The sequence below is a fragment of the Ascaphus truei genome, chromosome 20 (genome assembly GCF_040206685.1).
Source record: "Ascaphus truei isolate aAscTru1 chromosome 20, aAscTru1.hap1, whole genome shotgun sequence".
Classification (NCBI taxonomy): domain Eukaryota; kingdom Metazoa; phylum Chordata; class Amphibia; order Anura; family Ascaphidae; genus Ascaphus; species Ascaphus truei.
In genome coordinates this window covers 9,560,345-9,704,523 of record NC_134502.1, presented here as the reverse complement: position 1 = coordinate 9,704,523, position 144,179 = coordinate 9,560,345, and the positions used below count along the sequence as shown (strand labels likewise).

Here is a 144,179-nt window from a genome sequence, read left to right as displayed (position 1 = left end):
CGCACAAGCTCGGATGTTTTGGAGAGTAGAAACAACCATTAATAAATGTTCTGTGTGGACATAGATTTTAAATGTATTTAGCTTTGCTTGAATGATGATCTATTCAATCTTTAACAGATGTACTTGGTGCTTTCTCTGCTTGCATAGCTGTTTCTGTTATTGACCTGCTGAAAGGGTGACTACACAGCAACTGGTTTTAAATAGGCTGGACCTTTGTGGCTGTCACCGTAGACCAGGTCTCATCAACACATTAATACTGTGATTCTGGATTGAGCACAACAAAACGGGCAAAATAAATTGTAATTTATTTCCTTTTCAGACAAACACACAATTATACTTAATAAACACTTACTGGGATGGGGAAACGAAATCAAATGTCCACGGAACGAATGACTTGAAAACAAAATCTCTGCCCTGCACGCATGCAAGTGGGTGCATGATTTGAGCAGTGCGACAATCCTCGGCTAGGGGCAAAAGTTGCCACCCCTGTATCTCCGCCGGGGGAAAGATGTTCATTTAGTCCTTACAGGATTCATTCGTGAATCCTTAGCTCAAATGAATTCTGGAAGACGGGTGCGAATCTTCGTTACGATGTAGTTAACCCCTCACACTCCGGAACCGCTGATGCTGTAACTTGGACGGATCTTAGCTGTATCCGAAGAATCTCCCTAGGACTGGGCTGCAAGCATTTTTATAGGGTTAAGGGTCCTATCTCTAATATACAATTAGTACAGTCAATCCTCCCTTGGGAACAACTTTTCCCAACTATCCCAGACTTGCCAGTAGCTCACAAAAAGGGCAGAAGTTGCTTCCCGGTCCGCTAAGAGCATGCGCCAAGGTGACACCTAAGCTGCTTAGCATACCAGGCCCAACCTCTTACCTGGCGACAGTAAGTCTGGGGTTTGGCTACAATAGCCCATACTTTGCACCAGCATCTGGTACTTGACAATATCCTGGCCACCATAACACCTAGGGTCTCTGAGGCTTTTCAACTTCCGACTTCTCTAGACACTGGGGCACCAACTTAGCAGGGTGCCCTTTGAAGTACGGAGATGAAAAATCCCTCAGCTCATCCACCCTTAACACATTGACATGTTAATGTATTCATTGCCGGGCTGGCAGGAAAAGGTTCCTGCTTTTACATTTTTAAAACATACCGAAACACATTTTATTTTTATATGCACTTTCTGTGTGTATGGGTGATATAAAACCAATATGTAAGTGAATGTTATATTCTCCACTAGCTGTATACCAAAAATTAGAGTTCTAGCTCCTTCCTAACCAAAGCTAGTTACTTAATTGAATAAGCTCTGTGATGTGATTGCGGTTTGACTCTTGGCATACAATGTATCACTACTTGCCGGGCTCGGTAACTGCAAAAGCATTCCAGGCACTTCAGCTAGACCGCAGACCACTTATCCACTTAACTTTGTGGTTAAGACTTTCTCTGAAGAGTCTGCGGTTTAGGAAGTACTTCAGAACTTCAATGGGGCCGCTGACCACAGGCACTTGACGCTTGGTTCAGCGCTAGAATTATTACACATAATTACATTAACCCCTCGCCTCCTGGACGGTGGTAAGGGTTGCCAGCTGGGAAGTAACCCCTTTATTACTGGGCTAGCAACCCCCCCGTCACAACTCCATAAATGGCATTTTGCGGCATACAAGGGCTCGTCCCTGGAAGGACAGAGAAGTGGGGATCGAATTCACTGCGTGATTGTTCATCTGTTCAAAAGTTATAAATGTTTTTACTTACAGTACTCTATAAATGTTTTGACTTACTGTACCCCAATGAAAAATATGTTGATTCTTTTAAATTGTATTTATAAATAAATGTTTTAACTTACACCATACTGTACACCTGTAAATGTTTTGACTTACTGTACTCCAATAAAAAAAAGTTCATTCTTTGAAATTGTTTAATTGTGTCTCCTTTTATAACAAAATACAGTGTTTCTAGAACATACAGTACTGTACAGTAAGTAATGGTTGGTTAATTACTGTAGTAAACACAAGAATTTTGCGTTTCAACAATGTTCCATGAAGCATACTGTACAGTACTGTACTGTATACTGTGGGCATGCACATTAAATCAAAACAGTATTAAAACAATACATTCTGGGGGCGTGGCCAGGAGGCTGAACGAGCTGGTCACAGGTTTGCCTAGCTCCACGAATACATCGAGCTAAACTAGCAAAAAACCCTCTAAGATCAGGGGGAAAAAACCCTAAAGGACTGCCCAAAGCTCCCAGCACAGGAAACCAGGTCCTTGGACCTGACTAATAAGTTAAAAAAGTGCTGTCTGAGCGCTCTTGGTGCACAGCTTCCCCTCACCAGGAAATCCAAGATGGCTGCCGGGATCGTGCGGCGCATCTAAAGTGGAGCTCCTGACCGTGCTCAACAGTTAAAAGGTTGGGGCAGTTACTGCCACGGGCGCAAGTTGATTCCGGTGCAGGAAAGAGGGAAACACCAGCAGCCCCTCTCTCAAAAACGCCGCGCATTCCCGCTCTCCCGCCGAGACGAAGTCACAAGATGGCGCCGTCCGACATGTGAGACGCCGAGCCTAACTCAGCCTACCCGACGGGAGAAAGATTGCGACAGGGCCAAGAAGTGTGTCCTAGCCTGAGACTCGGAGTCTCGTGAGTCCCAGAGGTGATGAGAGGGACTGTCGGTCGGGGAGAGGGGAGGCGCTCTGACAGGTGTGACAGGCGGCCCTACTGAGGGTGGCTGGCGGCCATCTTGGTCCACCCGATCGTGCTGCCACTGATCGTGCTGCCCTTCAACAGACTGCCGGGCTGCAAATAAAGAGGCTTTTTCATCACACTTTCCCCCCACTCCAACTATATTCCTGAGTCCAAATACCTAGCACAAAGAGCTCAATGGGCCCAGTGCAGCTCTTAAGGTGGCCCTGAATAGAGGGAGAGGACCAAAAATATCAAGGAATAGGGGTTCGGGCCCCAGAGGAGGGGAACAAAAAGCAAAAAACTAAAATGAATAAATAAATAAAAGAAGCAAGGAAATACAAAAAAATATATATGTAAATGACAATGACACCTCAGAGATGAGGGGGCTTATTACAATGTAAAAAGAAAAAACGAAACTTACATCACCCAAATAAAATCAGCTTCAATAATAAATATAAAAATAACCAATAACAACAAATATGCTACCCACCAAACACCCCACCAAAAGACCAAAAAAAAACCCGCGGGAGGTCGCACTCTTCTTTAAAAAACCGAAGACAGGAACTAAAGATCAAGAAGCGTCTATCGCTGGTGAAGACGCAGAACCAGAACCTGACTCCGAAGAAGAGACAGACACTCCACTTACTCGCAAGGAAATGTTGCTGTTTGTCCAAGACATTAAAAGCTCCTTCCGCTCCGAGATGCAGAGTTTCCGTCATAGTGTCAGAGAGGAAATAGCGTCTATAGGAGACCGTATCGTGGACTTGGAGGAGAAAGTGGACACTACCGCCTCTGCCCAAGAGGCCCACGCCCAAGAAATCCACGAATTAAAAACACAAGTTAAAAAAATTTCGAAAAATTGGAAGATACGGAAAACCGATCAAGACACAATAATCTGCGGATCAGAGGGGTCCCGGAGGAAGTGGACAATGCTCAATTGGACGCATATCTCATCCAGCTCTTTGGGTCTCTGTTACCAGAAATGACGGAAGACAATCTCCAGATGGACAGAGCACATAGACTGCCTAGACCTAAAGGCCTGGACCCCAAAAAAACGCGAGATGTGATTACATGTTTACACTACTTTCGTAGTAAAGAGGAGATACTGAGAGCCGCTAGATCTGCTCCAAGGATAGAACAAGACAACGTTCAGCTTCTCATTTTCCCAGATCTGCCTCAAATCACATTGAACAAGCGTGAAATGTTCGCACAGGTCACAAACACACTGCGAAATAACAAAATACGCTACCGTTGGGGTTTTCCGTGCAAGATAATATTTATCTACCAAGAAAAAACATATATATTTCTCTCCCCAGAGGAAGGCGAAGAGAGACTGAGAGCAATGGGTCTCTTTGAACCAGAGGAAACGGAGGCCTCCCAGCGGAATCAGCCCCCACCTAAATAACAGCGCCCAACATGGGTAAAGACCCCAACTGCACGAAGAGAACAGAACCAGAACGCTTGAAATTTGGAGCTGATCACTCATTGAGTTTCCAGTTAATCCTACAGATTGACGGAATGTTGCTCGGAACATACGGCATAGTTGAACTTGTCGCTTATTCCAGATATGCTCTTTTTCCTGAACAGGAGTGGAGATACCTGATGTCAATTTACTAACGTGAACTACTCTCAAGGACCAAGGGGATCTGGTTACCAAGAATCTCCCGAAGTTAACTTCCCATAATGTGAAAGGTTATAATTTTAAAACACAGGCTACTAAGATGGTTGTTTTGGAAAGGTTTTTTTTTCTTCTCAATATTGACTGTGTTTCTAAATGGACTGAAAGTCTCAAAGCACCTAGACACTGATAGACAGTGCAGTTGTCACATGTTGGCCCAATTTGAGTTTTTTTCGGCCTCGGTCCTCGGGGGCCGTCGGCGGTCTGGCTTCTGGGGGTGTCCCTGTTTCGGTGTGGGCGGCTCGGTCGCTGGCTCTGTCTTTGACTGGGTCGCTGGGTGGGCTGCCTGTGCTGGGGGGCGGCCCGCTGTTGGCTCTTGGGGCCCGGGTTTGGACACCCAGGGCCTACTTCGAAACCGTTTCCTGGGTAAAAGTATGTCCTGGTCGCAGGTTATATATGTTATTTACCCCAGATCTGTTCCCCCAATACCCTAAGTATAATTTTTGCACTGTTCCTTTTGTGTTTTTCTTCCCCTATAGACTAAATATAGATTTTGAGATGGCCGAGCACTGGATGCCAGTCTGATCTACTCAATGTGAGAAAATTAAGGAAAGATAAGGTGATGTAAATAGTTACAATGTTTCATTTCCCCCTCGTTTTTCTGTATCCGGATGTGTAAGACTACACATACAATCCATCCCGCACTTTCCGGGGTGTTGCTTTTGCTTTTGATTTCTGAGGGTCTGGCTCCCAAATTAGGGAGCACTGCAGCATTAAGCCGTTGGGCCGAGGTCCGCCCCCACCCCCCCAGGTTTGCGCATCCCATGACTGCGATACACTCGCATCACAGGACCAGAAATGGTTGGTCCCCCCAAACATAGTTTGGAAACCGGGGTCCTCTTTTTACCCCACCCTACCTTGTCCACCCTCTCCCCACACCCAGTTCTACAAGCATTTGTTACCACAGAAAGTGAATATGTGTATCTCTCAAGAAGTATGTTCACAATACAGACTGTTTACAATAGTTAAGATACTGTTTCTTCTGTTATATATAAGTCATCACTCTGTTCACCTGTATCATAGACTTTTAAAGCATCACTATGCCGATTAATATAATTTCCCAAAATACCAAGGGCCTCAACACCCCTCGTATGAGACGAATAGCCCTTTCAGAGGCTAAAAGACTAGCAGGAGATATCATTCTGTTATAAGAAATGCATCTGAAAAAGGAGGATCAATCACTGCTGTACAGTAGCGACTACCCTCTAATCTATCACTCATCATCCCATACAAAAAAAAATGGGGTGGCTACACTTTTCCACAAAAATCTAAACTTCAAAGTAGACAAAATTAAAAATGATCCTGCCGGGAGAATTTTAATTGTTACAGGATTACTAAACTCTACCCATCTAACAATAGCTAACATATATGCCCCTAATGAAAATCAAGAATCCTTTTTCCGGGAGCTCACGAATTTAATAACCTCTGTCCAGAAAGGTTTTCTAATTCTTGCAGGGGATTTCAATGCAATCATGGACCCAAACTTAGATAGATTTCCCAGTCTTCCATCACCACAAAAGATAGTTCCCTCAAGCCGTGGTCTCGTATCCATGACCAAGGATCTGATGGTAGTAGACTCCTGGAGATTAATGAACAATAAGGAAAAAGATTTTTCCTTCTTCTCTCATCCCCATAACAGTTATTCACGCATAGACTATATTTTAATTGACCAACAAGTTAGCGATAACATTTCCGTAGCAACAATTGCCCCCTCTGCTTGGTCAGACCACTCTACAATTATAACTAAACTGGGTGGCCTCACAACCAAAAACAAAATAAGGCAGTGGTCTTTAAATGAATCATTATTGTCGAACCCACAAAATCTCCAACAATTGGAAGAGGAACCGGCCCAATATTTTGATATAAATAACACCCCGGACGTTTCCCCTTTTACCCTGTGGGAGGCCCATAAATCTGTGCTTAGAGGCAAACAGATTGCTCTGGCTTCTCGGAAAAAGAAGGAAAAAGCGGAACACATTGTGACATTAACACAAAAGTTATCAGAACTAGAAAGTATCCATTAAGCAAATCCCTCCCAAAAAAACTATAGACAAATAATCTCAGTTAGAGGACAGTTAAATCTTTTGTTAGTGACAAACGCAGAGAGAGCTATACGATGGACCCAACAGAAATACTACGAAAAAAGTAATAAGGGAGATAAAATGCTGGCACGTAAGCTAAAACAAAAGCAGGTTAAAGCAAAGATCCATAATTTTTATACTAAAAATGGAAAGATATCTCATAGCCCCAAAGTTATAAGTGACGCTTTTAAGGAATATTATGCATCTCTTTACAATCTGCCTGGCCCAGTGGGAGAATCGGCTAAAAAGAAAAAAGCGAAAAAAATTCAAAACTTTCTAACTCAATGCCGGCTCCCGACGCTGGAACCAGAAGATGTAATAAATCTTGAAAAAAATATAGAACCCCCTGAAATCCTGGAGACTATCAAACCTTTGAAAAATGGGAAGGCCCCTGGTCCGGATGGATTTTCAAACCTTTACTACAAAAAATTCTCCATAATACTCCTCCCACACTTAACCAAAGTATTTAATGAGATGCTTTTAGGCCTCCCCCCACCCAGAGATATGCTACGAGCAACCATAGTCGTAATCCCAAAAAGATGGAAAAGATCCCATGATGTGCTCTAGCTACAGACCTATCTCTTTGTTAAATACAGATCTAAAATTATACGCAAAAATCTTGGCCACTAGATTAAACAATATTCTTCCAAGATTGATCCATCCGGACCAGGTTGGCTTTGTTCTGGGCAGGCAAGCCCTTGACAACACAAGGAGGACGGTGAACCTAATACATGTAGCAAAACAAACCACACGCTCATCATTATTACTTTCACTAGACGCTGAAAAAGCTTTTGATCGGCTGGATTGGCAGTTTATGAACACCACACTCTCACAAATGGGATTTACTCCCAAAATCTTAAACATCATAAACACGCTATACTCGGCTCTGACAGCCATAGTGAAAACGAATAACTCCTTGTCTGACCCTTTCCCAATATCGAACGGAACCAGACAGGGGTGCCCACTGTCCCCCTTGTTGTCTGCTTTGGCAATAGAACCATTAGCCTGCCAGATAAGAATGAACCCCGATATCAAGGGTATCAATGTTGGACAGAAGGAATTTAAGATAGCTCTCTATGCGGATGACATACTACTGACGCTCTCAAATCCCCTTATCTCACTCCCCAACCTTTTCCAAGCTCTATCTGAGTTCGGCTCCCTTTCAGGTTACAAAATTAACCACTCCGAATCTATGGCTCTTGGCTTAAACCTTCCCAAGGATATGGTAAAATTACTTCAACTTAATTTTGACTTCAAGTGGAATCAGACCCACATTAAACATTTAGGGGTTCAAATAACAAAAGACCACTCATCCATATACAAAACAAACTTTAAACCTTTATTTGACCAAATTGCAAAGGACTTGTCCACCTGGAATCCATACATCATCTCTTGGTTCGGAAGGATCGCCGCTATTAAATTGAACATCTTACCTAGAATCCTGTACCTCTTCCAAACTCTCCCAGTTAAGATTTGTCAGAAGGACCTAAATAATATTCAAAATAAAATTCTTAAATTTGTATGGCAAAATAGACGTCCGAGAGTCCGCAAAGGTATCCTTTATAAATCTAAGTTAGAAGGGGGCTTAGCCCTTCCAAACCTACAAAAGTACTATAGAGCGGCACAGCTAGGGCAACTAGTTAGTTGGCATTCAAACCCAGCCGAAAAAAGATGGGTCGAACTAGAAGAGTCGATCTGCTCCCCCTGCGAAATTAAGACTCTCCTCTGGCTTAATAGAAAATCCAGACCAGCTGCGGTTTACACAAACCCGGTGCTATCTTTCGCATGTAATCTTTGGGACTCCCTTAAAGCTAGGTTCCACCTGACTGGTACCCCATCCCTCATGCAACCCCTGTTTTCAGATCCCTCCCTCCCTTTTTACACTAATAACCGACAATCCAACCTTTGGGTCCAAAAAGGACTCCTAAGAGTGAATGATATTCTCATCAAAGGTAAAGTCCCTCCGTTCACCTCGTTACAAATGAGCCACGATATTCCCTCCTCTGAATTTTTCAGATTCCTCCAAGTTAGGCACTATATCCAATCCATTTACAAGCCAAACCAACCACATGTGTTAACGCTATATGAAGACTGATGTGTACGTCAGCTTCTTATGAAGGGCATTACTTCCAGACTATACCATAGTTTGACTCCTGTCAAAAATAGCCAAACCCCTGATAAATATATAGTGTCCTGGGAGGAGGAGTTAAATACCAATTTGGACCTTGATGTTTGGAAGGATATCTGGGAAGCCGCCTCCAAAAATTCGTCTTGTGTGGTGATTAAGGAGAATATTTACAAGCTAATATATAGATGGTACATGACTCCCACCAGGTTGAACTCTTTTCTCCCAGGTGTCTCTCCTTTATGTTGGCGTGGTTGTGGCGAAATGGATTAAACAATATTCTTCCAAGATTGATCCATCCGGACCAGGTTGGCTTTGTTCTGGGCAGGCAAGCCCTTGACAACACAAGGAGGACGGTGAACCTAATACATGTAGCAAAACAAACCACACGCTCATCATTATTACTTTCACTAGACGCTGAAAAAGCTTTTGATCGGCTGGATTGGCAGTTTATGAACACCACACTCTCACAAATGGGATTTACTCCCAAAATCTTAAACATCATAAACACGCTATACTCGGCTCTGACAGCCATAGTGAAAACGAATAACTCCTTGTCTGACCCTTTCCCAATATCGAACGGAACCAGACAGGGGTGCCCACTGTCCCCCTTGTTGTCTGCTTTGGCAATAGAACCATTAGCCTGCCAGATAAGAATGAACCCCGATATCAAGGGTATCAATGTTGGACAGAAGGAATTTAAGATAGCTCTCTATGCGGATGACATACTACTGACGCTCTCAAATCCCTTTATCTCACTCCCCAACCTTTTCCAAGCTCTATCTGAGTTCGGCTCCCTTTCAGGATACAAAATTAACCACTCCGAATCTATGGCTCTTGGCTTAAACCTTCCCAAGGATATGGTAAAATTACTTCAACTTAATTTTGACTTCAAGTGGAATCAGACCCACATTAAACATTTAGGGGTTCAAATAACAAAAGACCACTCATCCATATACAAAACAAACTTTAAACCTTTATTTGACCAAATTGCAAAGGACTTGTCCACCTGGAATCCATACATCATCTCTTGGTTCGGAAGGATCGCCGCTATTAAATTGAACATCTTACCTAGAATCCTGTACCTCTTCCAAACTCTCCCAGTTAAGATTTGTCAGAAGGACCTAAATAATATTCAAAATAAAATTCTTAAATTTGTATGGCAAAATAGACGTCCGAGAGTCCGCAAAGGTATCCTTTATAAATCTAAGTTAGAAGGGGGCTTAGCCCTTCCAAACCTACAAAAGTACTATAGAGCGGCACAGCTAGGGCAACTAGTTAGTTGGCATTCAAACCCAGCCGAAAAAAGATGGGTCGAACTAGAAGAGTCGATCTGCTCCCCCTGCGAAATTAAGACTCTCCTCTGGCTTAATAGAAAATCCAGACCAGCTGCGGTTTACACAAACCCGGTGCTATCTTTCGCATGTAATCTTTGGGACTCCCTTAAAGCTAGGTTCCACCTGACTGGTACCCCATCCCTCATGCAACCCCTGTTTTCAGATCCCTCCCTCCCTTTTTACACTAATAACCGACAATCCAACCTTTGGGTCCAAAAAGGACTCCTAAGAGTGAATGATATTCTCATCAAAGGTAAAGTCCCTCCGTTCACCTCGTTACAAATGAGCCACGATATTCCCTCCTCTGAATTTTTCAGATTCCTCCAAGTTAGGCACTATATCCAATCCATTTACAAGCCAAACCAACCACATGTGTTAACGCTATATGAAGACTGATGTGTACGTCAGCTTCTTATGAAGGGCATTACTTCCAGACTATACCATAGTTTGACTCCTGTCAAAAATAGCCAAACCCCTGATAAATATATAGTGTCCTGGGAGGAGGAGTTAAATACCAATTTGGACCTTGATGTTTGGAAGGATATCTGGGAAGCCGCCTCCAAAAATTCGTCTTGTGTGGTGATTAAGGAGAATATTTACAAGCTAATATATAGATGGTACATGACTCCCACCAGGTTGAACTCTTTTCTCCCAGGTGTCTCTCCTTTATGTTGGCGTGGTTGTGGCGAAATGGATTAAACAATATTCTTCCAAGATTGATCCATCCGGACCAGGTTGGCTTTGTTCTGGGCAGGCAAGCCCTTGACAACACAAGGAGGACGGTGAACCTAATACATGTAGCAAAACAAACCACACGCTCATCATTATTACTTTCACTAGACGCTGAAAAAGCTTTTGATCGGCTGGATTGGCAGTTTATGAACACCACACTCTCACAAATGGGATTTACTCCCAAAATCTTAAACATCATAAACACGCTATACTCGGCTCTGACAGCCATAGTGAAAACGAATAACTCCTTGTCTGACCCTTTCCCAATATCGAACGGAACCAGACAGGGGTGCCCACTGTCCCCCTTGTTGTCTGCTTTGGCAATAGAACCATTAGCCTGCCAGATAAGAATGAACCCCGATATCAAGGGTATCAATGTTGGACAGAAGGAATTTAAGATAGCTCTCTATGCGGATGACATACTACTGACGCTCTCAAATCCCTTTATCTCACTCCCCAACCTTTTCCAAGCTCTATCTGAGTTCGGCTCCCTTTCAGGATACAAAATTAACCACTCCGAATCTATGGCTCTTGGCTTAAACCTTCCCAAGGATATGGTAAAATTACTTCAACTTAATTTTGACTTCAAGTGGAATCAGACCCACATTAAACATTTAGGGGTTCAAATAACAAAAGACCACTCATCCATATACAAAACAAACTTTAAACCTTTATTTGACCAAATTGCAAAGGACTTGTCCACCTGGAATCCATACATCATCTCTTGGTTCGGAAGGATCGCCGCTATTAAATTGAACATCTTACCTAGAATCCTGTACCTCTTCCAAACTCTCCCAGTTAAGATTTGTCAGAAGGACCTAAATAATATTCAAAATAAAATTCTTAAATTTGTATGGCAAAATAGACGTCCGAGAGTCCGCAAAGGTATCCTTTATAAATCTAAGTTAGAAGGGGGCTTAGCCCTTCCAAACCTACAAAAGTACTATAGAGCGGCACAGCTAGGGCAACTAGTTAGTTGGCATTCAAACCCAGCCGAAAAAAGATGGGTCGAACTAGAAGAGTCGATCTGCTCCCCCTGCGAAATTAAGACTCTCCTCTGGCTTAATAGAAAATCCAGACCAGCTGCGGTTTACACAAACCCGGTGCTATCTTTCGCATGTAATCTTTGGGACTCCCTTAAAGCTAGGTTCCACCTGACTGGTACCCCATCCCTCATGCAACCCCTGTTTTCAGATCCCTCCCTTTTTACACTAATAACCGACAATCCAACCTTTGGGTCCAAAAAGGACTCCTAAGAGTGAATGATATTCTCATCAAAGGTAAAGTCCCTCCGTTCACCTCGTTACAAATGAGCCACGATATTCCCTCCTCTGAATTTTTCAGATTCCTCCAAGTTAGGCACTATATCCAATCCATTTACAAGCCAAACCAACCACATGTGTTAACGCTATATGAAGACTGATGTGTACGTCAGCTTCTTATGAAGGGCATTACTTCCAGACTATACCATAGTTTGACTCCTGTCAAAAATAGCCAAACCCCTGATAAATATATAGTGTCCTGGGAGGAGGAGTTAAATACCAATTTGGACCTTGATGTTTGGAAGGATATCTGGGAAGCCGCCTCCAAAAATTCGTCTTGTGTGGTGATTAAGGAGAATATTTACAAGCTAATATATAGATGGTACATGACTCCCACCAGGTTGAACTCTTTTCTCCCAGGTGTCTCTCCTTTATGTTGGCGTGGTTGTGGCGAAATGGATTAAACAATATTCTTCCAAGATTGATCCATCCGGACCAGGTTGGCTTTGTTCTGGGCAGGCAAGCCCTTGACAACACAAGGAGGACGGTGAACCTAATACATGTAGCAAAACAAACCACACGCTCATCATTATTACTTTCACTAGACGCTGAAAAAGCTTTTGATCGGCTGGATTGGCAGTTTATGAACACCACACTCTCACAAATGGGATTTACTCCCAAAATCTTAAACATCATAAACACGCTATACTCGGCTCTGACAGCCATAGTGAAAACGAATAACTCCTTGTCTGACCCTTTCCCAATATCGAACGGAACCAGACAGGGGTGCCCACTGTCCCCCTTGTTGTCTGCTTTGGCAATAGAACCATTAGCCTGCCAGATAAGAATGAACCCCGATATCAAGGGTATCAATGTTGGACAGAAGGAATTTAAGATAGCTCTCTATGCGGATGACATACTACTAACGCTCTCAAATCCCCTTATCTCACTCCCCAACCTTTTCCAAGCTCTATCTGAGTTCGGCTCCCTTTCAGGATACAAAATTAACCACTCCGAATCTATGGCTCTTGGCTTAAACCTTCCCAAGGATATGGTAAAATTACTTCAACTTAATTTTGACTTCAAGTGGAATCAGACCCACATTAAACATTTAGGGGTTCAAATAACAAAAGACCACTCATCCATATACAAAACAAACTTTAAACCTTTATTTGACCAAATTGCAAAGGACTTGTCCACCTGGAATCCATACATCATCTCTTGGTTCGGAAGGATCGCCGCTATTAAATTGAACATCTTACCTAGAATCCTGTACCTCTTCCAAACTCTCCCAGTTAAGATTTGTCAGAAGGACCTAAATAATATTCAAAATAAAATTCTTAAATTTGTATGGCAAAATAGACGTCCGAGAGTCCGCAAAGGTATCCTTTATAAATCTAAGTTAGAAGGGGGCTTAGCCCTTCCAAACCTACAAAAGTACTATAGAGCGGCACAGCTAGGGCAACTAGTTAGTTGGCATTCAAACCCAGCCGAAAAAAGATGGGTCGAACTAGAAGAGTCGATCTGCTCCCCCTGCGAAATTAAGACTCTCCTCTGGCTTAATAGAAAATCCAGACCAGCTGCGGTTTACACAAACCCGGTGCTATCTTTCGCATGTAATCTTTGGGACTCCCTTAAAGCTAGGTTCCACCTGACTGGTACCCCATCCCTCATGCAACCCCTGTTTTCAGATCCCTCCCTCCCTTTTTACACTAATAACCGACAATCCAACCTTTGGGTCCAAAAAGGACTCCTAAGAGTGAATGATATTCTCATCAAAGGTAAAGTCCCTCCGTTCACCTCGTTACAAATGAGCCACGATATTCCCTCCTCTGAATTTTTCAGATTCCTCCAAGTTAGGCACTATATCCAATCCATTTACAAGCCAAACCAACCACATGTGTTAACGCTATATGAAGACTGATGTGTACGTCAGCTTCTTATGAAGGGCATTACTTCCAGACTATACCATAGTTTGACTCCTGTCAAAAATAGCCAAACCCCTGATAAATATATAGTGTCCTGGGAGGAGGAGTTAAATACCAATTTGGACCTTGATGTTTGGAAGGATATCTGGGAAGCCGCCTCCAAAAATTCGTCTTGTGTGGTGATTAAGGAGAATATTTACAAGCTAATATATAGATGGTACATGACTCCCACCAGGTTGAACTCTTTTCTCCCAGGTGTCTCTCCTTTATGTTGGCGTGGTTGTGGCGAAATGGATTAAACAATATTCTTCCAAGATTGATCCATCCGGACCAGGTTGGCTTTGTTCTGGGCAGGCAAGCCCTTGACAACACAAGGAGGACGGTGAACCTAATACATGTAGCAAAACAAACCACACGCTCATCATTATTACTTTCACTAGACGCTGAAAAAGCTTTTGATCGGCTGGATTGGCAGTTTATGAACACCACACTCTCACAAATGGGATTTACTCCCAAAATCTTAAACATCATAAACACGCTATACTCGGCTCTGACAGCCATAGTGAAAACGAATAACTCCTTGTCTGACCCTTTCCCAATATCGAACGGAACCAGACAGGGGTGCCCACTGTCCCCCTTGTTGTCTGCTTTGGCAATAGAACCATTAGCCTGCCAGATAAGAATGAACCCCGATATCAAGGGTATCAATGTTGGACAGAAGGAATTTAAGATAGCTCTCTATGCGGATGACATACTACTGACGCTCTCAAATCCCTTTATCTCACTCCCCAAACTTTTCCAAGCTCTATCTGAGTTCGGCTCCCTTTCAGGATACAAAATTAACCACTCCGAATCTATGGCTCTTGGCTTAAACCTTCCCAAGGATATGGTAAAATTACTTCAACTTAATTTTGACTTCAAGTGGAATCAGACCCACATTAAACATTTAGGGGTTCAAATAACAAAAGACCACTCATCCATATACAAAACAAACTTTAAACCTTTATTTGACCAAATTGCAAAGGACTTGTCCACCTGGAATCCATACATCATCTCTTGGTTCGGAAGGATCGCCGCTATTAAATTGAACATCTTACCTAGAATCCTGTACCTCTTCCAAACTCTCCCAGTTAAGATTTGTCAGAAGGACCTAAATAATATTCAAAATAAAATTCTTAAATTTGTATGGCAAAATAGACGTCCGAGAGTCCGCAAAGGTATCCTTTATAAATCTAAGTTAGAAGGGGGCTTAGCCCTTCCAAACCTACAAAAGTACTATAGAGCGGCACAGCTAGGGCAACTAGTTAGTTGGCATTCAAACCCAGCCGAAAAAAGATGGGTCGAACTAGAAGAGTCGATCTGCTCCCCCTGCGAAATTAAGACTCTCCTCTGGCTTAATAGAAAATCCAGACCAGCTGCGGTTTACACAAACCCGGTGCTATCTTTCGCATGTAATCTTTGGGACTCCCTTAAAGCTAGGTTCCACCTGACTGGTACCCCATCCCTCATGCAACCCCTGTTTTCAGATCCCTCCCTTTTTACACTAATAACCGACAATCCAACCTTTGGGTCCAAAAAGGACTCCTAAGAGTGAATGATATTCTCATCAAAGGTAAAGTCCCTCCGTTCACCTCGTTACAAATGAGCCACGATATTCCCTCCTCTGAATTTTTCAGATTCCTCCAAGTTAGGCACTATATCCAATCCATTTACAAGCCAAACCAACCACATGTGTTAACGCTATATGAAGACTGATGTGTACGTCAGCTTCTTATGAAGGGCATTACTTCCAGACTATACCATAGTTTGACTCCTGTCAAAAATAGCCAAACCCCTGATAAATATATAGTGTCCTGGGAGGAGGAGTTAAATACCAATTTGGACCTTGATGTTTGGAAGGATATCTGGGAAGCCGCCTCCAAAAATTCGTCTTGTGTGGTGATTAAGGAGAATATTTACAAGCTAATATATAGATGGTACATGACTCCCACCAGGTTGAACTCTTTTCTCCCAGGTGTCTCTCCTTTATGTTGGCGTGGTTGTGGCGAAATGGGGAATATACTGCACATACTGCACCGACACACTTTATTCGAGCAAATACCCAGTATGTACCTGGCAGATACCTGGAATGCGCCGCTCCTCACCTCTGACAAGCCCCGTTGCGTTTGCCTTCCCAGCCTGGGTTCATGCCTGGCTGACTGATCTGTTAAATGATAATGATTAGGATATAATAGGCTGCAATGCTTCGCGTGTCTACCAGATGGCATAAATTCATGAATTGTAATGCAGTATATATATATATACTGTGCAGTATTGCAGCCAGCGGGAATAAAATGCTTCAATCCCTGCCTGGAAAATACCTCAATGCACTCGGGCAGAAAACAGTCACAAACCTCAATACACCCGGGTATACCCGAATTCGTGGGACTAGCCGAGCTCGAATAAAGTGTGTCGCCAGTGTATTCTGGTCGTGTCCAAAAATTCAGCAAACATGGAGGGAAGTGTTTGCTTTAATACACAGGGTTTGGGGCATCACTGTCCCACAGGACCCAATATATATAGTATTGGGAAAGCCAATGGCCAATTGTAACAAAAAAGAAATTAAAGTTATCTCCCAAATCCTAAATGCTACTAGATGCACCATCGCCAAAAACTGGAAACAATCGACTCCCCCATCCTTAAACCAAATCTATAACAAAATCTGGCATATAGTCTACATGGAAAAACTCACTGCCGACCTAACTGGTTCCACTTCCCAATTATCAGAGACACGGGCTCCTTGGTTTAGACATGCAGGTATATCCCCATATTTAGACTAGATTATTCTGAACAGAGTGATTTATGATTGATAATTTATGTTGTACTTAACCTGTTATTTAATATGTTACATGATTTCAAATGCTGTCCCCCTTCCCCCTTCCCATACCCCCCCTAATGTGTAATCAGACTCTGTGAAATATTATACCGTTGTACTGTTCCCCTCCCTCTTTTTTTTTAGTACCCCTCCCACTTTTGAAAAATGATTAATAAAAAAAAAAAAAAACCAATACATTCTGTACAGGGATAGAATACACATAATCTATACTGTAGAATAAATACATACTTTTTATTTTTGGGGTTTATTATACAGTATGTAAAAAAGTATTGTATACTGTATGAAAACAAAAGCATACTGTTTCAGGTTTCCTATAAAGCTCACAGTTATTCTATCCTAATCAATAAAAATGGCACTGCCACTAAATTGTTGCCTCCAGTACTTGGATTTTTAAATCAGATTCCTCAATGTGCAGGCATTGTTACAAAAAGCGATATTATCCATCGAAATCCCTCCATTTGCCATTCTCCGCCTGATGACAAAGTTTATTTTCTGAGGGAAAATAAAAGTATTACTGTAATGGTTGGTTCAAATTAGTCAGTCCCCTAAAGAAGTCACCACAGTCAGTCCCCACAGTCCCCTCGGTCAGTCCCCACAATAATTTTCTCGGGGTGCGTCTCTTCTCTTGTTCACATACACACATGCGCCTAAATGTGATGACACACAAATGCGTTTCAACAAGGTTCCAATGAGACATATAGTAGGCACATGCGCCTAGCTGTCAACCAATTGTTCAGTATCTACTGTAGAAGCTGCTCAGCCAATGATATTGTTGGACTACATTTTCTCGAATTGTGACTAAAATAATAGAACTAAATAACCATAAGCAAAGCGATTGATTACAGGAGAATCGCTTGACTGTGCATTGATATTTAAAAAAAAGAATAAAATACAACAGCTGTACTTACTATAGACTTTGCCAATCGGTTGGCGCCGAGTCACTGCCACCAGTCCCGTATTCTTGATTATACACGTAGTTGACAGGTGACAGCGAACCTGCTACACCTGTATTTGAGAGCTGATGAAGCTGGAAATCTTTTTGGTACATACAAGCTTGCTGGTATCTGTACGTGAAATCCTGCTCAGGCTGCAGGTATCCAGGCGGGGACAGACAGCAAGGGTTGCCGGTCACCAAGTTTTCACTGACGGTCGGACCGTTATTGGAAGCCGGTGCTGGCGCTGGCGCTGTTCTATTGATGGCCTGAGACAGACGATTCTTAGTTGGTTTTACCATGACCTACGAGAAAACACGGATCGATACATAACTTTTTCCTTATTGCACGCTTCCACACACGAGCATCTGGTGAAAATTTGTAAAAGTCCTAATTTTCGATAAAATATTGATACTGTGCATTGAGTTTTTAATATGAAACACCTAAATTGATACAGTATTGTAACTTCTTCAGTACCAAGGTCAATTCACAATGGACCACTGTGGTATTTTTTAAACACCTGCAAGTCGACACATTACTGAAGCACATGTACAGTACTGTAGTGTACACATTTTAATTCATTACAATTCATGAATATCTGCCACCTGGCGGATATGCGAAGAATTGTACCCAATTAAATCCGAACCATTATCATTAAACAGATCAACCGTGGGTGACGGCCGGCATGAATGCGGCATGTATACGGAATGAATGTGGCATGAACGCGGTAAAGCACGTGAAATTCTGAAAATGCAACCGCAAAATAACTGAGAAGTGTTAAAATAAAAGCTGCCGCGGCTGTAAGTAGAAAAAAAGGAAAAGCATATTGAGAGATTGACCGAGAGAATGCCGGAAACTACCTGGTTGTGAAAGAGTTCCTTCTGGCATGGTACGAGATCACCCCCGAAACCTACAGGACCCACTTCAAATCCCTGAACAAGCATTCCCAGGATTTGCATGTTGAGTTTGTTTCCAGTTAGCCCACAACACCAAGATATGTAGCCGAGTGCAAAGTATTCAACTTTAAAGCCTTACTTGACCTAATCATGAAAGATCAGTTTTCACTCAAATGTATCACTGAGGTCTGAGAGTGGGTCACGGATAGCAAACCAGAAACCTAAAATCAGGCCACCAATATGAGGGACAAATTCTTCCAGGAACAGAGCCCCCCAGACAACAGAAGACCGAAGGTCTGACACTTCTTCCTGGAGGCGTGCTCAAGCCCCCCCGTTCCCGTCCCCAGCCGGTCGAGTTTGCCCATGAGCTCAAATGCTATGGATACAATTGGCCAGGCCACATTATTGCCGATTATATTTCTGCTCCCCGGTACCTCCCACCACTTCTGGGCTGCATACCCCAGCATCACATTGGATTGCCTGTGTGGGTCTGGCCCCAATGATGGAGCAGCACCAGGTGACCCATATTCCAGTGCCTAAGACTTAGAGGGGTGCCACGGCGACTGAGGCACATCAGGTGGCCACATTTTGACTGCAGCCCCACGACATGCAGCAGCAGTATGTCCATCCGGTGACCATCAGTACTAGGATGACCACCAGCTTGATGGATACTGGAGCTGCCATAATATTGGTTCTACCTGGTATGTTCAGGCCAGAGTATCTTTTACCCGGTGAGGGTATGCATGTGAAAATTTTCTCATGGATCCCCCAAGTCCCTGTAGAATGCCCGTGTGTTCCTGGATTGAGGAGCCAGAGCATCCATGATGTGGCGGTGTTCCCAGTTCTCAAAACTGACATTTTGTTGGGCAGTGACAAGGGCAGATTTGTCTGCTGTTATGTGGAGGACCAGGCGACCCCAATTCTGGTCATGATATATTTGTGTTTACTGTATTTGGATTGTGTGACAGGGTGAATGAACGTCACCAGCCATATACCTGGCTAACCTATGTTTAGGCTTGCAGTGCAGTAGTGACGAGGTTAAGTTTCAGTTGAGAAGGGCTGCTTAATTAGTCTGACCCCAGCTGCATAATCAAGGTGTTTTAAAAACCCCAGGCTGTACACACATGCAGGCTAACTGGTCAGGAGACAGGACTGAACTACTGAAGAGATTACTGCTATAAGGTCTGTTTTCAAAGTACATGTATGATGAACTGTCTGTGTCCTGCATGCTAAAGAGAAGCTGCCTTGTTTTCTATGCTGAAGAGAAGCTATTTTGTTTTTGTCTGCTGAAGAGAAGCTATTTTGTTTTTGTGTGCTGTATGTTTTAAAGGCTCAATAAATAAGCCTTATCAAGAGAACACACGTGTGTGGTTGCATGTACTCTGCAACAGGTTGCAATGTCTATATAAGTATTAGAGTGTGGCACTCTTACTTTTTCTGACACCTGTACGACTTTTAGCACCCTTAATACAATTATACATTTACAACAGTATATAATGAAAGACAACAGCATCATTTTATATATATAAAACGCAATCCACCCCAGCAGGAGCGGACACAGGACAACACTCAAAGGTAAGTAAGAAAACTTGGTCATGTTTGTGCTGTGTTTTACTTGCAATACAAGTTTTCTTACTTATCCTTGAGTGCTTTCCTGTGTCCGCTCCTGCTGGGGTGGATTGCGTTTTTTCTGTTTATTCGTATAGGATATGCACCGCACATTTTCTTGGTATTTGGAGTGCCAGCTGCCCAGTCTATTATATATATATATATATATATATATATAGTATTATTCTCATTATTACAATTATATTTCTGCCTTTACTGCTCAATTCCCAAATCACATCCGTAACTGACGTTTAATAATTAGCTTGTCTGGGGAATGTGTGCTTTAGTCTCTGGGGTCCTACAATCTTCCTATAAACACTGCCTGACACATGAGACATGGCTGAGAATCAATCCTACAGACAGAGAATGAAGACCCTGTGTGCGTGCTGGGCACTTATGGGATAAGACATCTTTGTGTGTCTTGCTCCCATACAAGGTATGTTCTCATCTCTAACCCCTAATAGTCCTATAATGTCCAGATATGCTTATCTACTTGACATTACATCTCCTTCTCAGATGTAAAAGGTCAAAGCTTCAAGTCTCTCTAAATTTAGGATGGATTCAGAATTGAACTTTTAATGAATAATTCTGTTGTATTTTGTACAGGAGAGGGCGAGAGAGAGGGAGAGAGAGAGGGAGAGAGAGAGGGAGAGAGGGAGGGAGAGAGAGAGGGAGAGAGAGAGGGAGAGGGGGAGGGAGGGAGAGAGGGAGAGAGAGAGGGAGAGGGGGAGGGAGAGAGGGAGAAAGTGTGTGTGTATATATTTGTATCCAAAGAAGAACAAATGATCACAACTACATAAAACAAAGTTGATATGATAATTAATACAGGCATACCCCGCATTAATGTACGCAATGGGACCGGAGCATGTATGTAAAGCGAAAATGTACTTAAAGTGAAGCACTACCTTTTTTCCACTTATCGATGCATGTACTGTACAGCAATCGTCCCATACGTGCATAACTGATGTAAATAACGCATTTGTAACAGGCTCTATAGTCTCCCCGCTTGCGCACAGCTTCGGTACAGGTAGGGAGCCGGTATTGCTGTTTAGGACGTGCCGACAGGCGCATGCACGAGCTGCCGTTTGCCTATTGGGCGATATGTACTTACTCGCGAGTGTACTTAAAGTGAGTGTCCTTAAACCAGGGTATGCCTGTAATATACATTTTACTGAGTGTTTCACAGAATACTTAAACATGAAAAGGATGCTGCTCTAACTCTTGGTGATTAAAGTTACATTTAAGTCAATTCTCTCATTAAAAAAACTGTTACTCAAGGCTTTTTGTATGTGTTAAGACGTGATCAAATACAGTAGGTGAGAGCTTAGTGATATTTCTGTGTCAATAGTAATATGTACAGTATAGGATGTCTGAAAATGCTTTTAGGAGGTAGTCTATGAATACGGCCACTTCATCTGTATGCATAGAGGTTGGCTGTCATTTGCCTTCATTATGCTTGTTGTCATCTATTTCAGTTCTCCCCATGATGCTAAGTATTATGACCACCAAATACATTCTTCCACCAGGCTCTTCTGTCGGCATCTCCATTCTTCGGGGATCATGACTCTTGTATCGTGATACTCTGGGGAATCAGGCCACTTCTCTCTATTGGAAACCTGGTGATACATACCGTATCAGTATAACGCTACTGTGCATATCGATTTAAATTAAAATCCCCAATAAAATCTGTATAAATTTACCACCTTAGTATCAAAAGATTCTGTAGTGGAAGACAGCACTCCTATTCACATTAATAGCTTTCTCCACTCACTGCAATGTGTATATATAATTTGCCACGAGTAATAAAAATGAGAATTTAATTTAAAAAAATCATAAATAACAAACAATGTAAATGGCCCTACACATTTCAAAATGAATTCCTGTTCGTTAGGGCAAAAAAAATAATTAGCCTTTTTATAGAGCAAGTCAAAGAATTACACATACTGTACTGAACCAAATAAAAAGTTTAATGAATTTTTAACCCCTCCTAATCCAAACACTGTTACCTCCTTTTCTTTACAATTAAGTGTGAAGGATAATTTGAATAATTAAAAAGTTCAACACATTCAAATAAAGAATATAATTTTGATTAATTAGTAAAGAAATAGTGTTAAACAAATTCATATAAGCAAATATTCTAGTCTTGACAACCAAGTAATATTGAATGAATCAAGTGCTAAATTCATTAGCTCATAATAAGTAAAATTAGCTAAAAATGAAATGTAATAATAAATATTTAATCGTGAATTCAATAGTATGTGTGCGTATATATATATATACATATATATATACATATATATATATATATATACATATATATATATACATATATATATATACATATATATATGTATATATATATATATATATATAAAAAGACAAAATACAAAAGGCGCAAATCAGAGACAACAGGTGGTTAAATGTCTGAGCCTTTATATATACAAAAAGGAGAAAGACCTGCGCTTAATTTTGAATAGTGAAATAAAATAAATCAGTGGGGGAAAAAATTCAGAACAGTGATAAGAGACAGTGATTACTGTAATGCAAAAGACTAAAGGATATATGCAGCTCTTAAAAGGATATTCCTAATCCATAATAGCATATTCACATGAAAAATAAGAGCGCAAATAACCAATAGTGTATGGAAAAATATAAACACTTTATTATAACAGATAATAAATGCCCCTAACATCATTGATGACCCCAGAAGAAGTCGTAGGACGAAACGCATTGGGCCTTTTGTGCATCTGAGGCCACCGTACCAACTCTGAAAATCTTGTGAGGATCCCTATTGGCTGAGGCTTTTGTGATGCGTGAGGATGACGAAGGAGTCCCAGGACGCGAGTGATAGCCGCGAACCGGGTAGAGCGTGCACGTGGACACACAGAAGCCAAACAGCTGATTTGGGAGAGGGGTTGGGGTGCGCCCAGAGTCACTTCATGCTTTTTACCAGCGGGGAGAGTGTGAGTTGTCCCTTTACCCTCTGTGTTGTTCGTGATTTGAGTAAAGTGTTTGTGCACTATCCTCTATGCATTTGTGTCTTCTTCTCCGTATGAGGCCTACACGGAGTCCCTACACCAAAGGATATCGGTCTATGGAGTAACAGTATTGTGTGGTATCAGTGTTTAGTTAATCACTGGGTAATCTGCACTTTATATTGCACATTCCAATCTGCGCCAGGCACACCTGTTGGTTTAGATTGGTGTTTATTGCGGTTTGGGAAACCACTGGTGTTTAGGCAGCATTTTTAAATAATTATTATATCACGTATTGCTTGCGTGTACTGATTGATCTGTGGTTGATTGAAGTGCTGGTTGGTTAAAGTGTGTGCAGTTAGAACCAGAAGGAAAGGGAAGTACTGGGTATACTAGCAGGGGTGGCTGTTTTTGGGGAGTGTGCAGTGGGTTAATCTATTTTTAAAGTGTGCTGTAATTTGAAGCCTGTAACTTTTTTTCCCCTTTCTCCTGCCTGAGGCAGAGTGGTTGTGGTTGGTTAATTGGCTGGCCTAACACACTTGCAGTGGGTGGGGTTAGTTAATTGATAACCTAACACACCTGGTGGGTGTCCCTATTTAAACAGAGGCTTCTAACGAATCCTGAGCTTGCGTGTACTGATTGATCTGTGTGGTTGATTGAAGTGCTGGTTGGTTAAAGTGTGTGCAGTTAGAACCAGAAGGAAAGGGAAGTACTGGGTATACTAGCAGGGGTGGCTGTTTTTGGGGAGTGTGCAGTGGGTTAATCTGTTTTTAAAGTGTGCTGTAATTTGAAGCCTGTAACTTTTTTTCCCCTTTCTCCTGCCTGAGGCAGAGTGGGTGTGGTTGGTTAATTGGCTGGCCTAACACACCTGCAGTGGGTGGGGTTAGTTAATTGATAACCTAACACACCTGGTGGGTGTCCCTATTTAAACAGAGGCTTCTAACGAATCCTAAGCTTGCGTGTACTGCTTGATCTGTGTGGTTGATTGAAGTGCTGGTTGGTTAAAGTGTGTGCAGTTAGAACCAGAAGCAGTTTGAACAAGGAAGCAGTTAAACAAGGTATAGTTTATTGAAGTACAGTTTACTGTTATTACGTCTAAACTTCATAGTTGCTAGAATGAGCAGGATTGAAAATGCCACTCAATGCACATCTTGCCACATGTATGTGCACTTGGAGCAGCTGTTCCAAGGAGCATGCCGCTGTGAGAAGTGTGAGCAGGCGGTCTCTTTAGAATCAGAGATTGCTGATCTGAAGAGGCAACTTGCAATATTGAGGGAACATAGGAGGATCATTGTCACTGCTCAACCTTAATATTCATATTGTATAGCATTACACACGGCGGTGCAATATTGAGGGACATTGGTAAACTTGAAAGGGAATAAGAGCTCACTGAGCAGGCCCTTGCTTCGTCTAGTGGTGCAGATGGTGGCGCTTTTAGTGAGGAGCAGGTAGGTAGCTTAGTTGCTGTTAGTGAGGAACAGTTAGGTAGCTAGGTGACAGTTAGAAGGGGAAGCAGGGGCAATAGGGAGAGGCAGGTCATTTCAGAGCTGACACATCCCAATAGATTTGCCATGTTGAGTGAAGATATTGGGAATGTTGGGGCAGAAATGGCAAGGCTGGGGGAGACTAATTCCTCTAGCAGCCAGGGGAATAGTTCCTCCAGCACAGTGGGGACTCAGGATGCTCAGATGCAAAGAAAGATTGTGGTGGTAGGGGACTCCATTATTAGGAAGGTAGATAGGGCAATCTGCTGCCGGGACCGCATGAACCGAAAAGTTTGTTGTCTCCAGGGTGCTCGGGTTCTGCACATTGCGGATCGGGTAGACAGATTGTTGGGGGGGGGGGGGCTGGGATTGACCCAGCGGTCTTGGTACATGTTGGCACCAATGACAAAGTTAGAGAATTATGGAGGGTCCTAAAAAATGATTACAGGGATTTAGGCCAAAAGCTTAAGGCAAGGACCTCCAAGGTAGTATGCAGGGAGACAGTCAGAGATCAGGGAGGTTAATGCATGGCTAATAAAGTGGTGCAGGAAGGAGGGGTTTGGGTTTTTAGAGCACTGGCACTCCTTTTCTGAGAGGTGCCATCTATATTCTAGGGACGGATTGCACGTCAATGAAGAGGGATCTTCTGTGCTAGGGGTGAGAATGCTAAAAAGGTTGGAGGAGATTTTAAACTAGGATGGAGGGGGGAGGGGAATGAAACAGATAATGAACTAAATGGAATAGATGAGGATACAAGGTGGTATGGAGGTAGAATGGGGGCAAGTGCAAGTTTGACAAGCAGTGAGATACCCATAGTAAATAGAGATAATACTAGAAACCTTCTAAAGACTAAACCAAGTGGGAGCAGAAAGGAAGGAGCAGATAAGATATTAGTACAGGCTGAAAAAAAACTTAAATGCATGCTTACTAATGCAAGAAGCCTGACAGATAAAATGGGGGAGCTTGAATTAATAGCTACAAGGGAGCAGTATGATATCATAGGCATTACTGAAACATGGTGGGATGAAACTCATGACTGGACAGTTAATTTAAAGGGGTATTCTCTTTTTCGGAAGGATCGAACAAATAGAAGGGGAGGTGGAGTATGTCTATATGTTAAACCAGATCTAAAACCTATTATAAGGGATGATGTCTATGAAGGGAATGATGAAAATGTAGAGACCTTGTGGATAGAAATTAGCAGTGGAGGTAAAAGTATAAAGAAAATGTTTGTGGGAATATACTATAAACCACCAAATATCTGTGAGATTGAAGAAGCTAAAATACATTTGCAAATGGAGAAGGCATCAAAACTGGGTCATGTTTGCATAATGGGGGATTTTAATTATCCAGATATAGACTGGGGCAATGAGATTAGCGTTACAACAAAAGGAAACAGGTTTTTGGGGGTGCTTAAAGATAATTATATGGCCCAAATTATTAAGGAACCAACCAGGAGAGGGGCAGTTCTGGATTTGGTCATATCAAACAATGTAGAAGTAATAACAAATATTCAAGTCCTGGAACATTTGGGTAACAGTGATCATAACATGGTCTCATTTGAAATAAATTATAAAAAACAGATTACTTGGGTTCAACAAAGACTTTAAACTTTAGAAAGGCAGATTTTAATAAACTGAGGTCTAATCTAGTAGTAATACAATGGGATGATGTTTTTGGAGGGAAAAATGTAGAAGATAAATGGGCAGTCTTTAAAACATTGTTAAAAAAGCACACTTAAAACCCATTAAGGGGAAAAATTAATTCCTTCCTGACTCCAAGAATTGGCAATCGGATTAATCTCTGGATCAACATCCTTCTCATGTATACTTATTTGGTATATCCCTGTATAACTTTCCCATCTAAAAAGATGTCCAACCTTTTTTTGAACAAATCTATTGTATCTGCCATCACAGTCTCCATGGGTAATGAATTCCACATTTTTACCGCCCTTACTGTAAAGAACCCTTTCCTTTGTTGCTGGTGAAATTTCCTTTCCTCCAACCTTAAGGGATGGCCCCAAGTCCTTTGTACTGCCCGTGTATTGTCCCTGAATATATTTGTATATAGTTATCATATCCCCTCTTAGACGCCTCTTTTCTAATGTAAATAAATCTAATTTAGCTAGCCTCTCCTCATAAGTTAGAATGTCCATCCCCTTTATTAATTTGGTGGCTCTTCTCTGCACTCCCTCTAGTTCCATAATGTCTTTTCTTAGGATTGGTGCCCAACATTGTACTCCATATTGAAGGTGTGGTCTTACTAATGCTTTTTTAAAGGGGCATAATTATGTTGACTTCCCTTCCATCCATTGCCCGTTTGATGCAAGATAAGATCTTGTTTGCGTTTGCAGCTACTGCATGACATTGGGCAATATTGCTAAGCCTGCTGTCTACAAGCACTCCTAAATCCTTCTCCATCAAGGATTCCCCCAATATATCTCCATTTAATTTGTAAGTCACCTTTTTATTCTTGTATCCCAAATGCAAAACCTTACATTTATCTGTATTAAACCTCATCTGCCATTTACCTGCCCACGTTTCCAGTCTCTCCAAGTCCTTCTGAAGAGAAATTACATCCTGCTCTGATTCAAATACCTTACACAATTTAGTATCATCAGCAAAGATGGAGACTTTGCTCTCGATCCTAACCTCAAGGTCATTAATAAACAATTTTAAAAGCAGGGGTCCCAGTACCGATCCCTGAGGTACTTCACTCACGACTTTAGCCCAACCTGAAAAAGTTCCATTTATGACAACCCTCTGTTGTCTGTCCTTGAACCAGTTTTCAATCCAGGTGCATATATTATTACTGAGTCCAATTTTCTTTATTTTGTACACCAACCTCTTGTGTGAAACCGTATCAAAAGCCTTTGCAAAATCTAAGTAGACCATATCAACTGCATTACCCTGGTCTAAATTCATACTTACCTCCTCAGAGAAACAAATAAGGTTAGTTTGGCATGATCTATCCTTCATATGTCTTTATTTATAAAGCGTCATTAATGTACATAGCGCTTCACAGTAGTAATACATGTGGTAATCAAATAAATAACAGATAATTTAAATAAGAGATCATGGGAATAAGTGCTTCAGACATTAATGTAACATTAAGGAAGAGGAGTCCCTGCTCCGAGGAGCTTAAAGTCTAGAGTATTGAAAGTCAATACTTTACCCAACAAGTCCAGTTGATTTCGGAACTTGTATTTATTCCTCTGCAAAAAAAAAATGTTTTTCCTTATACTGTATTTTTCTTTAAAAGGAGAAGAGGCGGATGGAGGAGAACAGATAAAGAGGTAGGGGCTGAACACAAGGAGTTAGAAGATGAAGTAGAATCATTAAAAGTAGCATCATTAATATGGGAACAATCCTTCTCTTTGTTGCGTGTTCCTATTTTTTTGAACACTCATTGTTATTAGTCCAATTAAAAACTTTCCCTATGATATAATCTTTTAGTGATTCTTTGTCCATATATTTTTTGTTTCATCTTTTTGATAGTGTTCTAATTATTATTAATCTTCTTATTTATAACTTGTATGAGTCTGTTAAACACTATGATGTCAGCAAACATAGCTTTATCTTGTGCAATTATATTTTCTTCTTCTCCTATTTCTATTTTAACCTGGTCCCTTGTTGTGTTTGCTCTGTTGTCAGAAGAATTAAATCAAAGCAATACTTATTGAGGTTAAAAATAAATAAAAAAATATTTTACACTAGTAGAAGGTGTATCTATTAAAATATTTTTAGCTGTTTCATCTGTATAATATTAAGTCCACATGTCCCGACGACTGAGATGCCTATAGAGTAGCATGGCGGAGAGTGTCGGTGGTGGGAACGATACTGATAATTGCGGGGAGCACTGTAATAAACAGAGAAGGGATCAATAAAGGTATGTAACGACCAACCTCTATGCATATATATGAGGTGGCACTATTCATAGAATACCTCCTAAAAAATTTCAGACATCCTATACATGTTAATAGAGATGTTACATACAACTTTCGCTTATTTGCTCTCAAGTTAACAGACAAAAAAGGCTTGAGAAAATTTTTTCTTTATGAATTTATTTACTAAAATGAATTTAGTCCCCATTTTCATTTATACGTTTTGTTTTTGTGTTTGTTTGTTTTCTAAAGCATTCTGTCAGGGACTAGCTTAATCCTTTATCCCATTTAAGAAAACATTTTATTATTAACATCATTAATAATTTTATAAGCTTTTATTAGTGGGATGGTTGTTTACACTAAATCAATCAATTAAAAAAATGCAGTTTAAGCCAAAGTGAAATGAAATGTAAGTCCCAACTGCATAACAGATTCCACAAGATATTTACTATATGCTGCTTTTGTAAAGTTATCATACCTGCAGTGGTATCACAGATTGGAAGCTTGACAGATTTTTTTTTTAAACTATCTCTGTAACTAGATCTTTTGACCTATCTGTCTCTCATCTGTCTGTCTGTCTGTCTGTCTGTCTGTCTGTCTGTCTATCCCTACAGTATCACACAGAGAGCCACATTGAGTTCAATGGGCTGTATAGTGCCAGATAAAGTCATGTGTCTCTTTCTTGTTCGTCAGATTTCACTTTATCTTTTTACCTTCATCCCCTGGACATGAGGCTCTGACCTACTTTTTTGCCCGTGATACCCCTACACTGAGTGGTGATGTATACTTCACATTGCTACTTGCATTATCTTTGTTTCCACTCCATGCAACCTTTCATGACGATTGTATGGTGATTATTCCAATTGTGGATACATTCATTTTCAGTGTGGGTCTTCACTTTACAGGTGTGCTTCTACAGAGCTCCCTTTGTAATGTGCATGTCAGATTTGGTTTTATGCTTAGACCCTTGCCTTCAGGTTCATTTTGTGTGGTAGAGTTGAGCCCCCCTCATCTTTTAAACTTCATCCCCTGTTTTAACTCTGTTTAATAAAAATCTTTTGATACACTTTACAGGTATGTCCGCGTGCTTCTTATAAGGTTGCTTTCTCTGTGGTTTAATATATATATATATATATATATATATATATATATATATATTTTCCAATCCCTGTCTAAGTCGTAGAAACCTTTGTATATCAGTATTGCTGACCTGAACAAGAGAGGAAAACTCTCGAAAGCTTGTCCTATGACCTAAATTGTTCATCCAAATAAAAAAGGTATCACCTAATACTGAAGAACTCATATATATATATATATATATATATATATATATATATTTATATATATATATATATATATATATATATATATATATATAATTATTATTATATATAGTATTAGGTGATACCTTTTTTATTTGGATGAACAATTTAGGTCATAGGACAAGCTTTCGAGAGTTTTCCTCTCTTGTTCAGGTCAGCAATACTGATATACAAAGGTTTCTACGACTTAGACAGGGATTGGAAAAGAAAAAAAAAGATAGATAGATAGATAGACACACACATACACACACACACACACACAAATTCTCAGCTGAGTTTTGTTATCACCAACATTAAGGCCCCTAACAAAGAGTCGACTTTTGGGTATGTTACAGGATTGAATGGTTTTACTATACAGTGGCTTCTGTCAGAGAAAGAGATGCTCTTAAAGAGTGTGTATTACACAGAGAATTTGCAGATGTTAAGCATCCTTTCCCCAGTAAATGAGCATGAAATAATATAGAGTAGCACTGAGAATGAACAAAATCAGGGACCTGATAAAGGGAATTATTGTTAGGATTTTTAGATGGCATCTATTAATGGAGCCTGTTGAGGGGTCTTGTTCATGGTTCCTATTAGTAGGTCCTGATTATTGAGCTCAGCCTCACTTTTGTGGACCTCTGATCCACGCAGCTCACAATTTAATTTATGGAGAGAGCCGTTAGGCAAAGGTATTAAGGGTGGGATTCAAACCAGGCTTTTCTCACGTCAAAGACCAGCAGAGTTACATCTCCTCTCCTCCATCCATCATGTATCTCATGATCTCTTTAATTTGTACTCTCTTTTTACATGAATAATTTTTTCATCTTTCCTGTCTCGTTATATGTAGCAATGGATATTTTAATGATGGAGTCCATGAATCAGGTGCTGGTTAACTACATCCTCCATGGTCTTTCAGAGAGCATCATCATATTATCTGACTCTCCTCTGGCTTGTTGTATATATCACTGACCTCTGCAAAAATGGAGCCCAGGAATAAGACACAAATTGGTTTCATGCTCTTTGGACTCTAGGAGAAATCAAATCTGGGCCTGATGTATAATCTGACTCTCCTTTTTCTTTTTGTATTTATCCCTGGCCTCAGTAAATATGGAGTCCAGGAATCAGACCCTGGGTGTTTTCACCCTCCTGGGTCTCTCGGAGAAAGCTCACCTTCGCCTGCCTCTCTTCGCATTCTTCCTGGCTGCATACGCTCTCTGTGTGGGGGGAAACTCTCTTATCTCTGCACTCATCTTTACTCAGCCTCAGCTCCATACACCCATGTATGTCCTGCTCGGAAACCTCTCCCTGGTTGATATCTGCCTGACGTCCATCACTGTCCCAAGGGCCTTGCGTGTCCTCCTCTCCAAGGACAACTCCATCTCCTTCTGTGGCTGCTTCCTGCAACTCTTTCTCTTCCACTTGGTAGGTAATATGGATAGTTTCCTCCTGGCTATCATGGCCCTGGACAGATACGCTGCTATCTGCCAGCCCCTGCGGTACTCTGCAATCATGAGCAGGGGGACGTGTGTTCAGCTGGTGATCATCTCTTTGGTCATTGTCTGCCTCCATGCCACCTTGTTCACTGTCATGACCTCCTCTCTTCCATTCTGCTGTTGGGTCATTCCTCACTTCTTCTGCGATGTGCCAGCCCTGCTGACACTTTCCTGTGATGACACCTCAACGCAGCAGATGGTCGTCTTCATCGAGGGCTCGTTCATTGTTATGGTTCCCATGCTCTTCATCCTGGGCACCTATGTCCTGATCATCAGGGCTGTGCTTGGGGTGCATACCTCCCGTGGGAGGAAGAGAACATTTTCCACCTGCTCCTCTCACCTCACTGTGGTTATAATATTCTACAGCTCTGTTATCTTCATGTATTTCCGACCCAGATCACTCTACTCACAGGAGTATGACCGACTGGTGAGTGTGGTGTACAGTGTACTCACTCCCATGCTAAATCCATTCATATACAGCTTGAGGAATAAGGATGTCAAAGCCGCGGTGAAGAGGATTGTATGGTGCAGAGGAAGAGGGGAGGAAAGACAGAGTCAGAAAGGAAGAGAAGAAGAATAGTGACCCCTTCCCCCACACATTACATGGAATGATAGGAGAGCTATATGAAAGTAGGATTTATAGAAAGAGGTTATGTGTAGCAATAGAAGGAGTTATAGGGATTGGCTATATGGGACACTAGGATGTGTTCATGAGAGCAGACATATTTAGAAAAATTAGGTGTTATACGGAGCAAGAATATGGAGCAAAAGGAGGTGTTATAAGGATCAATTAGAGTACTGTATATGAAGCCGAAAGAAGAGTTATAGTGTGCAGATATATAGAGAAATGGGAGGAGTTACAAGGACTGGTTATATGGGGCAATAGATGAAAGTATAAGGAGGATTGATATGCTATAATAGGAGTTATAGGGATCAGATATATGGGATAATAGGAGGAATTGGAGCGGGAGTTTACATGGAAAAGTTATAGAGGAGAGATCAAGCACACTGATATAGTTTCAGAGATTCCTAATTGCTGAGGTAAGTCCTAATTTCATCTCAGATGGGAAAATTAATAGAATAAAATGCCCAAAAACCTCAGGGAAGTGACAACAGAAAGAATAATGGAATGATGGGAACTTGTCAGCCTCAAACTACAGATCTGTTACATTGGAACTTTTATCTCTCACTCAAGACTTACTGAAATTGACCTCAGAGTGTTTGTACCAAAGAAACATTAATGTTTAAATCTGTAATTCCTCTTTTTAGTTGGTAATTAGTAATTGTCACAGTATTTGATTATCAGTCATCGGAAAATCTACAAGTAAAAATGATTCTTTCCATGGAAAGGTTAACAATGAAACATAGTAATGTCTTTACAGCCTCCCTGCTTCTGTTTAATTTGTTGACTGTGTTAATTAGGAGGTTTGTTATATTGTCTTAAGTGCACTCATATGAATTTGCTAAATAGTTATCAAGCATACAAAAATTATTATTATATACAGTAGACATATCAGATGCCCAGATTTTGGGGAGCGCAGGTTTATATATACAGTAGAAAGAAAACACAAGCATATGGTGCAAATATGTCTTTCAAACAATTGATTGTCAATGAGTTCTCAGTAGAATCCACGTGTACAGTACATAAAGGTATCTTTATCCCGTAATCACAGCTTTCACCAAGATATGCACATCAATATATGCACCGGAACCTTATCGTGATAGAACAGAAAAACAGGACATTGCGCAGACTGTTCAAACTTTATCTTCATAAAAAGCAATCTTAAAATACACTCACATTTTGTAAAATATAATCAACCAATTAGGATAATATTATCCACGCCGACAGAAGTAAGCTCCCGCAATCTGTATGGCGTGTAATGCCCGTTCTCACGTGTCTGCAAGGGAATCCCTCAGAGCAGCTGGAGGCCAAGCGGTGAGTAGACAGCTGACTCCGCATACGTCCTTCCTCTACGTCACTCGGAATACTCGCATCTCTAGGAGGAGCCACCAGACCGTAAGGGTAGTGGGAAGGTACGCAGCCTGGTATCATCCAATGTGTCCCTCTGCTGTAATGGGTCGCACTCTACGCGTTTCACCTATGCAGGTTTCATCAGGGACACATCACGATAAGGTTCCGGAGCATATATTGAGGTGCATATCTTGGTGAAAGCTGTGATTACGGGATAAAGATACCTTTATGTACACGTGTGTACTGAGAAATTTGTAAGAACAAATTTATTTGGATTCTACTGAGAACTCATTGATAATCAATTGTTTTAAAGACATATTTGCACTATATGCTTGTGTTTTCTTTTTATATAAAAGCCTGCGCTCCCCAAAATCTGGACATCGGACATTTTTTGGATTGAAGAAAAAGCAATCTACATGAAGGGTTGAAGCTGCAACTTATTTCTCTTGCATTTATTTATATTTTCACTTATACCAATATATTATATATATATATATATATTCACAAAAAGAAACAAAAAAAGCGCCCCTGTCAGTGACACCCAAATTGCTGTGTATTGATCTCGTGCAGCAAGATGATGCACCCAGCACAGATGTCTAATAAATAACAATATAAATTAGGATTGTGGTGAGGTAACAGTGGATAATTAAGAAAAAAAATATATATATAAAAAATAAAAAAGGAAAAAAGAAGTAAAAAACCATATAATGCAAAAAATGTATAAAAATAATATAACTTAATTACCAAAAATGTGATGTGTAAAAAAGAAAAAATGATGTAAAAAAGTGTGGCAATAATAAAAATGCTAACACATAATAATGAATAAAAAACCATAAAATAGAAAAATGGATGGTACTTAAATGTCCTTATGAGTCCTTTGAACTGAAAAAATAAGGTCCAGGCTGCTTCTTTCTTGGGCTCACCAACCTCCCACGATATCTATTAGAAAAAAAGAAAAAAAAGCGCCCGGTCCTTGTGTAAAATCAGTGATAAAAGGTTTAATACACCAAGTAACGACAATTGCCAACTCACACTTTCTCAATAAGTTAAAAGCATATTATGGGACCAGCCCATGCACCAAGCCGACGTCACACTGTTGTAGTCCTCCTCGATCTGCAAGCGGCTGTGTAATCAGCATATGGATGTGAATGTTGACGCTGCTGCCGCTCCAAACTCTCTCTGTGGACCCGGAAGGAATTCCTCGATCGTAGCCTGTACACGCCTACTGTAGAGCTAGTGACACAGCAAGAAGAACGAGAGAGAGGGAAATCTTACCCTCTATGGGATCGGAAACCAACGTATCAATCAAATACCCCTCAACGAAGAAAGAGAAGCAGCGAGGAACCCGGGGAGGGAGGCGCGAGCAAAGAAAGAAGGAGACACAGATGATCTACATGAATCTAATTGACTGGTGGAAATTGGACGAGTCTCCTATAAATATCAAGCCTGTTCAATTAGCATTCATCCCCTGATGAAATCCGCTTAGACGGAAGAAACGCGTAGGGTCACGTGGTGGAGGCATCTACGGTGGTCGAGAAGCTCAGGCACAAGAATTAGGACGTCAGTTCCGGATTTCTCGGCTCTCTGACTGTGGAGAACTCGTGTACAGGCTACGATCGAGGAATTCCTTCCGGGTCCACAGAGAGAGTTTGGAGCGGCAGCAGCGTCAACATTCACATCCATTTGCTGATTACACAGCCGCTTGCAGATCGAGGAGGACTACAACAGTGTGACGTCGGCTTGGTGCATGGGCTGGTCCCATAATATGCTTTTAACTTATTGAGAAAGTGTGAGTTGGGAATTTCAGTTTAAACATCCACCTATCACTGATTTTACACAAGAATCGGGCGCTTTTTTTTCTTCTTTTTTTCTAATATATATATTCACGTGCACTAATGTATGGTCACTGAAACTCTATATAATAGATTGAAGCGCCACTTTATAACACATTTTTTGTTACACAGTACACATGGAAAGATTTTATCATGATCTCCTGAAGGAGATAAAAGTTTATACATTTGTGGAAAATACCAGGAAAATTAAAGTTTCATAGTTACATAATTACATAGTAGATGAGGTTGAAAAAAGACATGCGTCCATCAAGTTCAGCCTATGATAAATTTAGACAACAACTTTATCCTATATCTATACTTACTGATTGACCCAGAGGAAGGCAAACAAAAAACCCCAGTGACATATCATTCAATGATATCTCAAAGGGGGGACATTAAATTCCTTCCTGACTCCAAGAATTGGCAATCGGATTACTCCCGGAATCAACATCCTTCCCATGTTTACTTATTTGGTATATTCCTGTATACCTTTCCTTCTAAAAATACGTCCAACCTTATTTTGAGCAAATCTATTATATCTGCCATCACAGTCTCCATGGGTAATGAATTCCACATTTTTAACTGCCCTTACTGTAAAGAACTCTTTCCTTTGTTGCTGGCGAAATTTCCTTTCCTCCAACCTTAAGGGATGACCCCGAGTCCTTTGAACTGTCCTTAGGATAAATAGTTATTTTGAAAGCTCCTTGTCCTGTCCCTGAATATATTTGTATATAGTTATCATATCCCTTCTTAGATGCCTTATTTTCTAATGTAAATAAATCTAATTAAGCAAGCCGCTCGTCATATGTTAGATTGTCCATTCCCTTTATTAATCTGGTGGCTCTTCTCTGCACTCTCTCTAGTTTCATAATGTATTTTCTAAAGTGTGTTGCTTGTTTGTGTGAAACATCTTAACTCCTGATAAACACTGAATTTGTTCTGCAATGTGAATCAATATGGTGTATGACCACATGATTCAAAGCAGATTAAGCCTTCTTTATTTGACAAAAAAATAACTATAATAAAAATGTAAAAAGTCTACAGTTACCCATTATTATTATACAGCAAAGCATGTTCATTTTCAGTGAATAGCTATTCAGCATCATTGTACAGAGCAGCGTGCTCATTATTAGTATACTGTATATACAGATATAGCAAAACTTACTGTTTACTGGGGAGATGATGAGGAGTGGGTGAGGGTATGAGGGAGTGAGAGAGAGTGGGGGATGTAAGAGAAAATTGACGGGTAAAAGAGGATGGGGTTGATAGAGGAGGGCGGGTTGAAAGTGGAGTGGGGGTGAAAGAGGATGGGGAGGGGTGAGAATATGACTGTAGGTATGTTATTTATAAATGATCTGACAGTTATGCCGTTTCTTCTAAATTTATCTCCAGGTATGCACCAATTTGCTTCATTTCATATTTGGTTCATTAATCCCCCCCACCCTCCCCATCCCCCCCCCTCCCCCCCCCCCCTTCTTTTCGGAATATTGATTTCAGACGAGTTATGAACCCCTTATCCTATTATGGGGCACTAATTATGTTTTTGATTCATATTGCAGATCTGGCTAAACTAACAAACTATTACAGGCTATGGACTTATTTCACATGTTCCTAGAACCATTTTTATAATATATATGAGGCATTTTTTATATATATATGTATATACACAATTATGCAGGACGTACATTTGGACTTGGATATTTATTTTTACATTTTTAAATTTTTAATTTTTACTTTTTAACTTTTTTTTTTATAATAGTAAACATACAGTATTACTTTTTTACACTTTTGTATTACACCACTTCTCTATTCCTGAAAAAATAATGATGTATGTTATTCGTTTGAAAAATGTTCAAAATGTCAATGTACTGTAAAAATGAAGGCAGGCAATTAGAGATCACTTGTCTCTAATGAGAGGGCTGCTTAGAAGCATGCTAAATACAAAGCTTATTTGACACAAGAACTGAACTAATGAAAGTTCCAATTGGGGCCAATCAATCCACCACACATAATGTTCATCTATGTAATAAAGCCCAGCTGTTTTAGATCGAGGGGGGCGTAGTAGTTAGGATGTCCACAACACATAAAAGTGGAGCGGTGCATCATACCCTTCCTAACTACGGAGCCTGAGGAAGCCCATAGGGCGAAACGCGTTGCTCAAAATCCCCTCACTATTTTGATACTTTGCGGCCACCGTCGGGAGCAGGAACAAGGAAGTACAGAGCTCCATCCGGACGCGGAGCGAGCGGCTGTAGCACCACGAGACTGCTGAACATCCCAGAGACGGGCCTCCCACCCCTTCCCCTACCGCAGCTCACGAGTTGAGCAAGCAGAGGGTTTGTTATATACCCCTGTTTTTATCTATTTACTTGTTTAATTGTTTAACACTTCAATAAAGTATCTGCCCGGTATCCTTGGACTTATATCCTCATTTACCCACCTGGGAGCTAGGAATCCAGAACAGGAGCGGTTAGAAATTCTTCAATACAGGACACCAGGACCAATCCAAGATACCTTTCCAAGTGTGCACTCACACTTGGCCGTGTGAGTAACAATACTTTATATTTATTATCATTATAATCAATCACTTGCTATTTGGAACAGTGAGACCAATCCAGGGAGCCAAAAGACACTCTAGCCCTTGAGTACACCCACACATGTCCGTGTGAGTGTTTGATTATATACCGTCTACCTCATAGATCACCCCCAACCTAGATTGTCCTCTTTTGCTTGTCATCCCATTGTCGCTGAACCTGTGTTCTTTAATTCTTTAATTCCGAGGGTAACAACGAATACCAGAAACAGAAGAACCAGCCCGGACGAGAGGGGGTGTACTCCAGAACAAAACAGGCGAATCCACGCCAACGAAGAAGGAAAAGCACAGACGAGATCCTTAAAGAAAAGAATATAGGACGTAAAGATACCTTGATGCACACGCATTTGCACAAGGCCGTGTGAGTGTTTGAGATTATATATAGATTCACATCACCCACACTAGCAGCTCAGAGTTTCACATATCTGAGTTCAGACTACTATTCCACCTGTGCTCCCCCATCCCCCCTTTTTCTGTCTCCATTATACTGATTAACCCTAAATTTTGGGAGTGAAGGGGTTAGTTATCTGTGCATTACCGTGATGTGTTTTCCCCTGCATCACGTTTCTTGTCCCCATTTTGCAGATTATTCCCTGCCTATGGTAATAAGAATGCATGTAAACTGTAGTATTGGTTTTCAGGCACAATATTGCGTTGTGAGCGCTTAACCAAGTGCTGATTGAAGACGCATGGCTGTGTATAGGAGGGCCACTTTGAAGTATAGATATCCATTTCCAAGCACTCGATTTTGCAACCGCACGGTCAATTGAATAAGTGTTTCGCAATTAAACTGAAGTGGATACTGTCAAAATGTATCTCTCATCTTGTTAGCGTCCTGAGTTGAAAGGAAGAAAGTCTATTGATGTGGGAACTAGGTTAACCACGAAAACCACAATAGACACCTTTCAATTAAGAACGCTAACTCGAGAACCAAGTGGGCAAGCACTCTGATTTTTGGAGTGCAGCCCAGAATAAAGAACCCATATATTCCCGTAGCATAAGCAGAACACATGGTTTTAATAAACTGTCATATACTGTTCGTTTGCGAACCAAGTGGGCTAGCAATTTAATTTTTGGAGTGAATCCCAGAATAAAGAAATCATGCACCCACATATGAAGTTTATTCCTATAGCATAAGCAGAACACATTGTTTCAATAAACTGTCTTATACTGTTAGTTTTAAATGTACAGTCGGGGAAAAACTTTTTCTGTAAGCCTGGGAAAAATCCTTTAGCATGCAAATATGCTACGGGTGAATGAGCTGAGGGTATTTTCCTCTCTGCACTTCAAAGAGCCCCTGCTAAGTGGGAGACTCTGAGTCTAGTGAAGTACAGGGTTGATAAGTCTCAGAGAATCCAAGTGTTAAAATGGTCGGGAAGGTCCCGGTACTCAGCATGAGCCATTGACACCTTGGGACCAAACACTAGACTGAGGGTCACCAAGTTAAGGGTGGACCACCGATATGGTAAACCGCATAGGTGTCAGGCTGACACATGCGCTTTGCAAACCAGAAATCACTTTTTGCCCGTTCTGCAAATCCCGGGCAAATCGGGGATTGGTGGTTTAAATGTTCCCACGGAGGGGATTGGGCATGCATGTTAGAGATAGTAAACACAAAAAACAAAACTGTGCGCTACTACCTAACTACCTATAAAGTTTAAATGTATATATATATACAGTGCAGTAACTATATCATCAATTTAGTGATAAAAAATGTTATAAAAAATTAAACCACAACTCCCACAGTGAGATAATTATACATTAAATAATAAGTGCCACATAACCGTGTTGGGGATAATGGCATCTGCAGCTGTAAACGCAGGGGTGGCTCAGCACCCCACACACACTAAGAGAATGGAAACAAAAGAAAACAGTGCACAACGCCAAATAGTGAAGCAAATTCAACAATATATTATAGAATTAAAAAGGGGGTAATATATCTGTGTACATGAAAAAAGTTGGTAAAAGGCATGTAGTGTGTATCACACTGTTTACCACTCGGCAGCTGTTAGCTGTACTGCACCGACACACTTTATTCGAGCAAATACCCAGTATGTACCTGGCAGATACCTGGAATGCGCCGCTCCTCACCTCTGACAAGCCCCGTTGCGTTTGCCTTCCCAGCCTGGGTTCATGCCTGGCTGACGGGCGGCTGATCTGTTAAATGATAATGATTAGGATTTAATAGGCTGCAATGCTTCGCGTGTCTACCAGATGGCATAAATTCATGAATTGTAATGCAGTATATATATATATATATACTGTGCAGTATTGCAGCCAGCGGGAATAAAATGCTTCAATCCCTGCCTGGAAAATAACCCAATGCACTCGGGCAGAAAACAGTCACAAACCTCAATACACCCGGGTATACCCGAATTCGTGGGACTAGCCGAGCTCGAATAAAGTGTGTCGCCAGTGTAGATTCAGGTGCTTGCTTCCCTCTGCTGCTGCAGCTCAGTTGATTCTGGGGCAGGGCGTCAGTCTTTTCACTCCCAAGGGGATTTCCCTTCATGCAGCCAGGTTCAGCAGCTGGTACTGGGGCTCGGTGAAATCGCTCCTGCTTCCTAGCCGATATGAAGCTGCTCCTGTACCTCGGCAGGTGTATCCTCTGCACAGAGGTTAAAACGCAGCTTGCTGGGGTGCCCTCAGCGTGCCACGATGCAGCAGTGGTGGATTCAATAGGGAAGTTTGAACAGTCTTACAAAGTCTCTCACAAGTGTCCAAAACAGCACACAGGATGAAATAAAAACAGGACAGGCCAATACATAGACAAAGGCCAATGTAAGCAGATATAAGGCAATAGAATGTTACATCCAACTAGTTTCGTAGAATTAACTACCCCCTTTTTAATTCTATAATATATTGTTGAATTTGCTTCACTATTTGGCGTTGTGCGCTGTTTTCTTTTGTTTCCATTATGTTAGAGATAGGTCTGTGAACCCTATAAACCTGCCTGCCGAGCTATACCCTGTGTGATTCATGACTTATCCAAGCTTTGCTCAAGATTCCGTTCAATTACAGTGGTAGCGGTTCCAGGACGCAAGGGTTTAACAACATCGTAACTAAGGATTTACCCTTTCTTCAGGAATTCGTTAGCCTTGGAGACTCCCGAACGAATTCTAACGAACTAGAACGAAATTCTTTAATTTGACGAAGATATTATGTCCTCAACTTGCGACCTAGCCAAAAGGACTTTAAACCAGAGACTTTATTTCTTCCGCTTTCATTCAAAGGACAATTTATTTTGTTTCCCCATCCCAGTAAGTGTTGTATTAAGTGTATTCTGAACTTGTCGTGTGTTTGTCTATTAAGGAAATAAATTACAATTTATTTTGCCTGCCTTGTTGGGATAGCATTGGCATCTTAAGAGTGATGCATTTAAAGTGATAATTTTAAGTGACAATATATAGTTAGACTATAGTTTTTATATTCAATTTTCTTCATGCAAGACCTATAACCTCAGCTGATATGACATGGATCTAATTGCATTCTCTCCACAGGTATGTCCCTGATCTGCAAGTCCTGTTTTAAAAGAATTACCCACCCGGCTTGTACTCATGATCTATTGGTATGTCCCTGATCTGCAAGTCCTGTTTTAAAAGAATTACCCAAGGGGCGTGGCCAGGACTCAGAGCGGAGTGGACATGGGTCTGCTCAGATCCCTAGTGAAAGAAAAGGGCAACTCTCCCAGATTATACAGAAGAATCTCTCACCCTGGATAAATGCCATAGAGCCCTGAGAATGAAACCCCAGCCAGGCGACAAGCCGAGGGACATGGTGATGAGGTTCCACTACTTTAAAACGAAAGAGCCCTTCAACACGGTTACAAGAGGTTCCAGGGAGCTCAAGTTTCAAAATATACCATTGCAGGTATTCGCGTATCTGGCACTGTCCACTCTTGCCAAAAAGAGAAATCTACGAGAGGTAACAGCAAGATTGAGGGACTGCAACGTCAAATACAGGAGGACATTCCCATTTGGCCTTATGGTAATTAGAAACGGGAATCGCCAGACCCTTAAGAATCAAGAAGATGGCAAAGCTTTTCTTAACTATTTAGGTTTGGGCTCAGCCTCTCAAGGTACCACCGCGGGAGCAGGAAGCCCTTCCACTCTGGTCCCCTCCTGGACAACAGTCCCGTGAGAGGATCCCCCCTGTCGGGTCTCACCAGCGAAACAATTACCTGCCGAGAAGGACAAGGCCCAAGATACCTAGCGGATCCAATGTCAGTTAAAAGACTCTCTCCAGTATCTCCCCATCACGGCAGGCTGCGACCCAGACCTACTCCAAATAATGCTCCCCAAAAAACTATATAAGATGTGAATCAGGAGGGGCCTGCCAGTCAGATCCCTCTACACAGGGAGAGTATTGGGTTTGGAGTTTCGATGCCTAGGAAAGGAGACTTTTTTTTTTTTTTTCCCTTTTTTCTCGCTCTGGGCTCGTACGAAGGCCCAACATAAATGAACATACTGACTGTTTTTCTATGGTTCTCAAGGTTATTTTATTGACTGTTAGTAGTAACAATGAGGTGCCAGCCGGACCGGAGCACTGAGAATAAGCGTTATAACAGTATATTTTGCTCTGATCTACTATGTTCTAAAGGTTACATTTATACAAATGCATTACACTCTGTTTTATGTGAAATGTTTGGGTTGTGTATGCTAGATCTCTATCTATACAATAGACCCAAGAAGCCTAAGGAGGTTTGGGTGCGGGAGCAGAGGCCGAAGGACCTATGAGTCCTGACCACCACCCCCAAAAATATGCCTGTGTCCACAAAGACACAGTTGTTTCTTGTTTTTTTCTGTGGTTTTCCCCTACCACGGATCTTGTTCCCCCCCGACACTTGGGTACTCGGGGTGCCTCTCTTGAGACGCACCCCGGCCCATCCCGTTCCATTTTTCATTATGATTTGTTAGGTTTTTTTTTTTTTTTTTAGGTTTCCCCCTTTTCCCCTTTCTCTCCCTGTCCTTTGTCCCTGGGCAGCTAACTGGTGAGGAGGATACCAGAAGTTTGACTGGACAACATATCTGGCTATGCACTTCAGCGCCGCTAACCTGGGTTTTTGATGTCGGTTAAGGTAATCTCGCTCAATGTAAAAGGTTTTAACTGTCCAAAAAAAAAGGAAAATGGCAATGATAGACTTTAGGAAAAAAGGTGCCGATATCATCCTCCTTCAAGAGACCCATTTTAGATCCCCAGACAAGCCTAGTTTTTTAGAAATTCAATATAGGGAGGTTTATTTCTCCTCCGCGATGGTCAAAAGAAGAGGAGTGGCTATATTATTCCACAACCAAGTCGCTTTCACATTAAAGTCTAAGAAAGTGGACAGAGACAGCAGATATATAATTCTGGTAGGATAGCTGTTCGGAAAAGAATTCACCATAGCCACAGTTTATGCCCCAAATGATAATAGCGTGGAGTTTTTTTAATTCATTCTTTACTACCTTAGGTACATGGGCGAAAGGTTGGATTATTCTGGGGGGGGGATTTCATTCTGGCTTCAGACCCGATCCTTGATAGATCCTCTGTTCCGAACCCCGGCTCTCAGAATTATAGGCCCCAGGAGATTAAGGCCCTTAAGCGAGGTTTGCATTCACTAAACTTGATTGATGCCTGGAGGGAGGGGAATCCCCAGACCAAAGATTTTACGTTCTATTCTTCCCCCCACCACACATACTCACGTATCGATTATATTTTTATAGACGCAGGCTTGATCCCTCTGGTCTCCGACTTAAAAATTCCACAATATAACCTGGCCAGACCATGATCCGGTGGAGGCCACAATCACAAATTTGAATATCAGAGTACCAAGGGCCGCTTGGAGACTAAATGAATCCCTTCTCAAGGTCCCAGAGGTTTTGCAAGATGTCACCAGCGAACTGGAGGCTTTCTTTCAGGTTAACGAGGGAAGTGTGTCATCACTGGCAACAATATGGGTAGCTCATAAGGCTACAATTAGAGGTTTTTTGATCTCCGTTGCAGCAGGCAAGAAAAGGGCCCGACTGTTAAAAATTGACTCGCTCCAAACTAAGATTGAAGCTCTTTCAAATCTCCACAAAAGCAACCAATCCCTAGAGACGCTAGCATCCCTTATGGAAGCCAGAGCGGAGCTCAACTTGTTTCTGATTGCAAAAGCAGAACAATCTCTTAACTGGACAAAAAGGAGGTTCTATGAAAAAGCGAATAAAGCAGATTCCCTCCTAGCAGCTAAACTACGAAACAGACGTCCCTCGTATAACATCCACTCAATTAGATTGCAATCAGGGTCTCTAACCTCAAACCCAGAAACAATTATGAGAGAGTTCCAAGACTACTATTCTAAATTATATAATGGCAAGAAAGTATTACACGATGCCCAAACAAAGGCTAAGACAGCTAATTATCTTCAGTCAGCCGACCTACCCTCTCTGTCTGAGGCTCAACAAGGAGCCCTAAACCAAGTCATAACCTTGGAAGAAATTAAACTAGTATTAAACTAAGTATCTAAAAATTTCTAAAGCTCCGGGCCCAGATGGGTTTTCTAATATTTATTATAAAAAATGTTGCGATATTCTCTCCCCTCCTTTGCTTAGGCTATTCAACTTTATTATGGCTGACGATGTTTTTCCAACACACATGCTACAGGCCTCGATTTCTCTTATTCATAAGGAAGGAAAGGATCCTTCAGCATGTGGAAGCTATCGCCCAATATCATTAATCTACTCTGATGTTAAAATCTTTTCCAAAATTTTGGCCAATAGATTAGCAAAATTTCTTCCCTCATTGGTTCATGCTGATCAGGTAGGGTTTATCCCAGGCAGACAAGCCGCGGACAATACCAGGCGGATTATTGATCTCACAGCATGGGCAAATCAAAAGGGGAAGGCACTATGCTGCTTGGTCTCGATGCCAAGAAGGCTTTTGACCGTATAGATTGGATATATATTGAAGAAACATTGAAGACATTTGGGTTCTCAGGAATATTCCTTAAAGCCGTATTGGCCCTTTACACAAATCCAGGAGCTATAGTAAAAAGCCAGGGTTTCCCTTCCTCTCAGTTCCAGATAAAAAGTGGTACTAGACAGGGCGGTCCGCTCTCCTCTCTGATTTTTTCTCTCTGTATGGAGCCGTTAGCGGCTCACATATGCCGAAATTCTGATATCTCAGGTCTAGACGTGGGAGAGCAATCATTCAAACTGGCCATCTTCACAACGATATTATTTTAACGATATCAAGGCCTCTGACTTCCTTGCCAAATTTATTCAGCGAACTTTCTATGTTCAATAAGCTTTCGGGCTTCAAGATAAACAACAGTAAGTCAGAGGCCCTAAATATTAATCTAAGGCAGGAAACAGTTAAGCTAATCAAATTAAATTTTGATTTCAAATGGCAACATTCCTCACTGAAATATCTGGTGTAAAAAGAACCAGGCGCTTACCTTGAGTTTCAAACAAAAGTGGGCTTACAATGAAGCGGTCAAACCAACTGTGGCTCTCTATTAAATGCTCTGAGCCAGCAATAGAATCCCTTCTGCTTCAACCCCAGAAAAAGGGTTAATCCAGAGCCCTTAAAGAGACATAAAAACAAACAGGCAATGGGGGAGCAAGGGATTGAAGAGGCATATAAAATGACAATAAAATGTTGATAGTAGTCTTAAATGGTTAAGTACGGTGGGGGATGAGTTTAATATGCTAAAATACTTACACGGCCATGTGTAAGTAAACACAATGATTGGTAACTTTCTCAGGACGAACTCCTTCTCTCCCAGCAGTGGTAGATGAAAATTGATATGGTGGAAGGGGATATTAAAATATATGTATATCTCTGTACTCACACGGCCCAGTGTGAGCAGTTGCAGGGGTTTGGTTTCTTTATGGTTAATATTAACCCATCCACATCTGATGGTCAGCACAATGGGGGCTATCCTCAGGCTTCAGGTTAGCATAGGTCTCTCCCGTCGTCAGGCAGGCTCTCCCCCCCGGTGTTATGGTGTATGGGGTTTGGAGGAGGGGAAAATGAGTGAGGCACGATTCAGTTGTATAGATTCAAATAAAATACATTTATTAATATAACAACAACGAGACTCACATACATATAGAGTGGACCCCTGGCCTCCTCACGCAGTCCAGGATCAGATGTTAGGCAGCTATTTCAAGCCAGTCCCGCGTCCGGGATGCAGGAAGAAAAACTATCCTGCTGGGCTGAAAAGGCTGCTCGGTGATCCGGCTACGGAAGCCTCGGTGGGTCAATTTCAGCAGATGAATAGAGCAACTCGTTTCGCCGACGGATCGGCTTCCTCAGGCTCAAATAATGACGTGGAGGGGGTCTCTGAGCTTTATATAGACCCTCTGTGTAATTAAAGTGCTGATTAGAGTAAGTTGTGTATTCTCAAATCTCATTAGTGTTGGATTCAGCTTGGCTGTGTGATTCTCAATGATTGAATTCACACTAGTGCATGAGGTCAAATGTAAACATATTGCACAACATGTATATACTTCCATTTAACATATTTAACTGATTAAAACCTCCAGAACTTGGAGGGCTCATTAGACAGGGGTTACAATAGGTTGAATCATTAATCATATGTCAATTCATGCCAAAACATCTATGCACGGATGTTTCTAAATATTGCCTCCTTGGGTCCATCTCTTATATCTTTATACATACTCATCTAAAATTACAGTTTTTAAACAATCACCTATAAAATCATTAAATAGCCTAGGGCTAAAAACTCAGTAAGGTCTGTAGTTATTAGTTACTATGTGTGTTTATCAATTTCACATAGAATTCAATTTTATTTATTTATTTAACACATTGTTAGCAAAAATATATTAATTTAAAAATCATAAAAAATAAATCAAAATTACTGCTTAATACAAATAAGACTAAAAATTCTTTAAAATTCGGTTGTACACATTTTTAATAAATACTTTTTAAATAAATAAATTATGTTAGTGTGATTCTAACCTATGTTTCCATATAACAACATAAAATTTTTGTATATATAAATATATTAAAATATCCTCGTAAGTTATTAATAAAGACGCGGGAGGTCTGAAAAGAGGGAGAGGGATAAAAACAAACAATGCAAAATATTTAGTGAATGGCTTGTAAGGTTTAATAATCCCTCCCTTAGTAGTTAGGCATAAATATCACATTTATGCAAATCATATAACTCTAAGGATTCACAGATGACTCATTAGGTTTCAGTTAAATGCTGCAATATCTAGGTCTACATTGAGACCAGCAGGGGACATGGATTTTAAGCGATATATCCAAAACGTCTCCCTCTGTCGGAGGCGTCTTAATCTATCTCCCCCTCTCCAGTTCTCAGGAACCACCTCTAACCCTCTATAAAGTAGTCCTGAGGGGTCTCCCCCGTGATGTTGTGAGAAATGCAGTGGCACATTATGTGTGGTTAAACCCCTCCTTATATTACCCAGGTGCTCCAGTATGCGGACTCTAAGACTTCTTGAGGTCCTGCCCACATACTGTAGTCCACATGGGCATTCGAGCAGGTAAACCACAAACTTAGTTCTACAATTGATTAGTTGTTTAATCTTAAATGCCTCTTTAGTGACATTTGAACTGAAATGCAACTTGTCTGCCTGTGCATGTTTACAGGCCTTACACTCGAAACACCTGAAAAAACCTACTGGTTTTGGCAGCCAGTTAGTACAAGTTGGTTCTATTTCCTTCCTGTACCCCTATGGAGCAAACCTGGCCCTCTATAGGAGATACATCGATGATGTGCTCATCATCTGGCAGGGAAGTGAGGAGAGTCTTAACCTCTTCTTGACCCATATCAATAACAACAGTGTCAACCTGGGTTTCACTTCAGAGATAGGCAGAGAGAGCGTCAACTTCATTGATCTAACTATTTACATTGAGAATAATACTGTTAAAACCAAGACCTACTTGAAGGAAGTTGACGCTAATAATTTCTTGCTCAACACCAGCTGCCACCATCCCAGATGGTTGAACAATATACCGTTCGGACAATTCAGACGGATCAGGCGGAACTGTTCAGAGGTTGAAGTTTTTGAAGAACAAGCAGGGACCTTAAGAGCTAGATTTGGGGAAAGGCATTACAAGCAGGACTTGATTGAGGCTGCACATACAAGGGCTTTAGGATTAGATAAACAACAAATAATGGTGCCTAAACAAAAAAGGGAAGACTCAGATTACATTGTACCATTTGTGACTAGATATAACAACGAGTCTCACCGGATCAGAAAAATCCTAATGAAACATTGGCATGTACTGTGCAAAGATACAGTACTGAAAGATTATTTACCTGACGTTCCCCGTGTAATTTTTAAAAGGGCGGAAAATATAAAAAGTAAATTAGTACCGAGTGTATACAGGAAGGAAATAGAACCAACTTGTACTAACTGGCTGCCAAAACCAGTAGGTTTTTTCAGGTGTTTCGAGTGTAAGGCCTGTAAACATGCACAGGCAGACAAGTTGCATTTCAGTTCAAATGTCACTAAAGAGGCATTTAAGACTAAACAACTAATCAATTGTAGAACTAAGTTTGTGGTTTACCTGCTCGAATGCCCATGTGGACTACAGTATGTGGGCCGGACCTCAAGAAGTCTTAGAGTCCGCATACTGGAGCACCTGGGTAATATAAGGAGGGGTTTAACCACACATAATGTGCCACTGCATTTCTCACAACATCACGGGGGAGACCCCTCAGGACTACTTTATAGAGGGTTAGAGGTGGTTCCTGAGAACTGGAGAGGGGGAGATAGATTAAGACGCCTCCGACAGAGGGAGACGTTTTGGATATATCGCTTAAAATCCATGTCCCCTGCTGGTCTCAATGTAGACCTAGATATTGCAGCATTTAACTGAAACCTAATGAGTCATCTGTGAATCCTTAGAGTTATATGATTTGCATAAATGTGATATTTATGCCTAACTACTAAGGGAGGGATTATTAAACCTTACAAGCCATTCACTAAATATTTTGCATTGTTTGTTTTTATCCCTCTCCCTCTTTTCAGACCTCCCGCGTCTTTATTAATAACTTACGAGGATATTTTAATATATTTATATATACAAAATTTTTATGTTGTTATATGGAAACATAGGTTAGAATCACACTAACATAATTTATTTATTTAAAAAGTATTTATTAAAAATGTGTACAACCGAATTTTAAAGAATTTTTAGTCTTATTTGTATTAAGCAGTAATTTTGATTTATTTTTTATGATTTTTTAAATTAATATATTTTTGCTAACAATGTGTTAAATAAATTAATAAAATTGAATTCTATGTGAAATTGATAAACACATATAGTAATTAATAACTACAGACCTTACTGAGTTTTTAGCCCTAGGCTATTTAATGATTTTATAGGTGATTGTTTAAAAACTGTAATTTTAGATGAGTATGTATAAAGATATAAGAGATGGACCCAAGGAGGCACTATTTAGAAACATCCGTGCATAGATGTTTTGGCATGAATTGACATATGATTAATGATTCAACCTATTGTAACCCCTGTCTAATGAGCACTCCAAGTTCTGGAGGTTTTAATCAGTTAAATATGTTAAATGGAAGTATATACATGTTGTGCAATATGTTTACATTTGACCTCATGCACTAGTGTGAATTCAGTCATTGGGAATCACACAGCCAAGCTGAATCCAACACTAATGAGATTTGAGAATACACAACTTACTCTAATCAGCACTTTAATTACACAGAGGGTCTATATAAAGCTCAGAGACCCCCTCCACGTCATTATTTGAGCCTGAGGAAGCCGATCCGTCGCGAAACGCGTTGCTCTATTCATCTGCTGAAATTGATCCACCGAGGCTTCCGTAGCCGGATCACCGAGCAGCCTTTTCAGCCCAGCAGGATAGTTTTTCTTCCTGCATCCCGGACGCGGGACTGGCTTGAAATAGCTGCCTAACATCTGATCCTGGACTGTTTGAGGAGGCCAGGGGTCCACTCTATATGTATGTGAGTCTCGTTGTTGTTATATTAATAAATGTATTTTATTTGAATCTATACAACTGAATCGTGCCTCACTCATTTTCCCCTCCTCCAAACCCCATAAACCATAACACCGGGGGGGAGAGCCTGCCTGACGACGGGAGAGACCTATGCTAACCTGAAGCCTGAGGATAGCCCCCATTGTGCTGACCATCAGATGTGGATGGGTTAATATTAACCATAAAGAAACCAAACCCCTGCAACTGCTCACACTGGGCCGTGTGAGTACAGAGATATACATATATTTTAATATCCCCTTCCACCATATCAATTTTCATCTACCACTGCTGGGAGAGAAGGAGTTCGTCCTGAGAAAGTTACCAATCATTGTGTTTACTTACACATGGCCGTGTAAGTATTTTAGCATATTAAACTCATCCCCCACCGTACTTAACCATTTAATACTACTATCAACATTTTATTGTCATTTTATATGCCTCTTCAATCCCATGCTCCCCCATTGCCTGTTTGTTTTTATCACTGAAACATCTGGAAGTTTACCTGACAAAGGATTATGATTCACTCTATCAGGCTAACTATCCCAAAATATTAAAACAATTAAAGCCGACCTAGTGACATAGATTAAGTTTAATATATCTTGGCTGGGGAGGGTCCAATCAGTGAAGATGAATCTACTGCTTAGACTACTTTATATTTTTCAGACCCTCCCTATACCTATTGTAATGCCAGACATATTGAAACCAGTCCCGGGTCTCCAAATTCATTTGGAACAATAAGAGACCCAGACTTAGCCGCTGTAACGCCTGTATGCCCGCAGACCTGACCAGTCCCCAATACTGAGGTGGGAAGGGTATTATCACGCACCCACAGCATTGAGGGCGTGCCCGGAGTGTGGCATGGTGTTGCCGGGCCTGTAGAAAGATAGTTAGTGATACTTGCAACGCATTTGGGGTTAAGAGTAGGAGTAGTGGTTTCCGTGTGCCAGAGTCCAGGGATATAGAGTTCAGGATCGTAATGTCCGTAAGCCAGAGTCCAGGGATCACAGAAGTCAGCAGAGTCGTATACGTAAGCAGGGTCCAGGGGCAATAGCAGGCAGGGTAATCCAGTACAAGCAGAGGTCAGGCCAGGGAAATCCAGGGATAAGCAGGAGCAGGAACAGGAGCTGGAAAAACACAGGCGAGCCAAGCATAGGACTGCACACACAGAGGTTACAAAGAACTATGCAGAGCAAAGATAGAGAGGACAGACAGGGGTTATAAAGGAGGGAACACCGATGGGAGAGAGAGGAGGAGCAGAGGGAGAAGTGGGAGACAGCAGGGAGAGGTGAGGAGGAGAAGAGGAGGAGACAGGTGAGCCAGTGAGGGAGATAGCCTGAAGAGTGTGAGAGGAGGAGCCAGGGGTCTGAGAAAGCCTACAAGAGGAGCGTGTGCGCGCACCCTCTGTAAGGTGAGAGTGCGCGCGCACAGGCTGCGTCACAAGGCGCGCGGAGTGCCGCGCTGCAGACGGATCTGCCAAGGGTGGCGGAAGGACAGGAGGAGAGACCGCAGGAGCAAAGGAGACAGGCACGGGAGCAGAGAGGTGCCGTGAGCGAGAGGCACCACAAAGGGGAACGGGAGAGGGAGAAGGTGCGCGTGTCTTGCGGGGAGTGCGCGCACATGCCGAGGGAACGTCAGAGGCTGCCGCAGCGGGGCAAATGGGCAAGGAAGGGACTGGAGAGGCAGGTGTAAGCGGGACATCAGGGACACATAAAGGGAAAGGAATCCCCTGAACAGTCACAGCCGCAAACTGCTAACAAGGCCCATGTGAGCAGGAGGAATGACTCTTCCTTGCCTCCTCTCGTATTACAGGGCTGCCCAAGCAAGTCAGTGGATAGCATGGCATCCTGACCAGGCACTTAGGAGATGGGTCGCCTTGAAGGCACATCTAACACCCCACTCTAATAGAGAATATTCTATGGTTGTCAAACCGGATAGGGCTCCTGGAACGTCCGATCTTGCCAGCGATTGCACACTCACTCAGGCTGTGGGACAGACTCAAGTTCAAATATAAGTTTAGTAATCCAAACTCTTTGATGACCCCTTTTTTCAGAAACAGAGATTTTGCCCTGTGATTGCCCAAGCATTCTTTTGCGACCTGGAAGCATGCAAACATATGCAGACTCTCCAATTTTAGCTGTGATTTCAAGGTGATAAACTTTGATAGGTTGATAAGTGATAGGGGGATCCCACCAGGAGAGATTTTTCGTTACCTCCAATTAAAAGTTTTTTTTGCCAAAATCAAACCCACTAACCCGATCACCCGGTTCGAGAGACTTTGCTTGGAAGCTGATTCCCAAAAGAGGCTGATATCAAAACTTTACAGCCAACTTGTATTACAGGGGGAGGAGAGGGCTAGCACTCTACCAGTTCAGGGATACCTTGTGGGAAAGCTACAAAGTAACTGGCACAACCAAGGATCTCAATCAATACAGATGCCTGCTTAACATGTGCACATGGCAAACAAGGCACGCAAAAGCACAATATTACTCTGACACTCTCCACCAGAATACATCAAACCCAGCTAACTTCTGGAAGGTTATCAACAACATATTCCAGCCTTCTAACCATCAACATCCAAGTAATATCACTAAGGGGGATTGTAGACGGACGTTCACAGAGGTACACACTTGGAGTCGTTTATAATGTGAAATTATAATAAGGCTTTATTGTGCCTTTTACTTTTCATCAGGAAATTCATCCAAACACAGGGGGGGGGGAACAAAGCTTCTATTCACTTGGGAGTATTTCTAGTGAAACACTATGCAATAATTCCATCTCCCTTAGTCAAGCAGTTCTCGCAGCTCCAAAACATATAACATGAAATAAGCAGATATAAGCAGTCTCTTAAGAATAAAAGTCTTATCTGTTTCTTGGAGGGAAAATATCACTTCCTGGTTCAGCTTCAGGTGCAGTAGTTTTCCCTGTGTCTTGAAATCAGCTCTGCTGTGCAGAGCTCAAGACTGGTCAGCTCCAAGGGTCAGCTCTCAGTCAGAGCAAGGGAGTCACTTCCTGTCTGAACAGACAGGTTTTTGTAGACAATCTAATCAGGCAGGTGGTGTTTAGTAATTAAACTACCACACTGCTAGATTAAAGGAACATTACTGAACAGGGATAAGTCCCCTGTTACATACCTCCCCTGTTTGTGGGAAGCTCGGGCTTACCACGGCCAAAGCCCATCCTTCCATTCTCATTCTAGATATCTCTGTGACTTGAATGACAGTGGATGGAGGAAGAGAACCCTCTGTCCCGCTGGGATTGGAGCCCTTTCTCCAGTTTATTTTTGTCTCCTCCTGAAGATGCTTGAGATCAGCACTCCTCAGTCGCTCGAGGAGGACTTTTTCTGTTGCGTCGGGCACTCCTCTTTTTGTAGACAAAGTGTATGGCAACAGTTGTAGAGCAGTTAGGACTAGCCCTTAGAGTTTTCTGCTCTTGAAGTGGTCTTTCTGCAGCTTCTCCACACCACGGAGTCGACAGTTCAGCTTCTTCAGCTAAGGATTCTTCTGGCTTTGATTCTGCACTCCTACCTCTGTTTGTTGCCTGTTGGGCAGCTGTAGGTTTGGCTAGTGCTTTCTTTGGTGGCTCAAACTTCGTAATTTTGTTTTGAAGTTGCGTGGAGTCCCCAACTCTCACTGTACCCTTGTCCTTACGGGCATTAGTTACTGTGGGATACTGGTGCTTGGGCAGAGCCAATACCTTTTTCCTTATTGGAGGAATCTGTATCAGAGTCTCCTTCATATTCTGGAGCTCTGTAATTTTTGTCGTCAAGGTTGCCGCTACGTCTGTTTTCTCCTTGGTGTACTGACTCAAGGGAATGGAACAGTCTCTCTGTCTCTCCAGCTCTTGCTCCAGTTTCAGAGCCTTCTCATGCTCCCTCTCATACAGAGTCACCTGGTATCGAAGCTCAGCTTCCAACGATGCTCTGAAGACATGCAGCGTGGCCTTTAGCTCCTAATACTGCTCTGTGGGGATGTACTGGGTATTCAGACGTTCCTGCAGTGCTTGTACCTCTTTAGCAGCCTGCAGTTTTACTTCCTGTAGCGTTTGCTGCTTCTCCTTGCATACTGGAGGTGTGTACGCAGACCTTGCAGTTGGTTCTGCAGTCGGTGCTCTGCGTCAAACTTTTCCTTGACTTCTTCTGTTAACTGAAAATTTTCTTCTTTCAGTTTAAAGTTTTCTCTTTTTAATCTTGAACTTTCTCCTTTTTCAGTCTCTGTATTCTTCAGGGCTTCTTTGCAGTCCTCCTTCCATTTACGCACATCTGCTTTGAGAATGACAATCTCCTGGCGTGAGACTTCCTTCTCTAGGTTGTGGGTCTGAAGCTCCTTCTGAGAGACTTTGAGAACTGTACCAAGATTACCAATAGTTTCTTTAGCAATGTCCAGCTCCTCAGTGAGACTGTGTAGTTCCTTTCTGGAAACTTCCAGGTCTGTGCGGCAGCTGTTGGTCTCATGATGTGAGGCATCAAGCTCTATGCGAAGAGTGTGAACCTCTTGCTGGAAGACTGTCATCTGCTTCAGTGCCTCCTCATACTTCCGCTTTAGCGTAGCCACCATTTTAACAGATTGGCTCTGCTTTTCATCCATGGCGGAGATAGTAGCCTTTGCAGTATCTAGCTCAGTCTTGAGATCCTCCAATTCGGTCTTGGCCGCAGAATAAATTGCGAGCACAGTCTTCTGTAGCTCAGCATTATTTTTTCTCTCTCTTCCTAATTCTTCACAGAGCAGATCACAGTCATGCCTGGCAATTTTCAGGGCGTCTTCAGGGCTGGTCAAGGGATTGTCACTCACTGGTTCCGGCTCCGCTTCCCTGGGATGACTAGTTGAGGGTTCCTCACTTTTGGCACCGGAGAGACACTCTTTGGGGTACACGACTTCTGCCTTTGGCCCTCTGGATATTCGGTTAACCGTGGGACGAATTCTCCATTTTCTCTAGGCTGCAGGGCAACTCGGTCCCCCTTTTCCTCCACAGGATCTGCGGACGTGTCTGTTCCTTCCACGGTAAGTGAAGAACTGCTTTTCTTTTTCTTCCTTTTTGATTTGGATGACACCGTCCCTTCAGGGATACTGGGGTCTCCATCTTCATTTGAAGTTTTAGCAGCTTCATTATATACGCCAGGCTTTTCTTGCAGCTGCTTCAGCTGACAGAAATATTCGGTGATCCACTGCTCCCGCTCTGTCTCCTGCTGATCATATTCGTCATCAAAGGGAGCGGTCTTTTCTATTCGTGCCGAGTTCAGGCACGAACACCATTCTTGGGGTGTTTTGTGGGTGTGACTCGGTTCGGGTTCCCCGTAAGAGATGTCTTCCTCTTTATTGGACTGGAAGGGCCACTCTTCCGTGGGGTAGGGTTCATTACAGGAACGCTGCATCTTGTCCTCCATTTTTAGGCTATCAGGTGTCATTTTCTTCCTGACCTCAGGAGGCGCTATTGCAGCTGTTGCCACTGTATTTGCTAGAACCCCCAATTGTGGTAGTCCTACAGATGGGCATATTTTGCTTGTAGAGGTCGTAGCTCTCACAGGCATCTCTGTAGACTTTTCTTTCTTGGATAATTTTTTTTTTTTTTTCAATATCAGCAGTGCTGTGCATGCATTTTCTTTTATCAGGTATACAAGTTGTGCAGCGGCTAGGTAACACAAAAGTCTATTTGCTATACACCATTTACTTGCTGGGTGCAATCCCTCCGCTTCAGCAACAGAATTTTTTACTTGCAGAAAAAAACCATTCTTTGCAGTTGACTATTTCTTTCATTCCCGGCAGGGTGACTCAACACTCAGCAATTGGCTTTGAAAAACATTTTTCCTTTATAGGGCAATTTTACACTCAGCATTTGTTTGCTAAAAATTCCCCTGCTTCAGCACAGTCTTGTATCAATTTTTACATTTTTCTGCATATACTCCATTCACAGCTGGTAGCCCTATGCGGTGTGGCAACCTTTATTTGAAAAATCAGTACCCCTCATGGGTTACCATCTGTATTCACTGCTTCAGCGAAACTTTTGAAAACAACAAACACCTATCCCTTTTCAAGGGCTGACTCACTTCTTGAACCCTGACTATGACTGGAAGGCAAAAAACCCTATTTCAATGACCGTATTACACTTTGTGATAGGCAATTAAAGGTTTACCTGCTTCAGCAGTCTCTTGGGATTGGGGAAAAGAGTCCATCCGTGGTTTTTGTAAGTCTCAGTGCAGTGTAAGTTTCAGTGGTGTGTACCCCTTTAACTTTGCCTCTGCTGCATGAGAGGTTTTTTTTTTCAAGTTGTTTAGACTGTAGGCAAAAATCATAACAAAAAATTTCACATAAAAACTCCGGTCCTTTTTAACTACAAAGACACCTCTTGTCCCACCTCGGACACCAAATGTAGACGGACGTTCACAGAGGTACACACTTGGAATCGTTTATAATGTGAAATTATAATAAGGCTTTATTGTGCCTTTTCCTTTTCATCAGGAAATTCATCCAAACACAGGGGGGGAACAAAGCTTCTATTCACTTGGGAGTATTTCTAGTGAAACACTATGCAATAATTCACATCTCCCTTAGTCAAGCAGTTCTCGCAGCTCCAAAACATATAACATGAAATAAGCAGATATAAGCAGTCTCTTAAGAATAAAAGTCTTATCTGTTTCTTGGAGGGAAAATATCACTTCCTGGTTCAGCTTCAGGTGCAGTAGTTTTCCCTGTGTCTTGAAATCAGCTCTGCTGTGCAGAGCTCAAGACTGGTCAGCTCCAAGGGTCAGCTCTCAGTCAGAGCTAGGGAGTCACTTCCTGTCTGAACAGACAGGTTTTTGTAAACAATCTAATCAGGCAGGTGGTGTTTAGTAATTAAACTACCACACTGCTAGATTAAAGGAACATTACTGAATAGGGATAAGTCCCCTGTTACAGGGATATTGTGAAGTTCACTCCATAATTGACTCCCGTTGGTCAAGAGGCAAATTACAGTTCCTTGTTCACAGGAAGGGTTATGGACCGGAGGAACGTTCCTGGATTCCGTCTCACCATATTCATGCCCCAACACTCCTCAGGCAATTTCGTCGGAAGCTCCCCCAGAAGCCTTGGCAGGATCGTCCGGAGGTCAATCCTCAAGGGGGGGGGATACTGTGATGGATCAGGGGACTTGTGCTTCCCAATGTGTCCCCGTCACCTCTGCTCCCACTGCCTCTAACCTTCTTCCCTCTCTATCACATCTATCTGCCCCTTCTTCCTCCTGCACCCGTTCCTCTGCGGCGCACCCGGACGCGTGTTCAGATGTCACGCGTGTTCCCCGCAAGGTGCGTACGCATCCGAAAGCAACTGATCTCCTCCGCGGCACTCACGGCTCGCGGCGTCTCTCTATTCCCCCAGCCTCCATATTACCTTCTTCCTCCACCTCTCCTGCTCTCTTGCCTTCCTTGGCGAGCGCCCCCCACTGCGCGACGCTCTTCGCATTCCCTGGCGCACACGGTGCACACATCAGACCCTTACAGAGGGCGTGTGCACACGCTCCAGATATTCCCCTTCCAAGAATTCTAGCTCCGCCTCCCATGGCTTACAAGCTATATCCCTGTGTGATTCTCCTGACTCCTCCCCTGCTTTGTCTGACCTATCCCTGCAACCTCTCACTCAACCCTCTGCTCCTCCTCTCTTTCCCATTGGGGCTCCCTCTTTTATAATCCCTGTCTGTCCTCTAGCTCATTGCTCTGCATAGCTTCTTGTGACCCCTGTGTGTGCAGTCTCTATGCTTGGCTCTCCTGTTTGTTTCAGCATTGGTTCCTGTCCCTGCTTCCCTTTGGATCTCCCTGGCTTGAACTCTGCTTTGAATTGGACTACTCTGCTTTCTCCTGCCCTGGAACCTTGCTTACGGATTCTACTACGCTGCCCTCTCCAATCCTTGAACACTGGCTTACGGATATCACCACGCTGCTCTCTAATATCCTTGAACTCTGGCACACGGACATAACTACCCGAACTCTGGCATCCTGGATGTTGCAAGTATACGTTAACCCTTTCCAACAGGCCCGGCAACGCATTACCACACTCCGGGCACGCTCTCACTGCTGTGGGTGCGCGTTATAACCTTACCCATCTCAGTACTGGGGACTGGCCAGGTCTGCGGGCATACAGGCGTTACATTATACAGAGCTCAAAAAATGCAGACCCCCCTGAGGTGGGCCAAGGTGTTTCTCTGGAACAGTTACAATTTGTTAGTAACCAATTGACCTCGGTGTCACAACAACTTGCCAACCTGTCTCTCCAGGAAACCCCAGCTGCCCCGTCACCTCCTGTTTCAGTGACCTTCAGTAACCCAGGACCACGTATGCCACCTCCCAACCGGTATGATGGGGACCCTCTCGCTTGCCAAGGATTCTTAAACCAATGCGAGGTTCAATTTGAAATGTCCCCCTCTCTCTTCCCTACCGGCTGTACCAAGGTGGCATACATTTACGCCTTACTCACTGGCGCTGCCCTCGCTTGGGCTTCTACCCTCTGGGAACGTAAACCTGAGCGTCACTGCTCCCGGTCTCTCCTTCCCCCGTCTGTTTCTCATAGGTCTACTCCTTCGCCCTTTCTGGCGTTAGATGCTCCTGAACTGATGCAGATCGGCAGCCAACAATCACAGGCTGCGGAGAGAGCACAACGACGTGAGAAGGGTATCTGCTACTATTGTGGTTCCCCTGAACACCGCCTCCGTAACTGCCTCCTGAAGCCGGGAAACGGGAATACCCAGTAAAGGTAGAGGGGCTTCTACTGGATACTATCTCTTCTTCCCCCTCTCTGTCTAATGAATTACCCAAGAAACTCATGCTCCCTGTAACGCTGGCGGGTCCTGGTCTTCTATTAGAAGTAAAAGCTTTCATTGACTCCAGGTCTGGCGGTAACTTTCTGGATCACACTTTTGCACTTGAGAATCAAATTCCTCTGGTCCGGAGAGAAGCGCCCATTGGTCTTGAAGCTATCGATGGATGTCCGCTTCAGCCAGCCTTCATCATCTGGGAGACTATCCCACTTACCTTGATCACTGCGGATGGGCATAAGGAGGTAATAGTTTTTGATATCTTTCATTCTCCTACCATCCAGGTTATACTAAGATTGCCTTGGCTTCAGCTCCACAATCCGTGCATTGATTGGACCGATGCCTTACCGATCCAATGGTCTATCTCTTCCAAGGAAGCGACTCCTCCTCCGTCTGCGGCCGTACTCACATCCACATCTCCTGATTGGTTATTTCTTCCTTCTTCCATCTCCTTGTGAGTAGCCTGCATGTCTGCGTGGTGTCCTATTTCCTTCCTGTGTTGCTCCCGTGAGGTCACTCCGGCGCCATGTTCCAGAACCCAGTCCTGGCAAATTTGGCTTCTCCTTGCGATTACGCATGCGCAGTGGTGCTTCCGTCGTCCTGACGGGTCGAAATATACCATTTACTGCTCGTACAATTTAACCCTATACAGGGATATTTAGGTACAGCAAACAGCAATCAACTGGAGCTCTTAGTCAATGGTTAAGAAGATTTCAACCCATTGATCAGTCAGTTTACAACCTTTTATGGATAGATAGAAGCCCTAGGGCTCAGGACATATTGCTAAGCAAATTGCCACTATTTACTCAATATGGTGTTCTATCTAGTTTAGTACCTTCTGCAATTCAGCAAAAGTACTAAGAGAGCCTTAACTCATCTATACTTGCATAGTGTGCAATCAACATCCTAGCATTAGGATCTACTTACCAGACCTAAAGCTGCTATTTGGCGTTACTCTTTAGGGCAGTTTTGTCAACTGATTACTTAACCCCTAGATAGCACCGATGCACTATAGTATCAAGATTGATATGACACTTCACTGCTAATACTAGGCTATCTATATCAATTAGCCATATGCAATGTCATTTCAACACTAATGCACCAATTGCACAACAAGTATACCTGGCACAACATATAAGGATTGCATTAAATCCCTCATATAAGCTTTCCCCAAGGCTTCCTGGTATAAGGATACTTGGGGCTTGTGTTTTCAAGCAACACTAACAATACCTACCAACCCAGGGATTACCCTGTCCCCAAGGGAAATCAGCGTATTGTCAATTGTTTAATCCTATTTTATACCCCATTGTTTTATTATGTTTCTAATAAAATCATATTTTTAACTTAATAATCATCTCAACCTAGTGCAAGAGTGCTTCACTTGGGGTTCTTTTCTCCTCAGTACATTATCTAACCATGCCCCATTAGCACCTGCACTTAGCTATATTTCATCACACCATTAGTTAGCAGTAGCAGGGGACTTATTCTATAGTCTATTGGTATAGACAGCAAAGATTTTTGTGACAATTGTTGTAGGATCTTAAATAAGGCCTCCCTAGACCTGAAAAAGCGGTGCTTTCCCTGGCCTTAGAGCACGCGCCGTCCTTGGGCGTGTCGGGGGCGGGCCAGTGATGTCACGGAGCTGGTTCACCCTCATTGGGCGAACCGCTCACGTGACCAGCCCTGCGCTCCAGCGAGCTCAAAAACGAAAGATTTCTTAAGACACACGCTTCCACAGGAGTGCGGAAGCGTGCGCGAGCCCCTGCTAAAGCCGCTCTCATTGCGGCTGCAGGGGCTCAGTGCCAAGCAGCAGCGCGCCTCAGCACGGCTCAGCGCCTATGCCCCAGGTCTTAGTCATTGAAGAAGTAGACACACAACTTTCAAAAGTCAGACACGACATTTTGAAACTTGAAATAAAGATAGAACAGACCGCTCAGAGTGATATTTCCGTTCCATTATTGGACGAATTAAAAGAGAAACTCACTAAGTTTAAAAGTGATTTGGTACACTTTAAAAAACTCAAGTTTAAAAAAGTCATTTACGACTCTAAGGAAAGTACAGTTTATCTCTGGGCAAAACAAGAAAAACGGACTATATACTCAAAAAAGAACAAAGGTCAGCAAAGGAAGGTGGATACGAACACTAGTGATTCAGAGGCTAGCTCATCAGCTGACGGAACCTCTACCCAGTCACAAAAACCAGGACCGTCAAGGCCTTTTTAAGGCAGAGGCCCTCAGACGAACAAAAGCAAAGGAAAAAGACCAGGAGAGGGCAACGTAGTTCCAAGAACACCTCCAGTCACAAGGTCACACCACCAAAGGAGGCACAAAATATTGTAATGAAACTTTCCAATCATTCTCTTACAGCTATGGAACTTAGAGTCCTCTCCATAGGTTCTTCGTTTGTTCCCACCACGGTCACAAGGAGATTTGATATAGAAATAGATTTATTTAAACTTGAAAGAAAACTGAACTTAAAATCTTTTTTCTCTAGCAAAGAGTTGGGTCCACAGGTCTAGCAGCAGCAGCAGCAGCAGCAGCCACCTACACAGACATCAATAGCAGCGACACAGGTTTGCAAACTTAAATCTAAATTTATACCACCTACAAAAAATCCATCAGTGCATGTCTTTATGAATATGTTAAAAGGGGATGTAAATCAATACTTTAAACACAAACATAAAACATATTACAATCTGACACTAGCTTAAAATAGTTGTCTAAAAACATTGGCTGCCAATCCAGAAATAATCATTAAAAGAGCAGACAAAGGGGGAGCATTAGTGTTCCAAAATTACACAAGCTACAAAACAGAGGTACTTAGGCAACTAGATCCCACTCTATTATATCAACAAGAGGTTAAACAAATCCTAGAACTAGGAGTAGGCAACACATGGATAACAGAAACTGAATTAGACTTCCTAACCATGGTTAATCCCAGACGCCCTGTACTATACCTACTGCCCAAAATCCATAAGAGTTTGCATAACCCCCCAGGCAGGCCGATCATATCCGCTACGAATTCTATTAGTCAGCCTTTAGCTGTCTTCATTGACAAATTTCTCCAACCCATAGTGACAAAAGCCAAGTCATATGTCAGAGATACGTTTGACTTTCTGGAGAAAATCAGAACAGTGCCCCAGGAATAAAACACCTTTATTGGTGACCATGGATGTAACGAGCCTATACACCATCATCCCACATGATGGTGGTATAGAAGCGGTTAAAGAATTTTTAATAAAAGAACACACATCAGGGACACCAATTGATTATATCATACTGTTACTGCACTTTATATTACATAAAAATTATTTTAAATTTGAAAATAAGTATTACTTGCAAACCACAGGAACGACAATGGGTAGCAATGTTGCACCAGCTTATGCCAACCTTTTTATGGCGAAATTTGAAGAACAATATATATACAATTCTATCTATTATGATAAAATGCTGTTCTATTGTCGGTATATAGACGACCTGTTCTTCATCTGGGTAGGAACGGATGAAGAGCTGGTCGCCTTTTTCGATTACCTTAAGGCATTGCCCACACCCATCCGCTTCACAAAAAAGTGGAGTGCAACACAAATATCTTTCCTTGATGTACTGGTGTACTATGATGGGCAAGTACTACATACAGACTTATATCGAAAACCTACGGACAAAAATTCCACACTACATGCTCTCAGTTTTCACCCTGATCCCCTTATAAAAATGTTACCTTCTTCACAAAAAATCAGGGCCACGAGAATAGTGGACAGGCCGGACCATCTAAGGGATACGCTAGAGGACATTAAATAAAGATTTACAGCAAGGGGACATAAAGAGAAAACGGTAGACATGGCTTTAAAATAGGAAGCCGTAGCAACACAGCAGAATGAAATTAATGAAAGAATACATTTTGTAAGCAAATACACGACGGCGAATAAGTTCATAAAAAACAGTATTCAAAGACACTGGAAAATACTTCAAATGGATAATACACTAAGCACCATTTTTAAAGAACAACCACGATTCGCTTACACAAGACGTGAAAGTTTAAAAGATCTTTTAATCACAGCAGATGATAAAAAATACTACAGAACAGCACACTTCATGAGTAACTTGGCGCCAGGATGTTTAAATGCTACGGATGTAGTGTCTGTAATAGTTTCACATCCAAGGAGCGGATATAAATATAAAATCAAACATAGAATAACATGCATTTCCATCAATATTGTATACTGTATATTATTAAATGGCCATGCGGCTTAATTTATGTCGGAAAGACAAACAGGATGCTCAAGACACAATTTATAGAGCATCGGAGTAAAATTAATGCCAGAAAGGATGAAACTGCATTGATATCTCACTGTGCTGAATTTAAGCATAGTGTTGCATCTCTCAAACTGATGGGAATAGATCAAGTCAATAGGACTATCTCAGGGGCTGATAAAGACAAAGCATTACTCCAAAAGGAGGCTTTCTGGACTTTCACCCTAGATAAAGTGTATCCTAAAGGACATAATGATTTTTTATCCATGAGCCGTTTTTTGGATAGCAGATAACACATATTAACCATCATGTTTTAATTCACAGTGTTTCTCAAACTGCTGCTGACTCAATTCCTAGATAAGGTTGGTACCTAAGCTAGAATTAGATCTCGTATAGCCAATGTAATAGACAGCACTCACACAAAGTAGATAAATATACACAAAGCGGGGTGCCACGGACTAGAGAGGGCCCAATCCCTCTCAAACACAATAAAGTACTGAAGAAAATCCAGCACACCCTAATAATAGATACAAAGTCACTGGTATATAACCAATTTGAAAATTTTCAAATTGGTTATATACCAGTGACTTTGTATCTATTATTAGGGTGTGCTGGATTTTCTTCAGTACTTTATAGAATTAGATCTCCTTCCTTTTTTACATAGTAAGTTTCTAACCTACAATGTTTTTTAATCTTTATAGCTAGAGTAAGAGGCATAGTGTTAGGTACAATACAGAGGTGGCGGGAACATTTAAAAGCCTATTAATGATTGCACTCTTTCATTTTTTATTTGCATGTATACAATCCTGAGGCTGGATGAGTGACTGACCAACAACCCTGCCCTCCCACATCGGATGAGTAGAGCACTACTGCGCATGACAGCCGACTGCACCAACATCCCCTCTTCATATCCACGGAGTCCACACACATGCGCAGTGGCCAGAAGAAGCCAGGATTGGATTTGGGCATACGACGCGGATGACGTCACGGGAGCGACCCGCGAACACATAAGGACGACGGAAGCACCACTGCGCATGCGCAATCGCAAGGAGAAGCCAAATTTGCCAGGACTGGGTTCTGGAACATGGTGCCGGATGTGACCTCACGGGAGTGACACAGGAAGGAAATAGGACACCACGCAAACACGCAGCAGGCTACTCACAAGGAGATGGAAGAAGGAAGAAATAACTAATCAGGAGATGTGGCTACAGCACACCCAGGATTATGATGTCATCTGATCTAGGTGCAATGCGGAAGTGCAATCAGGACACTATGGGAATCACATGGGGTAACGAAGAGGAGTTGCTGAGTTAATCACTTATGTTTGGACTATATATATTGGACATTCTTGTTGTTTCTTTGCCAGTCACTTGAGAAAGAGGTTTGTACAGCTCAAAACGTTGTGTGTGCCTAGAATAAATTTATTTTCTACAAATCCGTAGTGCCCTGGATCCTCCACTCTGTTCTTATACTTTGAAATTACACCAGACAGGTTTTTTCCCTGAACCACGGAGCGCCAGAACGTCTAATCGCAAGTATATTGCTTTAATTATACATATTTAGGTGTGCAGACATAACTCTTTATTTGATTTCCCCTTACCTTTCCATAGGAGTATAGCACAGCAGGGGAACTACAAGTTTCAGCAGCCTCAGGGGCTGCAGGACGCGTTGACAGGCAACCAAGAGGGCTGAGAGATGTATGGCAGTTAGAATTCTGACAGTTAATGGGACAGTTAGTTGTAAGCAGGATAGCATGGGGATTGATAATGTCCAGGGAGAAGTGCTCCACTGGACTAGTCCAGAACATCCCCATAGGTCCAAGCTAAACCCCATCACTAATATTGTGTGCTGTAGGGATGGCCCCTAGACAGGGATGCTTCCCCTAGCAATATAGTGTTAGTCAGCATATATGCTACGGATGCACGCGGTGTATGCTGCCTGCGTCTGGGACCAGACAAATCCATCGAACCAGAGACTATCCTAAGGTGAGACCCTCCAACCGGATACCACCCCACGCGAAGGCGGATCTTCGGTGGACTGATCGGTTGTTTGTTAGTACCCAGCGGCACCCGGGGGCTGGAGCGCCCGGGCAGGTATTTCTACAAGTGCACCAACAATACACGAGGGCAGCGCTTTCACACACTTGGGGTGGGATTGGCTATTGTGGCCTGGACACTGGGACATCGGTGCTCCTGCACCCAATTACTGTGGGGGATATTCCACAGGTCGGTATATCTATATATAAATATATTGTATTTGTAACGGGTTTCCCCCCCCCCCCCAATCGCAGATTATACTGTGGGTGCGGACAAACATACGGTGTTACCATAGGTGTGGTGCGTTACCTGTTGGCTCACAGGAGGGCTGAGCTTCCGCCACGGGGAACCTGGGGCAATATATACTAGGGGTAACCACTTACTCAATTCAGCGCCTCCACCTGCGATGGCTCCCACCATAGGGGGAGTGGTTCCTCGCAAGACACATACAAATAATCAATACTCACACACAGTGATATATATATTAACTAATACCATTTACTGGGAACAGCATATAACACAAGACCATACAAACATATCAGAACAGGTGTCCCTCTCTCGAGGAGACACTTACTGCGACGTCGCGCAGGACGCTTCCCCAACACCAGGTGATCCCACCCAGTGTCCAAAGAACCCCACCCAATGTCCCGCACTCTTGCAGAGAGAGGCAATGGGTGACTGTGCAGTCACTGTTACACTAAGTTGGTGCACTTATGACCGTATAGTATCAGCAACAACTTCACAAAGGATCAGTCGTAGGATGACGTCATCTGATCCCCAACCGGACTCCTTGCACGCGGACCGCCAGGGGCGATCCCAACCTGGAAACAGTCTCTGAGGACCCCAACTTGGATCCGAACCTCTTAGCAGGATCCGCAGCGTCCGCTGTGTCCCTCTCTCATCTACCCTACTGTGACAGGATCCCTAACATAGGGCCTGTCCCTACTGCACTACGTGACACGCGCTATACTATAGGCCGTCCCTACAGCACAGCAACCTGTAATGGCTTTGGGGGAAACTCCTAGGGGTCTACAGGGGTTAATAACCTGCCCCACTCCCCTAACTCGTCCCAGTCCTGACTATTAGACAACTGGTCCCAGCGCCTGCAGCAACAAGCTGTGACCCACTGGATGTTGGCAGCCAACGTGCTGCGCAACAAGGTGCCTGCCTGTCAGACCTCACGGCACTGACAGCCGTGACCCTGACAAGACAGCACACTAACACTAAGGGCAGCGTCCCTATCTTGGGCCTCCCTCAGCACTTACCCACTAACCTAGTGGGGAGTTGGGGCCTACCTGGGGTGTGGGTACCTATGTGGGTGCAGGAGCTGCACTCGCTCCCCGCACCCTTCCTTCCCTCACAGCTCCCTGACTCCAACTCACTTAACTGATAACTATCAGCGCATGCAGCAACACACTGCAACTTAACACTAAGTCCGCTTTTGCCTTTCTTCCCTTCTGTTCCCCTTCTGTTCCCCAGCTCCAACTAATGTAAGTGACAGGATCCCTAACCTGAGGGCTGTCCCTGGCAACACTCACTCTACTGGGGAACTTAGCTATCTCGGGCCCTGGGGTTGCTGGCCTAGTACAGGGAGTCCCTGACTCCTGTACCCTACCTCCTTCCCAGGGCTGCTCCTGGCTCTGACTGCCTAGCGTGGGCTCAGCGCGCGAAATGTATCCACTTGCCTTCTGAGACGTCCTAAGCCCTATTGGCTCCCTGGCTTCACGTGGTGCACGCAGAGGATCATGGGACTCGTAGTCCCTGCTCAGAGCCTTCCCTGATAGGCTAGGGCTTCGCGGGCTTTCTGTGCCTTGTCCTGCGCCTGCGCAGTCTATCTGGTGCTGCCTCAACCTTTCCTGGGCTGTCCCTACGCTCGCGCGACTTCTCCCTAGCTCTAGGATCCTTCCTGCGCATGCGCGATCACTGCGCATGCGCGAGTCACTGGGTAATGGCGGCGTCCTCTTCGCTAGCCGCCGGGACCCCAACGACGCGACCGCGGCCTTAGCGACGGCCCGATCGCGTCCCCGGCAACCGGCCGCATGCAGAGCAAGACGCGCTGCTCCCTGCTCCGGCCCCCACCCTTGGAAGCAGCCGTCGGGTCCGTCGCTGGCTCCGGCGGCACCCGCGACCGTGCTGCACCAAGAGAGGGGGGTCTCAAGGAGCTGCTGGAGACCAGGGCTACATATTGTTATATGTTATGTTGTATTGTTCCTGTTATAAATTACTGTCCAGTAAATACTGTTACATATACCCTTGCGTGCAATTACTGATTGTATTGTCTTGGGAGGGGATATCCCACTGTGTGAGGATCCTTCTCAGGTGGAGGCGCTGTTAGTATATTAATTACACACACCCCAGGCTCCCAGTGGTGGAGGATCAGGCCTGTTTGCCACTCAGGTAATAGCAGTACACGTGGTCACCCTAGACACAGGGGGAGGGGGGAGGAAAGGGGGCAACATACAAAAAAGATTTCACAAAGAGAATCCTTCTGGTTATATACCCACAAAACGCTGGCCCCGCCAGGACTAAATACCGATATAGATTGCGTGTAATTTCTTTAAATATCTGACACATGGGGTTATTCAGCCTTTCCCTACACCCTTTTAAGAGAACTACATTTTTATTACTGCTTACTTCATTTGTTTATATATTGAACAGAGGACGAATTATTTTAGGTTATATACAGCACAGCATGCTCATTATACAGTAAGTGTATAAAAAGACTCAATCATTATCTAATGTAGCACAAAGTGTATAGGAGGGAGTGGGTGTGGTGGACACATTTCTGCTCTTATTGGCTGGCCTCGGTGAGTGCTGGGAGTTGTAGTACTGATTCATTAAGCAGTTACAGTATTGGAAAGAGCTGGACTACAATTCCCAGCAGCCCTTGCTAAGAAGCAAGTCAATCATTTGACACAAAGCAGCCAATCAGTGCAGAGGGGTCAGAATAACTGCATACCGGACAGCATCTTGAAGAAGGTAGGAAGTGATTATGATATGATTACAGTATACACACACACACACACACACACACACACACACACACACACACACACACACACACACACACACACACACACACACACACACACACACACACACACACACACACACACACACACACACACACACACACACACACACACACTATTCAAAAGACAATCCCCCACCCACCCTGTATTCAAAAGACACCCCCCCACCCACCCTGTATTCAAAAGACACCCCCCCACCCACCCTGTATTCAAAAGACACCCCCCCACCCACCCTGTATTCAAAAGACACCCCCCCACCCACCCTGTATTCAAAAGACACCCCCCCACCCACCCTGTATTCAAAAGACACCCCCCCACCCACCCCGTATTCAAAAGACACCCCCCCCACCCACCCCGTATTCAAAAGACACCCCCCCCACCCACCCCGTATTCAAAAGACACCCCCCCACCCACCCCGTATTCAAAAGACACCCCCCCACCCACCCCGTATTCAAAAGACACCCCCCCGACCCACCCCGTATTCAAAAGACACCCCCCACCCACCCCGTATTCAAAAGACACCCCCCCACCCAACCCGTATTCAAAAGACACCCCCCACCCACCCCGTATTCAAAAGACACCCACCCCGTATTCAAAAGACACCCCCCCACCCACCCCGTATTCAAAAGACACCCCCCCCCCCACCCACCCCGTATTCAAAAGACACCCCCCCACCCACCCCGTATTCAAAAGACACCCCCCCACCCACCCCGTATTCAAAAGACACCCCCCCACCCACCCCGTATTCAAAAGACACCCCCCCACCCACCCCGTATTCAAAAGACACCCCCCCCACCCACCCCGTATTCAAAAGACCCCCCCACCCACCCCGTATTCAAAAGACCCCCCCACCCACCCCGTATTCAAAAGACCCCCCCACCCACCCCGTATTCAAAAGACCCCCCCACCCACCCCGTATTCAAAAGACCCCCCCACCCACCCCGTATTCAAAAGACCCCCCCCACCCCCCCCACCCACCCCGTATTCAAAAGACCCCCCCCACCCCCCCCACCCACCCCGTATTCAAAAGACCCCCCCCACCCACCCCGTATTCAAAAGACCCCCCCCACCCACCCCGTATTCAAAAGACCCCCCCCACCCACCCCGTATTCAAAAGACCCCCCCCACCCACCCCGTATTCAAAAGACCCCCCCCACCCACCCCGTATTCAAAAGACCCCCCCCCACCCACCCCGTATTCAAAAGACCCCCCCCCACCCACCCCGTATTCAAAAGACCCCCCCCCACCCACCCCGTATTCAAAAGACCCCCCCCCACCCACCCCGTATTCAAAAGACCCCCCCCACCCACCCCGTATTCAAAAGACCCCCCCCACCCACCCCGTATTCAAAAGACCCCCCCCACCCACCCCGTATTCAAAAGACCCCCCCCACCCACCCCGTATTCAAAAGACCCCCCCCACCCACCCCGTATTCAAAAGACCCCCCCCACCCACCCCGTATTCAAAAGACCCCCCCCACCCACCCCGTATTCAAAAGACCCCCCCCACCCACCCCGTATTCAAAAGACCCCCCCCACCCCGTATTCAAAAGACCCCCCCCCACCCCGTATTCAAAAGACCCCCCCCACCCACTATTCAAAAGACCCACCCACCCTTATTCAAAAGACACCCCCACCCCCCTTATTCAAGACACCCCTCCCCACTCCCCTTATTCAAAAGACACCCCCCCTTATTCAAAAGACACACCCCCCACCCACCCTTATTCAAAAGACACCCCCCCACCCACCCTTATTCAAAAGACACCCCCCCACCCACCCTTATTCAAAAGACACCCCCCACCCACCCTTATTCAAAAGACACCCCCCACCCACCCTTATTCAAAAGACACCCCCCCACCCACCCTTATTCAAAAGACACCCCCCCACCCACCCTTATTCAAAAGACACCCCCCCACCCACCCTTATTCAGAAGACACCCCCCCACCCACCCTTATTCAAAAGACACCCCCCACCCACCCTTATTCAAAAGACACCCCCCCACCCACCCTTATTCAAAAGACACCCCCCCCACCCACCCTTATTCAAAAGACACCCCCCCCACCCACCCTTATTCAAAAGACACCCCCCCACCCACCCTTATTCAAAAGACACCCCCCCACCCACCCTTATTCAAAAGACACCCCCCCACCCACCCTTATTCAAAAGACACCCCCCCACCCACCCTTATTCAAAAGACACCCCCCCCACCCACCCTTATTCAAAAGACACCCCCCCCACCCACCCTTATTCAAAAGACACCCCCCCCACCCACCCTTATTCAAAAGACACCCCCCCCACCCACCCTTATTCAAAAGACACCCCCCCACCCACCCTTATTCAAAAGACACCCCCCCACCCACCCTTATTCAAAAGACACCCCCCCACCCACCCTTATTCAAAAGACACCCCCCCACCCACCCTTATTCAAAAGACACCCCCCCCCACCCACCCTTATTCAAAAGACACCCCCCCCACCCACCCTTATTCAAAAGACACCCCCCCACCCACCCTTATTCAAAAGACACCCCCCCACCCACTCCGTATTCAAGAGACCCCCCCACCCACCCTTTATTCAAGAGACGCCCCCCCACCCACCCTTTATTCAAGAGACGCCCCCCCGCCCACCCTTTATTCAAGAGACGCCCCCCCGCCCACCCTTTATTCAAGAGACGCCCCCCCGCCCACCCCTTATTCAAGAGACGCACCCCCCGCCCACCCCTTATTCAGGAGACGCCCACCCCTTATTCAAGAGACTACCCCCCGCCCACCCCTTATTCAAGAGACTACCCCCCCGCCCACCCCTTATTCAAGAGACTACCCCCCCGCCCACCCCTTATTCAAGAGACTACCCCCCCGCCCACCCCTTATTCAAGAGACTACCCCCCCGCCCACCCCTTATTCAAGAGACTACCCCCCCGCCCACCCCTTATTCAAGAGACTACCCCCCCGCCCACCCCTTATTCAAGAGACTACCCCCCCGCCCACCCCTTATTCAAGAGACCCCCCCCGCCCACCTCTTATTCAAGAGACGCCCCCCCCCTGCCCACCCCTTATTCAAGAGACGCCCCCCCCTGCCCATCCCTTATTCAAGAGACGCAACCCCCCCACCCACCCCTTATTCAAGAGACGTACCCCCCACCCTCCCCTTATTCAAGAGACGTCCCCCCCACCCTCCCCTTATTCAAGAGACGTCCCCCCCACCCTCCCCTTATTCAAGAGACGTCCCACCCTCCCCTTATTCAAGAGACGTCCCACCCTCCCCTTATTCAAGAGACGTCCCACCCTCCCCTTATTCAAGAGACGTCCCCCCCACCCTCCCCTTATTCAAGAGACGTCCCCCCCACCCTCCCCTTATTCAAGAGACACCCACCCCTTATTCAAGAGATGCCCCCCGCCCACCCCTTATTCAAGAGACGCCCCCCTGCCCACCCCTTATTCAAGAGACGCCCCCCCGCCCACCCCTTATTCAGGAGATGCCCCCCCCGCCCACCCCTTATTCAAGAGACGCCCCCCCCGCCCACCCCTTATTCAAGAGACGCCCCCCCGCCCACCCCTTATTCAGGAGACGCCCACCCCTTATTCAAGAGACGTCCCCCGCCTGCCCACCCCTTATTCAAGAGAAGCCCCCCCACCCACCCCTTATTCAAGAGACGCCCCCCCCGCCCACCCCTTATTCAAGAGACGCCCCCCCACCCACCCCTTATTCAAGAGACGCACCCCCGCCCACCCCTTATTCAAGAGACGCCCCCCCCGCCCACCCCTTATTCAAGAGACGCCCCCCCCGCCCACCCCTTATTCAAGAGACGCCCCCCCCGCCCACCCCTTATTCAAGAGACGCCCACCCTATTCAAGAGACGCCCCCCCGCCCACCCCTTATTCAAGAGACGCCCCCCCGCCCACCCCTTATTCAAGAGACGCCCCCGCCCACCCCTTATTCAAGAGACGCCCCCCCGCCCACCCCTTATTCAAGAGACGCCCCCCCGCCCACCTTTTATTCAAGAGACGCCCCCCCGCCCACCCCTTATTCAAGAGACGCCCCCCCGCCCACCCCTTATTCAAGAGACGCCCACCCCTTATTCAAGAGACGCCCCCGCCCACCCCTTATTCAAGAGACGCCCACCCCTTATTCAAGATGCCCACCCCGTTTTCAAGACACACACCCCTGCCCACCCCGTATTCCAGACATCCCCCCTCCATCCCCTATTCCAAGGACACCTACCCTCCCACCCCCTATTCCAAAGACACCTATTCCAAAGACAACCTATTTCAGACACCCACCTCCCACCCCCTATTTCAAAGACACCCACCCCTATTTCCAAGACACACCCCCATCCCCTATTCCAAATACACCCACCTCCCACCCCCTATTCTAGACACCCACCCCCCGTCCCCTATTCCAAAGACATTCCCCCACTCTCCCTCCCCCATATTCCAATGACAACCCCCATATCCCAAAGACACCCACCCACCCTACCTCCCCCATATTCCAAAAACAAACCCCATATTCCAAAGACAACCCCATATTCCAAAGACAACCACCCACCCTCCCTCCCACATATTCCAAAGACATCCCCATATTCCAAAGACACCCACCCACCCTCCCTCCCCCATATTCCAAAGACACCCACCCACCCTCCCTCCCCCATATTCCAAAGACACCCACCCACCCTCCCTCCCCCATATTCCAAAGACATTCCCCCACCCTCCCTCCCCCATATTCCAAAGACACCCTCCCCCATATTCCAAAGACACCCATCCACCCTCCCTGCCCCATATTCCAAAGACATGCCCCCATATTCCAAAGACAATCCCCCATATTCCAAAGACAATGCCCATATTCCAAAGACCTCCCCCATATTCCAAAGACAATCCCCATATTCAAAAGACACCCACCCACCCTCACCCCCCAATATTCCAAAGACACCCACCCTCCCCCATATTCCAAAGACACCCACCCACCCGCCCCCATATTCCAAAGACACCCACCCACCCTCCCGCCCCCATATTCCAAAGACAACCCCCGGCCCCATATTCCAAAGACACCCACCCTCCCCCATATTCCAAAGACAACCCCCATATTCCAAAGACACCCACCACCCCCATATTCAAAACATCCACCCACCACCCCCTCCCCCCACCCCCATATTCAAAAGAACCCCACCCAGGCACCCGGTGACAGCTTTCGATCAGGTGATCAATACCTGGCCACCATATATGTCCCGGGCTTGCTGCTCCATAAGTGTCCTTGCCGGGATGGCCATTAGGTAGTAGCTGCAATGCTTGCGACTGCATGCTGTGTGGAACCACCACTATCTCTCCCCAGATGAGGCAATGATCCATGGTGGTCATTTCCAGATGGCGAAGTTTATATGGCCTCTAGTTGGACAATACGGTTTGAGGCCATCCACCCTCTACTAATTGCATAACGGTGCAGAGTGTGTCATCCCTCTGTGTTTCCTTAGCGAGTAACTGCGAGGTCAATGTATTCGTAGTCACATAGTGGCAAGGTTGTCGCTGAGTTGTTTGTTTTTTTTCTTGAAGTGGTAGTCAGAACATAGCATCCGCATTAGCATGCTCATTTTGTGAGCAGTACTTTATACTGTATGTGTATGCTCCCAGAAAAAGGGAATACCTTTTGTAGGCGAGCGGCTGTCTTGTATATACCCTTTTTGAGGTTAAAGATGAGAGGAATTACTTGTGGTCCGTGACAAGCGTCAAGTCGTGACCATATACATACAAGTGGATTTTTTTTTTAGCCCACACTATAGTTAGGGCCTCTTTATCAATCTGAGATGCGTTCGGCCACGGATAGGAAACGTGATGCAAAAGTGATTGACACAGAGAAACCGTTGTCCATCAGATGAGTAAGTACTGGCCCGAGACCATATGGTGAAGCGTCACATGCTTACAGTAATGGTGTGCAGAGATCATAATGGACCAATACCCATGACATCAGAATCGTACGTTCTGAGGTTTCTTAGTCTCCTTACATGTCGGTCTCCAGTTCCATTTTGTTGCTGTTTCCAAAAAAATCTGTGCAGGAGGTACAAAATGTTCACTAGATTAGGCAAGAATCTATTATACTTGTTCAGTAGTCCCAAGAAGGAACAAAGTTGTGAGACATCCTTGGGCCTTCACTAATGCGTCCATTTTTTCTTTCATTGTGTGGAGCCCTTCTTCATCCACCACATGTGCGCAAAACTCTAATTTGGACACACACATTTTTGCAGGTTTGCCTTTAGCCCATAGTCCATTACGCGTTGTAGGACCAGCTCTACATTATGGCGATGCTTCTCGTCAGTGTACCCGGTGATCAACATATCATCGAGCATGCACTTAGTATAAGGTATGCCAGCTAATATTTCCTCCATTTTATGCTGCCAAATTGCGGGTGCTGAGGCAATCTGAAAAACCATTCCGTTAAACTGAAATAGTCCTTTTGTGTGTGTTGATCGTGAGCTATTTCCTGGAATCAGGGTGAACATCCATTTGCAGGTATGCCTACTTGAGATATATTTTCGAAAATCTTTTCCCCCCGCTAGGGAAGCAAAAATGTCTTCATTTCTTGGAAGGGTATATTGGTCCACGATCAATTGGCTGTTCAGTGCCATTCGGAAGTCTCCACGTATGCGCAGCTCGACATTCTTTTTCTTTACTGGCACAATTGGCGATGCCCATGCGCTATGTTTTACCTTGGAGATGATCCCTAACTCCTCCAAATGCTTTAGCTCTGTTTCCACTCCAGCCTTCAGGGCAAATGGAACTGACCATGCCTTGAAACATGTTGGGGTCGCCCCTTCTCTTAAATTCAATTGAACAAAATCACCCTTAACTTTGCCCAAGTTGCTATCAAAAACGGTGCTATACTTATGTCGTAGGTATTTCATCCATGGCTCGTGCTGGTCTTTGTTTTGTTCTAGACCGTGAAAGGAGTTGACTTAAATGTCTGGCATTCCAAGGGTCCGTATCCAGTCCCGTCCAAATAGGTTATCTTTGGCTCCAGGATTGTACAATTCCCTCCTTTATGTATGGGAGAATACTGCCTTAGGCCTAGTGACCTTGTTGTAGGTTTAGTGTTATCCTCGTCGCCACTGTTAGGCCTGGGACCCGGCGCGGGCGGCCACACGCGAGTTCCCCACCAGCAGGGGAATCCTCCCGAACCGGTCCCGGTCTCCCCTGGCTGCACAGCTCACTACACGCTGTGACGCGTCAGCCGCTATGGGATACAAGAGAATTGTAATCCCAAGCGTCGACGCGTCACGTTGTGTAGCTGTGAGGCAATGAGGAGGGGAGGCTTCGGGAGGAGGAGAGGCTTCGGGGAGCGGGGAGGAGTGTGGGGGGAAAGCAGCGTGAGTGCCTGTCTGTGTGTCTGTGTATGTGTGTGTCTGAGTGCCTATCTGTGTTTGTGTATGTGTGTGCCTGCCTCTGTGTTTGTGTATGTATATGAGTGCTGCCTGCGTGCGTGTGTGTGTGTGAGAGTGCCTGCGTGTGTGTGTATGTGTGTGTCTGAATGCGTGAGTGGCTGCCTCTGTCTGTGTGTGTGTCTGTGTGTGTGTGTCTGCGTGTGTGTATGAGTGCCAGCCCGAGCCCGTGGAGGGAGGGGGGGGAGAGTAGCGGGTCCTTCCGCTCAAGCTACGCCCTCCCTCCCGCTCAAACCTCCCACTCCCGCCCACCTCCCGCTCCGGCTCCCGCTCCTTACAGACCGCATATCGCGGTCTGTGTCTGTCAGCACCTCTCCTGTCTGCAGTGCGGGAGCGCTGACGGAGGGAGCAGGGCCTTAGCCTTATGTCTGTGTTTTATGCTTCACAATACCACACAACCTTGTTGGGTGTTTAATCATCTTTCTTTATTGCTGCGGACATGCGGTCTCGGCATGGGTATTTCCTTGTTACCTCAGACTGCTGCGTGTCCATCTAAACCCTGATTTTACTCTGCATGGCTCTCACTCTGCTTCCTGGGTCAGAAGTCAGAGTGGTGACATCAAAGCATCACATGACCGTGACCAGGAAGCCCAGATGTGGCGACCTCCTGAGCGATTGCAAAAGGAAGAGCAGATCAGTTGTTTCAGCAAATCACATCGTTAGACAAGGTCCGATTTAGTGTGAGACCACGAGGAGAAGAATTTTCAGAGACCTACTCGGGAGAAGATTAACTTGGAACTTTAGATACTTGGTTTATATAGATAAATACTGTTAATATTGTTGGTTATTTTTGTTTATGTTTTATGTGAAGTGTTTATGAGAAGGGGAGGAGATGTGGTGTATTGGGTCTTCATAGCTGGGTGGCTTCATAGTCACTGTCATGTGATGCTGAATTGTCACCACTCTGACTTGGTTACATAGTAGATAAGGTTGAAAAAAGACGTACAGTACGTCCAAGTTCAACCTATGCTAAATTTAGACAACAGATACTTTATCCTATATCTATACTTACTTATTGATCCAGAAGAAGGCAAACAAAAAACCCCAGAGTCATATCATCCAATGATATCTCATAAGGGGAAAAATAAATTCCTTCCTGACTCCAAGAATTGGCAATCGGATTAATCCCTGGATCAACATCCTTCCCATGTATACTTATTTGGTACATCCCTGTATACCTTTCCCATCTAAAAAGATGTCAACCCTTTTTTTGAACAAATCTATTGTATCTGCCATCACAGTCTCCATGGGTAATGAATTCCACATTCCTTACTGTAAAGAACCCTTTCCTTTGTTGCTGGTGAAATCTCCTTTCCTCCAATCTAAAGGGATGCCCCCGAGTCCTTTGTACTGCCCGTAGGATGAATAGTTCTTTTGAAAGCTCCTTGTATTGTCCCCGAATATATTTGTATATAGTTATCATATCCCCTCTTAGACGCCTCTTTTCTAATGTAAATAAATCTAATTTAGCTAGCCTCTCCTCATAAGTTAGAATGTCCATCCCCTTTATTAATTTGGTGGCTCTTCTCTGCACTCTCTCTAGTTCCATAATGTATTTTCTTAGGATTGGTGCCCAAAATTGTACCCCATATTCAAGGTGTGGTCTTACTAATGCTTTGTAAAGGGGCATAATTATGTTTACTTCCCTTCCATCCATTGCCCGTTTGATGCAAGATAAGATCTTGTTTGCCTTTGCAGCTACTGCATGACATTGGGCACTATTGCTAAGCCTGCTGTCTACAAGCACTCCTAAATCCTTCTCCATCAAGGATTCCCCCAATTTATCCCCATTTAATTTGTAATTCGCCTTTTTATTCTTGCATCCCAAATGCATAACCTTACATGTATCTGTATTAAACACAATCTGCCATTTACCTGCCCACGTTTCCAGTCTCTCCAAGTCCTTCTGAAGAGAAATTACATCCTTCTCTGATTCTACTACCTTACACAATTTGGTATCAGCAAAGATAGGGACTTTGCTCTCGATGCCAACCTCAAGGTCATTAATAAACAAGTTAAAAAAGCAGGGGTCCCAGTACCGATCCCTGAGGTACTCCACTCATGACTTTAGCCCAAACTGAAAAATTCCAATTTATGACAACCCTATGTTGTCTGTCATTTAACTAGTTTTCAATCCAGGTGCATATATTAGTACCGAGTCCAATTTTCTTTACAGGCAGTCCTCGTTTTACAACGCTTCGCTTGCATCTCCCAAGTCCTTGCTTAAAAGCTGTGTTTAAAGCAGCAGGCAATGACTAAGGGTTGCTCATGTAATGTGAGCATGAGATAAAAAGTGGCACTGTGTGCTCATTTGCATGTCATTTCCCAGAATCCCTTGCTGCAGTGGAAGTGCTGTTTGCTGGGTGATAATGGTGAAAGACAGGGTTGCAGACCTGTCTAAGACATGCAGATGAATATACAGGAATATTTACAGTTGCTTTATGCTTTACTGTGGAGGGTTTTAGTCACTTTTTTTACCCACCATAACCTTAATAGTCGTGGTGATTACCTACTCTTATCTCAGTTGAGCAAATGTCAGCAAGCCAACCTCACACTGATGATACCCATCAAGGTTGAAACATGTCTGTGAGTGGGTTAACTGACTTTGCATCTCCCAAGTCCTTGCTTAAAAGCTGTGTTTAAAGCCGCATGCATTGGCTAAGGGTTGCTCATGTAATGTGAGCATGAGATAAAAAGTGGCACTGTGTGCTTATTTGCATGTCATTTCCCAGAATCCCTTGCTGCAGTGGAAGTGCTGTTTGCTGGGTGATAATGGTGAAAGACAGGGTTGCAGACCTGTCTAAGACATGCAGATGAATATACAGGAATATTTACAGTTGCTATATATATATATATATATATATATATATATATATATATATATATATATATATAATTTATGAGTGTGCTGCATATCTTATTGCCTGTAAAATATTTGGTGTATTTTAGTGTTAAAAATGCCTTCAGGAACGGAACCTTTCATTTAAACAGTGTTCCTATGAGAAAATGTGTTTCGCTTTACAACGTTTCGCTATCCAACGCCATTTTGAGTAACGCATTGTGTCGGATAACCGAGGACTGCCTGTATTTTGTACACCAACCTCTTGTGTGAAACCGTATCAAAATCCTTTGCAAAATCTAAGTAGAACAAAGTAGAGCACATCACTAACTAACTAAGTAGAGCACATCAACTGCATTACCCTGGTCTAAATTCCTACTTACCTCCTCAAAGATACAAATAAGGTTAGTTTGGCAAGATCTATCCTTCATAAATCCGTGCCGACAATTACTAATAATTTTGTTTTCCATTTAGTATTCCTGAATATTATCCCGTATTAAACTTTCAAGTAGTTTCCCTACTATTGAAGTCAGGCTTACAGGTCTGTAATTCCCCGGGTGTGATCTAGCTCCCTTTTAAAATATAGGCACCACATCTGCTTTACACCAATCTTGTGATACTGAGCGGAGTCCTTGAATATTAAATATAATGGTTTTGCTATTACTGAGCTTAACTCCTTGAGAACTCTTGGATGTATGCTATTGGGGCCAGGTGCCTTATTAACTTTAATTTTTTCAAGTCGCTTATGAACTTCTTCCTCAGTTAACCAATTGTTCATTAATATGGAGGTTGTGGCTTCCTCCTGCGGCACTACTATTGAACTTGATTTTTCCCTAGTAAACACAGAGGCAAAGAACGTGTTTAATACCTCTGCTTTTTCCTTATCTCCGATAATCTGCCTACCCATCTCACACTGAAAGGGTCCTATATTTTCTTTTCCCATTTTTTTATTAAGGTACTTAAAGAACTTTTTAGGGTTGACCTTACTTTCTATTGCAATCCTTTTTTCATTATCCATTTTTGCTAATTTAATTGCCCTTTGCAATTTATGTTACATTATTATAATTCTGATACGATGTCTCTGTCCCTTCTGACTTAAAGAATCTAAACGCCTTCCTCTTCTTGTCCATTTCCTCCCCTACCTGTTTATTTAGCCACATTGGTTTTGACTTATTTCTTTTATACTTATTACCCAAGGGTATACACTGATAAGTGTGCTTTTCTAACAATGTTTTAAAGACTTCTCATTTATCTTCTACATTTTTCCCTGCAAAACATCATCCCAGTCAGTGTATTACTTGTAGATTCGACCTCAGTTGAGCAACTGTGCAAGAGACCAAAAACCTTGTTCAAAGTCACTATTGAAGCAGTTAATCAGGAGAAATGAAACAAACAAAAAACACCCCAAAAAATAAACACCTTCAAAATATAAAAAAATGTGGATTGTGTCCAGGAATACAAAAGTCAGAGTGAATGACACTACGCGTTTTGTGCTAAAATGTCGCATCATCAAAATTGAACAGGAAATGAAACCATGCTCTTTAAATAATCATGCCAAGATATACAATGCATGTGAACTCAATTTTTAAAATGAATAAATATCTGAAATGGTTTAGAGTATAAATATCTAGACAAACCTCTATGTTCGAGAAATGAGTGTGACGTTTCACTAAATTTTAATCTTTTTTTTTTTTTTTTTACTTTTTACTTTTTATTTATACATGAGGTACAGAAAGAGAATAAAGGGGGATGGGAATAGTCAACATTAAGAAATATCACATTACGCTAAGGCCGCGTTTATAGTGACGGTGACGAGACCGATGACGTCACCGTCGCCACTGGCGAAAGGTGCACTTAGGAGCAACGATTCTGGCGACAAGCCCAGTGAATAATGAATGAAGGGGGAGGGCAGAGTGCAGTAGGCGCTCTGTGATTGGTTAATAAACCAGGACCTGCTACGGTCATGCCTTGAAGTTGGCTAGCAGGCTTAAATCGCTTTGGCCAAAGGGTTGAACTAAATGACTCTTTTTCAAGGATATATAGGTATGGCACTGTGTATTTTGGTTACATTGGAAGTAGCTTTGGGCATCTTTGTCTGCTCTGTGATTGGTGTAGAGAAGGTCACATGTGGCGACTTTCTCTCCCAAAATCAAATTCTACTGCCGTAAAACATTTTTGAAGCTTCGTTGCTAAGTCGCACTTACTATAAGCGCATGCGACGGATCCAATTCATTTGTTTTGGCGTCGCACGGTGCTTCACGGCGCTTCACCGCGATCTGTAGGTACTTTTTTCCTGCGCGGGGGCGTGGCCAAGATGGGTCGGGTGGGTGCGGTCATGACGGTGGGGGAGGTGGTGCCGCCATGACGGGGGGAGGGGTGTTCCTCTCCCCCGTGCCACTTTGCCTTGTCAAGGCTCAATAGGTCTCATGCAGCCTGGAGCTGGAGGTAGCTAATGGCCAGTGGATAGTTAATAATCACATACCATAACCCAGGCCTGCACAACTCGTAAAGCGAGAAGGGCCGAACTGCTCCAAGGAAAAAAAAAATTGGGCCGCACGGGTAAAATCATCATCATCATCATCATCATCATCATCATCATCATCATCATCATCATCATCATCATCATCATCATCATCATCATCATCATCATCATCATCATCATCATCATCATCATCATCATCATCATCATCATCATCATCATCCTCATCCTCATCCTCATCCTCATCCTCATCCTCATCCTCATCCTCATCCTCATCCTCATCCTCATCTCCCCTCCAACACCTCTCATCCTCATCCTCATCATCATCCTCATATCTCCCCCAGAACCCCTCACTATCAACCTTTGCGATACTCTCCATCTATCTCTCATACCCCCATCTGTCCCCCTCACCCACACACATAATACTCCACCTCCACATCAAACACACAATACCCCCCTGCACACCACACACATCCCACCCCCCCTGCACCTCGAATGAGCCCCCTGCACCTCCAATGACCCCCCCTTGCACCTCCAATGACCCCCCCCCCTTGCACCTCCAATGACCCCCCCTTGCACCTCCAATGACCCCCCTTGCACCTCCAATGACCCCCCCTTGCACCTCCAATGACCCCCCCTTGCACCTCCAATCAGCCCCCCTGCACCTCCAATGACCCCCCCTTGCACCTCCAATCAGCCCCCCTGCACCTCCAATGACCCCCCTGCACCTCCAATGACCCCCCTGCACCTCCAATGACCCCCCTGCACCTCCAATGACCCCCCTGCACCTCCAATGACCCCCCTGCACCTCCAATGACCCCCCTGCACCTCCAATGACCCCCCTGCACCTCCAATGACCCCCCTGCACCTCCAATGACCCCCCTGCACCTCCACTGACCCCCCTGCAGCTCCAATGACCCCCCTGCACCTCACCTCACCCCCTTGCACCTCCAATGACCCCCCTGCACCTCACCTCACCCCCCTGCACCTCACCTCACCCTCCTGCACCTCACCTCACCCTCCTGCACCTCACCTTCCTGCACCTCACCCTCCTGCACCTCACCCTCCCGCACCTCACCCTCCTGCACCTCACATCCCTGCACCTCACATCCCTGCACCTCACTCCCCTGCACCTCACATCCCTGCACCTCACTCCCCTGCACCTCACTCCCCTGCACCTCACTCCCCTGCACCTCACTCCCCTGCACCTCACTCCCCTGCACCTCACTCCCCTGCACCTCACTCCCCTGCACCTCACATCCCTGCACCTCACATCCCTGCACCTCACATCCCTGCACCTCACATCCCTGCACCTCACCTCCCCCCCCAACGGCACCTCACGGTGGCAGAGCAGGCAGGTCTCGCACACTCGTGCAGTCCTGACTCTGAGAGCAGGTTCGAGGAGGTGGAGGGGTGAGCGGTGAGGGGGGAGGGGGGGAGAGAAGTGGCTCGCGGCCAGGAGGGGGGGGAGAGAAGCGGCTCGCGGCCAGGAGGGGGGGGGGGGGGGAAGCGGCTCGCGGCCAGGAGGGGGGGGAGAGAAGCGGCTCGCGGCCAGGAGGGGGGAGAGAAGCGGCCCGCGGCCAGGAGGGGGGGGGGGGGGAGAGAAGCGGCTCGCGGCCAGGAGGGGGGGGGGGAGAAGCGGCTCGCGGCCAGGAGGGGGGGAGAGAAGCGGCTCGCGGCCAGGAGGGGGGAGAGAAGCGGCTCGCGGCCAGGAGGCAGGGGGGGGAGAGAAGCGGCTCGCGGCCAGGAGGGGGGGGGGGAGAAGCGGCTCGCGACCCGCAGCCGGGAGAGCGGCTCGTGGGAGAGGAGGGGGCAAGCTGGCTCGCGGGGGGAGAGAAGTGGCTCGCGGCCAGGAGGGGGGCGGGGGAGAGAAGCGGCTCGCGGTCCACGGCCGGGAGAGCGGCTCGCGGGAGAGGAGGGGGCAAGCGGGCTCAGGAGGGAGGAGGACGGGGAAAGCCGCCGCGGGCCGCACAATGAGTGGAGGTAGTGTTGTGCAAGCCTGCCATAACCTATAAGGTTTTCTCAGCACTTCACAACCCATCAAATGTAAGACACAGACCAAAATCTAAAGTCTACGCCATAGGTGCATAGTTTAACGGTTAAGGCTGAAAACGTTTCACACAAGGTGCAAAATGGTGCAGGACAATACTGTATACCACGGAATAAGTTAGGGGACTACATTACATGACAGCACAGCTCATAATGGGAAAGGACAGCTCGGTACATTAGTTTATTAATTAATAAGTTTAAGAGTTGAGTATGGACTTCACTGTGCTTTACTGCTTTTCTGCCAGAGGGACTTGCAATGCCTGTGAAACACTTTGGAGGCTGTCTACTTTTGCTACAGTCGTAAATTTACTAGCTTTTGCATAGGCTTTCTCTCCACTCATCAGTGTTTCTGATTGGCTCCATGGAGCACCATGTGACACGTCGCCGCACAGGAACACCATCCTGTTGTAGCCCCCGCTGGCTGACGCGTCACAGTATGTAGTGAGCCAGGGAGTGAAGAGGCACCAGGGACTGATAGGGAGAAGGTAAGGGGCTGGTGTGAGGCGTGTCGCCGTCGGCTGCAGCAGGGACCTAGCCTTAGGCTTAGTACATAGAGACTGAAGCCATGCGGAGGTGCGCTGAGGCTGAGGGAAAGCGGTGCTTTCCCTGGCCTTAGAGCGCGCGCCGTCCGTGGGCGTGTCGGGGACGGGCCAGCGACATCACGGAGCTAGTTCTCCCTCATTGGGCGAACCGCTCACGTGACCGGCCCTGCGCTCCGGCGAGCTCAAAAACGAAAGATTTCTTAAGACACGCTTCCGCAGGCGTGCGGAAGCGTGCGCGAGCCCCTGCTAAAGCCGCTCTCATTGCGGCTGCAGGGGCTCAGTGTCAAGTAGCAGCGCGCCTAAGCACGGGTCAGCGCCTAAGCGCTGACCATGCCCGAGGCCTTATAGGTATGGTTTGTACTTGTGTTAATCAATGTACCCATAAATAATTTACTTCTTCGTATTGGCATTATTTCTTTATTCATTTGTTTATTGCTAGCAGACCTTAGACCGGATATAATTTACCCGTTCAACTCCCTTTCCACTGTTCTGTGTTTATTTGTGAGGCTCAGTATTTTTTTTATTTTTATTTTCTGTTTGTAATTGTTTTTTTTGTGTGTGTGCAGATTCTTGGGTCCAGGTCTTCTTCTTGGTCTGACTTCGGTTGCGCAGATACGAGGTCCTGGTCTACTTGTGCTCGTGCAGTTACGCGTTTATTTTTAAAGATGTCTGGTTTTCTAACTTTTGGAGGAGGCATGATTATGGGCGCTGGTTATTCCTCTAATGTAGCGTTGTATTTTGGGGGGTTGCTTCTAGGAGATTTTCATTGCAATAAGACACTAACATGGGTCCCCGGGAGCGAAGCAGTCTCAGGTCATGCCTGCCCGCCCCTGCATCACATCCGCACCCCCTCTCCCCATGCCCCTAATAGGCGATGAGCTCCATGGATTTAGCAGTTCATATATAGTAGTTTGCAGTTGGTTAATTTGCAGGCTTTATAACAGTGAGGGAATCAAGTTTCCTTTTGTTTATATACTTGTGAAAGGGTGAATGAATGTCACGAACCCAATGCCTGGCAGACCTATGTTTAGGTCTGCAGTGCAGCAGTGACCAGGTTAATATTCAGCTGGAAAGCTCTTGTCAATTAGTCTGGTCCCAGCTGCCTCATCAAAGAGCTTTAAAAACCCCAGGCTGCACACACATGCAGTCTGTCTGATCCAGTGAGAGATACTGAATTGCTGAGGGAGAACTACTGCTAGGGTCTGTCTTCAATATACTATTTTAATGAACTGTTTGCTGTAATGTTACGCTGGAATCTAAACAGCCCTTGTTGGGAAAAGGGCCAAGCCCCGCTCAGGACTTATTTTCTGTTTTATATGCTGAAAAGAAGCTGTTTTGTTTTTGTGTGCCATATTTGTAAGGCTCAATAAATAAGCCTTTGCAAGAAACCCACGTGTGGTTGCATGTACCCTGCAACAATACTCCAGCAGAGGTATAGTTAAACTGTTTGACTGGGTTGCCCCTCTGTGCTTCCCTCTATCTTTAGGCCTGGGCCACCATCTTGGATTTAATATATGCCTCTCACAATGGTCCCAGCAGGCCCCCAGACCTGCCCCAGCTCACCGATGGTGTGCACGAGCAGCCAGGGGGGCCCCACTATATCTCCCAAGCTCCACAGTGGGGCCCGCTCCCCCTGGGAAGGAACGAGAACCTACGGGGGAGATCACGGGATGCGGGGACCAGACTCTAGCGCAGGGGGGGCACACCAGAGGGACTCCGTGCCGGGAGGTCACGTGTCATAGTCTGTCAGCTCCCCTTATCCAGTCTGCCTCGCCGAACCCGCTCAACTCAGCATCGGTCTCTCCAGCGTCGGGAGCAGTAAAAGTCCTTTAGGGTCTGATGCTCCTCTTGCGCTGCCGTACCTTTCCCCTCTATCTGCGTACTCTACCTCATAGGCCGCTGGCGGCCTTTTTATGTGGAGTGAGATCAAGCTCGCTGTTGAGAATAGCCACCCTTGGACCGGCCCACACCAGGCCACCACAGATCTCGAAATGGGCTCCTCACCCCAACCCCCAATGATCCGTGCCCGCCAGGGGGGAGCAACACCCGCCCCTCCAAGGACTCCAGAGCCGCGCTCCGTCTCAAGATGCCTGTCCCGTGCTGCACAGGTCTCTGCACTCCCGGCCGGCTTGTGATGCGGCCGTATATCGCCCCAGATCAGCTCTCAGTCAGGTTATTTACCGCTCCAGTGCTGTGGTGCTGTTCTGGCTTATTTGGGGGTGTTTACTGCGGATTTTCAGCCTCTTAAATGTCTATTACACTGTTTAGCTTGCGGAGCCGATCCAGTCTGCGACCGCTCGGATCAGTGTCTTGGCCACGCCCCCTGTAATAATTTTTTGGAATGAATTCCATTATGTGTATTTATAATTTTGGAGTTACCGTAATTGTATTTCTTGGTGTGCACCTTTTTTTTAATTTGGGACTATTGCAAGGGCACTGTTTTTTATTTCCTTACTAGCTGATATACCCGGCGTTGCCCGGAGGCAGGGAGGGGGGCGTGAAAGGCAGGGGAGGGGGGCGTGAAAGGCAGGGGAGGGGGGGCGTGAAAGGCAGGGGAGGGGGGGGGCGTGAAAGGCAGGGGAGGGGGGGGGCGTGAAAGGCAGGGGAGGGGGGGGCGTGAAAGGCAGGGGAGGGGGGGGGCGTGAAAGGCAGGGGAGGGGGGGGGGCGTGAAAGGCAGGGGGGGGCGTGAAAGGCAGGGGGGGGGGGCGTGAAAGGCAGGGGGGGGGGGCGTGAAAGGCAGGGGGGGGGGCGTGAAAGGCGGGGGGGGCGTGAAAGGCAAGGAGAGTGCGTGAAAGGCAGGGGGAGTGCGTGAAAGGCAGGGGGGGTGCGTCAAAGGCAGGGGGGTGCGTCAATGGCAGGGGGGGTGCGTCAAAGGTAGGGGGGGGTGTCAAAGGCATGGATTCCTCCCCCTGCATTTCCTCACCCTGCATTTCCTCACCCTGCATTTCCTCGCCCTGAGAGAGAGAGAGGTGAGCGCCGGGGAGGGAGAGAGAGGTGAGTGCTGGGGAGGGAGAGAGAGGTGAGCGCTGGGGAGGGAGAGAGAGGTGAGCGCCGGGGAGGGAGAGAGAGGTGAGGGAGAGGGAGGGGAGCGCCGGGGAGGGAGAGGTGAGCGCCGGGGAGGGGGAGAGAGGTGAGCGCCGGGGAGGGGGAGAGAGGTGAGCGCCGGGGAGGGAGAGAGAGAGGTTGTGTGTGTGTGTGGCCGAGGGGGAAGAGAGTTGCAGTTGGGTGACGTCAGACCCACCAATCTGATTGGCCAGAGGCTGAGGACCAATCAGATTCACCGCAGATAGCACTAACCTTTCGATTTTATATATTAAGATTTGGCACAAAATAGAATTCAGTTAAGTCCCATTATATCATCCTATCTTACACAACTTTTATTTTCCTTGATCACAGCAGCGGTTTGTGTGTGGATTACATCTGTCCTTCCCACTGCATGGTGACACAAACAGAGGGAACACCTGTTTTATCTGTCATTGACCTCTCTTTTTCTACCCATTTTAGGATGATATTGCTGTGAAGGACAAGTATTACTAACTGCGCAGGTCAACACGTAGTGAAACACTTCCACAAGGACCAGCACCCATTCATGGAACATCTGATGATTGATGAGATGAACAAGGACAAGAAGCAGATTACTGAGAGGATCTTGGATCACACCCTGGAGATCATCTCAATGCTGACAGGAGAGGTGAGGGCTGCTGTTGAATGTCATAATGACACTACTTATCTACTTGACAACAAAAGGGAACTGCAGAGCACTAGTTTGAGAGGCACTTAAGAGACACTTGAGAAGCAATGTCTAGCGACAGATGTAGCCAAAGTTATTGTCCCCATTAACGTTACGCTCTTCAAAGTTCATGCGTCATTTAATGTGGCACCATTGAAACAAAATGTTGGAGAGTGCGAAATAAAGCCCCACTGGCATTATATTACGTGTTTCTTTTACAAGATTGATGAGTTAACTGTGCAATAATGTTGGCTATATCAGTCATTTGACAAAGCAAGAGCCCAGGGCTACATTAGAACATATAAAAAGAAAGGTGATGGTGCGCAGCTAATACCGTGATATGGTGAAAGAATTCACTAATTGTGAACAGAATAGGAAATAGTAATATACAAAGTGATTACAGTGTATAGTGAACAATATTGATAACCTTATAGGTGCACAAATAGTGCGTCTGCAGCCTTTTCTTGAGGGGTGGCTCAGCACCCCTAAAGCTAGAGAAACAGAAAAAGGACAGGGCGCACAACGCACATAGTGAAATAACGTTTAAAAAGTAATTTTACTCAAACAATAATAAGTTCTGCGTACATCAAAGTTAAAAGTATCAAGCAATGGATAAGTGGGGTTACCACACAGGGAGACGGCAGGGCTGGTCAGACTTCATCCACCACCGGGAGGAAAACCGGAGACCAACGATCAGCTGACCAGGTACGTGGTGAAGAGATGGAGGAGGGGTAGTGGGGGAAACCCTCTGGGTCCACGGATAGCACTCACTCCGTTCCGAGATATCAGGTGTTGAGTCCACAGTGTGAATACACACACAAGTCCCAAAGGCCAGTGTAATCCTGTCTGCGAGGGCTTCCACTGCTACACGCCGACAGCACGCTGTTGCGCCTCGTGAGACGCCCGCTGATGACGTCACTGCTGGCTCCTTCAATTCAGAGCCCGAGGCAATGCTTGCAGGACACTCGTTCACAGCGCAAACAGCCGCACGGCTTCCAGGGAGGCACAGAATAAATAAAAACAGGGATAGCTGGCACACGGGACAGGAAAACGTTGTATGAAAGAATATTGACTATAAAATATAGTATAAATTATACTGAAATAGATATATTGAATATGAATATATTTATTATCTGAAATAGAAAAGATACAATTAGAAACTTACAGGTTTGAACTGCATAATAGGTAAGAAACAAATCAATCGCCGAATGTATTAACTTAATCACGGTTTTAACATTGTTTTTTATTGCATAAAGGTTCTGTTTCTTTTATAAGAACACTGTTTATGCATGTACCTTTAATGAGCTCTTAGCTGCACCTCTATTAGATTGGTGTAGCAATATGACACCTTATTTTTGATTGGGTGTTTGATGTATAAAAATGTACACTCCCCCCTTTTGCATTTATTCCCTGAAGAAGTAACTGTGTGTTACGAAACGCGTTGGAGTGTGTTTAGCTCATTTTATACTATATTTTATAGTCAATATTCTTTCATACAACGTTTTCCTGTCCCGTGTGCCAGCTATCCCTGTTTTTATTTATTCTGTGCCTCCCTGGAAGCCGTGCGGCTGTTTGCGCTGTGAACGAGTGTCCTGCAAGCATTGCCTCGGGCTCTGAATTGAAGGAGCCAGCAGTGACGTCATCAGCGGGCGTCTCACGAGGCGCAACAGCGTGCTGTCGGCGTGTAGCAGTGGAAGCCCTAGCAGACAGGATTACACTGGCCTTTGGGACGTGTGTGTGTATTCACACTGTGGACTCAACACCTGATATCTCGGAACGGAGTGAGTGCTATCCGTGGACCCAGAGGGTTTCCCCCACTACCCCTCCTCCATCTCTTCACCACGTACCTGGTCAGCTGATCGTTGGTCTCCGGTTTTCCTCCCGGTGGTGGATGAAGTCTGACCAGCCCTGCCGTCTCCCTGTGTGGTAACCCCACTTATCCATTGCTTGATACTTTTAATTTTGATGTACGCAGAACTTATTATTGTTTGAGTAAAATTACTTTTTAAACGTTATTTCACTATGTGCGTTGTGCGCCCTGTCTTTTTTCTGTTTCTACATTAGAACATGAATGGGCAGCAGGAGAGCACATTCACAAAGGGTCAGAGGAGGATGTACTTTGCCAGAGGGGAATCACCCAGTGATTGCGTGTACAGTACATGGACCAGGAAGAGATATGTTTGTGCAGAGGGAGATCCTGGACCTACAGATGTAGAATGACTTGCTGTCCTCGGCTCCAAACAAGCAAATGTCCCCGGCACTGGGGACAGTGTCTGCAGGGGTGAATGGGACCCCCCACAGCATTAAGCTTTCAGTCTCACCAAAGACACTAAGCTTTGTTATATCTGTACTATACATATTATACATAGAATCTCAAATTGATGTATCATGCCAGTGTAACATTATTTTGTAATATGCACAGAATACCACAAGTCATGTAAGGATTGCAGTGTTACACAAGATGTTTAAGTATATGGAGAGCTCAGGACCACATAAGGAAGTGAATAGGCGGGAGGAGAGCACAGTCAGAAAGGGTCAGAGGAAATGTACTTTTACTGAGGGAATGCACCCAGTGATTGTGTGTATGTGGTGCAGGAAGAGACCTGTATGTGCAGATGGAGATTCTGAATCTACAGCACATATTATACATATATCATCAAATGGGTGGATTGTGCCAGAGCTACATTGTTTTATAATATCAACAAAATGTCATGTAATGATTGTCATGTAACAGGGGAACCCTACTGTGCCAGGCTTTTTGCTATCCTTTGCACCAGAGAATGTAGGGTAAGCTCAATTCTTCTATATCCTATAGGAGTTACCCCGAAACTAGCCAGATATAGTGAATAAGTTTTAGGATTTAATAGGAAACGTACAGCAACAAAATACCCCAACAACTCTATACTGGATAATATACACAGGCAAGTACTACATGAAAGAGCTGCTCACTTCAAGTCACTTCGTCCTTCCTGGAGCCCACTGAGACTTAACACTCCATGTAACACCCGAGAGAGAGAGAGAGAGAGAGAGAGCCCCCAATCCATGTCACAGAGATTCACCAACAAAGTCTCCACACAAGGGCACTCAAACAGCCCACCACCAGCTTTCTTAAGTGCGTCAAGGCTGGCCTAGTTATATTGGTTGGAGTTCCCATTCACAATATGGGAACATCAGGTGTTGTCAATCAGTGGTGGGCTAAACACGGCTGTTTGCAGTGTCCAGGTTGCCCGCAGAGCTTTTGATGTAGAACAGTGCTCCAGTTTTGCAATCCCTGTTTCCCTTCCCTGGCATACAATGCAAATTCTTGATGGAATTACCCAGCAAGTATAGCCACTTTAACTGAGAAGGTCCATGTTGCTCCCTGAGTGTCCACAACTTCCCAAACAGAGCTACGCAGTACATTACTGTCTTAAACACCTTTACATATATACACATTATACAAGTATTAACCCTGTGCCAAATCCTAACCCTTGGCTTCCCACATAGCAAGAATGGGCAGTTGTTGATCTTTATTTTGGGATCCCTGCTGCCCATTTTATCACAGATTACATCATCTTTTTTTCATGTTATGATTGTACAATCCATGATCTTTGTGTCATATACATATGCACAGTCATGTCAGTGAGTGTATTACTGTCAAGTCAGTGATAAAACAGGCAGAATTGGTGTAGAGATCACTGAAGAGAACTTGAGTACAAAGCTGTTTAAAAGATTAGTCCCCCTCACTGCAAAAGCAACAGATCTGCAAGAACATGAGACAAATCAGCTGTTGCCTCTTACTCTGCATAGTGATATTTATTACTCTCTCTCAATATGTAGGATTATATAGTTGTGAAGCTTGTCACAAACAGCACTGCTCCCTGTGTGCCTGAAGAATTCAGCAGGACCCAGAGCCCCATCACAGAGCATGCACCTAACTCCGTGACACATGAGCGAAACAAAGACAAGAAGTTGATGACACAAAAGATCCTGGAACACACCAACAAGATTATTCACTTGCTGACTGGAGAGGTGAAGGATGCTGGACAGTATTTTACCATTCAGCCTTTTCTTGCGCAAACTTGGTTTTATGTATCTGTATATATTTCCCTCTCACTGGCTTTCCATAAAGAACGTTCTTACAGGACCAATTCTTATTTCTTGGATTCTCTGTGTTTCAGGTACCTATTAAGTGTGATGACGTTGCTGTATTTTTCTCTGTGGAGGAGTGGGAGTATATAGAAAGACACAAGGATCTATACAAGAACATCATGGAGAATCACCAGACCCTCGGCTCACTAGGTAAGGGGAGGTTTCCCTTCATTCTAGTATAGATGTCAGTTATGTGTGGCTGCAACAAACAGGAGCTTAAGTTGCTCTGTTTTCCTTGTTAGCAATTTTAACCAAAACTAACTCCTGTGAGGTGCATGAAAGAAAAAGGAACAAAGGTTACTCCTCTCCTACACCGCCAACGTGTGAGAAACAAATCCCGGCTGTACACTCAGTACGTCCTGTACTGTTACTGTATCGCAAGCAAGTCCCAGCTGCAAATCTCGCACAAACACCCGATAAGCGTCACTTAGACCCACGTCATATGAAAGTGACTGCCAGATAATAAATCATGGGCTGTACGAACGCTGATAAAGATCTGAATAGCCAGGATTTGTTTCCTACACGTTGGCGGTGTAGGAGAGGAGTAAACCTATCATCTGTTTACCCATTAACAAGCGAGGACTTTGCCGGAGAGGTAACCGGGACATCGTGGACTCCACAGACACCGGAACGTGGCTATCTATTATGGTGAAGCTGTTGGGAGGAACCCTGTACCTGCCGAACTTTATCACCGGGTGGGTTAGATTACATCACCTATCGGAGGAGGAATCCCGCTGACGCTGACTGCAGTTGGTAACATGTGCCGAAATTCATGTATTGCTTGATTTAGCAGTGTTGATGTACGTACGTTTATTACCACCTTCACATTTTTTCAAAATACAACTGATGATACTACCTCATGAGTTGTGCACTTTGTTCCTTTTTTCTTTCATTAGCCGTCTTGGATGTTGAGCCATCTGAAGTGACACAGCAGCAGACTCTTACTTTTGTAAATGTTTTTTCTTATATATTTAATCACAGTATTACACTTATATTATATTGTCATTTACTGTATTAATATATCACTATTTCACTGGGTAATCACCTGTGTTATATTTGTTTTTTTTACACGGTTGAAAGTATTATTGATATTTCACTTTTCACTTTATATTATATACAATTTGGTAGCGCAGATTTTTTTTCCCTTTATATTTTCCTTTTGAGGTTTGTGTGAAAACCGCGTGTCCACGGTAGCTTAGTAGCACCATAAGCCGGGGACACGGTGTGTGTATCATAATATTTACTGTTCAATAAAATTGGGATTTCGGGATTGGGAGTTTAAAGGGGTATATTTGTTCAAAAACGTGTACAAGGTCGGGGGGCAAAGATACCGGTTGTCCCCCCCATTTTACCTGCAGGCCACGTCTGATCTGCGGGTACGTGGATGCAGGTTGTCCCCGTAATAACTCCCCTTTAAAATATTGTATTTTCCCCCTACCATGCTTAGTTTAATAGTTGTATCCCCGAGCCCAGGTTAGAGTTAAAGAAGTTATGTTTTAAAATGTGTATTCATCTCTATACAGACAGTTCTGGTATTCCAATAAGTAGCCAGGATGTCTGCATAGAGATGAGGGATTAAAGCGGAGAAGGAAAATAGAGAGGTGTCTGTCACGATAGTTTACAGGATTATAATATATACGCCAAATAACTGGGTTGAATTGAATATGACTGTGATATGATAAAGAAAGTTTATTCCGTAAAAATAAGGCGAACACACTATTGAACAAATAACACACGGAATATATACACTTACGTGGGGATGGGGCAATTAAGTAATCAGGATTCAGATTAGCAATTCATCAGGCATCAGGTAACATTCAGATGAAATAACGAAGAACACTGGGCATAGAGTTTACCATTGTTTTTATTTGATTTGGGCTCTATACCCTAACATTGGGTCTCAGGTATTGGTTAACAATTATCTGTACCCTATTACCTTTTGCCAGCTAACGTGGAAAGCACTTTGGTACCTGCCCCCAGGTAGCTGACACATGCGCACAATCCCTTAGTCAGGCTCCCATTTTCAACCCCACTCAAAAGAGTTGGCGTCACGAAGTCTGCCAGATGGGGATCAGGGCCGAGGAAACCTGACTCAAGGTGTGAATTATGGCACTTCATGTGAAAGCCCATGTCCTGCTTTCTCTCCACCCTGTATATATAAACCAAGGGGGATGAGCCTTTGATCAGTGGCCTTTGGGTAGACATACTGTCACCCCTTGACCATTAACATACTGTATGGGCCAGTAGTTTTCGCGGGCTTTACAGTAGGCATGAAATACAGTGAATTCACAATATTTTATATACAATAAAATATTCCGTTCGGTTGGACCGAGCGGGCTACAAATTGCCATACCCTCATTTATTTATTTATTTATAAAATATTTTACCAGGAAGTAATACATTGAGAGTTACCTCTCGTTCTCAAGTATGTCCTGGGCACAGAGTAAAACAAATAATACATGGTTACAAATACAGTTACATAAATGAACAGGGTATACATTATATACAAGACATTGCGTGCACAGTTAAAGAAAATATATATTATGAGCGTATGAAACAGTTACAGACCAGGTTAAAATGTGAGACAAAAAACAAAAATAGGAGCGCATGAAAATGAAACCAGAAGAAACCAGAATTAATACATATATTTTTATCATGAAAAATCATTCATCATACAAAAAATACACATACCAGTAATATAGTAATACAATAATAACCTTGTCTAAATTGACACAAATAAATTATGCACGAGCCCTAGCCACACAGGAATAATGGATGTAAACACCCAAATGCACAACCCTAGATTGTGACAGGGAAGGAGAGGTGCTAGGAATGCAGGATGTTATAGAAAAAACAGACCTTAGGCACTAGAATTCCCCTTTGTGCTCCTCGTGGCAAATAGGACTCCACCAGCTACACAAACTGACCGTCGTCACGGACGTGCGTCGCTGCGTTATGACATCACCAACATGTTTCGTATCACATGACACTTCATCAGGGCTTGGCCATAGACACTCAGAGAGGCACTAATATACCTCCCCTGGTTCCTATATTAACCAATTAGGAACCATGTCTTATTTCAGGCTATCAAACCATCCAATCAACTGCTCACATACTAATTGACAAATCAATATAACTAAATGCTAACAGTAAATTATAAAAATGATAATAAATACATGACACTTACAAAATAATACCCACACAAATACATAACTTGACAGAACTTAAAATAATAAACTATAATTGATTTAAAAATAAATTTAAAATGACACATATAAATAAAAACAATTTAAAATACTTCGGACCAAAGCAATGACTATTAATTAGTCTATTGTTCCTCATGATGCAACATAATTATAATGAATTAATTTGTAAACATAAAAATATTCAGAGCTATTTGAGCTCTAGACTCCTTACAATTACATCATTGTCCATACCTTAAAAAAATAAAAAAATATAAATATATATTATAAAGAACAAGAGATAAACACAATTATCGCAGCTTGTCCTGATTAACCTATGAGTGTCAGAGTAGAACCTCGCAGGACACCCTTAAGAGGGTACACAGATAAATACCCCCTTAACTAGATTAATTTTTTATTAAAATTAGAACCATATGGACATAAATCTACATTCATCACACACTGAGTACTTATGTAATCCATAAAAATTAATTATATGTTACTATCTAATGTGATAAAAGCCTTAGTAGGAGATGTTAGAGATTACACTTGTTTATACATACATCGCAGCCTACTGTATAACTAGATGAGTCAGAGCTATGCTCGCAGGACTCAATAACCTTATATCAAAATCTGTTCCATATTATCATTAGGTGAATACATTTCACAAATAACCATAGTATCACAAAGCCTAGGAAAATAACCTCATTTACCCCCTGGAGTAATAATGAACTTAGTGACTAGTCTCATACCACCCCAGGGGAATTGGATATCATTTTTGAAGTTATTTGGAAGTTATTTTAGAAAGTTATTTTAGAAAAGGTGCCAATTCTATCTGCTCATTTAACCCACCGGGTGACTTGCTTTCCAGTGTAAAAATCCAGAATTGTTCCCCTTGGAGCAGGAAATTATCCCTATCACCCCTCCTGGGATCCCTGGATACTACTTCAATTCCCCTAAAGCGTAGGGTATCTGACTCTCCTTTATGGTGGGTTAAAAAATGTTGAGCTAGATTATGGATAGTTTTGCCCTTCTCTAAATTAAGTTGTGCATTTTTAATCCCATTAATGTGCTCACCAATACGCACTTTAAGTGGTCTGATGGTTTTCCCTACATAAATTAATGGACATGAACAATTGATAACATATACAACAAACGTAGTTGAACAGTTTATAAAATGATTCACCACATATTCCTTCCCATTGTTGCTATTACAGATCACTTTATCCTTGCTCATATGTTTGCAAACCACACATCTGCCACATGTATAGTTGCCCATTGGTTTAACAAGAAAGTTGCCACTTACAGTAAGATTTTTATTGTTTTCGCTAGTGGCCTTCTTCAGAGCTATAGGTGCCAGCCGATTTTTTATATTTTTGTCTTTTCTGAAGGCAACTTTGGGCCTAGAGGGCAACGTTTCCTTTAGAATGGGATCCATTTTCAGGATATCCCAGTGTCTATTAAGAATCCCTCTTATCTTATTTTCCTGTCTGCAAAAACCTGTCACGAAAATGGGTGTATCACTAGAAACCCTTTTCTTTTTAACCAGTTGTTTAGATTTTGGAATAAGTAATTCCTTCCGAGACATTCCTCTACTCTTTTTAATAGATTTACTTATAAGTTCCTCATCATATCCTTTTTCTTTAAACCTAGTAGCAAGACTTAGTGTTTGTGTGTCAAAATCAGTGATTTGTGAACAATTCCTACGAACACGCAACATTTGCCCATACGGAATATTATCTAACCAGAAGATGGAATGGTTACTGTTATGGTCCAAATAGGAATTGACATCTACTGTTTTGAAAAACATTTTCGTGACAATATTGTTATCCTGAATAGTAATTTTCAGGTCTAGGAAATTAATTTCACTATTATTATTTTCCCCACTGAAAGTCAGATTTCTCTCATTATTATTTATACTTCTAATAAATGAATCCAGGTCATTCTGTGTACCTGACCAGATGATCAAGATATCATCTATATACCGTCGGTAATATTTAAGATATTTACCATAGGCATTGTTGTTCAAAATAACATCTAGTTCCCACTTTCCCAAAAACAAACCAGCATAATTGGGAGCGAAACGTGTCCCCATGGCCGTCCCATATTAAAAATATATGTATTAATTCTGGTTTCTTCTGGTTTCATTTTCATGCGCTCCTATTTTTGTTTTTTGTATTGCTGATTATGCCCCGCTGATCACGGGAGATTGGGAGCTGCGGGTGACACCGGGTAGCCGTGAGAGGGGGGTCGTTTGGAGAGACAGCGCGCTCAATACAAATTTTCTACTAGATTTTTTGGAATTGATTTTTCACTCACGGATCAACTTTTTTAAAATGTGAGACAGCCTTAGATTTGAAAGAACTTAAATTGGTGGTGGATGTGAGAGTCTCTGGTAGGTTGTTTCAGTTTTGGGGTGCATGGAGGGGACTCTACATGGTGGCCAATTTTCAGCTCGCTGGGACCCACCGAACCGGAGATAACAATATATCACTTTAGCACAACATGTTAGACATATTGCATTTCTCCGCCATTGGAGTCAATGGCAAAACCACATTTTAAACAGTTACCCATACTCCGTTCGGTTGATCGGAGAGGGCTGGAAATTGCCATGCAATCATGCCGGAGCAGTGACTGCATGGTGGCCAAAATCCCTGCTCTCTAGTCCTTACCGAACCACAGATCTGGGTTTTTGGTTTTCGCACTTGGTGTTTTAAAACCAAGCGGCTTTTCTCTGCCATTGCGGTCAATGGGGCGACCCTCGTGGCGGCCACGACCCTTTCCTGTGGCCATTGCCCATCAGACCCTGTTGGGGTCGAGTAAGGAGGTTCCCCTGAGCTAGGGGCAAAAAGAAGTGGACCGCTACCTGCCCTAGGACCGGAGTTACAATTTTAATATGAATGAACTTGGCCGTGACCAAGTTGCTACGCCAATTTAGCGATCAAAAGCTCTTTTATTGAAATTGTATCCGCTTTCGGAGATTGCGGTTTGGCTGGCAGCCAACTCCTTCTTGGAGAGCGGACTCGAGGAATCCCCATTGAAAAGCATTACGCCATTCATTTCAATGGAGAAATTCCGCTCATCCTCTCGGGCGCCATCTGCTGGTCTTCTTTGTTATCAGGCCAAAACCCATGAAATCCCCATAGACTTGCATGGAGTTCCAATGGCGAACTATGGGACAGGCTGCAAACGGGGATTTAAAAGGTGGGAAGGGGGACAAAGGGCCATAAACATGTAAATACGATTCACCCTTTACCTCCCGACCTGATCCCAGTGTATGTGTTTGGTGCATACACTGTAAGGGGAGAAATACATGTAACCAGGGGTATACATACAACCAAAGGGGGAAACACCTTTTGGACTGAGGCAGGGGTATGAAAACACAAATAAACATTGTTACAGTTAACCCCTCGCCTCCCATACGATGGTTGGGGTGGCCAGCTGGGGTGTAACCCCTTTATTATCGGGCCAACCCCCCTCCATCGCTACAGTGTCAGAACGTTTGGTTTGCGGGGAAGGGCGGAGTACTGTCCTGGAGACAAAGGCTCCACACAGGGAAGATGCTTTGTTCTTCCAAACTCGGTGGAGCGTACCCAGTGGGAGGTATAGGGCTGGCATTATCCCCATTGGCCAGTTCCCATCCTGAATCTCCTCGACACATCCCCTCCTCTGACGTGTACAGTCAGATGAGACCCAAGCTGTGATTGGCTGGTACAGCTGCGATCTGTTCTCAGCCAATCTTGAGCTTGATCCGTCTGGTTAAGCGTTGGCAGGCTTTTCTAAATTGCCTTGCTCTGAATAGCATAGCTCTCGGCATGGAGTTGCCGGAGAAGCCTAGCTTAGCTGAGAACAATGAAAAAACAGGTACACCTAAGTGAACCAATTAGGTGCTCTAGAGGTATATCAATTGCTGGATAATAGCCCGTTTCTATATATATGTGCAGTGTGGGTCTCGGGCAAGGCTAACCTGGTAAGGGCAGTCTCAAACATCAACTTGGCTCCCCAGGAGCACTATAGAGTTAGGAAGGACTCACCCAGGTATAGCCGTCCGTGCCCATTACTGTCTCTGTCTGAAGTACCGCCTACCCTCGAACGACTCATCCATCGTGAGGGCGGCCTGTGACCGGCGGTGAAGAGGGATCCGGCTGATCAGGCGACTCCAGCAACCCGGCGTGCGACCGGGAGTAGCAGATATGTGAAGACACCTCGTAGAGGGGAAGAACGCGATGCACAGCCGTGCTGACAAATTGAAGGCTGGTCAGATGATTAGAAAAAACTTTATTGTAACGAGTGTGGAGCTAGCAGGTACTTTGACGCGTTTCAGCCGATTGGCCTTTGTCAAAAAGTATCCTGCTGCTCCAATGTCCAGCACCTGTGGCAAGTTCATCACCAAGGTGAGAGACAGGTGTGTTAATGGGCACTAATATATCTATAGAGACATTAAAAATAATTTAAAATGAGTATAACACAGCAATCAAACTTATACCCTCAAGACTATATATGCACATTGCAAATGCAAGATACAGATTGTATATAATCTTGTGACTTCATAAGTAAAAATAGGGTAAGTGATTGGTGGCAAACTAATGGTTAAAACAAACACCACTATACAATAAAAGTATATGTATCTGAGGTATATAAAGTAGCAAAACTGAATGATAAATACAAAACACAATGGTTGAAGAAACAGAAATAATGAATAAATTTAAACCTTGTTAATCAGTAAGTGATAGAGCAAATGTTTGTACAATGAAAAAGTATGTTATTAGAGAATAAACCTATGTACTAAATTTATGTATATGAAATAGGATAAATAGGTCTAGTAGGCAGGATCCCCTGGTCTGTCCCTCCCTTGGGACACGTTCTCATGCTTTGAGCTGTTGCTCCTTGTCTCCTCCATCAATTTGCAGTGTACCTGACATTAGGTGATGTATTACAACTTGTTGCTGTGGGCCTAGGTGTGCTACCTTTGGCTTTATATTGTGTGTCTCTCTCTAACCTCTCTTGCACACTGTGTCACTACAGACATACCATAGAGACCCATGGGGATATGACTGTGTTGCTACTATGTGATTTGACCACTTAGTCATAGACACCGCAGTTTGGCCAGTTGTCAGCTTTACTGTGCTTACCTTGTCAGGTACTTTAGAGTGCAATAGTTGTCAATTTTTGACATTGGTTTTGTTCCCATTGGGATATACCTGCTGGAGGTTGTTGTCAAGTTTTGCCACGTACAGGGGATCCATGCCCTATTTTAACTTTCTGTGCTTTTTTTTAACTTTTGTTCTGTGATAACCTTCCAATAAAGATTATGTGATTTTTGTACCTCAAGGCATACTAGAGTGCTTTTTGTTCAGGGCCCTCTCTTTCTCTCAAACTATTTACCTGCCCTTATTAGCACCACCGACTTATCACTGTATATTGATGAAACTATAGTGTCGGTATTTAGTTGCATTTATTTATCTTGCGGATGCGGGGTCCCCGTTTTCTCCCACAAAATATATATATACATATATATATATATATATATATATATATATATATATATATATATATATATATATATATATATATATATATATATATATATTCTTCAGTATTAGGTGATACCTTTTTTATTGGACTAACAATTTGTCATAGGACAAGCTTTCGAGAGTTATGTCCTATGACATAAATTGTTAGTCCAATAAAAAAGGTATCACCTAATACTGAAGAACTCATTTATTGTGCACTATCGCAACTGGACTAACACGGCTATTTTCTGCTTTATATATATGTGTGTGTGTGTATGTAAAATGTGGTGGGTTTTGGGGTTTCTTGAGCTTGCTGCAGCATGGGTTTCTGGGAAATGACATGCAAATGAGCACACAGTGCCAACTTTTGTCTCAAGACCACATTACATGGTTAAACCCTTAAGCCAATGCATGCTGCTTTTAAACATAGTCTGGGATGAGATGCATAGCCAATAATCCCACTCACAGACAGACTGTTTCAACGTGTGTGTGTGTGTGTGTGTGTGTGTGTGTGTGTGTGTGTGTGTGTGTGTGTGTGTGTGTATATATATATATGTATATAATTGAATAGAAAAGGAATCTGCATGCAGATAAACACTGCAGATAATATTCTGCTCAAGCATAGGGAGGGAAAGTGAACCAAACAGTGATGGGAGGGTGGTGCTCACAGGGAATGGGGTATTGACAATTGGGTAGAAAGAGAGAATCCCTATAATGTGGCACTAGAAGAGAGGACACCCTAATTAAAACTTAATTTTATTATATAATTGTTAAAATAAAACTGTTTGGAGAGACTACATAGACAGAACAAACAAAAATAATTAAAAGGACGGAGAGGTGTGGTAGGGTGTTTAATAGAGGAGTATTATATATATAAATATATACCACTGGTTATTAAACTTTTGAAAGACCCTATAGTGAATGTGGGTAATCTCTACTATATATCATGTATAAGTGTAAATACCTCAAATGATATTATGTCTCTAAACCCCTGCAACCAATACAATATAAATTGGATGGGGTATACACAGTAATACATAAGCAAGTCTGCTAGGAAGATGTAAAACCAGACTAAATACAATGGCAGCTGAAGTGAAACAACCATGCATATATCTGGCTATACGAAAGTGTCCAGCCTATTACAGAGCAAGTTAGAACAACTGTAGAGATGGAAGAGACTAACCCTAAGGTCTGAGTGCTCTTGCTGCCCACGGACGCAGTCTGCGAAGCACTCAGACGGTACACAGCCCACACCTCACCGATGAGCCGACGTCACGTGATGGTGACGTCAGACGTACCCTACGTACGTTTCACCGTAACTGGCTTCATCGGGGGCGGGTTCTAGGTGACTTTGGTAGGTATTTATTGGTTAACGTTGCTATAGCAACGAATTACAGGTCTCCTCCGATTGGTCATGACTGACAGTTAATCGTAATGCTCAATATGATGACGCACCCCCCTGAGGGGTTGGAGTTGAAGGTACGTAAGTATTCCTTACAATTGGTTGAGAATGTCAGCCTGTGATAGGCTTAGAGGCTAATGACGCTCCCTCTGAAATGAAATGAGGAGCCGTCAGATAGAATGTCCAAACTAAAGATTCTGAACTCGTGTGCGGCAAATAATAAATAAATAAAGTGAAAGTGTCACTACTATGTCATTTGATTCCTATAGTTGGTGTTTCCTGGTACATGTCCCTACTAGGAGAAATATACATCAGTATTAGGTAATGATTATACAAATATGCACGTGCTTTAGGGTACTGTACTGATAATGACCTAGTTGTTAAGGGAGGTAAGTATAGTGCAGATGATCTTGCACAAACACAAAGTGTACTAAGTAGGGCTGATGACGCTCCCTCTGGAATGAAATGGGGAGCCGTCAGAAGGGATGTCCAGACTAAAGATTCTGAACTAATGTTTGCGGCAAAGGATAAATAAATAAAATGAAAACATCACTCCTATGTCATTTGATTGCTGTGATTAATGTTTCCTAGTACATGTCTCTGTTAAGATAAATAAATCAGTATTAAGTATTGATTATACAAATATGCACACGTTTTAGGGTGCTGTACTAGTAATGACCTAGTTGTTCAGAGAGGTAAATATAGTGCAGATGATATTGCACAAACAAAGGTTTGCCTTAAAGACAGATACCCAAAGATGTTTTTATTAGGTACCATATCAAAATGGTAAGGACTGGCCTTATCTAGATAGGCAGTTGTAAGATAGTATTACAAAAATGGGGTATAGAGAAACCCTTCATTTAAGCCATCTGGAGTCAAGGTGGATAATGTAAAAATCCATCTTGATTCCTTTTGCAGGAGTTTTTTGTCCCAGTCGCCCCCTCTATTCGTAGGTACAACACTGTCAATACCCTGAAATGATAGTGATTTAACATTGCCCTGATGGTACTCTCTCACGTGCCTCGATACTGGGGTATCTGCACAGTTTTTTATAGATCCAATGTGCTCTAAGATGCGGCAGCGGAATTATCTGCCTGTTTTTCCCACATATTGTAGATTACAGCAGCATGTGATGAGATAGACAATTTTGGTTGATTTACAATTGAAAAAACCCTGAGTGATGTATTCTTTGCCATTACTTGTATGGGTTTTGCTCGTTCTGATGTACTGGCATGCCTTACATGAACCACATTTGTACGTTCCTTGTGGTTTTGGTGGAAGCCATGTATGTGGAGAGATGTTCTTATGTTTGGTAAAGTGGCTGTGAACCAGAACATCTTTCAAGTTTGTGGATCGTCTGCTTACCATAGTTGGTTTATTATTTAAAACCTCATTCAAATCTGGGTCTTAGAGTAGTATATGCCAATACTTGGAATAGATGTCTTTGATATTTGACCATTGTGCATTATAAGTGCCTATGAAACGTACGAGTTTCTTGTCCTCAGGTTTACCCTTGCATTGCAGAAGTGATTCTCTTGGTGTCACTAGCGCTCTGTGGTATGCTTTTTTAATGGTCTTGTGACTATACCCCCGTTGTAGGAATTTTTTGGCGCATAACTTCTGCATGTAGTTTGAAGTCAGCTATCTCAGCAGTTCCTCCTAGTACGTAGGAATTGTCCTGTGGGTATTCCCTTAATAAGGGATACAGGATGATGGCTATCTGCTCTGAGATAGCTGTTGGTAGCCGTTTTCTTAGTGTGGGTACTAGTGGTGATTACACCCTCTGCATTAATACTAATACACAGATCAAGGAATACGATACTTTTCTTATTGATTTTGTGTGTAAGTCTCAGGTTGTGTGTATTGGTGTTAAGGATCTCCACAAACTTATTGAGCGAAGTTTGGCTCCCTTTCCAGAGAATACACACATCATCAATGTAACGTAACCATAGTATGATGTCTGTTTATTCCTGTACTATCACTTAGAATTGTCTGTTTCTCCCACCACCCCAGGTACAGGTTCGCGTACGTGGGGGCACAAGTTGTCCCCATGGCGGTGCCCTGTACCTGGATGTAGATCTTATCGTTGAACAAGAAGTAATTGTGTGTAAGCAAGAAATTCAAAAGATCACATATAAATTGGTTATGATTAGAGTGCAGTGTGCCTCTAGTACGTAAAAAGTATGACGTTGCTTGTACACCAACCGGATGTTGTATGCTGGTGTACAGCGATTCTACATCTAGACTGCATAACAGGGTGCCCTTTTCCACTGTTATCCCTTCTAATCTGCGTAGCACATCTTGGGTATCTCTGACGTAGGATGGGAGGGTTAGAACAAAAGGTCTTAAGACCTTATCCAGATATACTCTTGGTCCTTCTGTAATGTTCCCTATTCCGGATACAATAGGTTGTCCGGGGGGATTGGACCTGTTTTTATTTACCTTAGGAAGAGTATAAAAGGTCGCTGTTTGTGGTGTCTTGTTGAACATAAACTGATGTTCATTTTTAGATATTAGTTGTTCTTCTAGACCTCTATCTAGAATTAGTTTGAGTTCTATTTGAAACTGGGTTGTGGGGTCATTGTCAAGAACACGATAACAAGAGACATCACTGAGTAATCTCATGTTCTCTTTGATATAATTGTCAGTTTCCATCAAAACGATATTCCCCCCTTTAGCTGAGGGTTTTATCGTTATGTTGGAATTTTATATATTATTATTATTTTAAATATAAAATGTGGTGGGTATTGGGGTTTCTTGAGCTTGCTCAGGAGACGCAACGTGATGAAACGCATAAGGACGGGGTGACGTCATCTCAGACGGTCGTGTGGGAGGAGGTCCTGTGTTGTTCGCCACTTTTCCAGCTATTCTGCTTGTGCTTCCACTATTACACCTTCAAAAGAAGCTCCTTTAATATCAGAGACGCTGAATTGCTGCAGGACTCGTGGCAGGAGTCAGAAGCAGTCAAACCAGGTGCTCAGTATCACGGACGAAATCCCTCTCCCCCACTCCTGTAGATGACGCCCCATACAGATTCTCTCCAATGTATATTTTATTCTAACTTTTTGTAAGTATCTTCTAGGGACACTTTTCTTAATAAATTCACCCTCATTTATACACAGTTACGCGCTATGGAGCTTGCGCTTTTTTGTGTTTTGTTTTTCTATATATACTGTGTATATATATATATATATATATATATATATATATATATATATATGTGTATATGTCATTTCCCAGAATCCCTTGCTGCAGTGGAAGTGCTGTGTGATAATGGTAAAAGGTAGGGTTGCAGACCTGCCTAAAACATGCAAATGAACATACAGTAATATTTCCATTTGCTACAGTAGCGGCAGCTTTTATTTGAACACTTCCCGCACGGCAGGATGCGTGCGGGAAGCGTGGAGACGCGGCTTGTTGCGGCGCACTGTGACGTCACTGTCACGTGACGCGCCCGGCTTCCCCGACACCCCTGGAGTGTAAATTGAGGTAAGCGGGGGTGCGGGGAAGCAGAGGGGCAGAGCAGGAGCCGGGTTTGGGGTCGGGAAGGGGGTCTAAAATGCGCCGGAAGCGGAGGGGGGGTGCATGTTGGAAACGCGGTGGCGCGCGGTCTTGACTGGCGGCAGCCGGAGTAGATCCAGGCATGCCGCCGGCATTTGTTCAAATAAAAGCTGCCGCTACTGTATATGCTTTGCTGTGGAGGGTTTTTGTTACTTTTTTTACTCACCATAACTTAACTAAGGGCCTCATGCAGAGAGCATAGAATTTTAAAATTGGCGAATTTCATAAAAAGTAGCTTTTTTGGAGAGTTTTATTCTCCATATGCAGAAAAGTGCGAATTCTGCTATGTTTAACATGGATGCGTGTGGCGAGTTTAAATTGGCGAGATGCGCGCTTCAGAAACGTGTAAAAACAAATTCGCACCTTTTTTTTCCCTTTACTATAGGCGGCGAGCGCCATCTTGCCATCTTTTCCTGGCGCGGCAAAAATGCAAAAATGCAAAAAATGCAAAAATGCCGCTACATGCCGTTCGCACCTCTCTGCATTCGGAGAGTTTTAAAAATGGCGAGATGGAGGTTCTCGCCAGCCGCGAGGCGAGTTTTAGCAATAGAAAAAACAAAATGGCGCGTTTTTCGTAACTCGCCATTTTCTGCCGGTTTCTGCGCGAAATTGTACAAAAAATGGCGAATTTCGAAATAACGATGCTCTCTGCATGAGGCCCTAAGTATGGTAAACCCCATCCTCATAGCTTCAGCTTTGCATAGCCAGTGTAACCAACCCCACACTGATGCGACCCATTAAGGTCGAAACGTACAAAATGTATTAATGTTTAATTGTGTCTGTGTCTGGTAGTCAATAAAGCATTGAATTGAATGTTTGGGGAAAAAAATGATGGCACGCGACGAGCAGAGAGATGAGCACGTGGACAGCAGGAAGAGGAGAGAGATGAGCATGTGGACAGCAGGAAGAGGAGAGAGATGAGCACGTGGACAGCAGGAAGAGGAGAGAGATGAGCACGTGGACAGGACAGCTGGAAGAGGAGAGAGATGAGCACGTGGACAGGACAGCTGGAAGAGGAGAGAGATGAGCACGTGGACAGGACAGCTGGAAAAGGAGAGAGATGAGCACGTGGACAGGACAGCTGGAAGAGGAGAGTGTAAGGCGGCAAAATGGAGGATTTCAATTCGGGAGCCATGCTCAGACCGCGTTATAACCGATTTCGCGTTATAACGGGTCGCGCTATAACGGGGTTTACCTGTACTTAGTTTTTCACACATGGCTTCTCCATTTTGCCTTTATTTTTGTTAAATCATGACACGGTGTAATATGTCGTGTGTTGTTGATCATCTGAGGTTGTGTTTACCTAATTTTAAGACCTGCTAAGGAACAGATGGTTATTATGTCTTGATATGTAAAACCATAGAATTCAAAGAGGGTGTACTTTCTTTTTCACACCACTGTGTGTGTGTATATATGCAGTGCTCGGCAAACCCGGTCGCCCACTCGCCGATTGGAAATTGGCTCGTGGCCAGTTAAATTTCCCCTGCTCTGCAAAATAAAATCACATGCTCAAAAAAAAAAAATCCCTCTAGCTGATTGGCTGTGACGCGGGATGGAGCTTAGCAGTCAAGCTGCCCTTTTTTCTCTGCACGGGTAAGTGTCTGTGTTGTGTGTGTGTATTTCTACTGCTCGCGCACGGTGTCCCTGCCCCCGGTCGCCGTGGCTGGCTGTCCTCCCGGGGTGGCAGGTTAGCGCGGGGGGAAGAGGGGCAGTGGTGGTGCGGGGGTGTTCTTTCACCCTGGTCCCTGGCGCTCCCTTGGCTGCCCGCGCGGCCCCTCACCCAATCTCCCAGTCAGTCACACCCCACCCACCCAATCACCCAGTCAGTCACCCACCCAGACACCCCCCCCACCCAATCACCCAGTCAGTCACCACCCAATCACCCAGTCAATCACCCAAAGTCATCCACCCACCCCCCACCCAGTCCTCCACCCACCCCCTCTCTGTTGCCCTGTCTCTCTGTTGCCCTGTCTCTCTGTTGCCCTGTCTCTCTGTTGCCCTGTCTCTCTGTTGCCCTGTCTCTCTGTCGCCCTGTCTCTCTGTCGCCCTGTCTCTCTGTCGCCCTCTCTCTCTGTCGCCCTCTCTCTCTGTCGCCCTCTCTCTCTCTCTGTCGCCCTCTCTCTCTCTCTGTCGCCCTCTCTCTCTCTCTGTCGCCCTCTCTCTCTCTCTGTCGCCCTCTCTCTCTCTGTCGCCCTCTCTCTCTCTGTCGCCCTCTCTCTCTCTGTCGCCCTCTCTCTCTCTGTCGCCCTCTCTCTCTCTGTCGCCCTCTCTCTCTCTGTCGCCCTCTCTCTCTCTGTCGCCCTCTCTCTCTCTGTCGCCCTCTCGCTCTCTCTCTGTCGCCCTCTCGCTCTCTCGCTCTCTCTCGCCGTCTATCTCTGTCGCCGTCTGTCTCTCTCTCTGTCGCCGTCTGTCTCTCTCTCTGTCGCCGTCTGTCTCTCTCTCTGTCGCCGTCTGTCTCTCTCTCTCTGTCGCCGTCTGTCTCTCTCTCTGTCGCCGTCTGTCTCTCTCTCTCTGTCGCCGTCTCTCTCTGTTGCCGTCTCTCTCTGTCGCCGTCTCTCTCTCTCTGTCGCCGTCTCTCTCTCTCTCTGTCGCCGTCTCTCTGTCGCCGTCTCTCTCTCTCGCCGTCTCTCTCTCTCGCCGTCTCTCTCGCCGTCTCTCTCTCTGTCGCCGTCTCTCTCTCTCTGTCGCCGTCTCTCTCTCTCTGTCGCAGTCTCTCTCTCTGTCGCCTTCTCTCTCTCTCTCTCTGTCGCCGTCTCTATCTCTCTCTCTGTCGCCGTCTCTATCTCACTCTCTGTCGCCCTCTCTCTCTCTCTGATGCCCTCTCTCTCTGTCGCCCTCTCTCTCTCTTTGTCGCCGTCTCTCTTTCTCTCGCCCTCTCTCTCTGTCGCCCTCTCTCTCTCTCTCTATCGCCCTCTCTCTCTGTCGCCCTCTCTCTCTCTCTGTCGCCCTCTCTCTCTCTCTGTCGCCCTCTCTCTCTCTGTCGCCCTCTCTCTCTCTGTCGCCCTCTCTCTCTGTCGCCGTCTCTCTCTCTCTGTCTGTCGCCGTCTCTCTGTTGCTGTCTCTCTCTGTCGCCGTCTCTCTCTCTGTCGCCGTCTCTCTCTCTGTCGCCGTCTCTCTCTCAGTCGCCTTCTCTCTCGCCCTCTCTCTCGCCCTCTCTCTCTCTGTCGCCCTCTCTCTGTCGCCCTCTCTCTCTGTCGCCGTCTCTCTCTCTGTCTGTCGCCGTCTCTCTGTTGCTGTCTCTCTCTGTCGCCGTCTCTCTCTCTGTCGCCGTCTCTCTCTCAGTCGCCTTCTCTCTCGCCCTCTCTCTCGCCCTCTCTCTCTCTGTCGCCCTCTCTCTCTTTCGCTTCGTCTCTGTCGCCGTCTCTTTCACTCTCTCTGTCGCCGTCTCTATCTCTCTCTCTGTCGCCGTCTCTATCTCTCTCTCTGTCGCCGTCTCTATCTCTCCCTCTGTCGCCGTCTCTATCTCTCTGTCGCCGTCTCTATCTCTCTGTCACCGTCTCTATCTCTCTCTCTGTCGCCGTCTCTATCTCTCTCTGTCGCCGTCTCTATCTCTCTCTGTCGCCGTCTCTCTCTCTCTGTCGCCGTCTCTCTGTCGCCGTCTCTCTCTCTGTCACCGTCTCTCTCTCTCCGTCTCTCTCTCTGTCGCCGTCTCTCTCTCTCTCTGTCGCCGTCTCTCTGTCGCCGTCTCTCTCTCTGTCGCCGTCGCTCTCTCTCTGTCGCCGTCTCTCTCTCTCTGTCGCCGTCTCTCTCTGTCGCCGTCTCTCTCTCTGTCGCCGTCTCTCTCTCTGTCGCCCTCTCTCTCTCTGTCGCCGTCTCTCTCTCTCTCTCTGTCGCCGTCTCTCTCTCTCTCTCTCTGTCGCCGTCTCTCTCTCTCTTTCTTGCCGTCTCTCTCTGTCGCCGTCTCTCTCTCTCTGTCGCAGTTTCTCTCTCTCTCTCTCTGTCGCCCTCTCTCTCTCTCACTCTCTGTCGCCCTCTCTCTCTCTCTCTCTGTCGCTCTCTCGCTCTCTCTGTCGCCCTCTCTCTCTCTGTCGCCGTCTCTCTCTCTCTCTGTCGCCGTCTCTCTCTCTCTCTCTCTGTCGCCGTCTCTCTCTCTCTTTCTTGCCGTCTCTCTCTGTCGCCGTCTCTCTCTCTCTCTGTCGCAGTTTCTCTCTCTCTCTCTCTGTCGCCCTCTCTCTCTCTCTCTCTCTCTGACGCCCTCTCTCTCTCTCTGTCGCCCTCTCTCTCTCTGTCGCCCTCTCTCTCTGTCGCCCTCTCTCTCTGTCGCCCTCTCTCTCTGTCGCCCTCTCTCTCTGTCGCCCTCTCTCTCTGTCGCCCTCTCTCTCTGTCGCCCTCTCTCTCTCTGTCGCCCTCTCTCTCTCTGTCGCCCTCTCTCTCTCTGTCGCCCTCTCTCTCTCTGTCGCCCTCTCTCTCTCTGTCGCCCTCTCTCTCTCTGTCGCCCTCTCTCTCTCTGTCGCCCTCTCTCTCTCTGTCGCCCTCTCTCTCTCTGTCGCCGTCTCTCTCTCTGTCGCCGTCTCTCTGTCGCCGTCTCTCTCTCCCTCTCTCTCTCTCTCGCCCTCTCTTTCTCTGTCGCCCTCTCTCTCTTTCGTTTCGTCTCTGTCGCCGTCTCTTCACTCTCTCTGTCGCCGTCTCTATCTCTCTCTCTGTCGCCGTCTCTATCTCTCCCTCTGTCGCCATCTCTATCTCTCTGTCGCCGTCTCTATCTCTCTGTCGCCGTCTCTATCTCTCCCTGTCGCCGTCTCTATCTCTCCCTGTCGCCGTCTCTATCTCTCCCTGTCGCCGTCTCTATCTCTCTCTTTGTCGCCGTCTCTATCTCTCCCTCTGTCGCCGTCTCTATCTCTCTGTCGCCGTCTCTATCTCTCTCTCCCTCTCTCTCGCCCTCTCGCTCTTTCGCTCCGTCTCTGTCGCGTCTCTTTCGCTCTCTCTGTAGCTGTCTCTCTCGCTCTCTCTCTGTCGCCGTCTCTATCTCTCCCTGTCGCCGTCTCTCTCTCTCTGTCGCCGTCTCTCGATCTCTTGTCGCCGCCTCTCTCTGTCGCCGTCTCTCTGTCGCCGTCTCTCTGTCGCCGTCTCTCTGTCGCCGTCTCTCTGTCGCCCTCTCTCTGTCGCCCTCTCTCTCCCTCTCTGTCGCCCTCTCTCTCGCTCTCTCTCTCGCTCTCTCTCTCGCTCTCTTTGTCGCTGTCTCTCTCGCTCTCTCTCTGTCGCTGTCTTTCGCTCTCTCTGTCCCGTCTCTCTCACTCTCTCTCTGTCGCCGTCGCTATCTCTCTCTGTCGCCGTCGCTATCTCTCTCTGTCGCCGTCGCTATCTCTCTCTGTCGCCGTCTCTATCTCTCTCTGTCGCCGTCTCTTTTGCTCTCTCTCTGTCGCCGTCTCTCTCTCTCTGTCGCCGTCTCTCTCTCTCTCGCTCTCTCTTTGTCGCCGTCTCTCTCGCTCTCTCTCTTTCGCTTCGTCTCTGTCGCGTCTCTTTCACTCTCTCTGTAGCCGTCTCTCTCGCTCTCTCTCTCTGTCGCCGTCTCTATCTCTCCCTGTCGCCGTCTCTCTCTCTCTGTCGCCGCCTCTCTCTCTCTGTCGCCGTCTCTCTGTCGCCCTCTCTCTCGCTCTCTCTCTCTCTCGCTCTCTTTGTCGCCGTCTCGCTCTCTCTCTGTCGCCGTCTCTCTCACTCTCTCTCTGTCGCCGTCGCTATCTCTCTCTGTCGCCGTCGCTATCTCTCTCTGTCGCCGTCTCTATCTCTCTCTGTCGCCGTCTCTATCTCTCTCTGTCGCCGTCTCTCTCTCGCTCTCTCTTTGTCGCCGTCTCTCTCGCTCTCTCTCTGTCGCTGTCTCTCGCTCTCTCTGTCGCCGTCTCTCTCGCTCTCTCTCTGTCGCCGTCTCTATCTCTCTCTGTCGCCGTCTCTATCTCTCTCTGTCGCCGTCTCTATCGCTCTCTCTCTGTAGCCGTCTCTCTCTCTGTAGCCGTCTCTCTCTCTGTAGCCGTCTCTCTCTCTGTAGCCGTCTCTCTCTCTGTCGCCGTCTCTCTCTCTCTCTCTGTTGCCGGCTCTCAGTCGCCGTCTTTCTCTCACTCTCTGTCTTTCTCGCTCTCTCACACTGTCTGTCTCTCTCACTCTCTCACTCTCTCACTCTCTATCTTACTCTCTCACTCTGTCTCTCTCACACTCTCTCATTCTGTCTGTCTCTCTTGCACTCTGTCACCCTCTCTCTCTCTGTCGCCGTCTCTTTCGCTCTCTCTCTGTAGCCGTCTCTCTCGCTCTGTCGCCGTCTCTATCTTTCTCTCTCTGTCGCCGTCTTTATCTCTCTGTCGCCATCTCTATCTTTCTCTGTCGCCGTCTCTCTGTCTCTGTCCCGTCTCTCTGTCCCGTCTCTCTCTCTCTCTGTCCCGTCTCTCTCTCTCTCTGTCCCGTCTCTCTCTCTCTCTCTGTCCCGTCTCTCTTTCTCTGTCCCGTCTCTCTTTCTCTCGCCCTCTCTCTCTCTGTCGCCCTCTCTCTCTGTCGCCCCCTCTCTCTCTGTCGCCCTCTCTCTCTGTCGCCCTCTCTCTCTGTCGCTGTCTCTCTCTCTCTGTCGCCGTCTCTCTGTCGCCGTCTCTCTGTCGCCGTCTCTCTGTCGCCGTCTCTCTCTCTGTCGCCGTCTCTCTCTCTGTCGCCGTCTCTCTCTCTGTCGCCGTCTCTCTCTCTCTGTCGCCGTCTCTCTCTCTCTGTCGCCGTCTCTCTCTCTCTGTCGCCGTCTCTCTCTCTCTGTCGCCGTCTCTCTCTCTCTGTCGCCGTCTCTCTCTCTCTGTCGCCGTCTCTCTCTCTCTGTCGCCGTCTCTCTCTCTCTGTCGCCGTCTCTCTCTCTGTCGCCGTCTCTCTCTCTCTCTGTCGCCGTCTCTCTCTCTGTCGCCGTCTCTCTCTCTCTGTCGCTCGCTCTGTCGCCCTCTCTCTCGCTCTGTCGCCCTCTCTCTCGCTCTGTCGCCCTCTCTCTCGCTCTGTCGCCCTCTCTCTCGCTCTGTCGCCCTCTCTCTCGCTCTGTCGCCCGCTCTCTCGCTCTCTCTCTCGCTCTCTTTGTTGCTGTCTCTCTCGCTCCCTCTCTGTCGCTGTCTCTCGCTCTCTCTCTGTCGCCGTCTCTCTCGCTCTCTCTCTGTCGCCGTCTCTCTCGCTCTCTGTTGCCGTCTCTATCTCTCTGTCGCCGTCTCTCTCTCTCTGTCACCGGCTCTCAGTCGCCGTCTTTCTCTCACTCTCTGTCTGTCTCGCTCTCTCTCTCACACTGTCTGTCTCTCTCACTCTCTGTCTGACTCTCTCACTCTGTCTCTCTCACTCTCCCTCACACTCTCACACTCTCTCTCTCTCTCACACTCTCATTCTGTCTGTCTCTCTTGCACTCTGTCACCCCCTCTCTCTCTGTCGCCGTCTCTTTCGCTCTCTCTCTGTAGCCGTCTCTCTCGCTCTCTGTCGCCGTCTTTATCTTTCTCTCTCTGTCGCCGTCTTTCTCTCTCTGTCGCCGTCTATATCTCTCTGTCGCCATCTCTATCTTTCTCTGTCGCCGTCTCTCTCTCTCTGTCCCGTCTCTCTGTCCCGTCACTCTGTCCCGTCTCTCTGTCCCGTCTCTCTGTCCCGTCTCTCTGTCCCGTCTCTCTGTCCCGTCTCTCGGTCCCGTCTCTCGGTCCCGTCTCTCGGTCCCGTCTCTCGGTCCCGTCTCTCGGTCCCGTCTCTCGGTCCCGTCTCTCTGTCCCGTCTCTCTGTCCCGTCTCTCTGTCCCGTCTCTCTTTCTCTGTCCCGTCTCTCTTTCTCTGTCCCGTCTCTCTTTCTCTGTCCCGTCTCTCTCTCTCTGTCCCGTCTCTCTCTCTCTCTGTCGCCGTCTCTCTCTCTCTCTGTCGCCGTCTCTCTGTCGCCGTCTCTCTCTCTCTGTCGCCATCTCTCTCTCTCTGTCGCCATCTCTCTCTGTCGCCATCTCTCTCTGTCGCCATCTCTCTCTGTCGCCATCTCTCTCTCTGTCGCCATCTCTCTCTGTCGCCGTCTCTCTCTGTCGCCATTGCTCTTTCTCTCTGTCGCCATTGCTCTCTCTCTCTAACTCTGTCTCGCTCTCTCTCTCACACTGTCTGTCTCTCACACTCTCTCACTGTCTGTCTCTCACACTCTCTCACTGTCTGTCTCTCACACTCTCTCACTGTCTGTCTCTCTCTCACTGTCTCTCTCTCACTGTGTCTGTCTCTCTCTCACTGTCTGTCTCTCTCTCACTCATATATGGCAAGGCTACTAAAAGCTCTATAACAGGGAGTAAAATAAATAATGGTGTAATTTGGTTGACAACTGGAGTTGGAAACGAGGGAAAGTCAATGCGTGGGTGTCGTGGGAAGTGTTGATTGAAGAGATCACTGAGGACAGCAACAGACTGCAAAGGAGCTCCAATGGACACCGCTACCTGGGATAAATACGTGACAGAGAAACAATATGGATACCTCTGTAGCTCCCTCCTGTAGCGCTCCTTACTTGTCTGCTCGGCTGTCCTGCTGGCAGTGTTGCCGTGAAGATCCCGAATTCAGCAGCGTCTCTTCACATCCACAGCGCGGAGTTTCCGAGTGCCGGAACTGCGTCAGAGCACCTCCGGTCCGTCCGGTAAACACTCCCCTCCTCCGTGAGATCCACAAGGGAGAACTGATGAACGCCAACTCCCATATAGCGCGCCCTCTAGGCCCCAGTGCGTCAGACCAATCGTGGAGCAATACAGAAGTAGAAATGGATTGGAAAATAGACCGCTATCTCTCTCTGTCGCCGTCTCTATCTCTCTCTGTCGCCGTCTCTTTTGCTCTCTCTCTGTCGCCGTCTCTCTCTCTCTCGCTCTCTCTTTGTCGCCGTCTCTCTCGCTCTCTCTCTTTCGCTTCGTCTCTGTCGCGTCTCTTTCGCTCTCTCTGTAGCCGTCTCTCTCGCTCTCTCTCTGTCGCCGTCTCTATCTCTCCCTGTCGCCGTCTCTCTCTCTCTGTCGCCGCCTCTCTCTCTCTGTCGCCCTCTCTCTCGCTCTCTCTCGCTCTCTTTGTCGCTGTCTCTCTCGCTCTCTCTCTGTCGCTGTCTCTCGCTCTCTCTGTCGCCGTCTCTCTCACTCTCTCTCTGTCGCCGTCGCTATCTCTCTCTGTCGCCGTCGCTATCTCTCTCTGTCGCCGTCTCTATCTCTCTCTGTCGCCGTCTCTATCTCTCTCTGTCGCCGTCTCTATCTCTCTCTTTCGCCGTCTCTCTCTCTCGCGCTCTCTTTGTCGCCGTCTCTCTCGCTCTCTCTGTCGCTGTCTCTCGCTCTCTCTGTCGCCGTCTCTCTCGCTCTCTCTCTGTCGCCGTCTCTATCTCTCTCTGTCGCCGTCTCTATCTCTCTCTGTCGCCGTCTCTTTCGCTCTCTCTCTGTAGCCGTCTCTCTCTCTGTCGCCGTCTCTCTCTCTCTGTTGCCGGCTCTCAGTCGCCGTCTTTCTCTCACTCTCTGTCTTTCTCGCTCTCTCTCTCACACTGTCTGTCTCTCTCACTCTCTCACTCTCTATCTTACTCTCTCACTCTGTCTCTCTCACACTCTCTCATTCTGTCTGTCTCTCTTGCACTCTGTCACCCTCTCTCTCTCTGTCGCCGTCTCTTTCGCTCTCTCTCTGTAGCCGTCTCTCTCGCTCTCTGTCGCCGTCTCTATCTTTCTCTCTCTGTCGCCGTCTTTATCTCTCTGTCGCCATCTCTATCTTTCTCTGTCGCCGTCTCTCTGTCTCTGTCCCGTCTCTCTCTCTCTCTGTCCCGTCTCTCTCTCTCTCTCTGTCCCGTCTCTCTTTCTCTGTCCCGTCTCTCTTTCTCTGTCCCGTCTCTCTTTCTCTCGCCCTCTCTCTCTCTGTCGCCCTCTCTCTCTGTCGCCCTCTCTCTCTGTCGCCCTCTCTCTCTGTCGCCCTCTCTCTCTCTGTCGCCCTCTCTCTCTGTCGCCCTCTCTCTCTGTCGCCCTCTCTCTCTGTCGCCCTCTCTCTCTGTCGCCGTCTCTCTCTGTCTCTCTCTGTCGCTGTCTCTCTCTCTCTGTCGCCGTCTCTCTGTCGCCGTCTCTCTCTCTCTGTCGCCGTCTCTCTCTCTCTGTCGCCGTCTCTCTCTCTGTCGCCGTCTCTCTCTCTGTCGCCGTCTCTCTCTCTGTCGCCGTCTCTCTCTCTCTGTCGCCGTCTCTCTCTGTCGCCGTCTCTCTCTGTCGCCGTCTCTCTCTCTCTGTCGCCGTCTCTCTCTCTCTGTCGCCGTCTCTCTCTCTCTGTCGCCGTCTCTCTCTCTCTGTCGCCGTCTCTCTCTCTGTCGCCGTCTCTCTCTCTCTGTCGCCGTCTCTCTCTCTCTGTCGCCGTCTCTCTCTCTGTCGCCGTCTCTCTCTCTGTCGCCCTCTCTCGCTCTGTCGCCCTCTCTCTCGCTCTGTCGCACTCTCTCTCGCTCTGTCGCCCTCTCTCTCGCTCTGTCGCCCTCTCTCTCGCTCTCTTTGTTGCTGTCTCTCTCGCTCCCTCTCTGTCGCTGTCTCTCGCTCTCTGTTGCCGTCTCTATCTCTCTGTCGCCGTCTCTCTCTCTCTGTCACCGGCTCTCAGTCGCCGTCTTTCTCTCACTCTCTGTCTGTCTCGCTCTCTCTCTCACACTGTCTGTCTCTCTCACTCTCTCACTCTCTGTCTGACTCTCTCACTCTGTCTCTCTCACTCTCCCTCACACTCTCACACTCTCTCTCTCTCTCTCACACTCTCATTCTGTCTGTCTCTCTTGCACTCTGTCACCCCCTCTCTCTCTGTCGCCGTCTCTTTCGCTCTCTCTCTGTAGCCGTCTCTCTCGCTCTCTGTCGCCGTCTTTATCTTTCTCTCTCTGTCGCCGTCTTTCTCTCTCTGTCGCCGTCTATATCTCTCTGTCGCCATCTCTATCTTTCTCTGTCGCCGTCTCTCTCTCTCTGTCCCGTCTCTCTGTCCCGTCTCTCTGTCCCGTCTCTCGGTGCCGTCTCTCTGTCCCGTCTCTCTGTCCCGTCTCTCTCTGTCCCGTCTCTCTCTCTCTCTGTCGTCGTCTCTCTCTCTCTGTCGCCATCTCTCTCTCTCTGTCGCCATCTCTCTCTGTCGCCATCTCTCTCTCTGTCGCCATCTCTCTCTGTCGCCGTCTCTCTGTCGCCATTGCTCTTTCTCTCTAACTCTGTCTCGCTCTCTCTCTCACACTGTCTGTCTCTCACACTCTCTCACTGTCTGTCTCTCACACTCTCTCACTGTCTGTCTCTCTCTCACTGTCTCTCTCTCACTGTGTCTGTCTCTCTCTTTCTCTGTCCCGTCTCTCTCTCTCTGTCCCGTCTCTCTCTCTCTCTGTCGCCGTCTCTCTCTCTCTCTGTCGCCGTCTCTCTGTCGCCGTCTCTCTCTCTCTGTCGCCATCTCTCTCTCTCTGTCGCCATCTCTCTCTGTCGCCATCTCTCTCTGTCGCCATCTCTCTCTGTCGCCATCTCTCTCTCTGTCGCCATCTCTCTCTGTCGCCGTCTCTCTCTGTCGCCATTGCTCTTTCTCTCTGTCGCCATTGCTCTCTCTCTCTAACTCTGTCTCGCTCTCTCTCTCACACTGTCTGTCTCTCACACTCTCTCACTGTCTGTCTCTCACACTCTCTCACTGTCTGTCTCTCACACTCTCTCACTGTCTGTCTCTCTCTCACTGTCTCTCTCTCACTGTGTCTGTCTCTCTCTCACTGTCTGTCTCTCTCTCACTCATATATGGCAAGGCTACTAAAAGCTCTATAACAGGGAGTAAAATAAATAATTATGTAATTTGGTGGACAACTGGGGTTGGAAACGAGGGAAAGTCAATGCGTGGGTGTCGTGGGAAGTGTGGATAGAAGAGATCACTGAGGACAGCAACAGACTGCTAAGGAGCTCCAATGGACACCGCTACCTGGGATAAATACGTGACAGAGAAACAATATGGATACCTCTGTAGCTCCCTCCTGTAGCGCTCCTTACTTGTCTGCTCGGCTGTCCTGCTAGCAGTGTTGCCGTGAAGATCCCGAATTCAGCAGCGTCTCTTCACATCCACAGCGCGGAGTTTCCGAGTGCCGGAACTGCGTCAGAGCACCTCCGGTCCGTCCGGTAAACACTCCCCTCCTCCGTGAGATCCACAAGGGAGAACTGATGAACGCCAACTCCCATATAGCGCGCCCTCTAGGCCCCAGTGCGTCAGACCAATCGTGGAGCAATACAGAAGTAGAAATGGATTGGAAAATAGACCGCTATCTCTCTCTGTCGCCGTCTCTATCTCTCTCTGTCGCCGTCTTTTTTGCTCTCTCTCTGTCGCCGTCTCTCTCTCTCTGTCGCCGTCTCTCTCTCTCTCGCTCTCTCTTTGTCGCCGTCTCTCTCTTTTGCTTTGTCTCTGTCGCGTCTCTTTCGCTCTCTCTGTAGCCGTCTCTCTCGCTCTCTCTCTGTCGCCGTCTCTATCTCTCCCTGTCGCCGTCTCTCTCTGTCGCCGCCTCTGTCTCTCTGTCGCCGTCTCTGTCGCTCTCTTTGTCGCTGTCTCTCTCGCTCTCTCTCTGTCGCTGTCTCTCGCTCTCTGTCGCCGTCTCTCTCACTCTCTCTGTCGCCGTCGCTATCTCTCTCTGTCGCCGTCTCTATCTCTCTCTGTCGCCGTCTCTATCTCTCTCTGTCGCCGTCTCTATCTCTCTCTGTCGCCGTCTCTCTCTCGCTCTCTCTTTGTCGCCGTCTCTCTCGCTCTCTGTCGCTGTCTCTCGCTCTCTCTGTCGCCGTCTCTCTCGCTCTCTCTCTGTCGCCGTCTCTATCTCTCTCTGTCGCCGTCTCTATCTCTCTCTGTCGCCGTCTCTATCTCTCTCTGTCGCCGTCTCTATCGCCGTCTCTTTCGCTCTCTCTCTGTAGCCGTCTCTCTCTCTGTAGCCGTCTCTCTCTCTCTCTGTTGCCGGCTCTCAGTCGCCGTCTTTCTCTCACTCTCTGTCTTTCTCGCTCTCTCTCTCACACTGTCTGTCTCTCTCACTCTCTCACTCTCTATCTTACTCTCTCACTCTCTCTCTCACACTCTCTCATTCTGTCTGTCTCTCTTGCACTCTGTCACCCTCTCTCTCTCTGTCGCCGTCTCTTTCGCTCTCTCTGTAGCCGTCTCTCTCGCTCTCTGTCGCCGTCTCTATCTTTCTCTCTCTGTCGCCGTCTTTATCTCTCTGTCGCCATCTCTATCTTTCTCTGTCGCCGTCTCTCTGTCTCTGTCCCGTCTCTCTCTCTCTCTCTCTGTCCCGTCTCTCTCTCTCTGTCCCGTCTCTCTTTCTCTGTCCCGTCTCTCTTTCTCTGTCCCGTCTCTCTTTCTCTCGCCCTCTCTCTCTCTGTCGCCCTCTCTCTGTCGCCCTCTCTCTGTCGCCCTCTCTCTCTGTCGCCCTCTCTCTCTGTCGCCGTCTCTCTCTCTCTGTCGCCGTCTCTCTGTCGCCGTCTCTCTCTCTCTGTCGCCGTCTCTCTCTCTGTCGCCGTCTCTCTCTCTCTGTCGCCGTCTCTCTCTCTCTGTCGCCGTCTCTCTGTCGCCGTCTCTCTCTGTCGCCGTCTCTCTCTCTCTGTCGCCGTCTCTCTCTCTCTGTCGCCGTCTCTCTCTCTCTGTCGCCCTCTCTCTCGCTCTGTCGCCCTCTCTCTCGCTCTGTCGCCCTCTCTCTCGCTCTGTCGCCCTCTCTCTCGCTCTGTCGCCCTCTCTCTCGCTCTGTCGCCCTCTCTCTCGCTCTCTCTGTCGCCGTCTCTCTCGCTCTCTCTGTCGCCGTCTCTCTCGCTCTCTGTTGCCGTCTCTCTCGCTCTCTGTTGCCGTCTCTATCTCTCTGTCGCCGTCTCTCTCTCTCTGTCACCGGCTCTCAGTCGCCGTCTTTCTCTCACTCTCTGTCTGTCTCTCTCACTCTCTCACTCTCTGTCTGACTCTCTCACTCTGTCTCTCTCACTCTCCCTCACACTCTCTCTCTCTCTCACACTCTCATTCTGTCTGTCTCTCTTGCACTCTGTCACCCCCTCTCTCTCTGTCGCCGTCTCTTTCGCTCTCTCTCTGTAGCCGTCTCTCTCGCTCTCTGTCGCCGTCTTTATCTTTCTCTCTCTGTCGCCGTCTTTCTCTCTCTGTCGCCGTCTATATCTCTCTGTCGCCATCTCTATCTTTCTCTGTCGCCGTCTCTCTCTCTCTGTCCCGTCTCTCTGTCCCGTCTCTCTGTCCCGTCTCTCTGTCCCGTCTCTCTCTGTCCCGTCTCTCTCTGTCCCGTCTCTCTTTCTCTGTCCCGTCTCTCTTTCTCTGTCCCGTCTCTCTTTCTCTGTCCCGTCCCTCTTTCTCTGTCCCGTCTCTCTTTCTCTGTCCCGTCTCTCTTTCTCTGTCCCGTCTCTCTCTCTCTGTCCCGTCTCTCTCTCTCTCTGTCGCCGTCTCTCTCTGTCGCCATCTCTCTCTCTCTCTGTCGCCGTCTCTCTCTCTCTGTCGCCATCTCTCTCTCTCTGTCGCCATCTCTCTCTCTCTGTCGCCATCTCTCTCTCTGTCGCCGTCTCTCTCTGTCGCCATTGCTCTTTCTCTCTGTCGCCATTGCTCTCTCTCTCTAACTCTGTCTCGCTCTCTCTCTCACACTGTCTGTCTCTCACACTCTCTCACTGTCTGTCTCTCACACTCTCTCACTGTCTGTCTCTCTCTCACTGTGTCTGTCTCTCTCTCACTGTCTGTCTCTCTCTCACTCATATATGGCAAGGCTACTAAAAGCTCTATAACAGGGAGTAAAATAAATAATTATGTAATTTGGTGGACAACTGGGGTTGGAAACGAGGGAAAGTCAATGCGTGGGTGTCGTGGGAAGTGTGGATAGAAGAGATCACTGAGGACAGCAACAGACTGCTAAGGAGCTCCAATGGACACCGCTACCTGGGATAAATACGTGACAGAGAAACAATATGGATACCTCTGTAGCTCCCTCCTGTAGCGCTCCTTACTTGTCTGCTCGGCTGTCCTGCTGGCAGTGTTGCCGTGAAGATCCCGAATTCAGCAGCATCTCTTCACATCCACAGCGCGGAGCTTCCGAGTGCCGGAAGTGCGTCAGAGCACCTCCGGTCCGTCCGGTAAACACTCCCCTCCTTCGTGAGATCCACAAGGGAGAACTGATGAACGCCAACTCCCATATAGCGCGCCCTCTAGGCCCCAGTGCGTCAGACCAATCGTGGAGCAATACAGAAGTAGAAATGGATTGGAAAATAGACCGCTAAGTCCAAAAAAGGCACCGTCAGCTCACCAAATCGAAGGCTTAAAAAAGTTTAATAAAACTACATAAAAAAGAGAATAGGGACAAACAAAATACAAAAACACCTCCTTTTGTATTTGTGTTTGTCTTTGTATTTTGTTTGTCCCTATTCTCTTTTTTATGTAGTTTTATTAAACTTTTTTAAGCCTTCAATTTGGTGAGCTGACGGTGCCTTTTTTGAACTTAGCGGTCTATTTTCCAATCCATTTCTACTTCTGTCTCTCACTGTCTGTCTCTCTCTCTCTCTCACTGTCTGTCTGTCTCTCTCTCTTTCACTGTCTGTCTGTCTGTCTCTCTCTCACTCTCTGTCTCTCACTCTCTGTCTCTCACTCTCTGTCTCTCACTCTCTGTCTCACACACTCTGTCTTACTCTCTGGATCTGGATATCTTATTTACCCTATATATCTTAACTGCCCTATACATACACCGAAATAACCTATACTGCTTTCTTCCAGATCTGACTCAAAATTCACACGGGAGACATCGGAATAACCCCTAACCCAGAAGACAGGTAGGGAACACCTCCCCTCCAATATATAACATTGCGGGAATGAGGGTACCTGGATATTGAGGGACTGCGGATCAGATCACGTAAGATCCCAGGTGGAATTTCTGATTTAGAAATTGTGAAGCGGGGGCATCCAGACACTGGTTAAGGGGTTCAGGAAACTACTGCACCGACACACTTTATTCGAGCAAATACCCAGTATGTACCTGGCAGATACCTGGAATGCGCCGCTCCTCACCTCTGACAAGCCCCGTTGCGTTTGCCTTCCCAGCCTGGGTTCATGCCTGGCTGACGGGCGGCTGATCTGTTAAATGATAATGATTAGGATTTAATATGCTGCAATGTTTCACGTGTCTACCAGATGGCATAAATTCATGAATTGTAATGCAGTATATATATATATATACTGTGCAGTATCGCAGCCAGCGGGAATAAAATGCTTCAATCCCTGCCTGGAAAATACCTCAATGCACTCGGGCAGAAAACAGTCACAAACCTCAATACACCCGGGTATACCCGAATTCGTGGGACTAGCTGAGCTCGAATAAAGTGTGTCGCCAGTGTAGTCATTCATATCTGGCTTTTTTTTCCAGATCCGACATTTATATATACACACACCTATTTAACAAGGGCTAATTGTAGTATAATGTAATACAATAAATAAACTTATGTCAAAAATGAATGTTCTTACTTGGAATTTATTCTATTTATTTATTTTTTGGGGGTGGGGCTGGGGGCGGAACTAGGGGCTGGGGCGGGGCTAGTTGGCAAGTAGATTTTTTTTGGTTCGGCAAGTAGATTTGTGAGTGATTTGTCAAGCACTGTATATATGTATATACAGTTAGGTCCGGAAATAATTGGACACTGATACAAGTTTTGTTATTTCGTCCGTGTACCAAAATAAATTCAAGTTACAGTTAAATAATGAATATGGGCTTAAAGTGCAGGCTATCAGCTTTAATTTGAGGGTATTCACATCCAAATTGGAGGAAGGGTTTAGGAATTACATCTCTTTAATATATAGCCCCCTCTTTTTCAAGGGACCAAAAGTAATTGGACAATTGACTCAAATGCTGTTTTATGGACTGGTGTGGGCTATTTCTTCGTTATTTCATCATCAATTAAGTAGGTAAAAGGTCTGGAGTTGATTCCAGGTTTGGCATTTGCATTTGGAAGCTGTTGCTGTGAACCCACAACATGCGGTCAAATGAGCTCTCAATGCAAGTGAAATAGGGCATCCTTAGGCTGCCAAAAAAAAGAAAATCCATCAGAGAGATAGCTGGAACATTACGAGTGGCCAAATCAACAGTTTGGTACATTCTGAGAAAAAAAGAATGCACTGGGAGCAGTGCAACACGAAAATGCCTGGACGTTCACGGAAGGCAACAGTGGTGGATGATCGTAGGATCATTTCCATGATGAAGAATAACACCTTCACAACATCCAGCCAAGTGAAGAACACTCTCCAGGAGGTAGGCATATCATTATCCAAGTCTACCATAAAAAGAAGACTTCACGAGAGCAAATACAGAGGGTTCACCACAAGGTGCAAACCATAAGCCTCAAGATTAGAAAGGCCAGATTAGACTTTGCCAAACAATATCTAAAAAAAGCCAGCCCAGTTCTGAAACAGCATTCTTTGGACAGATGAAACTAAGATCAACCTGTACCAGAAGGATGGGAAGAAAAAAGTATGGAGAAGGCTTGGAACGGCTCATGATCCGAAGCATACCACATCAACTGTAAAACACGGTGGAGTCAGTGTGATGGCATGGGCATGCATGGCTTACAATGGCACTGGGTCACTGGTGTTTATTGATGATGTGACAGAAGGACAGATGCAGCCGGATGAATTCTGAAGTGTATAGGGATATATTGTCTGCTCAGATTCAGCCAAATTCAGCAAAGTTGATTGGACAATGACTCAAAACATACTGCGAAAGCAACTCAGGAGTTTTTTTAAGGCAAAGAAGTGGAATATTCTGCAATGGCCGAGTCAATCACCTGATCTCAACCCGATCGAGCATGTATTTCACTTGCTGAAGAGAGAACTTAAGGCAGAAAGACCCACGAACAAACAACAACTGAAGACAGCTGCAGTAAAGGCCTGGCAAAGCATCACAAAGGAGGAAACCCAGCGTTTGGTGATGTCCATGCATTCCAGACTTCAAGCAGTCATTGCCTGCAAAGGATTCTCGACAAAGTATTAAAAATGAACATTTTATTTATGATTTTGTTCATTTGTCCAATTACATTTGAGCCCCTGAAATAAGGGGACTGTATGAAAATGGTTGCAATTCCTAAACGTTTCATACAATATATTTGTTCAACCCCTTGAATTAAAGCTGAAAGTCTGCACTTCTATTGCATCTCGGTTGTTTCATTTCAAATCCATTGTGGTGGCATACAGAGCCAAAATTATGAAAATTGCGTCGGTGTCTAATTATTTCCGGACCTAACTGTATGTATATATACACAACGAATACCGCTAACAATAACCCTCAAATGAGACAATGTCACAAGCCAGAAAATATCCCAAATGAACGGGACTGGCAGTGCTAAGGGGCAAGAATTATATGACACACAAAATAACATAGAAACCCCAGTTAGAAGCACTCAGACCTATCTAATAGTCAATACAACAATCAGGGTAAGGGGGGGATGAGGGGAAGGGGGAGGGAAAAATACCCTCGCTACTGCCCGTGACTAAGGTGCTACAACCTGGGGAAAGGGCAATATAAACAAGGAGAGAAAGAACCCCTATATTGGGAGCAAACAATGGCTAATGATACTGATGTGAGAGTAAAGTGTTAAAAAACCTAATAAAGACACAATGTACTGAAATATATGTATAGTGGATTAGGATAAAAACAACTTTATTGGGAGAAATCCTCAAATAAAATATAATGTCTCTATAAATAAATATATAAGCAGCGAATTAAAACGCGGTGGAGGTGGGGTGGATCAATAGGATATAGTAATCAAATGTAGCTACAGGCTATCTAGGTATCCTCTGATATAGATATGTGCCAACTGATGGTCAAAACCACATGCAATATCATGAAACAGCTATTGTAATCCAGTGCTGCGAGTCCAACAAATTGGCAGGTAAAGAATCACTGCCTAGATGTTTCTGACAACGTCTTTTGCCCGGAGCCCTCTCTGCAATCTTGAATAGCTAAATGCTGCTCATATCATAGCTGGCTCTAAAGTTTGCAAGCACAATACATATGATTAAGCTATGAAGAACCAGTGCTGCGAGTCTAACAGATGGGCAGCATAGATCTCTACCCAGGTGTTTGTAGACAACGACTTGTGCCCAGTATCAAATGCCCTCACAACTATAAATTAGATGAAAGGCTATCTCATAAAGATACACATACTGAAGGCTTAATATATGATACTTGAGAAGTAAGTGGTACTGGTGTTCAGTCCCCACACAATGTATCAGCAGCAAACTGATTCAATAACAGTATATGGATAAATGTCCAGTGTTCAATGCTCTCATAAAGATGAGTAAATGACAGGCTCATAAGATACACACTTATACACACTCTAAAGCCAAATATGTATGATAGTGGGACTAGAGAGATCAGTGGTGCTGATGTCCAGTTACCACGCAAAGTATCAACAGCGAGCAATAACTGCCAAAGACATAATCTCCATGCGTCATGGGGACATGTACTGAAAACAGCTTTAACCCGACATGACTAGAACACAAAACAACCTAAGCATGTTTCTAGCACAACCTATAACTGTATTATCCTTGGATAGCCTATACATCACCCCCCTATGCACACCATACAGACCGAGGAAATCTGTGAGCCGGGTACTTCTCGGCGTCGGAGACAGTGAGTACCCGGAAGAGACGAACCCGGAAGTCTCGGGAGACGTCACCAATGACGTCACTACGTCCCTAGTTGCCGACCTACGTTTCGCTGACACGGCTTTTTCTTAGGCTCATAATAATCAATACAGTCAGATGCAGACAGGTGTAATAACTAGAACAAGAAAAAAACGTCTGATAAGCTCATAGGTATACACACATATATAGCTCTGTATAGCCTGAGATGAAATGTATGTTTACTTAGCATAAGCGGAGTTAAGCCTAGATGGAGATGCGTGGGGGTAACGGAGTGCAGACCTGTGTCCAAATATATAGGTATACGGCTGCAATAAACACAGTATCCTGAAGCCGGTATGGAGTGTATTTCTTACGATAAATACCGTCCCCCTTCTCTCCTGGCCTTGCGGTACATCTGGGTAGGTGATCAGCGTCCCTCCATCGCGTGGTCTCGATCCAAACGTCACAGCAAAGAAAAAAAATCACTGCAACAGCCACTCCTGATGTATTCTGAGACTCAACAACAAAAATAAAATAAAAACCTTTTATTAAACTACATAAAACAAATACTGTCACAAACAAAAAATGGTAAACTTCCTCCCACGCGTTTCGAGCAAAACTGCTCTTTTTCAGGGAATATGACGTCAGCAGAAGGAGGGTACTATTTAAACCTCCCTTGAGCTAATTAATTGGTGTGTAACACCTGTAATGATTTAATATATGTACGAATATAATTACATTGGACCAAGACATGTTATTTGCTGATGAAAAGGTACTGTATATAAATACCTATGGCGATCTATTAGACAGAGCATTCAATAGTATACATAGACAATTGCCTTAAAGTAAACCTATATCCATTAGTTTACAGCAAAAATGACATTTGTCCCCACATAGATGTTTAGTTAACATGAAGCATTTCTCTATCAATTAATTTCTTCTTAGGACATATGTTTGCCTTGATGCAATTGTGTCTATGGACAATCATGTTGCAACTTAGGACACATTATACAGTGTACAACCATATATTCTGATTGTCACACCCTATCTAGGCATGCAAATCTGTTACCGGAAACTTAAGGTTGAATCACTACACTTGTAAAACCAGAGTACTGGATACATATTCAGTCCATTTAAATTGATTGCTATGAATAGACAGATATGCATCTTGTACCACATATTGCAAGACACTTTAGCTCAAAAGTACATTATAAAGTCAAAGCGATAGATAGTTGATTGCTAACCTTAGATGTCAGAAAATTACTGCAAAAACCTATTTGGTACCTTACAAATCTACACTGCCGACACACTTAATTGCAGTGCGGCCAGATCCGCAAGCCGGGAGATTTCCCGGCTTGCTAGTGGCCGCCCCTCGGCGGACGCACGGTCACGCGTCTTCGGGAGCCTGCGCCCCCTGCACGCGCGTCCAGGGCTCCCCGAGGGAGCCCTGGTGTCCCGCGATGTGGGGGACGGCGGCAGGGGGTTCCGGGGGACCCGGCGGACCCGGCAGCGGTAGGGAGAGCGCCCCGATCGGAGGGCGCTCTTCCGCTGCTTCGGCGCGCGCCCGTCACCCTCGGGCGCGCGCCAGGCTACTGCTGCGGCCAAGAACGGGCAAATGCTCGAATAAACTTGGCCGCAGCAGTATAGGGAACTAAACATGAATGATGTGAAGTAATAACCAAAGTACTAATTTATTGTGAGTCTACATCAAACACAACAAAGAAAACCAAAATAACAAACATGAAAACAGACCAAACCGCTAAGTCTCCTATCTATCTATATATATAACTCAATCTGTTTGTCTGCGGGTTTGTGCGCGCTCTCATTGGCTGTCAAGCTCTCCCATTGGCTGACTACGGGGCGGGGCTTGGCTCTCGCGGTCTCTGAGTGCAAGGCAAGGTGATGTCATGCACGTTCGGAGCTGGGGTGGGAGCCAGACGCCACGCAACCGCAACGGACAGCCGCCAACTAACAACCAGCCCGCCCCACAGTAAGTCACCTGTCGCCAACCAACCAGCCCACCCCCTCACCCACCGCCGACCAACCCGCCCCCGCAAACAGCCGCCTGCACTCGCACTCAGCTGCCGCCACACCCTCCCGCCCGCACCCCCCCTGAGCCGGCGCCAACAAAACCTCCGCCACACCCTCCTGCCCGCACCCCCCCTGAGCCGGCGCCAACAAAACCTCCCGCCTGCCCCCCCAGTGAGACAACGCCAATGAACAACCCGCCCGCACCCCCACTGAGCCGCTGCCCACCAACCCTCATCGCCTGCACCAACAGTGACCCGCACACCAACCCGCTGTGAACCGTGGGGGGGGGCACAGAGTTGTTAACGGGGTGAACGGAGCTGTGATGGGGGGGGAAATATCGAAGCTGTGAAGGCGGGAACGGAGCTTTGACCGGCAGGGGACCGCATCTGTGAACGGGGGGGAGGGGATGGAGCGGTTAAGGGGGGGGACTGGAGGTGTGAATGGGGGTGGGGTACCCAGCTATGGAGGTGGGGGGAAGGAGATGTGAAGGGGGGCCGCAGCTGGGAACAGGAGGGGGGGACCAGAACTGTTAACGGGAAGGGGGAATGGAGCTGTGAACGGGGGGGAGTGCATTCATGTGCAGGTGGGGGACTGGAGTGCTGTGAAGAGGGGGAGCGGGAAAATTAAATCCCGGGCAACGCCAGGTATATCAGCTAGTAGAAAATAACAATGAAAATGGATCCAAAAATATAGACAGCAGTACAAGGACACAAAAAAAATGCAGGAGATAATACTTCTAATACAGGTCACTCTGAGTACAAAAGTTACCAAGGTAACCAATGACCGGCCGGTCAGAGTCAAAGAACTGCAAAAGAACCTCCCCTTTTTAATGAACACCAAAAAACAGTGAACAGCCAAGTTGAAAAATAAAAAAATACTCACACTATGTGTACTAATGTGTACTGTCTTTTTTCACAGTAACACTTGTTTGGTTTAATTAATTCTTTATATTATTTATAGATTTATTTCATGATTAGATTTGTTAGTTATATCACTTATTAATATTTATATTTTCACAAGTAAACCAATTTAGTTTAATCAATGTTTTACTTAACTAAGTAGCGCTACTCTTAGTGTGTGTTTTTTGTATTTAATTTAGCCTTGTAGCAGCTTATTAGTTAAGTTAGCCAACATGATGCAATCCAAGACAGAGAGATTTAAAGCTGCAGTTCAGTCAATATCCTGCATGTGTTTTTTTTTAATAAATCAGTTCTGTAGTAAGAAAAAATACTTTTAGCATTTTCTGTTTTTAAAAAAACAACTTTGAAAGACCAATTTTCTTGTATTCTATTTTAACAGCCATTTGCTAAGGCACTGCCCCTTCATGTCCTGTCACAAGCCGTGGCACACCCCTTTGTCAGCCCTGCCCTCCCTCTAGCACATGTCAGTGCAGGAGTGCTCATGAATATTCATTAGCTTCCACTGAGAGAAAGAAGCAGAAGAAAAACAGATCCCTTCACTAATTATGTCACCAAATTTCGCCTATAAATACATGGAGAACGAATTGACCTGCAGCTATACAATTCTTTAGGTAATTAGAGATTGCACACATCAAACTATTGAAGTAAAAAAATAAATTAAAAAAAAAAGACTGAACTGCAGCTTTAATAGGAGAAATTAGTTTATGGAAAAAACCAACCCTGTTATGTTACCAAATGATCCTGATATGAAGGGTAAACTTTTTAAACTTGAAAAATGTCTCAAGGAAGAGATGCGCCACTGGTGGGACAGATTGTCCCTCCAACATTACATTGATGAGAAAATTATCCCGAGAGGGTTAAGGATTTTTTTTTTTTAAAACATCATTTGATATGGATGAGATTTTTCTTAAAAATTGGAATGACACTTTAGAACTTTGTTCTTTATCTTTAATGAAGATTTTAGTGCATTATAGAGATGATAAAATAAAAATGTTGGAAACTATTATTGATACAACCCAGAATGAGCTCCGTACTTTCTCAGAGAATCCTGAGTTGATCAAACTCAAAGCTGTTTGTAATACACAAATAGAAACATATGTAAGATAAATTATGGAAAGGAAGACCAACAAACTAACCAGGGACAATGAGGACTATGAGAGTGGTAAGGTAATGAATTGGAAACGTACCAATGACTCCAAAAATTACTGTTACAATAAAACATTTTTATAGAAACCACTCCAATAGGAAATATTCTAGGGTTGACTCTATGGGTGAAGTTTTTGGAAAACCTAAAGAACCGATTGATGCATCAATTGAAAATTTGGACAAATTTCACACTAGTAATAAATTTGAAAAACTTGCTGATAATAATCCCCTTACAAGGCCCAATAATCAAATAGGGGTTAATGCAGCAGGTTGTAGTGGAAATCAAGGGGCAAGGTCCAAAATCATAGATGCACCAAAACAATATGTCTCTCAGAAATCTTGTCTCTTTTTTTAGAGAAATGTCGAGGAGGCCCCACTGCAAGGATGGAGAAACCGTTCCCATTATGGGAAAATCATCATCTGACATCAAATACATCCAAGGGACAAAAAAGAGGACAAGAGGAACACGAGCAGGGAGGCAAGTACAGGAAAAGAAGAACAGATCAGGAATAAATATTCCAGAGCCCAGCGGTATCTTTAACCTCTCCTCACATATACTCACAGTTAATCAAACTACACTTTTGAATAAGGGACTACACTTGCCCCAAGCTCCAAACCGAGAGCATTTGATCTTTTCGTCGATCTTAATAGCTTCATACGGAAGCTTATGCTTAAACTTTATTTTTCTAGAAGATCGGCGAAAGAAATTGATAATACACCCTGTGAACTGAGTGAGGGAGATTTTAGTTGCCTAAGGGTTCTGGAGGACCTTATGGGTGAATCTGCCTTACAAGAGGATTCACCACTTTCTTTTTGTCATGATGATGGGATTAGTGAGAATTGGTTAGATCACATTGACAATTTGTGGGAATATGCTTTAAACCACCAAATATCTGTGAGATTGAGGAAGTTAAAATAGTTTTGCAAATGGAGAAGGCATCAAAACTGGGTCATGTTTGCATAATGGGGGATTTTAATTATCCAGACATAGACTGGGGCAATGAGATTAGCGTTACAACAAAAGGGAACAGGTTTTTGGGGGTGCTTAAAGACAATTATATGACCCAAATTATTGAGGAACCAACCAGGAGAGGGGCAGTTCTGGATTTGGTCATATCAAACAATGTAGAAGTAATAACAAATATTCAAGTCCTGGAACATTTAGGTAACAGTGATCATAACATGGTCTCATTTGAAATAAATGATCAAAAAACAGATTACTTGGGTTCAACAAAGACTTTAAACTTTAGAAAGGCAGATTTTAATAAACTGAGGTCTAATCTAGTAGTAATACAATGGGATGATTTTTTTGCAGGGAAAAATGTGGAAGATAAATGGGCAGTCTTTAAAACATTGTTAGAAAAGCACACTTATCAGTGTATGCCCTTGGGTAATAAGTATAAAAGAAATAAGTCAAAACCAATGTGGCTAAATAAACAGGTAGGGGAGGAAATGGACAAGAAGAGGAAGGCGTTTAGATTCTTTTAAGTCAGAAGGGACAGAGACATCGTATCAGAATTATAAGGAATGTAACAAAAATTGCAAAAGGGCAATCAAATTAGCAAAAAGGGTTAATGAAAAAAGGATTGCAATAGAAAGTAAGGTCAACCCTAAAAAGTTTTTTAAGTACTTTAATAACAAAAAAATGAGAAAAGAAAATATAGGACCCTTTCAGTGTGAGATGGGTAGGCAGATTATTGGAGATAAGGAAAAAGCAGAGGTATTAAACAAATTCTTTGCCTCTGTGTTTACCAGGGAAGAATCAAGTTCAATAGTAGTCCCGCAGGAGGAAGCCACAACCTCCATATTAATGAACAATTGGTTAACTGAGGAAGAAGTTCATAAGCGACTTGAAAAAATTAAAGTAAATAAGGCACCTGGCCCCGATGGCATACATCCAAGAGTTCTCAAGGACTTAAACTCAGTAATGGCAAAACCATTATATTTAATATTCAAGGACTCCATTTCCACAGGCTCAGTACCACAAGATTGGCGTAAAGCAGATGTGGTGCCTATATTTAAAAAGGGAGCTAGATCACACCCGGGGAATTACAGACCTGTAAGCCTGACTTCAATAGTAGGGAAACTACTTGAAGGTTTAATACGGGATAATATTCAGGAATACCTAATGGAAAACAAAATTATTAGTAATAGTCAGCATGGATTTATGAAGGATAGATCTTGCCAAACTAACCTTATTTGTTTCTTTGAGGAGGTAAGTAGGAATTTAGACCAGGGTAATGGAGTTGATGTGGTCTACTTAGATTTTGCAAAGGCTTTTGATACGGTTTCACACAAGAGGTTGGTGTACAAAATAAAGAAAATTGGACTCAGTAATAATATATGCACCTGGATTGAAAACTGGTTAAAGGACAGACAACAGAGGGTTGTCATAAATGGAACTTTTTCAGGTTGGGCTAAAGTCGTGAGTGGAGTACCTCAAGGATCGGTACTGGGACCCCTGCTTTTAACTTGTTTATTAATAACCTTGAGGTTGGGTACGAGAGCAAAGTCTCCATCTTTGCTGATGATACTAAATTGTGTAAGGTAATAGAATCAGAGCAGGATGTAATTTCTCTTCAGAAGGACTTGGAGAGACTGGAAACGTGGGTGTCACATGACTTTAAGACAGGCTGTAATTTACACACAAATATATATAAAAGATAATATATATTTATAACTGGGTCTGAACTGGGACGAGACTTAGATATGATAAAATATAATTTATTCCTTGATAAAGGTGAACACATCAGATATACAAATAACAGGCAAAATATAGACACTTACTTAAAATGGAAATGATGAAGCAGTCATATCTGGACTGGCAGTTCATACAGCGCTCTTCATAGTCATCAAGACACCAAAGACATAAAAGACCTCTGGCATGAAGACATTGCATAGCGTTTCTCTCAGCAATCAAGATGGTATAGAACAGACAAAGGATAAAGGGTGGACAACAGTTTATAAACCTTTTGTGCCCTATCCTTAACACTAAGTACAGTGGATTGGTCTTCAATTAACTCTAGCCACTCATTAACGTGGGAACACAATTTGATACATGCCCCCCTGCTAGCTGGTACATGGCAGTAGAGCTCTGGGGTCTCATTTCTGTAACCCCTCCTCTGCAGCAGGAATGCCAGCTAGTCTACCAGATTGGATTCCTAGCAGGAAATTCTTTGTTGTGAGGTGTGAACTGGAACACTTGAAGACTGCTCTGGTTTGAGTAATCTCCGCCCTCATGTAAACAGTGGAGGTGACAAAATCCTTTGTACCATACATAAGTCCTAGACATTGGGTCGCCTTTCTGGCCATATGCTACCCTGGTATGCAAAGGAATTTCCTCTGGGTTTAACCCATACCTTGGAACACAGTATGAAAGATAAAACATAAACATATTAAAATATCCGGTTCTGTTGGGTCCAGCAGGTCCAAACTTCCCAAATACACTTAAAACCGTTTCACATTTTAATACAAAAATCTCCGCTGTAAATTAAATCACGTTTTTTCACTAAATCCCCATTGAAAACAACGGGCTTCGCCGCCATAGACTTTCAATGGCAAACCGCCGCCGTTGGTGGCTATGGGAATCCGCCGCCATAGACTTTCAACAGGGCGACGCCGCCGTTGAAGTCAATGGGGGTTTTCCGCCATAGCCGGTCAATGGGGTTTGGCCGCCATTGGAGTCTATGGGAAAAGTCCCGAACTTTCAAGGGGGTCCATACTCCGTCGGGTTGGTCCAAGAGGGTCAATGATGGTTCTGCAGCGATGCCGGAGCAGTGGCTACAGATACCCCAAACACTGATCCTCTGGGCCCTCCGGTACCGGAGCTATGGATTACCAATTTTCAGCTTTTGACACTTAGCCGTTTTCTTGAGCTGTCTCTGCCGCCGCCATTGGAACCTATGGCGCGACCCGCTTTTCTCGGTTCGACCCTTATCGTGGGTCCAGGATACGGGGACGCGGTTGTGGTCGAGTGGGGGGAGGTCTAGGAACATGGGGCAGAAAGAATTTTATTTCTAGGTGCTCTAGAACTGTTTATTCCCACGCCACTTGTCGTTGAACTTGGCTAATCAGTGATCAAAGCTCTCCTATTGAAAATGTATCCGCTTTGCGGTTAAGCGGTTTGGACGGCAGCCAACTCGTTCCTGGAAAGCTCCTTCGAGGATTTCCATTGAAGTCAATGAGCCCATTGACTTACAATGGGAAACCGCCGCTCCTCCTCTTGGACGCCATCTGCTGGTCTTCTCAGGAAACAGGACCCAAACAGCAAGATTCACCATTGAAACACATGGAGCTCAATGGCGGCCTATGGGAGCCTGCAAAATGGTGCCTGAAAAGGCGGGAAAATTACACAAAGGGCTATAATCACTAAACAACTATTAACCCTTGTGCTCCCGGATGGATCCTAGTGTGTGTGATGCAGACACTGATATAACAATAAAACGGGAACAGTGGAATATACATTTTCAGGTTATGACAAGGGTTAAATCACATTTCTGGGCCTTAGTCCAGTTAACCCCTTGTCTCCCTGGTGAGGTTAGAGGGTGGCCAATTGGGGTGTAACCCCTTTAATCCCGGGCCAAATCCTCCCCATCGTCACACCTCCCCTGCTCAATGGGTGCCTGGTGCCCCAGTTGCCTCCCCCAGGCACATGAAGCACTCAATAAGTCCTGAGCGATTGGCCTGGCAAAATTGTCCTCCGGCATTGTCCAGTACATTCCCCTTGGCCACAGTGGATTGTAAAGTCCAGATCCTGTGGAGCAGGGCTCCACCGTGGCTGCCGGGCATTCTCCCTTGCCTCCCTCTGCCCCCCACCCAGTGCCTGGTGAACCAAGTCCATGGTGAAGGGGCCCCGTTGTAGACCAGGCTGCACACTGCCCAGAGACTGGCATGTCTCTATACCAGCGAGAGACCAGCTATCAAGCACAGACTGTCGCTTTCCTGTCAACCAAGTCTGGGAAAGAGCTATGTCACTATCCTGTAGGGACCCTACCTGCTCTGGCCCTGTGCCCACCTGTAGCTGCTCTGCTATACTCCTGACTCTCCACCCTCGCTGCCCATCTACCCACAGCCCCTCCTTTGGGAACCCAGGGGAACCTGTCAGAGGGGTCACTCTAGATGCACGATGTGCAAACATCTTCTGACTAAGGACACATTTACCTCCTGTAGTACAGTAATTGTTTGGTTCATCAACTTAAAAGCTTCCCGCTTTCTCTCTCTAACCTCTTCTTTTGGCCTTAAACAGTGGACTGCAGCCAGCACCCACAAAGATGGCCACTACCTCGACCTGGTTTTCACTAAAAACTTCTCTCTCTCTGATTTCTCCATTTCCCCCTTTCCTCTCTCTGACCATCACCTCATCTCATTCTCTCTATCTCGCTTCTCCCCTTCTCCAACTCCATCTACCCCCCCGGTTCTGCAGAAACCTGCGCTCTCTTCACCTACCTGACTTTGAGTCCACTTTACGCTTCTCCCTCTCTTCTCTCAACTCTGCTACAGACCCTGACAACCTGGTCAGGAACTACAACTCTGCCTGTTAGCCAGAGGGATTTCACCAAAGTCACTACTTCAACCAAAATAAGGATTGTTCTTTTGTTTTCCTGACTGCTTAAAGTACACTTATGGTTTGGTTATGGTTTAGCCAGCCAGCCTGCTAGATAGGAAAAGGGAGACCAAAAAGCGCACCAGCACAAACGGAGCAGGAAGGTGCGCTTTTTGGTCTCCCTTTTCCTGTATTGCATATATGTAGCTGCACAGCCTGCCTACCTACTACCAGGATGTGTGTATTGCTTATTTTCAAGGGAACCTGCCGATGAGACTGAGGGTGAGTGGGCTTGTACCATCTACCACCTGTCTTCAGGAGGATAGTACCCATAACATTACACATTAAGTACTATGTTAATTATTAGTACCCTGGTTTAGTGGTTTGGCTTATTTTTGTTCAGTACACCTGCATTTGAGCGCTTCAGCTATTTTCTACACTTCTAGCCTGCTAGATAGGCCTGGTGTGTTAGTCAGTCCTCCCAATGTGGAGCAGGATTTGTTTTGTTTAAAGGGACAGTGCACCCGCATGTTATGTATGCTGGTAAGAAATAAAGCCACTGAACGTTTTCATTATCCTGAAACTATACGCGTGGACTGTTCCCTGACCTCGGCTACAGGCCGTCCTGCCACAACTCCCATCATACTTTCAGTGTCTCTTCTGCTAACACCACCACCTCCTCTATTGATTTCTCTGTGCTCTGTCCTGGCACCTCTTCTCTTTTCTCTGTACACACTCTCTCTAGCTGACCTAATAACATCTCTTGGGTTTAAATACCACCTCTACGTTGACGACACACAAATTTACTTTTCAACACCCGACCTTACACCTGCTGTACAAACCAAAGTTTCTGAATGTCTCTCTGCTATATCATCCTGGATGGCCCTCCGTCGCCTTAAACTTAACATGGCAAAAAAACAAACTCCTCATACTTCCTCCCAAATCTGGCCCTACTACCTCCTTCCACATTACTGTTGGAACTACGATCATTCACCCAGTAGCCCAAGCACGCTGCTTAGGGGTCACACTGGACTCCTCTCTCACATTCTCCTCTCACATTCAAAATGTTTCTAAAACCTACCACTTTTTTCCTCCGCAATATCACTAAGATACACCCATTCCTCTGTTGCTCGACTGCTTAAACTCTGACTCAGGCCCTCATTCTCTCCCGTCTTGATTACTGTAACCTCCTGCTGTCCGGCCTTCCTGCCTCTCACCTGTCTCCCCTACAATCTATCATAAACGCTGCTGCAAGAATTGCTCTGCTCTTTCCTAAATCTGTCTCTGCGTCTCACCTCCTGAAATCCCTCTCCTGGCTTCCGATCAAATCCCACATCTCACACTCGATTCTCCTCCTCACTTTTAAAGGTTTACACTCTGCTGCCCCGCCTTACATCTCAGCCCTAATTTCTCGTTATACTGTACACCATCCCGACTCTTGCGTTCTTCTCAAGGTTGTCTTCTTTCTACCCCCTTTGTATCTAAAGCCCTCTCCCGCCTTAAACCATTTTCACTGACTGCCCCGCACCTCTGGAATGCCCTTCCCCTCAATACCCGACTAGCACCCACTCTATCCACCTTTAAGACCCACCTTAAGACACACTTGCTTAAAGAAGCATATGAATAGCACTGTGGATAATACTGGACACATGATATAAAGCTTAGCCCCCTGCAGACGCACTTACCAGAACTCCCTCCTACTGTCTCTGTACGTTCTCCCTACCTACCAATTGGACTGTAAGCTCCTCGGAGCAGGGACTCCTCTTCCTTAATGTTACTTTTATGTCTGAAGCACTTATTCCCATGATCTGTTATTTATATATATATATATATATTTTTTTTTATAACTTCAAGTTTATTGGAAGTTTTCAGTATAAATAGCATCGCAATACATACAACATTAACATTCACAGTATTACAGTCTTTAACGATGCTGTTAGACTTTCCCACTGGTGCATCTAGTGCTCACATATAACCATAATATCCCTGATACCAGCTGTTATTTTTAGGCATTTTAAACCTAAGGGGACAAAGAAATTAAAATTCGGGAGGGGAGGGGGAGGGGGGTGTGTGCGGGCCCTCTACTCTGCTTTTTTCCTGGAAGTGGCTGACTAATCAGCTGTGCACATTTTATTTGTAGACCTCTTGGGCCGCCCACAATGTTCGCAAGGCGTACCTTCATCTAGGTCTCGTAGTCCGGTCCGCTCTCTTTGAACGAGAATGCATTTGGGATTATCATTGCCAAATCGTGGCTACCTCAACCCCCGGGATGTCGGTCTGGTCCAGCCAAGGCGTCCAGACTTTTAGATATTTGTTACCAGTGTCATTGACCAGACTCGTCAACTTTTCCATCTGGCATATGTACCATAATCGATTCCGAATCTTAGGGATAGTTGGGATCTCTGGTTGTTTCCACATAGCTGCGATCTCGCACCTCGTTGCTGTTGCAAAATGTGCAACTAGTTTATTGCCTGATTTTGATAGACACTTCCATGGTCTGTTCAAAAGGAACAGGCATGGATCAGGGGGAATTGTGAGGTCAAAAATCCTCTGGATCCAATGTCAATTTCTTCCCACAGGTGTGAGATCCGAGGGCAAGACCACAGCATGTGCAACAGGTCTGCCGATTCTCCACACTGTTTGGGACACAGCGGGGAGTATCCTGTGACAAACCTTGATAATTTTAGTGGGGTGAGGTACCACCTCATCAGTACTTTATATGCATTCTCCTTCAAAGTAGTGCATATGGAGCTCTTAGCGGTAGCCTCTAAGATAGCCGTCCAGTCGTCCTCCTCCAATTCCTCCCCCAAATCTGTTTCCCATCTTACTTGCTACGCCAGTTTTTGTCGTTGCTGTGAGCTCCCAGAACCGACCACTTCTCTATAAATCTGCGATGTAAGTCCCCGTGTGTCTGTTTTCCTCAGACAGAGCTTTTCAAATGTGGTTAGGGGTGGGAAGGGAGAATTTTTGGCGAAGAACGCTCTGACCGGAGGTAAAAGAAGAATTCAGAATGTGGGACATTTTTTTCAGATCGGATTTGTTCGAATGATTTAACCCTGTTCGGTATACCCTCCAGATCTCTTAGCCTAAGATATCCGTTTATTTTCCATTGCCCTGCGGCATTTGCTGCTAGGCCCGGTGCAAAGTCAGGGTTGCCCCACAAAGGGGACATCATGGAGCATCTTGAGGTCAAGGCATGTTTATGCTTCGCGGACTCCCAAACCGACAATGAATTGGCCACCGAAGAGAGCGGCCGTTCAGCCCACTTAACAGCTGTTTTGGGTAACCATAGCAAATTATCTATCTCTAGTGGGGCACAAGCCCTCTTTTCCAGATCCACCCACCTTTTCAGTGCAGGGTTGGTCTGCCATTGTGTGAGTTGACACAATCGCTTTATAATAAGAGACCACGCAAGGTACCGCTAGGCCTCCTGTCCGTGTGGTTTTTTTCATAATTGTCATATTTACTCTCGGTTTTTTCCCTCCCCAAACAAACTCGGAGATATCAGACTGAAGTGAGAGTATGTCCTTCAGTCTAAGTGGCACCGGTAGAGTCTGAAACAGGTATAGGATACGGGGGAGGAGATTCATCTTTACGCTATGAATCCTACCTCTCCAGGAGATCTTATAGGGCATCCATTTTTTTAAGTCTGCTTTCAGTGTCTTAATTAGCTTGGGATAATTAGCGTCATAGATGCCCTTGTAATCTTTAGTAATGTGGACTCCTAGATATTTAATGTGTTTCGGTTGCCAATTAAAATTAAAGTTCAGACTCAGTAGTTTTTCAGTTTCTTTTGGGAGGCTAACATTCAAAGCCTCGGATTTGATTTGATTTATTTTGAATCCTGATATTCTATTACATTTATCTAACAGGTCAAATAGGTTCGGCAGGGAGGTTAGAGGCTTTGAGATCAGCATCAGTATATCGTCTGCATACAGGGCAACCTTATGGGGCTGATCCAGAGTCGGCTCTCGCACCCTACTTGACGGACAGCCAGCTGGCACCCATATACCGGGTGTTCCAGCCTTTGTGGGCCTGTCCTCTGTAGGGCTAATTGGCTCTCATGGACTATCTAAATGAGATACTTCTTGAGGCGCCGGCGAAGACCAAAGGTGTCTCGCACCGGCAATGTACCTTGTAAATGTGTTGCGGCACAACATATCAGTCTTTATTGTTACTGAATGAAAATGTACGTAACTACAAACTTAGCTTAAATCAGCTTCGGCTCCACGGACGCATCCCGGCGCTCGGGGGCCCCCTCAAACCGACGTCCCCCCACTCCCATCGCCAGTGCCTCTTGTTATTGTCTGCGTTGGGGGCTTACGTATCCTCGCTCGCCCCGTCTCTGGCTATCATGCGGAGTGGGGGCCCATATCGCGGTCAGGGAGCGGTCAAACGTTGTGGGACCTCCACGAGGGTGTCCCCAAACACCCCAACACGCCGCCAGCCGAATGCCGTAACCCTAGAGTAGAACAGAAAAAACATTCAACATTAACTTTCTATATTAACTTCAATCATTTGGATTGAGCAAACCTACGTGAGTCAAACATGAACCCAACTTGGACCCGTTCCCCATGAACTCGTGGTGTCCCCGAAACCCATCACCCCCCCATGACCCCACTGCGTCAGACCGGCTATTTTACCTATACCCCTAAGATGAGACTCCTCTCTTCCTGTGGACTAAAGTGATTTAACTCTTTTAAAGGACATTGTATCCGCTTTGCGGTTTTGCGGTTTGGACGGCAGCCAACTCGTTCCTGGAAAACGCCGTCGAGGAATCTCTATTGAAGTCAATGAGCCCATTGACTTACAATGGGAAACCGCCGCTCCTCCTCTCGGACGCCACCTGCTGGTCTTCACGGGAAACAGGTCCAAAACGGCAAGATCCGCCATTGAAATGCATTGAGCTCTAATGGCGGCCTATGGGACTCTGCAAAATGGTGCCTGAAAAGGCGGTAAAATTACACAAAGGGCTATAATCACTAAAGAAATATTAACCCTTGCCCTCCCGGATAGATCTCAGCATGTAGGTGATGCAAACACTGGCATAACATGATACATTTACACAGGGGAATAAACATTTGGATATGGAAGCAAGGCAAAACACCTTACTGGACCTCAGTCCAGTTAACCCCTTGCTTCCCTGATGAGAGTAGAGGGTGGCCAAATGGGGTTGTAACCCCTTTAATCCCGGGCCAAATCCTGCCTATCGTCACAGGGTCCAATCGGTATTTTTATTGTGGATATTTCACTGCTTTTATTGTGGTGGGGGACGGAGCTCAAGGCTTATACTTCCATCCACCTCACCTTCGCGCATGCGCCTCAGCATAGGTTTTTTAATGAATATGAATTCAAATTCTTCCTTACTAATAAGAAGTTTTTTCAGTCCCAGTGTCAGAATATTTTCTAATTCATACTGGGGGAAAAAATGGGATCTAGTCCAAAAGGATCCTATCTTCCGAGAATACCACGTGTGGCATTTACAAAAGCAGATACACTTAAAAAGAAGTTAGCTCCCAGTTGTTTAAAACCATCTTGCAAAAAAGAAATATATAATAATACCTTTTTGGACACCAAAGGTTTTTATAAGTGTCTTAAATACAAGATGTGTACAGTAAGTTGGAACCACAGGGATCCAAACAAACAATTTTTTTTTTAGCTCTATGCATACGGGAAGTACCTATATGATTGAACACCTCATTAGTTACGATTCCATTAATATTGTCTATTTAATTCAATGCACGTGCAAAAAACAGTATGTGGGACGAACCACAAGAAAATTAAAATTACGTTTTGCCGAGCATATCACAAACATTCAAAAAGGTTTTCTGCAACATAATGTGCCCAAACATTTTGCTGAACATCATGATAAAAATCCTTCTGGTATAATATGTATTGGAATAGACAAATTGTTATATAACTGGAGAGGAGGGGACACCGTCAATAGCATTTCAAAACTTGAGACCACATAGATACATACATTAAAGACATTGACACCTCTGGGTCTAAATGTAGATGTTGACTTGGGTGCCTTCCTAATCTAAAAACCAGTTTAATTCTCCCCTTTTTACTGTTCCAAGAGCTTTTGAGTTATAATATAGAAATACAAAAGTTCAGTGTACTTGCAGCAATATTGACATAACTCCATGTTTTCAACTGTGCAATTGACATGTCTTATATGATTTTTATTATATTACTAGCTGAGAGACCCGGCGTTGCCTGGGAGAGGGGGGGGAGGGACAGTGGAGGGGAGGGGGGGAGGGGAGGGAAGGGGGGCGGGGAGGGACAGTGGACAGGAGGAGGGGAGGAGAGGAGGGGGGGAGGGACAGTGGACAGGAGGGGGAGGGACAGTGGACAGGAGGAGGGGAGGGACAGTGGACAGGAGGAGGGGGGAGGGACAGTGGACAGGAGGAGGGCAGGGGGGAGGGACAGTGGACAGGAGGGGGGAGGGACAGTGGACAGGAGGAGGGGGGGACAGTGGACAGGAGGGGGGGGGACAGTGGACAGGAGGGGGGGACAGTGGACAGGAGGGGGGGGACAGTGGACAGGAGGGGGGGGACAGTGGACAGGAGGGGGGACAGTGGACACGAGGGGGGGGGACCGTGGACAGGAGGGGGGGACAGTGGACAGGAGGGGGGGGAAAGTGGACAGGAGGGGGGGGACAGTGGACAGGAGGGGGGGTGGGTTGCTTACAATTTCCGTGTCCCTCCTCTCCACTCCCCCTGTATGTTTCTCCGCTCCCCCCTCTCTCTCCGCTCCTGCTCCCCCCCTCCATGCGTAGCTCCGGTCCCCACCCTAGAGTGTCTGACACACACACAGTGACACACACACACAGTGTAACACACACACACACAGTGTAACACACACACACACATAGTGTAACACACACACACAGTGTCCCACACACACACACAGTGACACACACACACACGTCACCTCTCCTTCCGTCCGCCGCCATCTTACTCCGCGAGGGAGGAAGGGGGTCCTTCCGGGCGCCGCCATCTTAGGCGCCGCGTGTCCACTGCCTGTCGGAGCACCGGGGGGGAGGTGAGCGGAGCACCGGGGGGGAGGTGAGCGGAGCACCGGGGGGGAGGTGAGCGGAGCACCGGGGGTGAGAGCTGAGCGGAGCTCCGGGAGGGAGAGCTGAGTGAAGCACCGGGGGGGGAGCTGAGCGGAGCTCCGGGGGGAGAGCGGAGCACCGGGGGGAGCTGACACGATGAGAGGAGGAGAGCGCGGGGGCGCGCGGCGCGTGCTTGAGAGCCGTGGGGGGTGTCCTGGGCGCTCGCTCCACTCCCCCGCTGACTGTAGCTGTGCCGGGGGGGGGGTGAAAGCGCGGGAAACAGGGAGAGGGTGTGGAATGTTGTGTCCACCAACCTATCAGGACCAAAAGCCTCCTCAGAAGTGGACTTTAAAATTATGCAATTTAATTTATTGATCTGTTAAAGACAGTGTATATGCACTCTAAGACCAAGAGATAAATTATAGAGACTCTCCATAGATAAGAAAAAAATAGATAATGGTGCAGGAAAAAATAGATGCCTAATAACCCCAATAGTCCAGTAATAATGGGGAAAAAAACATAAACCAAACAACAAAGCTCTGTAGAATACAAGAATAACCTTACACAAAAGATAGAAAAATAAAAGAGCAGTCCCAAAGGTATTAGGCAAAAATATAAGCTTATATGTCCAAGATTATAAAAAGTAATTGTAATCAGCAGTAGAATACTTGCGAGTGATGCTCTTCATTCACAGGATACCAGTATGCAAAAGAGTAAAATAATGCAAGCACTCATTAAAAAGGTGAAATACATATAATATGCCGTACTAGAGAAGGAAATCATGTAGAGTCCCATGGTATTAAATCATAGTTGAAAGAGTAGTACAGTCACAACAGACTTGAATCAAAGGGTGTTTAATAGGCCACAAAAATCCAACTTTCCAAGCTTTTATCAAGGTGAGGGCCACAAACAATATATAACACCACATCTATATATACCTAATCTATTTACCTGGCACAGCTACATCCGGATGCCGACGCCACGACGTGTGATATCAGAAAACAGGTATCACGTGATGTGTGTGCGCCAGCTGACTGTTGCCATGGTGACTCAAAAACCGGGAACGTCTCCCGTTATCATTGCAACCCTAATGCAGTGTGGAGGCGCAGGGAATCCCCAATGTGCTAGAAACGATATCGAAACCACTAGTGAAAATAAAAGATCAGATAAGCATACCTAGGCATAAAAAAAAAACATCTTAAATGAAAATGTTAAGTCCCTAAATAATACTGTAATCATCCTTCAAATATTATCGGAACAAAGCTGTAGGTAATTGGCTCTGTATGACAACTAGTTGTTAAAATCAGAGTTTAACATACTGTAATATCTACAAACAATACGGAACAATAAAAAAATGGGCAAATATTAAAACACATTATTGCTTGCAGTCCAGGGTTATCAGAACCATCAAGTAGGGATCCGCAGAGGTGAATGTGAGTCCATTACTGCAAAGGAAAATTACCTCCTATCAAGAAAGCATTTTAAATGTTGTTCATTAAGTCCTCCAACCATTACTAGTGTGTAATTTGTAAACCATATGTTTGTAGCCCAGCTACTGATTTACTTTAGAAGATCTTATTACATCCGTTAATGAGATGCAATGCCTTAACGCTAGGGCAATTTTGAATGAACATGTTTCCATTGAAAACAATGGCAACACAATGCATGCGTTCTCTCCTTAATGCACATGTTAACAGTCACAATAATTTCTGCTAAACCGTAACATAACCCTGTGTGCTCTAGGAAGGAGTAGATAGTCAGTTACAGTACCAAAGCCTATTTCAATAAATGCGTAGATATAGCTACAGTATTGTATATTTAAAAAGTTAGTTAAGCTCTGTGGTGTTTAAGCTTTTGCCACAATACGTCTTTAGCTTACAAACCTATTGGAATGAAGGACATTTCATTTCTAGGTATTAAAATATTCAACCAGAAATATAAATTTATTTTTAGCCTATTAATGAAATACTTTACTAACAGTGTATTTCTTCCAAACAGATGGATCCATGAGCAGGAAAAGTCACGCCGGATGTCACTCCCCGGTGAAAATTATGACTAAGAAATCAAGCTTATGTGAAGAAGAAAATCTCATAGACTCCCACATTTCTACACTCAAAGAAGATACAGGGACAGACTGTGTATCTTCTCTGAAGTGTGGCAAAGGAAATATTAATGCACATCCAATGCCCAATAATTTGTCAGTAAAGCAGTATAAGTGCAGTGAATGTGGTGTCAACTTTAATAATGAATCATCTTATATAACACACCAAAGAACTCACACCACTGCGAGGCTGTATAACTGCTCTGGATGTAAAAAATGTTTTACTATTAATTCAAATCTTGTTAACCATCAAACAATTCACAAAAAAGAGTGTTTGTTTGTTTGCTGTGAATGTGGCAAACAATTCTGTTCGAAATCATCTTTTGTTAAACACCAGAGAATTCACATAAGAAAGAAAATATTTCCTTGCTCTGAATGTGGGAAATTCTTTAGTACTAAGTCACATCTAGTTGAGCATAAGAAAATTCACTCCGGAGTGAAACCATTTGCATGTTCTCAATGTGGAAAATGTTTTTTAAGGAAATCAGCTCTTCTTAGTCATCAGATAATTCACACAGTTAACAATATATTTGTTTGCTTGAAATGTGGTAAACGCTATACCCGTAAATTACATCTTGTGAAACATCAGAGAAGTCACACAGAAAATTATACCTTATAACAGGACACTGAAAACTAGGAATTTTGTGTTTAGACCATTCTTTAAATTATTATGAAAACATAGTAGTGTGTGTATATAATTACTGCATTTTTTTTAAATACCTATCACACTGTAGTACATATCTAATTTTCATTGACAATTCAAAGTACCCAAATATTTCAAAAATATGATTAACCATTGTAACACAAATAAAATTGAGATCTGATAACATAATTTGGTGCATTGATCTGAGTCCAAGTAGTCATTTTAATTTGAGTGAAATAGTATTTAAAGTTATTTTTCTATGATTTGTAAGCTTTGAGATACAAATCCCATGTGGTACACATATTGCAAAAGTTAATCTGTGTTTTGTTTTATTGAGGTAAGGTATTAATAAAGAGATGCCACTTGAGAAAAACATTTGTGAACTATTAGGAGTTTTAAATAGAGTTTTAAATCGTTTATTAAAGTTTCCAGTGTTGGACACCAGGGATATGCGAATGTGTGAATATAGGTGTGGAATTAACTTTAGACTCTTTAATGGGGAAATATCTCTTACGAGTGAGCTTTCGTGTAAAATTGTTGAGATCTACAAAGAGATCAAATGTATTCAACCTAGTGTTGGGAGCAAATTATAAACC

At 45.1% G+C, this 144,179-nt stretch overlaps 2 protein-coding genes across 5 annotated transcripts; both read left to right on the top strand.

Annotated features, from left to right (window-relative positions):
- Positions 1-30,804: 30,804 nt before the first annotated feature.
- LOC142470901 (olfactory receptor 1L4-like) lies at positions 30,805-31,857 on the top strand. The gene has a single exon (XM_075577710.1). It carries the CDS (start codon positions 30,892-30,894, stop codon positions 31,855-31,857), a length of 966 nt encoding a protein of 321 aa, XP_075433825.1. The 5' UTR covers positions 30,805-30,891.
- A 35,778-nt stretch (positions 31,858-67,635) lies between these two features.
- On the top strand, positions 67,636-143,946 carry LOC142471283 (gastrula zinc finger protein XlCGF66.1-like). 4 transcript variants are annotated; one of them, XM_075578112.1, is made up of 6 exons: positions 67,636-67,706; positions 86,594-86,780; positions 90,639-90,830; positions 90,980-91,100; positions 128,593-128,715; positions 142,838-143,944. In XM_075578112.1, the coding sequence occupies exons 2-6, from the start codon at positions 86,679-86,681 to the stop codon at positions 143,557-143,559; spliced, it is 1,260 nt and encodes a 419-aa protein (XP_075434227.1). In that variant the 5' UTR covers positions 67,636-67,706; positions 86,594-86,678; the 3' UTR covers positions 143,560-143,944. The 4 variants fall into 4 exon arrangements, with proteins under 4 accessions (XP_075434227.1, XP_075434230.1, XP_075434228.1 ...); XM_075578113.1 differs by lacking the exon at positions 67,636-67,706 and adding an exon at positions 73,987-74,104; XM_075578114.1 differs by lacking the exon at positions 67,636-67,706 and adding an exon at positions 88,884-89,100 and having other exon boundaries at positions 86,623-86,780; positions 142,838-143,945.
- Positions 143,947-144,179: the final 233 nt, after the last annotated feature.

Bases quoted from the DNA above. Each gene is read 5' to 3' on its own strand.
- LOC142470901 (XM_075577710.1), top strand. From the start codon at position 30,892: ATGGAGTCCAGGAATCAGACCCTGGGTGTTTTCACCCTCCTGGGTCTC.
- LOC142471283 (XM_075578112.1), top strand. From the start codon at position 86,679: ATGGAACATCTGATGATTGATGAGATGAACAAGGACAAGAAGCAGATT. The intron at 90,831-90,979 runs GTGAAGGATGCT...TCTGTGTTTCAG, and splicing joins TTCACTTGCTGACTGGAGAG to GTACCTATTAAGTGTGATGA. The intron at 91,101-128,592 runs GTAAGGGGAGGT...CTCTTTTTTTAG, and splicing joins CCAGACCCTCGGCTCACTAG to AGAAATGTCGAGGAGGCCCC.